The sequence below is a fragment of the Salarias fasciatus genome, chromosome 12 (genome assembly GCF_902148845.1).
Source record: "Salarias fasciatus chromosome 12, fSalaFa1.1, whole genome shotgun sequence".
Lineage (NCBI taxonomy): Eukaryota > Metazoa > Chordata > Actinopteri > Blenniiformes > Blenniidae > Salarias > Salarias fasciatus.
In genome coordinates this window covers 31,136,114-31,280,292 of record NC_043756.1, presented here as the reverse complement: position 1 = coordinate 31,280,292, position 144,179 = coordinate 31,136,114, and the positions used below count along the sequence as shown (strand labels likewise).

The 144,179-nt window shown below is 45.1% G+C and overlaps 1 protein-coding gene and 2 long non-coding RNA genes across 3 annotated transcripts in view; 2 read left to right on the top strand and 1 right to left on the bottom strand.

The window, feature by feature from the left end:
• The window catches only part of LOC115398136 (uncharacterized), an 11,784-nt gene extending 1,969 nt beyond the window's left edge, over positions 1-9,815 (top strand). The window contains exon 3 of the long non-coding RNA XR_003932556.1: positions 9,805-9,815. This is a non-coding gene — a long non-coding RNA (uncharacterized LOC115398136). The remainder of the gene's footprint in view (positions 1-9,804) is intronic.
• LOC115398135 (uncharacterized) lies at positions 9,784-11,324 on the bottom strand. The gene is made up of 3 exons (XR_003932555.1): positions 11,214-11,324; positions 9,840-9,842; positions 9,784-9,805 (listed from the first exon to the last, which is right to left on the bottom strand). It is a non-coding gene; the product is annotated as an uncharacterized LOC115398135 (long non-coding RNA).
• A 59,120-nt stretch (positions 11,325-70,444) lies between these two features.
• LOC115398262 (RTX-III toxin determinant A from serotype 8-like) lies at positions 70,445-131,180 on the top strand. Its single transcript, XM_030104944.1, has 4 exons — positions 70,445-70,448; positions 86,087-86,751; positions 130,862-131,104; positions 131,160-131,180. The coding sequence occupies exons 2-4, from the start codon at positions 86,188-86,190 to the stop codon at positions 131,178-131,180; spliced, it is 828 nt and encodes a 275-aa protein (XP_029960804.1). The 5' UTR covers positions 70,445-70,448; positions 86,087-86,187.
• Positions 131,181-144,179: the final 12,999 nt, after the last annotated feature.

The following is a 144,179-nucleotide window of genomic DNA, read 5'->3' as shown; positions in this document are numbered from 1 at the left end:
ATCCTTTAGGGGTGTAGTATAATTGCTCTACCGCGAGGGCGCAGCGTTTCCATCTGTCTCTGTTCTGAGCTGAAAAGGAATCTCCACAGCTCCAGGTATCTTTGACCAATCAGAAGAGCCCATGAGGCTCTAACCGTGATTGGTCGAGGGGCGTTCGTCGCACGTTCTTGTGGGAGGGGCTTAACTTGCCTAAGGGCGTGATGTCAGAGAAAACAGGACAGGATTGGCTGTGCTGGGTTCAAATCGCCATCTTAGATGGGTCAAATCGCCATCTTGCTTAGGTAACCCTAAGCAAGATGGCGGAGATGCCGAATCCTGCCTACAGCACCTTTAACCAGTATTTTTTGAATAGTAAAAGAATACTATCATAAAATGTTAGATGATCCTGAAAATGATATTAAATGTGAAACATAATAAACAGTGTGATAAACAATGGGTCTGGAAAGACTCCTTTCTGTGAAACAATGAAGAGGAATACTGTAAGGATGTTTCTGCAAATAACAAATAAGTTCTTTGTGAATGTCGAACCTGACCTTCACCTGCGTATAAAGCTGGCAGCAAACATTTCCTAACAAACTACAGACCTGTCTTTCTACTTCCACAATGCTCTGAGACTCTGGTGAAACTTTTTAATAGCAAATTATAAAAATGTTTCGATATCATCTGTTGATGACCAGTATGAATTTAGGAGAGGAAGATCAACATCTCTGGCAATATTAGATTGAATTAAACACGTCACAAATACCATCAACCAACAGAAATATGCAGCAGGATTATTCACTAATTTAAAAAAAAACATTCAACACCATAGACCACAGAATATTAATGAAAAGACTTGAATAAAAATAAAAACATGTCCAACCGGGAGACAGCTGCTCATCTTGTCTGGATTGTGGAGTCCCCCAAGGGTCAGTGTTGGGTCCCAAACTATTTATATAACAAATATTTATGTAATGTTTCAACTGTTTGAAAACCTGATTTGTTTGCAGATAATACAGATATATTTTCTTGAGGTTACAACCTGAATGATGTAATTCAGCTCCTCTCCTGGGGGGGTGGAGCTTCCAGGCCAGGCCTGGCAGGGGGAGAGGTTCAAGCCCGTTCAGGCTGCCTCTGCTTGGCTCTGACTCCCCCTGACTCTCTCTCTCTCTCTCTCTCTCTCTCTCTCTCTCTCTCTCTCTCTCTCTCTCTCTGAATACACATCCCGACCAGATATAATTCTAATCTTAAAATTAGTCTTAATCCTTATTTTAAGCCTAACATTATCCCCTATCCTAAACTGAATCTCAGGTTCCTGCCATGTGGAACCAGTTTCAGTTAGGGAGGTCGTCTTCTCTCCCTTCTCACTGCACATGTTTAACTGGTACATGTTACTAACCACCGTCTGTCCTCCAGTCCAGGAGCTGTCTCCCTCATGAACCGACAGCAGGACAACAAAAAACCCCAACAGCAGGACAACAAAAAACCCCAACAGCAGGACGACAAAAAACCAGCGGACAGCAGGACAACAAAAAAACCCCAACAGCAGGACAACAAAAACAACAAAAAACATCAAACAGCAGGAAAAAAAACACCCCAGCAGGACAACAAAAGAACATCCGACAGCAGGACTTGAAGCCAGCCCTGGATCTACTGCCTGCTGCTGTTAGTAAACACGTCTCCCACCCTGAAGCCGTCTTCATTGCTGCTGCAGACTTCATTCAAGCAAACTCCTGGTCTGTTCTTCCCAGATTCCAGCAGAACATTCACTGTCCAAATAGGGAATGATAGACTTTGGACCAAATGTCCACTGTGAGTAAAGCCCACCCTGTAGCAGGAGCCAAAGGAAATCCAGGTTCAGGTTCAGGTTGCTTTATTAATAGCTGAAGGTAGATTTGCTCTGCAGAGGGATGACATTTACACACATTTATACACAGTTCTAAGCGCCAACTAGAACACACACAAAAATACGCCAAGGCTCCACCAGTCAGGACATGAAAAGGGAGAGAAACATTAACATGATACATACATCAAAATACGAATAAATATACAAACCAAGGTAAAACAAGTTTAAAACCAAGATAAAAAAAGTAAATAAATAAACAAAAAAATACCTCTGCAGTCTGATTGTGCAGAGTCTCTACAGCTTGTTCAGTTCTATAATAGCAGCAGGATCAAAGCTGGTTCTGTAACGTTTGGTTCTCCCTTTAGGGACCGGAACCCTCCGTCCAGAGGGAAGAAGCTGGGACTCGCTGTGTAAAGGGCAGGAGTCGTCATTTAAAACAGAGAGAGCTCTCCGCTGGAACTGTTAGGTATGCAGGGATGCTGGAAACAGCTGTGACTCGCCAATCAGTGGAGAAGACCATTTAACTATTTGGTTTAAAAAGGCTGAGTACCGAGAGCTGGAGAAGCCCCTGGACCACTGTGCGCCACCATGACACCGTGTCGGGACGGGCTTTTGATATTTGGCAGGTGTTTAAAGGAATACTCCACCCAAAAAACGATTTGGCCTCATTTTCTACTCACCCTCATGCTGAGAAACACTCTGGAGCACTTTTTTGACGTTTCAAATGCAGTTGGAGATGTTTGGGGATTTTCGTTGTCAACAAACAGGGACCGACAGAAAAAAAGGTCCATAAAGTCCACAGAACGTTCCCATTTTCCTTCATACTGCTCGTCCGCTGTAATCCAAGTGTCCTGAGCGCGTAACGTCCATAATTAATTCTTAACGAGGTCATTTAGTACATTTTAAGAGCCCAAACAGGTCGCTCTCGTACAGCTCCAGTGCATGTCTGCACGCGCACCCTGACCTACGGAAGCCTTGGCAGACCAAGCCAGACGCTTGCGCGCTTTCAGCGACTACTTTTCTAAATTGCAAGCGTAGAAGAAGAAGTTCCGCTGTTTATATTCTGCTGTGAGTGACCGAGCTGTGGACAATCACAAAAGTGACTGGCTACTGTTTTAAAGCTTTGAATTCGGTGTCCTGCTGAAAGGGCACAAGCGTGTTGCTTGGTCTGCCGAGGCTTCCGTAGTTCAGGCTGCGTGCAGACATGCAATGGAGCTGTATGAGAGTGCCCTGTTTGGGCTCTTAAAATGTACTAAATGACCTCGTTAAGAATTAATTATGGACGTTAGGCGCTCAGGACACTTGGATTACAGCGGACGAGCAGTATGAAGGAAAATGGGAACGTTCTGTGGACTTTATGGACCATTTTTTCTGTCGGTCCCTGTTTGTTGACCACGAAAATCCCCAAACATCTCCAACTGCATTTGAAACGTCAAAAAAGTGCTCCAGAGTGTTTCTCAGCATGAGGGTGAGTAGAAAATGAGGCCAAATCGTTTTTTGGGTGGAGTATTCCTTTAAGAGCTACACCAGAGACCTTGAAACATCCTGTCATTTTGCCAAAAAGAAGCACATGTATTCACTGTTCTTCTGAGAAACAATCATCAGTTGGACCTGGGGCTGTCGCGGTAAACTGGTATTGACGATAATCGTGGTATTAAAATAATGAAATTTCAGTATCGTGTTCAAAATGCGCACATGATAATATCGTAAAGAGGATGCAGTGCCACTTGAAACGTGTTGAAGTGTATTTTCAAAATGCGCTGCTGTTCTTCCGCCCTGCTTCGTCTCCCTCCTGCAGCCCCCCCCCCCTCACATATAAACACAGCAGAGCAGAGGTAGCCTCACGGCTCCTAGTGTGGCTCCAGTTAGCGAGCGTCACGAGTGAACTAAACATGTCGGCGGTGGCCGACAGCGACAGCGAGACGCTCCATCCTCACCCGAAGAAAGTGTGTTTAGCAGCACTGACTGCACGCTGATGCAAGCCGGGTAGTAGTGGGGCCCGTTAGGTATGGAAAGCCAAAGGAGTCACAATTCGCTACTAATTCAACGCGTCAGATCCTTAAGATGCTGTAAAAAACGCCCGTTTTTAAATTACACGCCGTAAAAAACGCGCGTTTTAAACCAGCAAAACGCGCGTTTTTTACGGCGTTTTATAAGATGTTAATGAGCTCCGCCCTCTGAAAAACACAGCCAGTAAGTTTAATCTTTCTGAAGCCAATCAGCAGAGAGCACAGCGAGGCCACAGCAATGGATCCAAGAGACTTGTCAGCTGGAGGAAATGACTGAAATTCAGAGGATTGAAATATGGATCTGCACGAATTAAAACATCTATTTTGAGATGCTAATCATTACACTTTCTCCCATGTCCACCAGTAATCAGTATCACTGTCTCCAATGTAATCAGAGGATTAAAATATCGATCTGCACGGATTAAGTATACTCACCGTGGCCAAATACACTATGCTGAAAACATGTAGGTGGTTTATAAAATAAACAAACAAAACCTTGATCATCGCATTTCCAAAAGTATTAAATCCAACTATATTTGCTTTTTATTTATTTGCGTTTTGTTGTTGTTTTGTCAAAACTACGCGAACAATCTCTTGCTAAAACGCTTATTTTGAGATGTTAATCGTTACACTTTCTCCCATGTCCACCAATAGTCGGTATCACTGTCTATCACCGTCTCTAATGGAATAACTGCAGGTTTAGCGCAGACAGTCTGGTTTAGCGCCACATCTGATCTGCCAGCAGGTCGTGCTCATAAGGTGATGTTGTGCATTTTAACCACGGGGCGGCAGTAGTGGTTTAAACAACGCTTTAAAATTCTTTCACGTTTTAAAAAGATATTAATCCTTTGTGATATTTATATTTTATATTTGTTATATTGTTATATTTCTTGTGCCTGCACTGGAAAATAGAAACTCTCCAACTGTATAACAACAATAAGACCGTTCTGACTGTCATGGTCCAGTTCCAGAGTTCATGTCATCTGTGGAAATGAATTATGATGCTTCTCTGTTAGAAGTACCATTTGAAATGTGTATTGAAGCGAGCTGTTGTCCTTGTTTTATGATATTTACATGGTAAAAACATGAAAATAGTAACATGACAATAATCTGCTTAACTCCATTGTGTTCCTCCACTGATCCCAGATGAAGAGGCTGCAGTCCAGTGAGGCTGGATTCATTACAAATAACCACAGGAGATGTTTTTATTGTTCAGCATATCAACATATCTATTGATTATTTAAGACATTTAGTGTATAAATTCGGAGTGATGAGGAGATCGTTACAGGGCGACCTCTGCAGGTCATTTTTTGTAACTACTTTCATGGAGCCACGGTGATCCATGCAGATCGATATTTTTATTTAATCCTCTGATTACATTAGAGACAGTGATACTGATTACTGGTGGACATGGAAGAAAGTGTAATGATTAGCATCTCAAAATAGATGTTTTAATTCGTGCAGATCCATATTTTAATCCTCTGAATTTCAGTCATTTAGCAGAAGAGCTGAAGTCTCTTGGATCTGTTGCTGTGGCCTCGCTGTGCTCTCTGCTGATTGGCTTCAGAAAAATTAAACTTACTGGCTGTGTTTTTCAGAGGGCAGAGCTCATTAACATCTTATAAAACGCCGTAAAAAACGCGCGTTTTGCTGGTTTAAAACGCGCGTTTTTTTTACGGCGTTTTATTTTAAAACGGGCTTTTTTAACGGCGTTCTACAGCCTTCGGTAAGAGCGGCGTAAAATACGTTTAATTTGTCTAAACGCGCGTTTTTTACGGCGTTCTATTTAAAAACGGACGTTTTTTACGGCGTCTTAAGGATCTGACGCGTTGGATTAGTGGCGAATTGTGACTCTTTCGGCTTTCCATAGTCCGGGGGGGGTTTCAAGTTGTGTCGCCGTCTTCTCCGCCGGCCCCCTTCTAGCAACTAACCGGTGAGTACTCGGAAAAGGGCCCCATGCGGGGGATTTTCGACACGTTGTCGTTGCAGCGTCTAGCGTAGCGCCTTAAATTTGTCATTGAAAGTGACTGATGTCAGCCGTCCCTCGGGGCCCCCTTCAGCTCGGGGCCCTAGCCAGTAGCGGCGCCTCTGCTGGAGAGAAGCAGCTGCTGCTCATTCCGCCTCCGATTTAAACAAACAAACAAACAAACAAACAAACAAACATTCTCGGCAGTGTGGTGGTGGGACAGGATTTCACCCCATCAGGGCCCGAGGGTTTTCAGAACCCACCAACCCGACGTATATTATATAAGGATATTTATAAGGATATCTGCACGGTATATGCATATTATATTAGGTCATATTATGTCATTATATTATAGGATGTTCTTTGAAGTATGATTTTAAAACTTAAAAAGGGGTAGGATTCTTTAAAAAAAAAGTCTTTACTTCTTCCTACTCCTTTTTTCGAACTATGTTGTTGTTTTTCTCTTTGTTGTCTTGATTTGCATTAACTTTTGGGGTTTTTTCCATTTTTTTCTCTTGTATGTACAAATTAGATACATACGTTTATACAGGTTCGAAAAATAAATAAATTCATTCATTCATTCATTCATTCAAATGACGCCTCTGCTGTGGATCCTCTGTTAATCAGCTCATCAGATTTTAATTAGCTGAGTGTAACTCCACTTTTGGTATGCAGTTGTACAGTTACTGTCCTCATATTGTTTCAACACCTCATTTGACAGGTATTCTGACTGTAATTCATCTGGGAAAAGAGAGAAAACAAACAAAAATAAAATTAAAGATGAATCTGAATGTTTGTACCATTATTAGTTAATTTTTTGCTGATATCGTGATAATATCGTTATCGTGATATTTTTTGCTCATGATAATCGTGAAGAGAAAATTTGATATCGTGACAGTTTGTCCTGTCAAATCCATGTGGAAAGTTCTGGATCACCAACGTTAATGCTGCTGCTGGAGTGATCATGATGAAGTTATTATACCTGCAGGCGCCAAAGAGGAAAGGTGATGGAGCCGAAAATGACTGCTGAGTTCCTCCTGTCTTTAGAGGGTTCCTCCTGTCCTGAGAGGGTCTGGACTCATTCAGACTCCTGGTGAAATGCTTTGAGACACGTGGACAACCTTTACCGGTGCTGGGAGGGGGTTAACGGACACAGGCGCTGCTCTGGACATGGCCGTGTTGTGGGTGCAGTGCTGGTTGAAGCCCAGACAGATGGATTCCCCGCGGTCACCGTGTGAGCAGGTAGTGTTCGGCTGCATTGTGCACGCCTTGGTCACTGATATAGTTTACTGAATTACAAAAACTCCATCTGGAGTCAGTGCTTTCAAAACGGGCAGAGGACAGGTCGAGGTCCTCAGCATGTTGGCAGAGTGCGGTTTGTTTTACAGTCACTGATTAACTGCAGGCTCTGTCATGTACGTCTGTTACTGCTGTTAAAATCCCCCTCAGTCTTCAGCCTGGGTTCCCTCTTTGCAGCTTTGAAGCGACACTCCCGGCTGGAAGCTGCAGTGTCTCTGGCCCTGTTTGTGGTTCCTGAGGTTCCTCACCTTGTTGTTAAACCAGGGGTTCTGGATTGGGAACACATGGATTGTTTTCCTGGATTTTTCAGGATCTGTGCAGAAACTAATGTAGAACATGACTGAGACTGTGTGGTGGTCCAGATCTGAGCTATCTGGTCTCGGACCAGACCCTGATCTCCCTACTGGCTTCTCCTGCTAATGAGAGGCAACATGAACAGAGCAATGCTGAGACTGAGGTGACAGCAGGCTCCTGCTACAGGGTGGGCTTTACTCACAGTGGACATTTGGTCCAAAGTCTATCATTCCCTATTTGGACAGTGAATGTTCTGCTGGAATCTGGGAAGAACAGACCAGGAGTTTGCTTGAATGAAGTCTGCAGCAGCAATGAAGACGGCTTCAGGGTGGGAGACGTGTTTACGAACAGCAGCAGGCAGTAGATCCAGGGCTGGCTTCAGGACCAGATCCAAGGCTAGATCCAGGGCTGGCTTCAGGACCAGATCCAAGGCTAGATCCAGGGCTGGCTTCAGGACCAGATCCAAGGCCAGATCCAGGGCTGGCTTCAGGACCAGATCCAAGGCTAGATCCAGGGCTGGCTTCAGGACCAGATCCAAGGCTAGATCCAGGGCTGGCTTCAGGACCAGATCCAAGGCTAGATCCAGGGCTGGCTTCAGGACCAGATCCAAGGCTAGATCCAGGGCTGGCTTCAGGACCAGATCCAAGGCTAGATCCAGGGCTGGCTTCAGGACCAGATCCAAGGCTAGATCCAGGGCTGGCTTCAAGTCCTGCTTTCTGGATTTTTTTGTTGTTCTGCTGACGGCTGTTTTGTTTTTTGTTGTTCTGCTTTCGGATGTTTGTTGTTGTCCTGCTGTTGGTTAATTTTGTTATGTTTTCAGAGTAAAACAATCAGCTTAAATTATATTTTCCTTCTATTTGTTTAAACATGTCCTGAATGCTTCCTGGGAGTTGATTATTCTTTGCTTTGAACCTGATTTGTGCCGTTTGACTTTTTATTTGATCAGGAAACTTTAACAGTCTTGCCTGCAGAAACAATGGATGTGTGTGTGTGTGTGTGTGTGTGTGTGTGTGTGTGTGTGTGTGTGTTCTCTATCTGCCAGTCTGTTAACAACCCCAAATGCTCTTTTTTGAAGTATGAACAGTGATTGTAGAGAACTCTTGAAGCTGTTACCCCGAACCTCAGGACAATACATGTATAGATATATATATATATATATATATATATATATGTATATATATATATATATATATGTGTGTGTGTGTATATATATATATATATATATATATATATATATATATATATATATATATGTGTAAATATTTATGTATATATACAATTTCACTCTTCTGTTTATATCGCTCCCAGTCTTTCATCGTAACCTTTCTGACCTCGGGCAGACCGTTGAGTCGTATCGTTATTTTGCAGTTTCTGGTCGACGGTGCTTGTATCTTGTTTTGTTTTGTTAAACTACGTGCCTGTCTGGCAGCTTCTGCCTTCTTTCTTGTCAGAGGCTCATTTAAATCGGCGTCAGTCCGTTTGACCTTCGTTGCCTGTTTCAGAGGGATGTCTTCAATCCACTGATGACCAAGTCACCCATTCTTGTGTTTTGCTCAAGGTCCTCGATTCGCTGTTCCAAGTTGTCTGTTGTCTTGTCTTTTTCTTTGACTCTGTGTTTCAGTTGTTTCCCATTAAGTCACGCAGCAGGTCTTGTTGTTTTGCTACTTTTCTGTTCGGCTGACAGAAAGTTGAGAGACTTGTTGATCTCCTCCACCCCAGAGTTGGCTTTTTTTGGTGGTATTGCCTTTTCTTCTGCTCTTCCTCTTGGACTAGAAAAGATAACAATACTGGATCCGGTCCGAAATATTCTGGTCCCGAACAACGTGCTGCGTGAGTAACGATGCTGGGCCACGTCACACCGAAACAGGACGGAGGCTGGATGAACTGAAGCTGCAGGGAACTGAAGTCAGATCAGAGCAACACCCCTGGAACCCGAACCAGCCAGAACCAAAGGTCCAGAGCAAAGTCCAGGAAGGTGGACTTCCCTTCACTCCTGAGGAGACGAACATGTCGGTGCTGACGGCGCCTTGGACTGTGGAGGTGCCAGCTCCTGGGTGCGGCGTGACAGGAGCAGGGCTGTCAGGGCCTGTTTTGTCCTGAGGTTGGGTGTTTTTTGTGCGGGTGTTTCGTCCTGCTTTCAGGTGTTGTTTTGTATGTGTTTTGAAAGCGAGCGCATCCAGCATAAATACAGGCGTGAATTACGATGAGAGCTGTTCCTTCAGGCTGCTGCTGCGACAAGCAGTGTAGACCTGGGAAAAACTTACCCACCTTTTTAACATGAAACGCAATTCTGTAACATCAAAGAAAACTTTCCAAATGTCGATTATAGTACGACTTGTCTGATGTGATGTTTGTCTGCAGGATGGTTCTGAAGGTCTTCCTGCTCTTCGGCCTCCTCATCCTCACGGAAGGCTTCAGTAAGTAGAAGATCTGTATGGAAATCTACTTTCTGCAGAACCAGACTCAGGCCCCATCCACACGAAGACGAATCCAGGCCAAAACTCAAAAATATTTGATCCATTCACCCTGTCATCCACACGAATTCAGCACTCCGAGGATCTGAAACCAAACATCTTTGAAACCAGGTCCCAGGGTGAACAGATCCGAAAACTGTTGAATCCATGGCGCCGTAATTACTCCTGTTTTGGAGCGTGTCCTGATGCGCTGCGTCATCGCGCGAAGTCGTAACAAATGCGCAGAACTCTGTAAACAACAATAACAACGGCGCTGTGCGGTGTAGCAGACGTCCTGCTGAAGACTGAAGCCTTTTGCCGCTTTTGCAGCAAAACATTGCACTCTGTCAGCACCACCGGATACAACAAATCAACACGGAGAACGCCAAGCGTCATGTTTTTTTTTTAATTATTATTATTATTATTATTAATATTGTAAATATACACGTACATGGCAGACATGATGCCAGGGGGAACACAATAAGCAGTCAGTTTCTTTCAAACTGTTTAAATTTCTCACAGATCCTGATATTTTTTTACAGCCTTTTTGTTTTCAGAGTCTTTAAACATTTTTATATAAGAGAGTACAACATTTTTGAAGTGGGTGAATGACGGCTTCCGCCTGCTATATTTGCATTTATGAATAAAGAATTTTGGATTTTCGGATTAGTAAATTGATGACAAAAAATCCGTCCTTCTTTTCCTGTTTTCTGAAGAAACAAAAAGAAAAAAAAACACATTTTCCCACCTCAAAGTAAAGTCCATGTATACATTAATAATTACAAAGCGACAGAAATCCTTCCAAAAGATCTTGGAGTCGTCACATGTCCAAAAGAGGTGTTGATTTGTTTCAGGGTGATTTCTGCAGAAAGAACAGTTCACATCAACGTCTCTTTTATATTTTGTCATGAAGTGGTCAGCAGGATGCTTCATGTAATGTTGGATCGACCACGAGAAAGATCACGAAGGGCTGCTGGGCGGAGGCGCTATGATATTGCCATGTATGGAGCGCCACCTAGCGGCCTGGCATGTTATTGCAACGTTTCGGCCGTTTTGAAAACAGTCATGTGGACGGTCAGAAATACTGAATAAGCTCCATCTTCACAGGCAAACGTTTTTGGAACTATGAGCGTTTTGGCTTCATGTGGACGGGGCCTCAGAGGAGGAGAATCCGTCTAGAACCAGTCACAGCCTCACTTCTCTCAGCCTCCTGGTGTTTCTTTCAGTAGAATTCAGGTGAGGGTGGAGGTCTGAGTTCCAGCTCAGCTCCACCTTCAGTCCAGCACAGACTGAAAACCAGCAGAACCTTCAGAGAAGTGAGAAGTGTGTAAGAACCTGGATGAGAGTGAAGTTTCTTCTGCTTGGACAGATCTGGCAGAAGACGAGTGGGAGGAGCTCGGTCCTGACGTAGCTGCCCTGCACCGCCTCCGAGGACTGTCCCATCACATGTCCCACCACAGTCTGCAGGGGTTCTCCGCTCAGAGGTAACAGAACGTCACAACACACACTCAGCTCTCAGTTCATGGTCTGGACCAGGCGACTGAAACCTGATCAGAATCATGTTCTCCAGTTTAACTGCTGCTCCTCTTCAGAGCTCTTCCCTCGCTCGTCTCTGACGCCTCCATTATTCCACAACGCTTCAAGACAAAACTCTTCTTTTAGGAAAGGATTTTCACTTAGAACGTTTCAGCCACTTCCCTGACCACGGAACCAACACTGAGAACCATGAAGTTCTACTTCTGGTCCACTAGTTGGTGCTGTTGATTGTTTCTGTAATGAAACCATGGAGAACAACACACTCTAAACATTTCAATAGGAGAACATTCCCACGGACAGAACACCAGGCTGGACTGTTGTTACGGTGACGTTCTGTTGGCTGTTTGACAAAATACAGTACATGAGCACGACGACGACTTACCCCCGATGCACACTGGATGCGGTCCGGCTACGGAACGGCTCCGGTCCGGACACCGCAGCTAATCCGTAGTTATTAAAATCAATACTGTGATGCACACCGGCCGCGGTCCGGTTCCGGAGCCTCTGCGGAGCTCCGATCTCTTTCCGCAAAGATCCTATTTTTCCGCACGCCGCAGCCCTACCGCGTCAATTCAGACGGAAGCAAGTCGCGTGCCCGGAAGGAAACGCGATACGTGTTCCAAAATAAGTCACTTCAAAATAAAATCTGTGTCGTTTTTTTTGCCTTGATATTCTATTTTTTACGTCTTCTGGTAGAATACAGAACAAACTACGTCATGTAGTCATTATATGCATTAGAAGAATGAACGGTTTTGCATTTCGTCACTGCTGAGAAGCCAAATGACACCAAAATGGCTCAAAACAGCTCTGTGACCGGAGCAGCTCCGTGTTGCCGGATTTGGCGGGTTTGTTCCAAATCAAGCGTCTTTTCTGAACACGCCGGACGGGTTGATGAAATGATTCTGTGTTTATGACGTGTTTTTTATCATACAAATACGGTTTTAATGTGCATTTTCATCCGAGACGGCGGTTTGGGCTCCTTTCTATTGAGTAAAACGGGTTTCAAATTGTCTACGGGGGATAACGACGGATCTGGCAACCTCCTCCGGCTTGACTGTGGAGACACCGCAGGCGGCGTGAATCACAGTGCTGCGGTGTACCGGCCGGAGCCGGACCGGAGCCGTTCCGTAGCCGGACCGCATCCAGTGTACATGAGGGGTTACTACGGCCATGAAGGGCAGGACCAGGACCAGGACCACCACCAGGACCAGAACCTGGACCACCAGCAGGACCAGGAGCAGGAGTAGGATAAGGAGCAGAATTTCTTAAAAGTTGCATTTTCCACTTTCCATGGAGACAGAGCCTGATCACAAGTGTTTTCGAAAAGTTCCACCTTGGGCACCATTTTGAAAATGTGTTTTCAGCGGCTCCGACCAGCCTTGTCGTGTCAACGGTTCCTCACTGCTGCTGTTTCCTCTCAGAGTGTCAGGAAGACTCGGACCGGCATTGTGGAGACTGAATCTGGACCATGTTTGTTCCATTAATTATTGCTTTCTGAAATTACGATACTGATGGCGTTCTAGCGGCTGTGCGTTCTCTGTCTGAGTTCATTTGGAGGAGGTTAGTCTGCCGTAGGCTGTGTGGCTCTGGGAGGGGGGAAACCACTGAAATCAGCTGTGCGTTCTTGTGTAGGATGTTTACAGCTTCACGCGTTGTTGACTGAATGTTCCCTGCATGTTGGAAGTTCTTACAGTATGCTTCAGTCCTGTGAACGTCCAGCAGATGTCACTGTTAACTGGCTGTGCATCACTTATTCAGTATTCAATATGTTCTGGCTAATTCAGTTAGTATAAAGTTAATTTCATGTTCAGATTGCAGATTCTGAATGTATCTTGCTGCACATCTTGATTAATACGTATCTGCGGTCGATTAGTTTAATGATCGTTACCTTCTTGTTGTAGCGCCACGAAGACCCGCACCCGCAGATTCAGCTATGAAGACGTCATGAACCCATTGCGGCCTGCCTCCTGGAATCCTCCAGCTTTCCGAAATGAAGACGTGACACATGACTCCCGAGCCTCGTTTGTGTGTCGTGGACGCTGTGCCAAGGCGGGCGTCACCACTTCACCAGGGTCAGTCTCCAGCGGTCCTCAGCGACGCAGAGAAGGGTCTGCGAAAACCCCAAACCAACAAACCAAACCTTCAATCAGTGTGTGTGTGTTCCTTCTGTCTTATTGTGTTGTCCTGTTTCAGAGCTGACGATCCAATGAGTTGGCTGAAGACTCTTCAGAGATGTGATAACTTCATCGCTTGTGTCAGTCGAAGGGAACAGGTGAGTGGATTCTCTCAGGAAGACGAGGAAGCATCTGACGGTACCAGTGCAGCTGCTGCCTTCCTCCATGTTGACCTGATGTTGCAGAACTTGAACAGAGAGTTTTGATCAGGAATGATCAACAGGTCCAATCACAGCAGTCTGATGCAGAGACACAGCAGTGGCTGACGAAGCTGATGAAGAAGCCGGGGGGGGGGCTCTGACCCCCTTGGTCGGGGGGTCTGTGGATCTGCTTCCCCGAAGGGAGTGGAGGGGAGGCCGAGAGAGAGAGAGGGGCAAGCGTTTCAGATCGCCCGAGTCAGCGGGTCTGCCCACCCCTGCTTCTGCCGGAGAGGGTGAAGGGGGGGGGGGGGGGGGGGTCGAACTCTCTCGCCAGCTCTCCCCGTGAACCGGGGCGGGGGCGACGAGCAGACCCGACAGATGCTTCGCACGCTCCTTTGGAATGTTCCGCGGTGGAACATTAGTATAGAGAAGAAGGAAAGCAGCATGCACGTGGATGTGCACGAGAGAGACAAACAAAAAGGGAAAGAAGGAAGAGAAAGAACAATCACACGTGTATAATGAACAAACTTCAGTTTTTTGGGGGGGGCATAATCAAAGATGTTTTTATTCCAAGCTAAACAACTATCCAATCTTGAACGTTTAAACAATGATGTCAGAAATTTTGTGGTTTCAAAAAGCAGCTTGTCTTTGTCACAGACTGCTGCTAATAACCTCAGTGTGTACTGCTTCATGCAGTAGAGCTAAAAAAAAAAAAAAAAATAGAAACGATAAGTTGAATTGTGAAAAACCTGACAGCAGCAGCTTGGAGTTACTATGGCTGCTGTCTTCATTCACCAACTTGTTAAACAAACTTTCTTAAAACAAGAATGTGTGTGAAATGTGGAAAGTACATTATAATAAATAATCATTCTGTATTGCCAATAATTTCTGACCATTTCAATGTTGTGAATGATCGCTTTTCAGCAGGCTACTTTTACGATGTGTCCCTGAAAGCAACACGGTGCTGCACGGTGCAGGTTGTTCACTGACGCAGAGGGTTTCAAGGTGTTTCACAGGTAATGAAGGCGGTTCAGGAGGAGCTGGATACTGACAGGTTAACTGATGGTGTTACTGCCTCTGTCAAGCAGCTGCCTCAGATTCTCAAAATCATCTGGTGGGCCAAATATTATTGTTCGCGGGCCACTGTTGCCGACCGCTGCGGTAGATCATTAACCCAGTCTGTGCTTGCCTTGCTGCCTGTGGCTGCTAGGGCAGCCTGCTGTGGTCAACCGCGGCTGCGTTTGGGTTAAAACAGAAAAGAAGAAGAAGAAGAAAAAAAACTTGTGGCCACCGCCCCTTCAACAGACCGGCCGTTCGGGAAACCTCCCGAAGCTCCCGATGGCCAGCCTGCCCCGGTCATCGGCTGCGTCCAGCCAGACTGAGGGGCTCGTTTGGAGGTTCACATTAAGAAACGAAGGTCCGGTTGGTCGTTCCAGATGATCCATCGGCTGGAGAAGGAGAGGGGCTGCAGGTGCTGAGTTGTCTGTGCGGTCCTGCTGGGTCTTGCTTTGCCCGCTTCGCTGGGGGGGAGTTCACCGGTGAATGAGGAGTAAAAGCCGGTCCCGTTGAGTCTCGGCCAGCGAGGCAGTTTCGGCGCCTGTGTTAATCCGTGAGAAGACGCGGTCCGCATTTTCTGTCGACAGAACGTGGCAGAAAACTGATGATCCGGGCGAGATATCAGCCTTTGAATTCCCCGCTCGGCCAATCAGGCGGTGACTTGGCAAGCCACCTCCGTTTTGGGGAGCGGGTCTCACGAGCTCCCTCGTAATGGTGGTATTGCACCCCCGTGTCCGGTTTTCCCTACTGTGGGGGCTGAGATGTGACGCCATTATCTGTCTTTGGACGAGAAAATGGCGCTAGCTTCATGGTGGGGGAAGAGCGCCTCCTTTGTTCTCCTATGTGTGAAGATCAGGCCTGCCTTGTGCTGAGGGTCAGAGGCCTGTGGCCTAGTTCTCTGAGGAGTATTTCCATCAATGCGTCCCCAACACTGGAATGTGCCACTCTTGCCCATTGAATTGCCCCTCAGGGATGAATCCGATTGTGTTTCTACCCACCCTTATGGCTGTGAGCTCCGCGTCATGACCATAAGGACAAGGTCTTATACAAGCGGACTTTGTACAAGCGGCCAAAATGAGCTTCCTCCGTAGGGAGACTGGGCGCTCCCTTAGAGACAGTGGGAGGAGCCACATCACCAGGGGCGAGGTCGGAGTAGAGCTGCTACTCCTCCACATCCAGAGGAGCCAGTTGAGGAGGCTCGGGCATCTGTTTCGGTTGCTGAGTGGACGCCTCCCTGGTCAGGGGTTGCAGACATGTCCTGCTGCAAAGAGGACGCGGCCTGCCACAAAGAAGGGAGAAAAAGATCTGGAATTTAAAAAAAAAAAAACCTAAATACCCCCAATTATTGAGGTGAAAATTCAAATAAGATAAAAATTCTAAGAGGACAACGATGTCGGCAAATCATGGTCAGTGGAATTGTTGTTGGCTCCATCAATCTCGAAAGATCATGGGTGGGTTTGAACCGTGAGTGTTTGGTCAGGGAGCTGCAGGGGCTGGCAATGCCTGTAAATGGCTGATCTGCGGATGCCGATATGGCATCCGCAGATCCTGCTGCGGCCGCTGCAGATGAACTCTCCTCAGTGTGGTTGGGATGTCAACAGTCTCTGCTGTCTCCGAGTCTCTTGACCCCACAGTGGGTGTCTATTCTCTCCTCTGCTGTTCTGAGGACATCCTGGGTGGTGGTCCACCAATCAGAGCGGTTGTAGGCTGCTAACTCCAGGTCGGAGGGATCAAAGCCTCAGCCTTGAGGTCACGTTTGCAGACATCCTTGATCTTGAGAGCTGGACGTCCCTTTGACCTGTCTCCAGTAGCCAGCTACCCGGACAGTAAGTCTTTTGGGATGCGGCCATCGTCTATTCGGCTGATGTGGTCAAGCCGTCACGAGCGTCTCTGGGTCAGGATAGAAAACATACTGGGAACATCTGCTCTGTCAGAACGTCCACGTTGGAGACACAGTCCTGCCAAGTGATGCCCAGTAGTCTGCGAAGGCAGCATTGGTGAAAAGCATTCAGCCGACATTCCTGACAGGAGTAGAAGGTCCATGCTCCACTGTCGTATAGGAGAGTGCTCAGTACCAGGTCTGATAGACTCTTATCTTACTGTAGGTGGTCTGCATGGAGTTGTCCCAGATATGCTTCACCAGACGGACCATCACTGTCGATGTCTTGCTGAGACGGGCGTTCAGTTTGGTATCTAGGGAGAAAAAAACCGGTGTCAAACTGAGTGTCCACCACCTCAAGGGTGTGGTCACCGATGTTAATACTGAGAGCACTACTGACATACTTTCGCAGGACCTCGGTCTTTTTAAGGCTGATGGTGAGGCCAAACTCAGAGCAGGCACCAGCAAGGCAGCTGATGAGACGCTGGAGCGCTTCCTCAGTGTGGCCAACAAGACCAGCATCATCAGCAAAGAGCAGCTCCCTGATGAGAATGCTCTCAGGCCTCCATCACTCCTGGTGTGGAGGAAGACGCCATCTTCAGAGTCCCAGAAGATGTAGCACAGGAGTATGGAGAAAACGATACCAAAGAAGGGTTGGAGCAAGGACACAGCCCAGCTTCACTCCGTTCTTGATTGGAAAAAGGGTCTGAGGATGACCCCTGGAACTGGACGACGCCGATCATGTCCTGGTGGAACGACTTGTTCATGCTCGAAAGCTTGGGGGGCCATCCGGTTCACTGGAAGAAGGCAAACAGTCCATCCCTGCTGACCAAGTCAAAAGCCTTGGTCAGGTGGATGAAGGCCAGAGAGAGGGGTTGTCTGTGAGTCCGACACTTCTCTTGCAGCTGCCTCACAGAGAAGACATGGTTGACCTGACTGCACTGAATCCGCACTGGGCCTCTGGACACACACGTTTGTCAAGTAGTTGTCTGTTGAGGACGAAAAAGGCAAAGGCTTTGCCAGCTGTGCTTAGGCATGAGATGCCATGGTGGTTGTTTTACTTGTATTACTCCACAAGTTACAGACATGGTGCATTCAGATGGGACGAAGAACACAGACGTCCCCTGTAATTATTACAAATCACCAGAGGTCCCTTGGTAATTCCAGTCCTGCGTGAATAGGGCTTCATTCTAAAAATGATCACACTGGTTCCAGAGGCGACTGGCCAAGGCAGGGTGCTCAGGCTTCCTTCACAGGAAATGAGGAGCCGTGAATATCACAGAGTGTGTGACCATCTTGAAATGAATGTTCATGACAAATTGTATGAGGAAGTTTTACAATGTGTTGATATTTTTTACGTATTCTCAATGTTTTCTTGTTCTGTGTTTTGTAGGACTTTGACAACTTATTGACAAAGATTGAGGAGCAGAAGGTTGAAGACTGGCTGATCAGCGCTTCAGAGATCTCACACAGCTACAGCCAGAAGCTTCTGGTCTTGACTGATGAAGAGAAGTCCACCAAAGCCAGAGCCCAACAGGAGTACTACACCGATCCTCATTACTCAGCCATCATCAGCAAAGGGTGCCTGCTCAATGACTCCTGTCTACCAGAGGTGGACAGCTCCACTGTGGTCAAGGTATTTGGACGTGTTTCAGAAGATGGACTCACTGTGTCGGACCTTTCTGGCTCAGCTCTTGCCGATCTGCTCTTGACAACACCACTGAGAGCAGCTCCAGTTTTCTCTCTGGATGGAAACACCACCACGGACTTCCAACACAGCTTCATTCGTGTTTCCATGGCCCGGGCCCTCCAAGCAGTCCTGGAAATAAACCATGGCAATCATCACATTTACCAGGTGATGGATCAGCCCAACTCAGTCTCCTCCTACCAGATTCCACAAAGAGCAGTTGATCACAGCACACAGTACGACCACCAGCAGATCGTCATACTGGAAGATCACCCTGTGGTTCGAGAAGCTGCAACTTCTCTATATGGGAAGCATCCATCAGTCAGCTCAGTCTACCAGCTGGATCAGAGCCAGACACTCAAACTGATTCATGGTGAATCCACTCCTTTGTCTGCGGACAGCAGGCTGGTGCTGGTCGGCCACGGGGTCCGAGATGGCTCTGGAGAGATGAGACTGGCGGGGTTCACACCCGAAGACGTGAGTAGAATCGTTCAGAGGACCTCCAGGGTCAGCGACACCATCAAAACTACCAGTGTGGTGGGATGTGAGGTTGGATCAGATCCAAACTTTATCAAAACTCTGCTGAAGGAGCTCCAGACCGCCGGCATCAAAACCAAGCTGCATGCGAGGAATGCTGTGGTCCAAGTCCGACACACCGGAGAGAAAATCACCCAAGAACTCTCTCCAGATGGAGTGCAGTGGAAACATAAAGATGACAGCAAGAAAGTGGTCGCAACTCTGGATCGGAATGGAGAGGTCGTCATCAGAAATGAGGCTGGTAGTAAAGGAGAAGCAGTTTTCACTAATGAACGGAACTTTCTTGTTAAACCAAAGAAAGGCAGACAAAACAAAAACCAAGGAGCCCAAGCCAACGTCGACACAAACATCTGGCCAGAAGAACCAAGAAGATTTGTTAACCCGGACATTTTTGAGGGGGGCAACAAGCATGAAGTGTACCAAAGAAAGAATTACATGGAGGAACTGGAGGGACTGACCTGGGCTCTTTTTCATCCTGATCAACCACCTCCAAGGAAAATCAGACTCAACAACAACCAACCACTGAGAGAACAATTCACGATAGCAGAAAGAGACGGGAACAATATAAGATGGATGGACAACGAGGAACAAATAAGACGAGTCCTTCAAGAATGTTATGAGGTCAGATCAGGAGAAGATGTTCGAAATGTTGTTCGTCACTACGCAAAGAACAGAGAAAATAAAGTCACCTACGTGATGGTCGATGACTGGATCCTGAAGATTGATCCTAACAGTCTTTATGCATTTCCAGTTGGAAAGAAACTAGACAACAATCAAATGGGAAACAACAACAGAATTAACGAAGTGAGAGGGTATATAGAAAGACAGGTTGGCAGAGAAAGCTATGACCAAATAAGAGGTGGACTTGAACAGAGAGCAATGTACCCTGAATTTGTAAGATCTATCTTTCAGGGAGAGACACTTGGCCTCCCAGCAGCCACTGAGGCCTGGTACGCCACATATTTCACTGCATCCATCATTTCTGAATCTGCCAGAAACTTCCGGACACTCCCTCTAACTCTTATGGCTCTTGAATTGACCGAAAACTTTGATGAAACAGGGAGGAGCTTCTTTTTTGAGGACCATCCAATGGCAAGAGGATCAAGCTGGATTAATGAAGACAAACGAGGATTCAGTGGTGCAGCAGATACTGAAGATTCAAGTAAACTGAACAACCTGAAAGAAGTCGCAAACCTGGAAATGGACTTTTTCGCAAAATGGATGCAAACTGTTGATCAGAATAAAGTCCTCAGTTCAATGAGAGAACTTGCGCAAAAATACAAGGTCTTCACAGATGATGCTCCTGCTCAGTCCTTCACAGAGGATTATAAAAAATTCAGAGAAATGATTGAGGCACAACAGCCAAAAGCATCTGGATCACTGGGTGGTCATGGGGATGGCTATGTGACACTACGAGATTTAAACTCCGCTTCAGAATTAGAGAGTTCCTTCAAACATGAGTCCTATTTCTCCAGAGCCTCTGCATCGATAACCGAGGAGATTCGTGTTAAGCTGACAGAAAAATATGGTGAAAATCTGGCAAAGTGGCGTGTGAAAGAAGGAACAGCCAAACTAGAAAACGGAGAGTTTGTGTGTCAGCTTGTGCCTGAGGGAGCTGATGCTCAACCAATAGAATTCAGGACGGAGTTATCTGCAGAGAGCAGACAGTACAATGAGGAGATGCTGAAGAGCATCAACACAGCAGTTGGAGACATGGAGACTCACAGCTCCAAACCTTCCCACCAAGTCAACAAGAAGGTGGAGCACATTGGAGACGCTGTTGGAGTTCTGGGTCTCATGCTGGGGATGAAGGGAGCCATCACTGCCTTTGAACATGGAGACATCCAAGCCGGCGTGGTGGGAACTTTACAAACAGCACATGGAGTAGCGGCCATGACCACAGCTGTTGTTGCAAAACAAGCTTTGTCCACAGAGACGAGAATCGGCAAAGCTGCAGCCGCCATCATGAAGAGCCCTGCAATGAGGAGAGCAATGATAGCTGTACCCATCGTGGGCATTGGATTTGGGGTTTACAGTCTAGTCGAAGACTTTAGGAGAGGTGACACTCTGGGATACATTGACGCTGCATTAGATGCTACCATGATTGCTTTAGATATTGTAACCCTTGTCCAGCCTGAGCTCGCACCTATTTTAATCCCGATCAGTCTGGCTCTGTCCGTCGTCCGGATCGTCATTGACGATGTTTATGTGGCCATCAAGAGCGAACTGGACAGACTCCCGGCTAACGCCGGAATCCTGCAAAGAATTGGTGCCGCATTTGTTGGTTTGGGAAAAGGTTTGTTGCATTTTGCAATTCGTGTGGCAAGTCTGTTTTATGATTGGGGTTATGAAGAAATTGAGAATGGACGAAGACTTGTCGCACAGATTTCAGATCATCATGACTATTACCAAATCACAACGCAGGATGGAAGGACTGCCATTGACTTCACCAGTGGTTCTGCCTCCTGGAATGGAGGAGGTATTGACTTCTGCCTTGCTGACCAGGATCCATCCAAACTCTGCATGGACTATTTTGTTTCCAGTGAAAACAGTTTTGGGAAGAACTGCTGGGACATCTATACCAGTGGAAGTAAAGACATTGTTCTTGGTCTGGGACAATCACACAGCTTAGAGTACAAAACTGTAACAAAAAAAATCCTCATGTTCATACCAGTGGGCTCTGTGAGAGTGGTTTCAGGTTATGAAACTTTATCTAATACAAGGTATGGGACCTACAGGGGAAACAGGGATTCAAATCATTTCTTTGCAGTTCAGAAATCATCAGACCAACAAACCATGGAAGTCTTGCTGAGTTACTACTACAATCTTTATGGAGAACCAGGTGATGACATTTTCTTCCTTGGTCCACAGAAAAGTTATGTTGAAGGTTCTGCTGGGAAAGACACGTATATTATTCCTGCAAACGGAGGAAAAACCGTCATTAACAACTACGACCCCGCCAAAGAATCAGACACGCTTCATTTCAGTGTGGACTACAGCCATATCTCTGTGTCCAAATCTGGAAACCATGTAGTGCTGACATATGAGGGCAGCCATACAGTGATGATCCAGAACTGGTTTTCAGGGGAGCTGTATCGTCACATGACCATGCTGTCAGGAGACGGAGTCTTGTTTGATGTCTCCTCCGCCGTCGTTTCCAGAGTCCGGCTGGTGGCCAGAGGAATCAACAAGATGTTCTCCAAAAGCGGTCAGACCGTCAAAGCTTCACAGCCTCTTTTACAAACAGTCACAAACATCCTGGGATCTCCGTTTGATGACGTACTCATTGGAAATAAAGAGAACAACCTGATAGATGGAGGAGGAGGAAGAGACCTGTTGATTGGCGGTGAAGGAGAAGACATATACATGGTGACGGGCCGACAGCAGTCCACAGTGGTTGTTGAAAATTACTCCACAGACAATAAAACAGACCTGCTGATAATAGAAGCTGCTCTTCATGCTGTCACAGTGACTGTACGAGGGGCCGATGCTGTCCTGTCAGCTGTCCAGGACAGCGTGGTCTTCAGCGTGACCATCAAGAATTGGTTCAGGTCTTCAGCAGACAGACACTTGCTCATCGTCACCAAGGATCTGATCACTTCCTCAATCTCAGAAAACAAGGCCGACTGCCAGCAGAGGGACGTCTTCAGCAGATGCCTGAAGAGTCACAGCATGGACTACAGCCGCTCCACCTCCGCTCTGAAGGTGGACCTTCAGGAGGACGAGGCTTTAAACAGCGTGACGGAGGTCCGCGGGTCAAACTTAGACGACGTCATTAAAGGAAACAAGGAACACAACGTCATCTACCCAGGAAGTGGAAACGATTTCATGGAAGGTCGAGGAGGAGAGGACTGGTACATCATCACACCAAGTCCAGGTTCAGGAGGAAAAACCATCAACAACCTGTCACCAGATGTGGACGTGGACGTTCTCTTCTTGAAGGAGGAATACAAGAATATCAGATGTCGCTGTCAGGGACGCAGCATCGTCTTAGAGGTAAGAGGCTCAAAAGCTGTTACTTTGCTAAACTGGTTTGTTTCAAAGAATCATCAGCACCTGCAGATCAAAACCAGCGACGGCGTCACAGCTGGACTGAAGACCGACATGAGCAGCTGTGGAGAGGAGTTACTGTTACCTTCAACCGTTGATTACAGAAACCAGCAACCCGAGACGCTTCCATCACCCCACACTCGTTCCCCCTGCTACAGATACAGAAGCTCTCACTCACAGGACAAAATGCTCTGTGGCAAAGCTGGCAAAGTGATGAGGATGGAGGAGGTGGAGTCAGTCCGAGAAATGTACGGCTCCTCAGGTTTTGACATCATGGTGGGAAACACCAAGGAGAATGTGCTGGATCCGTACACAGGGGGAGCACTGATGTGTGGGGGGGAAGGAAAAGACACTTACATCATCAAACATGGGTATGGAAAGGACATCATGATCGATAACTTTGCTCAAGATGAAAGTATTGACACTGTGCTGGTGGACATGGATTACCTTGATGGTGGACAAGTCCTGTTGGACTCAACCGATGAGGATCTGAATGTAGCAATCGTGGCAAAAGAAGAAACCTTAACTTTCAGTCTGCTCAACTTTCACAGGAGCTCCAAACACCAGCACCTGCAGTTCCAGAGCTCTGACGGGGTGCATTTCAAACTCAAAGCACTCAACGCCACACTTCCTCTCTTTGAGACAGAGGCCTTCAAAGTCACCCTGAAACAGTCTCAGGTGGACTGCCACTTGGACCTCGGCTCTCAGAGAAACCTGTCCAAGGTCCACACCGTGCACGGCTGTCCCTCCCAGTCCAACCTGATAGTCGGGAACCGTGAGGACAACGCTCTGATTGGTGGATGGCAGGATGATATACTGGATGGAGGGGAAGGAGACGACTCTCTGATCGGGGGACGAGGAAGAGACTTGTTGATTGGTGGGCTGGGGGACGACACCCTTTATGGAGGCGATGGAGACGACACACTGATGGGGAACTCTGGCTGGGATGTCTTCATTCCTGGAGCAGGGGCAGATGTGATGGACGGAGGTCCTGGCAGAGACACGGTGGTGTACCACGGTGACCATCAGAAGAGGGAAGGGGTTTACGTCAACCTGCTGACCGGACAGGGCCGCCACGCCGACGCCGAGGGCGACGTGTTGAAGGACGTGGAGACCGTCATCGGCACCATCTACTCCGACCTTCTGGTGTCCGGTTACGAAAGTTCCCTTCTGAAAGGCTCCGACGGAAACGACGTGTTGGTGTCCACTGGGGAAGACTACCTGGCTGGAGGCGACGGAAACGACGTTTACATGCTGGCTTTCAAAGACGCTTCAGTCACGATTGACAACTGTGCTAAAGACGGCGCTGTGGATATCCTGTACCTGAGCTCACACTCAGAACTCACATTTGACTGCCGACTCCTGCCGGACGGAGTCCTCCTGGACTTCTCCGGACCGAACCAAAGAGCCAGAGTTACTGTGAAAGGCTGGAGCAGCGACCATCATGAATGTGGTCATTTGGTGGTGGTGTTCAGAGGAGTGGAGGCGTCGGTGAACACTCTACTGCAGCTGTGTTGGTTCAGGACAGAAGTCTGTAATGACCTTAGCCTCTCTGACCGGAGCTCAAAGACAGCTCTGACGAGGAGTCACGTCCTGAAGGAGAAGATCTTCAGAGGTCATCTTTTCAGTGCTTTTCCTTTTTCAAAAGTCTTACCACTTGGATGCATGACCCAGCAATGCCTGCACTCCTCCATGAGTGGAGTCAAAAGTCACGCCAATTAGAATCAATGCAGTTTTGAAATAAACCAGAAATTTCTTTAATATTGGTTTCAGATGACGATTTGTAATATATTATATCAGTTCGTAATTTCATTTGTTAACATTGCCATTTGTCACAAAGTAAAATTTTATCACAAGAAACAAAAAAAGTCAAACTGTATTGTGTGGGTTGGTCCATCCCAGCTCTTCACTTCCTACAAGAATGGTCAATCCAGTGAAGGTCATGATCTCCATGTGTGCTTCCACTGTTTTCCAGTCTTTTCCTCTGATTGTTGCTCGTCTTCATCCCGCCATGTTTATGCATGTCAGCACGTTTTCAATCATAGCAAACTCAACATATCAATATTGTCATTGATAAATAGCTTCCATGTGTTGTGGAAATTCTTATATTCTTGAAATAAAGAGGAAAATTTCAGTGAGAAATAAATAAGTGTCTAAATTTGTCTTATTTATGATTCTGTCTAGAGAAGGAGAACAGTAGAATAATGCCTCATAGGGTGAATTCTGTCTGCTCCCCGGTCACATTTCAGACCAGATTCTGTTCTCAACATTGTGAATGTGCTGAAAAGCATGGATGCAAAAAAGATTCGCATTTGTGACAATAAATCATCGTCACTTTACAAAGATTCTGTTTTGAGACACAAAGTATAAAAACTGCATCCAAGCCTCTGAAGTTGCAGCTCACCTGAATGTGGATCAGAAAATATGAAAAATAAAAAGATGTTCAGTGTTGATATGCAGTGAAATACACTTTCTCAAGATAATTTCTCGGTGGTTTGCTAATGAGTCACTGTTTAAACTTACTTTTGAGTTCAGATAAATCCTTCTGCTCAGAGCAATCGTCAAGCCGACGTTCACGTCTGATGTTTTTGTTGATAAATTGATGCCAATTTTCTGCAGTGATGAACTCTGTCAGTAGATGAGGGAGTGACTGAGTGAGGGAGTAACCCTGAGTGAGTGTGTGAGTGTGTGCGTGTGTGTGTGTGTGTGTGTGTGTGTGTGTGTGTGTGTGTGTGTGTGTGTGTGTGTGTGTGTGTGTGTTTCATACAGCATAATTAGTCACTGCATGAAGGTGATTCTTGAGCATGATGGACAGCTCTATGTTAAAGTTATACTTTAGGATCCTTAGAACCAATCAGAATTGTATGGTTCCAAATCGTAATTGGGCAGTCATAATGCCAATCAATGTGGGACCGCTTTTGCGTGATGACATATCATGTCGAGTCACCGCCTCGATGTGCGCTGTGGTTTCGAGCCACGCATGCGCAGAGCATTGTTTAGGGAGTGACATGCAGCGGCCGGGAGCGACCATCGCAGATGCAGCTTGTTCCCTCCGTGAACACCTATCAGCTAAAACGGGTCTCCAAACGAAGCTCCCGGGCTGAATTTGAACCTCACCCCGACCCTGCCTCCGAAGATGGCCAGCCACAAAAAAAGAACACTGTCTGAGATGGCAGAGGAAAGAAGAAAGGCCATAGAAAAGAAGGCAAAACGCATGTTTTACTGGGAGATTCCTTTACGAGGTGGCGGACATTCAAAGCACAAAAGGGATTTCGGACTGATCACGACGTGGGGAAGTTTCTGCTGAACAGGTAACATGCTTATTATCCCACTCAAATGTGTTCCTGTTGCATAAACAGACACTACTTTAGGGATTGTATTCTTATGTATGATTGGAAGAAGACTCCGACATGATTACAAATGCGCTTTAATCCTATGCGGAATGACGACGCTCCAGCTGCGAGGATGTAAACAAACTGATATGCAGCTGACATGCGCACTCCCACAGTCCTCATGCAGAGGGAGCTGCGCATGCGCAGTGCTCCAAAAATGGCAAATCGGCCATGTTGTACGAAATCGGCGGAGAATCCTCGAATATGCCTTTAAATCTCTGAGCATGTGTGGACGCTTCAGACAAGGTATAGAGGAACTGTATAAAGTTGATACTGCAGCACAATGGACTTCTGTTTAATCTGTGTGTGTGTGTGTGTGTGTGTGTGTGTGTGTGTGTGTGTGTGTGTGTGTGTGTGTGTGTGTGTGTGTTCTCGTATTTCTATCCTTGTCGGGGCCAAATGTCCCCACAAGGATAGCAAAACGTGGAACGACGTGCCTTGTGGGGACCTTTTTCCGGTCCTAAGTAGGAGAAACAGTGTTTTCTTGACCATGTTGTTGTTACTGAAAAAAGTAAAAGTGCAAAAACATTTCTTTAGGGTTAGGCTTTATTGTGGTGTGGGTTAGGGTTAGGGTAAGGGTCAGGGTTAGGGGCTAGACATGAATGGGAGTCAATGGACGGCCCCCACGAGGATAGAAATACGAGACCGTGTGTGTGTGTGTGTGTGTGTGTGTGTGTGTGTGTTTCACATAATGTAAGAACTGCATGAAGTTGATACTTCAGCACTACGGACAGCTCTGTGTTTAATCTCCAGCTGTGTGTGTGTGATTGGTGTTTCACAGGAAGTACTTCGTCACTGTATGAAGTTCATTTTTCAGCACCATGGACAGCTCTATGTCAAATCGGAGAGTGTGTGTTTCACACAATGCTCCTCGTTACTGTATGAAGTTGATACTTGGCAATACAAGTGTGTGTTATACATGTCTGTGTCTTTTGACACAATGCTCCTAATAACTTAATGAAGTCGATAGTTCAGCAACATGGACAGCTCTTTATATAGTTCAATCTCTGAGGCTGGATTCACACTGCAGGTAAATGTGGCTCAATTCATTGTACTCATGTCCGGGTTTTCCCCTCACTTAATCCTGCTCAGAAGTTGATAGTTTCCAACGTACCACCGTTTATCAATAATGAGGCTCTGCTGAAGGAGCTGCCCCAGTTTGGTCAGACTGTGTCCGTCATGAAGACGATCTCCTCAGGCTGTAAACCCTCCAAACTTTAGCATGTGGTGTCTTTCAGGAGACAAGTGTACATGATACGGAGAGATGGGAATGAGAAGCTGAACATTGTGCTGAAGGTTAATATTGAGGGTTTTTACGACACTGGGTTTCCTTCCTCAGGTGTCATGAAGTGTTTTGGTTCTGAGGACGAACGTCACTTAGTGTGCAGCTGCCCTGCTAAAGCTAGGAAACCAGAGGAAGAGAATATCCAGGCTGAAGGAGAGGAAAACAGAACCATGCAGAGGTGGAGCAGGAGCAGGAAGGGCCGAGGGCCCAGGACCTGGAGGGGCCAACTGCAGATGGTATCTTTATTGATGCACTGTAATAACTAGTAAAAGCTAGTACCATGATGCACCACAGACCACCCGGAGAACTACAAAACAGACACAATAAAACAATGAACATAGTCTATCAAATAACAAATCAAATAAAATATAGAATTAAACTCTACTGACCACTTGTATCTCAGAGTGGGAGGGTGTGGTGTGATCTAAAAACATCTTATTTAACTTAATAAAGTGAAAAACAAACGTATCCACAATCCATCATCTTCTGAACTTCTGGCAATAACGATCAGGTGGAAAGTGAAGGAAACACGAAGTCAATGAACTAATGCAGTAGAACATCAAAATAAGAGTGCGACCTCTGCTGGTAAAACCAGGAACAATAGTATTACACAAAGCTGCACTTACAGCATTTTACAGTCTCTGTTCATACTTGGCATTAACTTTCGGCGCCGGTGAGGTGTCAAGTACTGAATACAGGTGAGAGCAGGCACCAATACCTCTTCATGAGTCTTCCCTCAGACCAATTCCTGAGGTGGTCTGGCACGCAACTGCTCGCACAGGTTTAGTGGTGTGAACTTCACGTGTCTTGAATTGGTCGCAGACAGCGGCGCAGCTGGAAAACACATCCTCTCCAGTGGAGCTGGTGGAGTTTCTTAGGTGGGGGCTTCATCATTCTTCAAACTTAGCCAATATTCTCAGCGTTAACTAACAGTGTGTTCATAAACGAGACACTGTATTCAGATCTGAACCAGGTTGCCCCACACACATTAATGCAATGTTAAGACGGGTGTTGTGTCTTGACCACCAGCTGTGCTCATATTACCGAGACGCGAGTTAAAGCCAAGAGTGAATGGGGCCGTGGACACCTCTACATTTAATCTGTGTGTGTGTGTGTGTGTGTGTGTGTGTGTGTGTGTGTGTGTGTGTGTGTGTGTGTGTTTGTGTTTCACAGAACATAAGAACTGCATGAAGTTGACACTTCAGCACTATGGACAGCTCTGTGTTTGACCTCCAGCTGTGTGTGTTTGTGATTGGTGTTTCACAGGAAGTACTTCGTCACAGTATGAAGATCATTTTTCAGCACCATGGACAGCTCTATGTCAAATCTGTGTGTATGTTTCACACAATGCACTGAGTGACTGTATGATGTTGGTACTGCAGAAATAGGTATGTGTTGTACGTGTCTGTGTCTATTTCACACAATGCTGATAGTCACTGTCGGCAGTTGATAGTTCAGCACCATGGACAGCTCTATGTTAAGAAACAAGGAGGAAGGAGGAAGTCTGGCAAGACTGGGATTTTAGGTTATTCCTTGATGGCCTGAAGAGGAATCATATCATCCATGCTTAGGAATGCAGTCGCCAATTGTAAATGCGCCACTCAACAGCCACCTTTAGCACTTCTTTTCACTTGTGCAGCCGATACTGTTCAGCTTGTTGGTTCATGCATACCTCTCATTGGGGAGGGGGACGCTTGAATAGAGCTGGGACGTACTTAGGGCTTCCCTCCTGAGTATGGCAGAGAAGATTATTTTATAAATGCAATGATTTCGTTAGTCATTACAAATTGGGATGTAACTCCAAGGGATTGATGGGGGCCCAGTTGAGACTGAGGTTTGCCGCAAACTCCAATGTTTGGAGTTCCTTTGTTGCAAACTGCATTTCAGCGTACAATCCAAGCAGACACAGCAAAATAGAAGAACAGCATGTGACCTGAAGACTAAATGTTCGCTAAGTCTTGGACGAGGTTTGGGTTTCATTCTTGTTGAACCCTATACTGCTGAAGGAGAGTCAACACATGAAGCAAGACAAAGGATCAAAACTCGCCTTCAAAGCTTCCTGTTTCATCAGTATCCAGATGCTTCTTGCCATTCAAGCGTGCACAATTGAGCACGCAAAGGAACCAGAAGAGGATTGGTTGATGGGTATCCCCGAACTAAAGGCTTTCATTGCAATCATCATCTGGCGAGGGGTGAGAAAAGTTCCATCATTGTCTGAGAACTGGTCAGAGCTGTATGGAAACAAATGGATCATGGCAACAATGTCTAGAGACCACTTCAAAAACATCATGCGTCAGCTATGCATTGATAGCAAGAGCACCTGGGCTGAGCGACTGCAGACAGACAAGTTTCAAAAATTTCTGAATTGTGGAAATCATTTCGAAAGAACTTCGTCACATTCTTCAGACCTGGTCGTCACATCACAATCGATGAACAGCTCTACCCATCAAAGACACCTTGCCCTTTTCTGCAGTACATTGCAACAAAACCGGATAAGTTTGGCATCAAGTTTTGGGTGGCTTGCGACCTGAAATCAAATTACATCTGCAACGTCTTTCCGTATGTGGGCAAAGAACCCGGTCGTCCCAAAGAAGAGAGACTGTGGTGATGAAGTTGATGGAACCATTTCTGGACCAGGGCAGAACTGTCGCAACGGACTGTTTTTTTACATCACTCTCCCTTGCAAAAAGGTTGCGCAGCCAGAAAATTACCATTGTTGGGACACTCAATAAGATTTACAGAGAAATTCCCCCTTCTGCTCGAGTGATAAACAGCAATGACTTCTGCACCCAGGTGTTTTCCACAACTGACACCACTCTGATAGTGTATGCAGCCAGCCTGAAGAAGATGGTCTACTTGTTGAGCAGTATGCACAGTGTGATTCATACTGAGAACAGCCGCAAACAAAAGCCAAGCACCATCACCCAGTACAATGCCACCAAATGTGGTGTCGATGCCATGGATCAAATGGTGCGGGCATACAGCGCATTGGCAGTAATACGGAGATAGCCCGTCACTGTGTTCTATAACATGGCTGACATGGCAGCCCTGAACGAGCAACTGGTCAGTGTAAATGGTTTAGCTGCATGCAGGGGCTACGAATATGCAACACAATGGGCTTGTTTGTAAAACAATGAAGGCAGCTAGCGGGCTGAGATGAGTGGGAGGCTAACACATTATGATCACAACGAGCGACTGGTCAGACCACATTCCATGGCGTGGAGATCGGATGAGCCTCTTCAGCTCGGATCAAGTCATACCACGTCAGCCTTTCTGGTTTAATCTCTCAGCATGTCTTTGCTTTCCACAACGTACTGAGTAACTGTATAACCTTGATACCGCAGCACGATGGACATAATGTTAAATCTCTATGTGTGTGTGTGTGTGTGTGTGTGTGTGTGTGTGTGTGTGTGTGTGTGTGTGTGTCTATTTCACACAATGCTCCTAGTAACTGAATGAAGATGATGGTTCAGCACCATGGACATCTCTATGTTTAATCTGTGTGAGTGTGAGTGTGTGTGTGTGTGTGTGTGTGTGGGGGGGGGGTTCATACAGCGTAATTAGTCACTGCATGAAGGTGATACTTGAGCATGATGGACAGCTCTTTGTTAAATCTCTGAGCATGTGTGGACGCTTCAAACAAGGTATAGAGGAACTGTATGAAGTTGATACTGCAGCACAATGGACTTCTGTTTAGTGTGTGTGTGTGTGTGTGTGTGTGTGTGTGTGTGTGTGTGTGTGTGTGTGTGTGTGTGAGCATGCGTGCGTGCGTGCGTGTGTGTGTGTTTCACTCAACCTCAGAACTGCATGAAGTTGATACTTCAGCACTATGGACAGCTCTGTGTTCAGTTCAGTTCAGTTCAGTTTATTTGAGCGTATGATAAACAATCAAACAACAAATTAACAAAATAAAAGACATGACAGAGTCATACAAGGCTCAAAAGGAGTAAGCAGAAGTAGATACTTATTAGAGCTTACCCCTATTTCCACTTTCACATCCATAGCTGCATTGTCGGCTATTTACATGTCAACTTTTGTGACAAGGAGGAAAATAGATAAGCAAATACGTGAGAAGACAACCATAAAGATACAATAATGACAGAGTACATGCACATGCCCACACACACACAGTGTGTGTGGGCATGTGCATCAGTGCTTAGGTGTAATATACTATACGCATGCACCTGCACACCTACGTGGAAGTGCATGTGCATAGCTTGTGTAAGTGCAGTCTTGTGTAATTCCTTCACATGCTCACATTTGCACACATGAGCATATGCAGGTGTGTGTTATACAGTAGTGAATTTTAACTCAGGTAAAGCCAAAGAGTGCACAGTTTTTAAAGACAACCATAAACAATCCATAAACCGTAACAAATACTGTTGGATTAATTGCTATATATTTCATTTAAATCGTCCAAATGGTATAGTAGCAGTTAGGATGATGGTAGTTCTATAATAGAGCTTAATACATACATTATATTATACACACATATTTTACAGCAGACTTTCATCAACAGCATATCTCATGAATACATTTAATTTGTAAAGTCTCTTAAAGCTTGCTAATGAGGTAGTGAATTTTAAAGAGTCATCCAATTCATTCCATAAGTCAACTCCTCTTCGGGTGATAAACACACTTTTTAAAGTGGTACGAACGTCTTTCAAAATTCATTTGTCCTCTTAGATTATATTTAGGATCTCTATCAAGGAACATCCTCTGAATATTGATCAGAAGCAGTATATTCCGGGCCTTACACACGATTTGTAATGTTTTAAATATCACTAGATCTTCAAATTTCATAATCTTAGAATGTAGAAAAAGAGGGTTCGTATGATCCCTATAAGCAGCATTATGTATAATCCTGATAGCCTTTTTTTGCATGATGGAAATGTTATTAACATGGGTTTGATAGTAGAAGAAACTTGGACTTTAAACCTAGAGGTGTCAGGACAACTCTCAAAGACATGTGTGTCTCAGTGATTCGTGTCACAAAGTGGAATTCATTAGACAGGACATTAAAATGCTGTTCAACCATTAATCAATTTAAATGCAAATATAAAGAAAATGCATTTATCCGATATGAAAAGGAATAAAATGTGTAAGCAAGTCCATATGTTTTTGAATGTATGAAAGTATGTTTTTATTTATTTTAGTAGTCATTTATTTGTTTAGAATGCTTGAGGTCATCTAAGAGAAATTACCTGATTTTCTAAAAACAAAGGGGTAGGAATAAAAAAGACTGGGTCTTCACCCGGCCCCTGTTCTTGCCATGGTATGTATGTGCACTTTGCCAAATGTAACCACTTTTAATTTGTTGTTTTCATGTACTACCATGGAGAAAGAATAAATGAAATGAAATGAAATGAAATATGTATTTCCCCAAACCTCAACGCAGTAGCTAATATAGGGTAATATAAGCCTACAATAAATTGTGAAAAGCGCCTTTGAATCCAAAAGATGTTTTGATTTTCTCATAATTGCAGTAGATTTAGCCATTTTATTTTTCACAGTTGTTATTTGTGGCTTCCAGCATAGTTTCGGATCAATAATAACTCCAAGAAAATTATATTTGTTCACACATTCAATTATTTCATTATTTATTAGTAATTTAGGTTCCATGTCGGTTTTCTTGTTACCCATTACCATGAATTTATTTTTTTTGAGATTAAGTGATAATTTATTATAGTCAAACCATTCGTTCAGTTTGATCATTTCCGTAGAGGCCTCGGCCAATAGCTGGTTTAGAATTGTTCCAGAGCACAAAATTGTTGTATCGTCTGCGAAAAGTACTACTTTGAGTTTTTTGGAGATAACACACAAGTCCACGTTTAATTTGCAGTCTTGTGTGCGTTTGCAATTGGTGTTTCACAGGAAGTACCTCGTCACTGTATGAAGTTTATTTTTCAGCACCATGGACAGCTCTATGTCAAATCTGAGAGAGTGTGTGTTTCAAACAATGTACTGAGTAACTGTATCATGCTGATACTGCAGAAACAAGTGTGTGTTATACGTGACTGTGTCTATTTCACACAATGCTGATAGTCACTGTGTGCGGTTGATAGTTCAGCACCATGGACAGCTCTAAGTTTACTCTCTGAGGCTGGATTCTCCGTGCAGGAAAATGTGACTCAACTCAGATATTTTGGTCACAAGTGATCCATATCAGGGGCCTCACCTACAAAGCTTGCGGCGCACAAAACGAGCCCCAAACTTTGCGCAGCGGCTCCTCTGCGCCAAAGCAGGTACCTATACACATTTTGCAAAGGGAAATAATGCACGTGACTTTGCGGTCCACACCGCCAACAAAATAGCTGCCGTACAGGACCGCACAATTCAGGAAAACTCCGTGGAGACGTCAAAGCAGAAGGAAACGGAATTGAAAGTCCGTTATTTGTCCGGGGAAAATGCAGGGTTGCAGCGGCAAGAAACACAGAAAGAAAAGTAGAAAAATACAAAGCCTAACCATACAAGGAAAAGTTAAATATAATTTGTATGTAAAATTAGATGTAATTGCATAACAGGAATATACTGACCAACACAACTAATTATTCAAGTTAAATTAAATATAACGGAAATACAAACCGAAGACACATAATTAAATAAAAGATAGAATTCGACAGATATAAATCAAACATAATTTACACCAAGATCCAAGACAGATATAATGAAATAAATAACAGGTATAAGTTCGATATAATTTAAATATACATTTAAGACAGACACTGAGTGGGTGATGATTGCACATGAGGGGAGACACTTTGAGGAAGTCACGTTCAGTGCGCTTTGGAATGTTTTCATCCTGTACCCTCACCTTTCTACACCTTCTAAAATAAACACAAAATAAATAGTTCAAAGGGGAGCAAACAAACACATCACGTAATAAAAACAGGTACAATGAGCCCTCATTTATCAACTGGTCGTACGGCGGTATATGGGCGTACACCCGTCGTATGGCCATATGAAAGACAGGTTAGTTATTTATCAATTTGATCGTGATTGTTCGGAAAGATGAAATCTCACGACAGCTCTGACATCGTGTTTGCAAGTTTCAGTCAGTGCGGACTTGCGGTGCAGTGCAGAAAAACCTGGCGGAGCGTGAAAATAATTATAAAGCACATCTCAAACACGCTATGAGCACAAGCAGCACGCATTCAGATTAAAAAATAATTAAAAATAAAATGATGCCCTTACGGAATATCTAATAAAATTCTTCCTTGTGGGATTAATAAAGGATTTGTAACTTTCAATAACTCCGCTGGTCCATCCTGCACGGAGAGGAGCAGTTTAACAGTGCACAAAGACGCACACGCTGCTGCGGAGCAGCTTCAGACGCTCAGATCCAGCGGGGGAAACGCTGCTGTTCCTATTCATCCCCAAAAATGTGTGTGACTTTATTTAGGCAGTTTTCCACAATATTGCACTGGCCGATAGAGTTACTTTTGATGCACTGGCGCCACAAGAGGATGCGGGAACCAGCAGAGCTGCACTGGGTCTGGAGTCTGGACGGAGGAGACAGGACCTGAAGAACCGCGACTGAAATGTAAATAAACTCTAAAGTAAAGGAAATGATTTATTTAATCAGTGATGTGATGCCAGTAACCTAGAAAATAACATATGAACTAAAGGGAGATTAAATACAGATAGAGGACGTTTCGTCACACATTTTTTTTAGATTTCTATAAATTTTCTTTCATTTAAGCATATCCGGCAGCGGGTGGCACGCGCCGCCCTCGGTAGACTGGGTCCTGTTCGGTCCGAGGTAATTCTCGGCACCGGGTCCGACGCCGGGTGTGTGTCTCGGTGGGACCGTCCCCGCTGTGGGGGGGAGACCGGGCCGCGGTGCCGCTGTCCGACTTTGAGACATAATTAAACAAAACAAACAAAAACTCTGAGCTGTACAACATGAATCAGCCTCATTATTTGTAATATCAGGGTTAAATTAACGGTATCCGTTCATCCAGGTGACGCTGCTCACCGCTGCCGCGAGCTTCCTCCAGACAGCGTTTTTCCCTTTAATTTTTCAGTTTTTATTCTTCCAAGGAGCTCCTCCTGATTTCTCTCCACCTCAGACCTGAGAGGATCCATTTCCAGCTCCCAAAAGTTTCTTTTTTCGCCAAAATCGCTCCTTTTCCGTGTTTGACCTCAGTGGGCGGGGCTTCAGAACTATGAATATTTCAGGGCGTAACATTGTTAATGACGATCAAATTCAGCCGCCGCATTTATCAACACCCATCACTCAAACGCTGAGATCGGTGAGGTACGGAAGTTTCTGTAATGTCGCGCGAGCCCCGTCGTACGATGAGCTCACCGCTCAGATATACACCCGTTTGAAAGACGGATTGATTACCCACTCAGAATGTGTGTGTGTATGTGATGTGCACGTGCATGCACATGTGTTTGAAAGTACTGCAAGTCCTCAATAAAGTGGTTTATTAAGTCCAGCATTTGCTTTACACTGAGCAAACATTAAGCCCCACCCCCCGACCCGGGCTACGGCATCGACAGCAGGGCGAGACGCGGCGCCTCCACGTCGATAATTCTGGTTCCGAAGTCACATCCGGGGTCAGGCCGAGCCGCGGAACCCCACGCCGGCGGTGTGTGCTCCTGGTGTTGAGTATGGGAATTTTAATTCTGAAAAAAAACAACTTCATTATGCTTTAACGTGGCCATGTAAGCCCCTGAAATCTTTATTTGGACTCAACCTGCCGGTTTATTCTCATTCAAGAGCAGAAATACATGTAAATTAGACATGACTTTATTCCGCTCATTTTGCACACGCTCATTCCATCACAATGACGCAATACTCCAAGATGGCGGCCTGCTTATAGTGTTTAACGCTTCCAGAGAACTTATTTAAATTAATCCTCAGAAGAGAGACATGAAAAGAGCGGATGGATTGAAGCGTATCTATGCAGACTTTTTTACAGCTGTAGCATCAAAGTTATTCAGAAAGAGGAAGGAAGAGGAAGAGTGCTGGTGACATCTCTGCTGACCCTTCACGCCCTGCTCAAACCCTCTTCAAACTCCTGCCGTCTGGCAGGCGTCACAGATCTCTGCAGGCCAGAACCACCAGACTCAGGAACAGTTTCTTCCCCCAGGCCGTGACCCTGATGAACTCTAAATGACTCTGAGTCTCAGGAACAACTGCACGACACCTTCTCCATAACCTGCCACTTTGCACTGGACATCATGTTCCTTTTGCCATATAAATGTGATATATTCTCGAGGTTTTAGGTTTATCTGTTTTTATTATAAATACTTGTGATTATTATGTTAATGTTATGCCTCTCTTCATTGGGGATTTATTTTCTCAGTAATTAACCTTAAGTTAACTGAGTTTTTGATCTGTCTCTTATCCTTTTGTGTATTTATCCTTTGGTATTCATCTGTGTACCCAGCTGAGAGCGCGGCTAGCCGGAGTCAAATTTCTAGTTTGTTGTCAAACCTGGCCAAAAAATCTTTCTGATTCTGAAAGAAAGAGTAAAGCTCCGGCGCCAGATCTGTTTACTTCGAGTAGATGTAAGTACATCACATCCGCCCCCGTCCAATCAGAACGCTTCAGCCCCCAGCATGAAAGCAGATTCAATCCTTTGTTTTTCTCATGTAAACATGAAGCTAATAAATGTAATTTGGAATTGACAAATTCCAGATTTAAAATACGATGTCACCGTGGAGATTGACACATGTTGTGCTGTTGCTGCAGAGCAGTTCGTTGTTTTTCCCTCATTTTGTGGGCGCAGGATACTGTAGGACAACATACAGTGAACCTGCCTATACAGCTTATGTGACACTATTTTGAATAAATAATTTATTCCAATTAATAACTGATTTTGGATGAAACAATTTTGTGTTTCATTTCAGTTTAATACACCACAATTATTAGTGATTCAGTTAATGAACTGTAGTAGTTAATTAGTAAATGTGGGTCCAGCTCTATCCCGATTCTGGCTTGGGACCGAGTCTGGCTCAGTGGGACCGTCACCGCTCTGGGGAGGAGACCTGACTGCAGTGCCGCTGGCGCCAGGCTTTAAGACATCATTAATTGAGGAGTTTGCACGTTTTATGCGAAACAGCGCCCCCTGCAGGCCTTGGGCGTAACGCAGCTTAGTGAAAAACTCGTCCCTGTGGCCCGCGTGCACGGAAGAGGGGAACTCCGTCTTCGCTCGTTTAGTAGCGCTCAAGTAAGATTTAAGTTTCTTCTCCCTGGTGGAGTGTGTGTGGAGCTGCAGTGCTAGAAGCCAGTCTGTTCTGACTTTCTGGAAGATCCTGCTCAGTTGTTGCTCACTAAGCATCTGGCGGAGTAATGGCGAACAAAACGAAACTTAACTAAATCAGGCCAGCCGGAGCGCGCATTACGTCATTCCTCTCAAATTCTCCCCAAAAAAACTCTGGAGCCGGACCGGCACTGTGACTTTCAAGTGACAGTTTAGCGCTGTTAGAGGTACTGGTAATGAATATGTCAGGGCACATTGTACACAGCATTAAAAATGTGGAACATATTTATGGTGGAAAATAAGTATTTTTGAGGTTGTAAAACTCCTTAATGCACCTTTAAAACCCAAAAAGTCAGAAGGCTGGTGAGGCCCCGCTTTCACGGTCTGAACTCATATTGAAAATCAAGATCAAGCGAGGGTTTGCCCTTCTGCTCTACGGGAGGTTTCTGTCCTCCCTGAGCTCACCTTAGGACACCTGCGTTACCATTTGACAGGTGTACCGCCCCAGTCAAACTCCCCACCTGCCACTGTCCCCGGAGTGGGTCGCTATTCTAATGAATGTTCTAATATGTAAATTCTTTACCTCAGGTTTAAACTGTGCAATGTTCTATACTATTCTAATTAATGTACTACTATGTTTATTTTTATCTCAGGTTTAGACTGTGTGTGTGTCTGTCATTGTTTGTGTATTATTTTTCTGACAATGTTTAATTTGACCATTTAATTTCATTGTTGAATTAAATTGACCTCTTCCACTAATGTTCTGTTGCTTTAATTCATAGTACAGTGTTCTTGCACCATTTTGAAAGTAAAATTTAAGACTTTTCAAAACAAATGTAATTTAAGACCCAAATAAATGTTGCGTCTTTGATAGAAAAAAACTCAAGGTTATTCACTTACACTTACTGACGACAATGCACCGCTGCATCATGTGACCAGATGTAAACAGTCACATGACAAAACTTGTGCTTTATATTTAATTACCAAGGAAACAAACCAATCAAACAAATAGATATTGATTATGGCCTTTATTTTACAATCATCCTTTAAATTTAAGATCTACATCTTAAATTTAAGTCTTACAGCCAAATTTAAGACAATTTAAGACCTTAAATTCACATTTCTTTATTTAAGGCTTTTTAAGGACCCGCAAGAAGCCTGCAGGAGGCTGCGGTTCAGAACATACAATGACACTCAAAACAATTTGTGTCAAATATTGGATGAAGGAAATGTTTGAGAATAAACAAATGGCAGAGATACTGAAAAACAGCTCTTGAACAGGTGTTAAAAGATCAAATACAAAATACCATATTTTTACAAATTGTCCAAATATTCATAAACAACAATCACAACAATTTATACAATGCATATTGTATTTCTATTTCATTCAAAAGATGCCTGAGCTTTTGTGGACAGGGACACAGTCATGATTCACACCTCCTGTGGCAGTCGTATCAGTGGGCCCCTACGGTTAGCAAGGCCGGCACAGATGGTTAAAATCTTGTCCAACCTTGGTGTCGTGGTGATGGGAATGGTTTGAGATAAAATCCTGAATACCTTCAATCTTCTAATGACCCTCTCTACATGGATGCGGGCATTGGCTACCCGTCTGGTGCGTGTCACCTCCTCATTGGTCAACTGACCATGCCTGCAGGTAAATGCTGGGATGTTCGACCTGACCTTTCTCTCATCCAGCAGGTTTCGAATGGTGAATCCCCGTCTGCCATTACCTCATCTCCAGCCTTTAGGTAGTCCAGAAACCCGCTGTCCATGGTGATATACTTGTCGCTGCTTCTGCCAGCATATCCATCGGATATAAACATGATGACACCATTAGGAGCGACAGCAACAAGATATTTCACCATGTTAGTGCTTTTGTAGTGGCTGAAAGTGTCACTTCTGGAGTCAAGGTTTCTGGCCCTCTGAATTGAACTTTCAGCACAATCAATGACGCAGGCGGTTCGAGGGTAGTTCTTCTTAAACGACAAGGGCAGGGTTGCACGAATGGTCTCTCCAGGAAGCCAGGGGATCAAGACTTTGAACTGCTCACCCATAACATCAATCCAGTGACCAATCACAATGCTTGCCATGCTTGTGGACACATTGAAGCGATGAGCAATATCGCCTAATAATAGATTTAGTCTGAGTTTCATTAAGGTCATCAGGATTTGGTCGACAACGGGAAGCTGAACTGATGGCTTACTGAAGGGCAGCAATGAAGTCACCAAAGCGAAAAACTGTACCTTACGCACTCCTGTGAACAACAATGACTTATCATCATCAATGACTGTGGTGCTTGCCACAGTAGGATCATTTTCTGCCTCACACTGTGTTGCTTTGTCCTCTTTGTTGATGGGCTGTTTTTTGGAGATATAGTTGTGCTCAGCAATTGTTTGATCTTCCCACTGGGTCTGTGCATCTCGAGACATTGGTGTAGCAGGGTCATATGGAGGCAGGCAGGTTTCAGTGTCATCTGGTGTAGTCGGCTCACAAGTTTCAGTTACATCTGAACAAGGGAAGAGAGAAAACATGGAGTAAAATTAATGTTGCTGTGGAACATAGCTGTCACTGTATGCATCACAATTTCAAACACACAAAGACAAAAATATACACACACACCACAAACAGTGTGTATAACTAAGAAATTGCACTCTGGTTTGTTACATTGGGGGCACTGTTTGATCCAATATTACTGCAATCTGATCACTAATATTTCTGTTATTGCAGTGTGCAGCCTACCAACTTGTGTTTTATAAATTGGCAACCTGCAGCGCCACTAAAAACACAGACAGCAAACTGATAGAAACATTTTTGCAATGTTGATGTCAACAATATACAGAGCAACTCCACTGCGGTTAAGTTAGTTTGATATTGGACATTCACAACCGCCGTTTGGCATTCAACGCATATAAATCTATTATTCTCCCTGACCATGTGACTTGATGTCAAACCAACTGTGAAACCCAAAACTGATATTCCTCACATGCCGCAAGACTTCTTTTTGAAATGTGTCCTTGTGGCATATGACTATTAGTATCTATATTTTACAGTTAGTTTGACACCAAGTCTCATGGTCAGGGACAATGTTAGATTTATGTGTTTTTTCGGCTTTCAAAATGTCAAAAAATAAACAAAGTAATGTTGGCTAAAACAAGCTGAAGCTAAACTTACCTGGTTGCAGACGACTTCTTTTTCTCTGGGGAGAGGCAGGGGTTTGCCTTTCAAAAGAACGTCTCCTCCTCTGGGGAGAGCGATTGTATCCCATCCACAGCTCTGGAAAAGGATTTTCTTTTGTCGGTTTTTTTCTCCACAAAGTGGAAGGAACAGACAAAAATGTTTTTCGGTGGTTTCTTCAGGTTCAATGCCTTCAGCCACATCCGTGATTTATAATCGTCTTTTGGCTTCTTGAAAAATGAAAACAACGGAGCGCATGGACAACTCCGCTTTGTGGCTGGTTTGTGGTCATAACATTCGCGATTTAACCATTCGTTCAGACGCTTTTGTGTGTTTTTAAACCCAATAACGGCACACATCCTCCCCGAACTAATCTTCTTTGTCTGTATATCCATGCTGACCTTCTCCTGTCCTTCTTTTACTCTTGTTATCCTCTTTGTTGAAGCTGAATCTTGCGCTTGCGCTAGCGTCAAAGGCTAAGCTAACCAACCGGAAGTTAAGAAACATCACTCGGGAGAATACTGAAGTAAAACCGGAAGTGGAGTTCAGCGTTCGATAAAAAGTTCTATAAAGCTTACAGTTAGGGGTCGTGGATTTATTGTATAAATCTGTGAACCTGTGTCCACTTCAATGGAAATAAAATGATCTCTCGCCCTCTCTCTCTCTTTCCACTGTGGGAAACCAAACAGTCAGAACACCAGAACCCTGGACGAAGAGGCTGTCTCTTAGGTGGACTAGAGCTGTGCTTGAGGGATCGCAGACAGAACATCAATCGCGGTTGATCCATTGAGACGGCCTGGATTCAATGAGTGCATTCAATTCTAATTGGGCATCAATCCAAACAGCTGATCCATTGATTAACTGAGGTAACCTGGACCCAGTGGGTGTAAGCTTTTACTTAAGCCCGGGCTCCTGCCATGTGGAACCGGCTCCCAGTTCTGCTCCTTCTCTCATTTCAATGTAATTTCTTTGTATTACTACATGTCATTGACGATTGTTCCTCTTGTAACCTATGTACTCTGTGTTTATATAAGAAATGTACGTAGAAACAAGAACCTGTCTGTCCTATCTCCTCTTTCTGTCCACTCATCCCAACCGGAACAGCAGAAAGCCGCCACCTCTGAGCCTGGTTCTGCAAAGGTTTCTTCCTGTTAAAAGGGAGTTTTTCCTTTCCACAGTTGCTTATGCTGCTCATGCTGATCTGTTGGGTCTGCTCTGTAAAAGTGTCTAGAAACGACCATGTTGTAATTGGCACTTCATGAATAAAGCTGAATAAAGCTGAATAAAAGTGACTCTGAAGCCATCAGGCTGTAGCTCCGCCTACAAAGACACCCAAAGAGAGAGACACTGGTGGACGCAGAGAGCAGACTGTCTGGAGGGAGGAGAAGGTCTGCTGACAGAGGTGAAAGTATGAATCGCTCCAGTGCTGCCCCGCAATTCAGAAACAGAATAAGGCTAAATAAACTCTTATACTAAGTGAGCCTCCTGGACGCCTCCCTAGGGAGGTGTTCCGGGCATGCCCCACTGGGAGGAGACCCCGGGGAAGACCCAGGACACGCTGGAGACCATGTCTCTCAGCTGCCCTGAGAACGCCTTGGGATCCTCCCAGAGGAGCTGGAGGAGGTGTCTGGGGACAGGGAAGTTTTGGCATCCCTGCTGAGACTGCTGCCCCCGCGACCCGGCCCCTGATAAGCGGTAGAAAATGGATGGATGGATGGATGGATGGATGGATGGACTAAATGATAATATACTGACAATGTGTGTGCTTCATTTTCTATAAATGATCTTTAATAATAATAATAAAATTGATAAATAAACACCCTGGAGTGCCAGAGAAGCTCCCCGAGAATGCGTGGATCAGTGCACACACATGGAACGTGCACCACGTGAGCCCAAAATGTAGCATGAGAGAAAGCAGGTGTGCATCGGTGGTGCGCAGACGCAGACATGGGAAGCCTGAACCAGGCTTTATTCTGAGGCTCCAGAACGACTTTATCCACTGAATGCAGAGTCCAGGATGCAACCCCTCTCCTCCCCATCAGTGTGTTCAGGGCGACGCCCCGGACTGTCTGAGAGAAGTCCTCTGCCACCAGTCATGTGAAACAACCCTCCACACTGACACCCGTCAGCTCCCCCAGCTGTCCACAGCCAGGCCTCAGACCAGGGGAGGCCGAGCCTTCAGCACAGCTGCTGCTCACATACCACAGACCCGCTGCTGCATACTTCCTGTGATCTAAAGCATTGCTCATTTCTTCTGTTACTGCCACTGATGGTGATCTGTTTTCTCAGAATACACATTGGCTGCCTGCTCATAAATTATACTTTTCAGTGAAGTTATCTAACCTTTGGATAAACAGCTTTTCCAGTATTTCAGAGAAGTGTCAGAGTAGCGATACAGGCCTGGAGTTGGAGACATATTGTTTCTCCCGAGCTTTTCATAACAGGATAACTTGAACAGTGCTAGAGAATAAAGGATATACTTTCTGTCAAAATGGTATGACGTCATATAAATTTAATCATCAAAAAAAATACCTGAAAAATAAAAGTCCCGCCCCCAGCACCCCCCGCCTGCCCCCGCCCCCGCCCCCGCCCCCACCATTCTTCCGGAATGAGGTCATGTCTGAGTAAAAGGCGGGAAATTTAAAAAAGGGGTTCTGTCTTTCCATCGGCGTAAGAGTGAGTCAAGATTTGCATATGCTATATTGTAGATGTGTACTGGCTGCTCTGTCGTCTGCATGAATGTGTTGAACTTCCATCCAGAGAGCAGGGTTCTCTTTGAGTGGGAGTTCAGGGAGGTAAGAATCGCGGGCTTTTTTTTTTTTTTGGAGGGAAAGTTTCATATGTCAGGCTGAGGGATGATGATGAGAACCAGATGTAGTAATGTAAATATCACGTGTCAGTGCCAGCAGAAAAAGAGCGGGAAAGTTAGCCTGTCACAAGGTTGCCATTGTATGTTGCGGGCTGAAGGCTGATGAGAACCAGATGTGATAATAATAATGTGCATACCGATGTCTGTTTACATTAAGGCCCGCCTTCCTGAGTGAGCTCATACCCTACGGGTGTGATCATGAGGAAAAGAGCGGGAAATTTACTAAAACACAAGGTTGCCATTGTATGTTGCGGGCTGAAGGCTGATGAGAACCAGATGTAGTAATATGAGAAACAGATGTGAGACGGGGAAAGTGGGCGTGCATTGTACTGTACTGTATATAAAATGTTTCACATAAGTGTGATCATAGCAGTGGAATCGTTACTCGGCAGGGAAAAAACATGGAGAAAGATCTGTTGATGAAAAAGACGTGGCGTCTTGATGATGGCCGGGGGTTGTTAGTCAAATTTAAGAGTGGTGGAGTATCGCCACACGTCGATCTATACAGCTATGAAACCACGCCTGAGGTCTACCATCTGAAAATCTACCAGAGAGACAGATATGATATTATATGTCAAGCCGAAAGATTTATGGCCCCCCAATAAACCCCTCCCCTCGCCACTTGTGGACCATTTGTCCACCGTATGTCCACTGCGCATTTATCCCCCCCCCCCCAAACTTCCTTCCGTCTGAGGTCTTTTGAAGTTCAGACAGACGGTTAGAGGGGGGTGAATTTATATTGTACTTAGAGATGGCGGAGAAACGTGTTATGAAGAGGTTATATTACAAGCCGAGTCATCCTGGTAGTTTCGGCGGGGTAGAAAGAAAGAAAGTTAGGGTGGAAGATGTGAAAGACTTTTTATCATCTCAAGACTCCGATACTCTGCATAAACCGGCGAGGATACATTTTCCAAGGAACAGAGTTTTTGTTACAAGACCTCTCAAACAGTTTCAGGCAGACCTTTGCGATAGGAAGACGGGCTCACCTTTGAGCGTAGTTGAAAGATTTAACCGAACGCTAAAGACTAGAATTTCACTGCTAAGAACACTAGACGGTGCGTGGAAGTCCTACCAGACTTAGTAAAAAGCTATAATAACACTCACCACAGCAGTATAAAAATGTGCCCGGTTGATGTGACGAAGGGCCTTCAAGTGTTTCACAATCTGTACGGTACGCCTACACCACCAGACAAGCGAAAAAAAAAAAAATAAAGACAGGATTTAAGGTCGGCGATGTTGTCAGAATATCCAAGTTGCGAGGGGTCTTCGATAAAAAAATACGAACAGAGTTTCACGGATGAAGTATTTACGGTGTCAGAATGCATTGTGCGTACTCTGCGTATATAAACTCAAAGATTATGACGGCGAAGTGATCGAAGGTTCATTCTGTGAGCCGGAGCTGCAGAAAGGGAAAATAATAGACTCATTAACATTTAACTCATTAACATTTTTCAATCATACAATTTTCAAACAGTCTGTTAGATTATTACATTTTACTACAAACAGATATGTCCGGGTGTCTGTAGCACTTTAGATGGTTATATGACCTTTTTAAAGCTCTCCAGAGGTGAACCTAAAAATTATGATCTAAACAAGAAACTCAGGTTTTATCTTAACATATAAAGCAAATAATCAAAAGTACTACTATTTGTGACCTGAAGATAACCAAATCTGCTCCTAACTTGAAATTTTAAGTTACTGCTCTCAAAACTCTGAAACATGTCGTGTCCTTTGTGATAAGCATCGTGAAATTCTCTGATGTTTCCCAGTTAACGTGATCACTGGAAAACCTTCACATCCACCCAAGTTCTAATATATAGATCTGAAAATACAACTCAAAAGGAAGGAAGGTTTTTAAAAAAGTGTATAAAATACAAGAAAAGGTATAAATGAATAGTAAAATCATTCAAAGACAGAGTCTCATTCTAAAATATTCAAAATAAAGCCACACAAAATTAATCAGGAAGCGTAGACACGCACTTGAATAAAAAACAGAATAACTGGTTGATAATTTTCACAAACTCAAATTCAATTTTCTGTATAAGAGACAATAATGATGATGTTGTCGATGTACGCCAAACAAAACCGAGTCAGCAGGTCATGTCAGCTTTGAAAGCTGCTGTCTCACAGCTGCAGCGTAGACGGTTGGACTGTCCGAAAAAAAAAAAAAAAACAACGTTAATCTTGTAAAGCGATATTGTTGGTCACAGAAGGTGAAACTAAACAAATCCTATGTATTCCTGTGTACAGCAGAATACAAATACACAACTGTGTACCATTTCGCTCTGGCTGGTATTGATACTAAGATAGCATTAACATCTGGTACAACCGGAGTTAAAGGAATGACGCTGAAATTTATTTATTTTTTCTCGGGTCCTGTGCAAATCTGTACTTCTTTGTTCCTGGTTTCAAAAATGGGGTTTATGGGTGTGGTGTTTGGAGACAGACATGACACTCCTCGTTTCAGCAATGATTGAACCACTGGTCTGATCCCCAGTTCTTTTTCCTTTGATAAGAGATACTGTTTAACACAAACAGGATATTTCACATAGTTAATTGTTGCTTGATAAGGCTCCACAGCCAGCAATCCTACATGATTTGCAAATACAGATTTTCTTCTCCTTTCTAACAAATCCACAGAAACATTACTAAAGAACAAAATATGACAAGCCCATGTAAGGGCAGCATTATATAAGAAGAAAGAAAGAACAAAATAAAGTGCTTAGTTTAAGAAACAAATATAAACATCAGCTTTACGTTAGCTTTTCCTGTAGCAATTTCTTTTCTGAACAGTCTCAACCAGCTGCACAAGAAAACAGAATATCAGCTCAATATACATTTTCTCACTCTTTTTGCTACTCTGACAGACAGTAATCACTCCGTGCTGCAGTTTGCGCCGCTGTTTTAGGTGGTGTAAAGATTAGTTGTGCGTCAACTCTTGCCCGTATCTTGTTGATAGCACTCCCTACATATAACGTGACTCTGTAGCTCGTCTGATACTTTAAAACTGAACAATCTCTGAATTACTGAGCCAGTGTTTTTTTTTTCTTTTACTGAATGGTATTTTTATTGGGGTGTTGTTTGGGACACACATGGCACAATGACTCCTCGTTTCAGCATTGATTGAACCACTGGTCTGATCACCATTTCTTTTTCCTCTGATCAGGGATACTGTTTTAACAAACAGGATATTCTGCATAGTTAATTGTTGCTTGATAAGGTTCCATATCCAGCAGTCCTACATGATTTGCGTGCTGCGTCCACAATTTAGATGGAGCAGACGCTCAAACTGACGGAGGTTGTAACAACACATCCAGCTGAATGAACTTCTGCTTTCGTTGTATTTTGCAGGATTTTAATGAACAAAAATGCAAAGTGTCCTCATCATACGACCAAACAATAACATTTTAGTTGCTATCTTCATCATCTGGTTGTCTATGAAGAAACCGGTAACAAATGTCAAGCATTTTAGTCCCCGTACTGTCCCAGTGATCACTTGTAACTGCACTTTGAAGTTTTTACGATGGGTTAGGTGTTGAGGAGATGAGTAGGAGCAAGACAGACGGATAGAGGGGGGTGAATTTATATTGTGCTTAGAGATGGCAGAAAAGCGTGCCACCATGAAGAAAGTTAGGGTGGAAGATGTGAAAGATTTTTATCATCTCAAGACACCTGTACTCTGCATAAACCGGCCAGGGTACATTTTCCAAGGAACAGAGTTTTTGTTACAAGACCTCTCAAACAGTTTCAGGCAGACCTTTGCGATAGGAAGACGGGCTCACCTTTCCTCCTCTCCTCTCTTTCATCCTCTGGTTGTCTATGAAGAAACTGGTAACAAATGTCAAGCATTTTAGCTACTGCTGTCAAAACTGTTACCGGTCGAGAGAGATGGCTGGAAATTTCAACATGTGTTTGTGATTTAGAAATGTTTTCATTTTTAGGAAAAAGATATGCTATCAAAATTAAGATTATATAGAATTTGTGCTCCAGAGTGAGTAACAGTAAAACATCCCAAACATACATCAGATGGTAGGACAGTATTTCCCTGTTTGGCAGAAAGCAGCCTCTGTTTTTCTAAATGTTGATGTGGTGACTTGACTGTTCACAATAGAGGGAATCAGAACATTCAAGCAGACCAGTAGATAAACCATTCTCGGACAGTGTAGAAAGTCCACAAATACTGTTTGTCTCTCTCCAGAGGGACTGATGTTATTATTAAAAGATGTGCACGGAAACATTGAACCATTCATCTGTGGAGTTACAGATGATCATTGGGACAGTAGCTAAAATGCTTGACATTTGTTACCAGTTTCTTCATAGACAACCAGAGGATGAAAGAGAGGAGAGGAGGAAAGGTGAGCCCGTCTTCCTATCGCAAAGGTCTGCCTGAAACTGTTTGAGAGGTCTTGTAACAAAAACTCTGTTCCTTGGAAAATGTACCCTAGTTGGTTTATGCAGAGTACAGGTGTCTTGAGATGATAAAAATCTTTCACATCTTCCACCCTAACTTTCTTCATGGTGGCACGCTTTTCTGCCATCTCTAAGCACAATATAAATTCACCCCCCTCTATCCGTCTGTCTTGCTCCTACTCATCTCCTCAACACCTAACCCATCGTAAAAACTTCAAAGTGCAGTTACAAGTGATCACTGGGACAGTACGGGGACTAAAATGCTTGACATTTGTTACCGGTTTCTTCATAGACAACCAGATGATGAAGATAGCAACTAAAATGTTATTGTTTGGTCGTATGACGAGGACACTTTGCATTTTTGTTCATTAAAATCCTGCAAAATACAACGAAAGCAGAGCTTCATTCAGCTGGATGTGTTGTTACAACCTCCGTCAGTTTGAGCGTCTGCTCCATCTAAATTGTGGACGCAGCACGCAAATCATGTAGGACTGCTGGATATGGAACCTTATCAAGCAACAATTAACTATGCAGAATATCCTGTTTGTTAAAACAGTATCCCTGATCAGAGGAAAAAGAAATGGTGATCAGACCAGTGGTTCAATCAATGCTGAAACGAGGAGTCATTGTGCCATGTGTGTCCCAAACAACACCCCAATAAAAATCCCATTCAGTAAAAGAAAAAAAAAACAGTGGCTCAGTAATTCAGAGATTGTTCAGTTTTAAAGTATCAGATGAGCTACAGAGTCACGTTATATGTAGGGAGTGCTATCAACAAGATACGGGCAAGAGTTGACGCACAACTAATCTTTACACCACCTAAAACAGCGGCGCAAACTGCAGCACGGAGTGATTACTGTCTGTCAGAGTAGAAAAAGAGTGAGAAAATGTATATTGAGCTGATATTCTGTTTTCTTGTGCAGCTGGTTGAGACTGTTCAGAAAAGAAATTGCTACAGGAAAAGCTAACGTAAAGCTGATGTTTATATTTGTTTCTTAAACTAAGCACTTTATTTTGTTCTTTCTTTCTTCTTATATAATGCTGCCCTTACATGGGCTTGTCATATTTTGTTCTTTAGTAATGTTTCTGTGGATTTGTTAGAAAGGAGAAGAAAATCTGTATTTGCAAATCATGTAGGATTGCTGGCTGTGGAGCCTTATCAAGCAACAATTAACTATGTGAAATATCCTGTTTGTGTTAAACAGTAGCCCTTATCAAAGGAAAAAGAACTGGGGATCAGACCAGTGGTTCAATCATTGCTGAAACGAGGAGTGTCATGTCTGTCTCCAAACACCACACCCATAAACCCCATTTTTGAAACCAGGAACAAAGAAGTACAGATTTGCACAGGACCCGAGAAAAAATAAATAAATTGCAGCGTCATTCCTTTAACTCCGGTTGTACCAGATGTTAATGCTATCTTAGTATCAATACCAGCCAGAGCGAAATGGTGCACAGTTGTGTATTTGTATTCTGCTGTACACAGGAATACATAGGATTTGTTTAGTTTCACCTTCTGTGACCAACAATATCGCTTTACAAGATTAACGTTGTTTTTTTTTTTTTTTTCGGACAGTCCAACCGTCTACGCTGCAGCTGTGAGACAGCAGCTTTCAAAGCTGACATGACCTGCTGACTCGGTTTTGTTTGGCGTACATCGACAACATCATCATTATTGTCTCTTATACAGAAAATTGAATTTGAGTTTGTGAAAATTATCAACCAGTTATTCTGTTTTTTATTCAAGTGCGTGTCTACGCTTCCTGATTAAGTTTGTGTGGCTTTATTTTGAATATTTTAGAATGAGACTCTGTCTTTGAATGATTTTACTATTCATTTATACCTTTTCTTGTATTTTATACACTTTTTTAAAAACCTTCCTTCCTTTTGAGTTGTATTTTCAGATCTATATATTAGAACTTGGGTGGATGTGAAGGTTTTCCAGTGATCACGTTAACTGGGAAACATCAGAGAATTTCACGATGCTTATCACAAAGGACACGACATGTTTCAGAGTTTTGAGAGCAGTAACTTAAAATTTCAAGTTAGGAGCAGATTTGGTTATCTTCAGGTCACAAATAGTAGTACTTTTGATTATTTGCTTTATATGTTAAGATAAAACCTGAGTTTCTTGTTTAGATCATAATTTTTAGGTTCACCTCTGGAGAGCTTTAAAAAGGTCATATAACTATCTAAAGTGCTACAGACACCCGGACATATCTGTTTGTAGTAAAATGTAATATCTAACAGACTGTTTGAAAATTGTATGATTGAAAAATGTTAATGAGTTAAATGTTAATGAGTCTATTTTTTTCCCTTTCTGCAGCTCCGGCTCACAGAATGAACCTTCGATCACTTCGCCGTCATAATCTTTGAGTTTATATACGCAGAGTACGCACAATGCATTCTGACACCGTAAATACTTCATCCATGAAACTCTGTTCGTATTTTTTTATCGAAGACCCCTCGCAACTTGGATATTCTGACAACATCGCCGACCTTAAATCCTGTCTTTATTTTTTTTTTTTTCGCTTGTCTGGTGGTGTAGGCGTACCGTACAGATTGTGAAACACTTGAAGGCCCTTCGTCACATCAACCGGGCGCATTTTTATACTGCTGTGGTGAGTGTTATTATAGCTTTTTACTAAGTCTGGTAGGACTTCCACGCACCGTCTAGTGTTCTTAGCAGTGAAATTCTAGTCTTTAGCGTTCGGTTAAATCTTTCAACTACGCTCAAAGGTGAGCCCGTCTTCCTATCGCAAAGGTCTGCCTGAAACTGTTTGAGAGGTCTTGTAACAAAAACTCTGTTCCTTGGAAAATGTATCCTCGCCGGTTTATGCAGAGTATCGGAGTCTTGAGATGATAAAAAGTCTTTCACATCTTCCACCCTAACTTTCTTTCTTTCTACCCCGCCGAAACTACCAGGATGACTCGGCTTGTAATATAACCTCTTCATAACACGTTTCTCCGCCATCTCTAAGTACAATATAAATTCACCCCCCTCTAACCGTCTGTCTGAACTTCAAAAGACCTCAGACGGAAGGAAGTTTGGGGGGGGGGGGATAAATGCGCAGTGGACATACGGTGGACAAATGGTCCACAAGTGGCGAGGGGAGGGGTTTATTGGGGGGCCATAAATCTTTCGGCTTGACATATAATATCATATCTGTCTCTCTGGTAGATTTTCAGATGGTAGACCTCAGGCGTGGTTTCATAGCTGTATAGATCGACGTGTGGCGATACTCCACCACTCTTAAATTTGACTAACAACCCCCGGCCATCATCAAGACGCCACGTCTTTTTCATCAACAGATCTTTCTCCATGTTTTTTCCCTGCCGAGTAACGATTCCACTGCTATGATCACACTTATGTGAAACATTTTATATACAGTACAGTACAATGCACGCCCACTTTCCCCGTCTCACATCTGTTTCTCATATTACTACATCTGGTTCTCATCAGCCTTCAGCCCGCAACATACAATGGCAACCTTGTGTTTTAGTAAATTTCCCGCTCTTTTCCTCATGATCACACCCGTAGGGTATGAGCTCACTCAGGAAGGCGGGCCTTAATGTAAACAGACATCGGTATGCACATTATTATTATCACATCTGGTTCTCATCAGCCTTCAGCCCGCAACATACAATGGCAACCTTGTGACAGGCTAACTTTCCCGCTCTTTTTCTGCTGGCACTGACACGTGATATTTACATTACTACATCTGGTTCTCATCATCATCCCTCAGCCTGACATATGAAACTTTCCCTCCAAAAAAAAAAAAAAAGCCCGCGATTCTTACCTCCCTGAACTCCCACTCAAAGAGAACCCTGCTCTCTGGATGGAAGTTCAACACATTCATGCAGACGACAGAGCAGCCAGTACACATCTACAATATAGCATATGCAAATCTTGACTCACTCTTACGCCGATGGAAAGACAGAACCCCTTTTTTAAATTTCCCGCCTTTTACTCAGACATGACCTCATTCCGGAAGAATGGTGGGGGCGGGGGCGGGGGCGGGGGCAGGCGGGGGGTGCTGGGGGCGGGACTTTTATTTTTCAGGTATTTTTTTTGATGATTAAATTTATATGACGTCATACCATTTTGACAGAAAGTATATCCTTTATTCTCTAGTGCTCATTTTATGTGGGAATGGACCAGCTGAAAATGATTCTAATCATTTACAGAGATGTTGTCGGTGGCGTCTTCAGTGCTCCTGTGGTGATGCTGAACATTAACAACTGCTCACCGAGTGAAGAGGTCTCACCAGAAATCCAGCTGGCCACGTGGAATGACTCGGCTTTAAACTTCAGGCTTCATCACGCTTGTAGAAAAGACATTAAATGATCAAATTTTGGATTCTTTGAATCAATATCAGGCCATTCAAAGGAAAATCTTTTTTTTAAACCCAGCCCAAATCAAATCAGCTGGAGAAAGGAGAATTAATGGACTTAAATCCAGCTGCTGTCCTCTCATATACCAGCAGTTAAAAAGCTTCAGATCTCTCAGAGTTTAACTTTTTCCCTCTACATCGTCCAAAAAAAGACCAATTCAGATGGAGAAGGACTTTGAGTGAATCTCCCAACTTCAATTCAAACCCCAAGAGTGATATAGTGGATTAAGACCCTGGTGCTGTAGCAGAGCCAGAGTGGGGGCAAGGGGGCGGTCGCCCCAGGGCCCACAAGGTCATAGGGCCCGTTTCATGTGATGTGTTCACATTTTATCGGAAATAAATTATTATAATAAAATGTGCAGTGTGTGCCAGAAGGTATACGCATATGATTGTGGGCTCCAATTTGCCAATTCTTACATTACGACTGTCCATGAATGCATCAGAGCTGTAAGCCAGCGCTGATTGGTTGTGCGACATGAACAAGTTTTTCTTTTGCACTTGATCTGAACTCTTTGGAGGGAAGTTAAACAGTATGTTAAACACTATGCTAGCCGCTAGCGGTGCTACCCAAAACCTAACATCGGAGCCATTGGTGAGTCAGTGAAACCTTCAAAAGTATCATCTTTATCAGAATGCCGTCGTCTTAAACACCTGCCTATTTGAATGTGCCTTGTGTACAAGAGACCGCCGAGTCTATTTTTTTCCTAATATACGTGAATTCCAAAATCTATAGATAGCCGTGTCTGTATCTATCTGAATAGATTGTGTAATTTTAGACCAGCTGTGTTCATTTTATATTTAAGCTGTATCAAAGATGGTACAGATGTAGCCCCTGACTTTTATCTGAGCTTTCAGCACCATGGACAGCGGACGCTCGGAGATTGACACCTGTCAGGCTGCATTTGTGTGTATGTGTGTCTGCGTGTGTGTGTGTCTGTGTGTGTGTGTGTGTGTGTGTGTGTGTGTGTGTGTGTGTGTGTGTGTGTGTGTGCATGCATATGTGTATTTGTTCTTCAGAACAAGTTTGTGAACTGGTTTGTGACTTTATTCTGCTTTCTGAGGCATAGAGGTTTGTTTGGCTCAATAAAAGTGAGCATTAGTGTGTTGTTTGAAGGTAGGATGAGGTATTGGTTGAATGGTAAAATTACTATCATAAGGGCCCATTGAAAATGCTCCACCCCCTCTGTACTGAGACCCACGCTCCGCCTCTGCCCTGGTGTCAATGTTTCCTCTTCTCCATCCATGCATCCAGCAGCATCCAGCAGCATCCAGCAGCAACCAGCAGACTTCAGACGAAACTCTGTCTGCCTTCTTGTGAGTGTTCCAAAGTTTTTCTTTTTTCATATATTTTAAATATATTTTAACTGCTACTCTTCAACCATCTGAAGACTTTTATTTCACAATTTGAAGGTTGTTTGAAGGAGTCCATCAAGAGAACTTTAAAGATTTGAGGTTTTACTAGGAACATTTTGTGGTCTGAAGTTTCAGAAAGAATGCAGACTGTGGAGATAGAGATGATGAGTAAAACACTTCAAATTCAAACCTTCACTGACTAAACGAATCCTACTCTATTCATCCTCTTTGTTCATCCTTTTTCACCCTTTTCCCTGGGATGTGGTGAATATCCAGGGAGTTGATGGGGTCCAGAATCTTGTTCAGAGACACGAAGGCCTAAAAAATATCTTTGTCTGCAAAATAGTGAAGCAGTTTGACATTTGAGATTCTATGTTCAATTCAATTCAGATTTATTTATATAGTGCAAATTACAACATAGTCATTTGTAGGCACCTGTACAGAGAAAACCCAAGAAGAGACTGTGGAAAGGAAAAAAACCCTTTTAAAAGTTAGAACCCTGCAGAACCAGGCCCAGAGGAGAACTATGCAGAACCAGGCTCAGAGGTGGAGAACCCTGCAGAACCAGGCTCAGAGGTGGAGAACCCTGCAGAACCAGGCTCAGAGGTGGAGAACCCTGCAGAACCAGGCTCAGAGGTGGAGAACCCTGCAGAACCAGGCTCAGAGGAGAACCCTGCAGAACCAGACTCAGAGGTGGAGAACCCTGCAGAACCAGGCTCAGAGGTGGAGAACCCTGCAGAACCAGGCTCAGAGGAGAACTATGCAGAACCAGGCCCAGAGGAGAACCCTGCAGAACCAGGCTCAGAGGTGGAGAACCCTGCAGAACCAGGCTCAGAGGAGAACTATGCAGAACCAGGCCCAGAGGAGAACCCTGCAGAACCAGGCTCAGAGGTGGAGAACCCTGCAGAACCAGGCTGAGAGGTGGAGAACCCTGCAGAACCAGACTGAGAGGTGGAGAACCCTGCAGAACCAGGCTCAGAAGTGGCAGCTTTTTGCTATTCTGGTTGAGTTGAGGGGACAGAAAGAGAAATAAATGGGACAGGCAGATTGATTTTTTTGTGTCAACATACATTTGATGTACAAACAGATTTCATAGGCGACAAGAGAAACAAGGGTCAACGACACGTAGTTATGAAACATTGCATGAAAGAAAGGAGAGAACTGAAGTAAAACCAGGAACTGGTTCTACATGGTAGGAGCCCGGGGTTAAGGAACCTGCTGAATCCACTGGGTCAGGGCCGTCTCATTCAATCAATGGATCATGATGCCCAGTTAGAAACTGTTTGCACTGTTGGAAACTGTTTGATATAATTTACCGAATTACAAAAACTCCATCTGGAGTCAGTGCTTTCAAAACGGGCAGAGGACAGGTCGAGGTCCTCAGCATGTTGGCAGAGTGCGGTTTGTTTTATAGTCACTGATTAACTGCAGGCTCTGTCATGTACGTCTGTTACTGCTGTTAAAATTCCCCTCAGTCTTCAGCCTGGGTTCCCTCTTTGCAGCTTTGATGCCACACTCCAGGCTGGAAGCTGCAGTGTCTCTGGCCCTGTTTGTGGTTCCTGAGGTTCCTCACCTTGTTGTTAAACCAGGGGTTCTGGATTGGGAACACATGGATTGTTTTCCTGGATTTTTCAGGATCTGTGCAGAAACTAATGTAGAACATGACTGAGACTGTGTGGTGGTCCAGATCTGAGCTGTCTGGTCTCGGACCAGACCCTGATCTCCCTACTGGCTTCTCCTGCTAATGAGAGGCAACATGAACAGAGCAATGCTGAGACTGAGGTGACAGCAGGCTCCTGCTACAGGGTGGGCTTTACTCACAGTGGACATTTGGTCCAAAGTCTATCATTCCCTATTTGGACAGTGAATGTTCTGCTGGAAGTTGTGAAGAACAGACCAGGAGTTTGCTTGAATGAAGTCTGCAGCAGCAATGAAGACGGCTTCAGGGTGGGAGACGTGTTTACTAACAGCAGCAGGCAGTAGATCCAGGGCTGGCTTCAGGACCAGATCCAAGGCTAGATCCAGGGCTGGCTTCAGGACCAGATCCAAGGCTAGATCCAGGGCTGGCTTCAGGACCAGATCCAAGGCTAGATCCAGGGCTGGCTTCAGGACCAGACCCAAGGCTAGATCCAGGGCTGGCTTCAGGACCAGATCCAAGGGTAGATCCAGGGCTGGCTTCTAGTCCTGCTGTCGGGTGTTTTATTCTCCTGCTGTCGGGTAATTTTTTTGTAATGTTTTCTAAATGGAACAATCATCTTAAATTATATTTTCATTCTGTGTTTCTAAACATGCCCTGAATGTTTCCTGGTAGTTGATTAGTCTTTGCTTTGAACATGATTTGTGCCGTTTGAATAGAATACAATAGAATAGATCTTTATTGTCACTGTTACAAGAACAATGAAAATCCGTTTGGTACTCTCTAGCAACATTAAACGAAAATAGACTGTATAACACAACCAATAAATATATATAACATAAGAGCAAATCCTAATATCTAAATATATATATACATAAACTCATAAGAGCAGTGTACAGTAAAGGAGACGACCTGGTTAGAGGCCTGCTGTCCATGATTGTTTCATGTTAAACTGACATTGTCATCATTCGGGGGGGGGGGGGGGGGGGGCGGACATTTGACAGCTTGGGGTAAAAGCTGTTTTTGAGTCTGTTGGTTCTGGCTCTTAGTGTCCTGTAGCGTCTGCCCGAGGGGAGGGGGGAGAAAAGAGAGTGTCCTGGGTGTGAGGGGTCTCTGGTGATTCCCCTGGCCTTCCTCTGAAGTCTGCCAGTGTACACATCTCTGAGGGGGGGTAGTTTAGACCCAGTCATCTGTTCTACTGCTGCTACCACCTGGTGCCGGTCCTTCCTGTCCTCCGCAGTGCAGCAGCTGGACCACCGTGCAGCAGGAGGTCAGGAGGCTCTCCATGGTGGAGCGGTAGAAGTTGGTGAGCAGCTTCACGGGGAGATGTGCCTGACGCAGCTTCCTGAGGAAGTCCAGTCTCTGTTGGGCCTCCCCCCCCTGGTGTGAGATGTGGGTGGACCACGTGAAGTCTTCAGAGATGTGGACCCCAAGGAACTTGAAGCTCTCCACTCTCTCTACCTCCTCCCCATCAATGTAGAGAACAGAGTGCTCGGTTCGCTTTGCTCCTCTAAAGTCCACTATCGTCTCCTTGGTCTTTCCAGTGTTGAGGCTCAGGTTGTTGTGACGACACCATCGTCGTAGATGCTGGACTTCCTCCCTGTAGGCTGATTCATCGCTGTCTCTGATCAGTCCTATGATGGTGGTGTCGTCTGCAAACTTAACGATGGTGTTGCTGGAGTGAAGAGGAGAGCAGTGGTGTGAGAGCAGGGAGTAGAGCAGGGGGCTGAGGACACACCCCTGAGGAGCGCCGGTGTTCAGGATGAGAGTGGAGGAGATGTGGTGTCTGATCTGATCTGACATTCTGGGGTCTGTTACTGAGGAAATCCAGTACCCAGGAACACAGTGAGGAGCCGAGCCCCAGGTCGCTCAGCTTCATAACCAGTCTGTGAGGAAGAACTGTGTTGAAGGCGGAGCTGAAATCCACCAACAGCATTCTCACGTAGGTGTTACTCCCTTCCAGGTGTGTGAGGGCTGTGTGGAGAGAGGTGATGACGGCGTCTTCCGTTGACCTGTTGACCTGTATGCAAACTGATGTGGATCGAGGTCAGGAGGAATAGCAGCCTTAATGTGGGAGGATATGAGTCTTTCGAAGCATTTGGTTATGATGGGGGTCAGAGCAACAGGGCGATCGTCATCCAGGCAGCTCACTGTGCTCTTCTTAGGCACAGGGATGATGGCAGCTGTTTTAAGGCAGGTGGGGGCTGCAGACTGTAGCAGCGAGAGGTTAAAGATGGTGGTGAAAACTTCTGCCAGCTGTTTAGCACAGAACTTTAGCACTCTTCCTGGGATGCCATCTGGACCCGGTGATTTCCTCACATTGACTCTGCTCAGGGAGTCTCTGACCTGTGTGTGTGTGTGTGTGTGTGTGTGTGTGTGTGTGTGTGTGTGTGTGTGTGTGTGTGTGTGATCTCTATCCGCCAGTCTGTTAATGACCCCAACGGCTCTTTTTTGAAGGATGAACAGTGATTGTAGACTCTTGAAGCTGTTACCCCAAACCTCAAGACAATATCTTCAGTTGAGGGAAACTAGAGATCCGTACAGAACGTGAAGTGAGTTGATCAAGAACCTCTTTTGCTTTTAGTATTGCAGTTGTTTCCAATGTCCGTCCCATCAATGTGGACCTTTGTGTAATTTTTCTGTCGTTCCTAAATGATTTTGTTTTGCTTAGATTTAATAATTGATTTGTATTAAGCCATGATTTTAATGAATTTATTTCTGAGTTAACTAATTCAAGTCAATCCTGCTTTATTTATACCGTGTCAATTACACCACAGTCATTTCTCCCACAGGGCCCAGCCGGGCTCAGCTCGAAGGGGCCTGACCTCCGGTGGACCCACCATCCGCCAAGGGAACCATAGGGGCCGGGTGCAATGTGAATTGGCTGGCAGCCAACGGCCGGTTGCCCCAGCGACCCAATCTTCAGACACAGAGGCTAGCTCCAGGGACATGGACTGTCACCTCGTTGGGGGCGAAGGAGCCCGAGCTTGTGAGGGAGATCGAGAGGTATTGGCTCGATATAGTCGGGCTCACCTCTCCACACAGCTGGGGCTCTGGCGAGCCCCACAGCTCAGCGCCATGAGTTGGAGTTCACCCCAGTGAACGAGAGGGTCTGGTCGGGGATAGGTGCCTCACTGTTGTCTCGGCTTACGGGCCGAACAGCAGTGCAGAGTACCCGGCCTTCTTGGAGTCCCTGGGAGGGGCGCTGGACAGTGCTCGAACCCGGGCCTACAGCATGCACTGGGGCGGTTCGCAGCCGAGTGTGAAGCGGCAGGGATGAGGATCAGCACCTCCAAATCCGAGGCCATGGTCCTCGACCGGAAGAAGGTGGCTTGCCCTCTCCAGGTCGGTGGAGAGACTCTGGCCCAAGTGGAGGAGCTTAAGTATCTTGGGGTCTTGTTCACGAGTGGGGGACGGATGGAACGTGAGATTGACAGGTGGATTGGTGCAGCGGCTGCAGTGATGCGGTCGTTGTATCGATCCGTTGTGGTGAAGAAGAAGCTGAGCCGAAAGGCGAAGCTCTCGATTTACCGGTCAGTCTACGTTCCCACCCTCATCTATGGTCCTGAGCTTTGGGTCATGACCGAAAGGACAAGATCCCGGATACAAGCGGCTGAAATGAGCTTCCTCCGTAGGGTGGCTGGACTCCCTTAGAGACAGGGGGAGGAGCTCCGTCACCAGGGAGGAGCTCGGAGTAGAGCCGCTACTCCTCCACATCCAGAGGAGCAGCTGTGGAGGCTCAGCACCTCTTTAGGACGCCTCCTGGACGTCTCCCTGGGGAGGAGTTCTGGGCATGTCCCACCGGGAGGAGACCCCGGGGAAGACTCAGGACTCGCTGGAGAGATCGTGTCTCTCGGCTGGCCTGGGAACTCCTCGGGATCCCCCTGGAAGAGCTGGAGGAAGTGTCTGGGGACAAGGAAGTCTGGGCATCCCTGCTGAGACTGCTGACCCTGAGACCCGGCCCCGGATAAGCGGTGGAAAATGGATGGATGGATGGATGGATGGATAGTCTATGGCAGGGGTGTCTAACCTTTTTTGACCCAAGATCTACTTTTCAAGTTGCAAAGCCCTCGGGATCTACCTCGTTCAGCGCCACCCCCGCAGCCGCACCGCTGTTTCTCATGCATGGAGCGCTGCGTGCGCACACACACTCGCTTGATCACGCGCGCACATTGCTCTCTTCTTTTTTTTATTATATTGCAACTTGTTTTTTTTCCCCTGCACCTCGCAGTCTACCTGGTGACACCCCAGTCGATCGCGATCGACTGGTTGAGCACCCCTGGTCCTGGTGTTGAAGGCTTTTTTAAAATCAGTGAATAATCCTGCTGTATCTCTCTTTTGGTTGATGGTATTTGTGATGTGTTTAATTCAATCTAATATTGCCAGTGATGTTAACCTTCTTCTCCTAAATCCATACTGGCCATCATTAACAGATGATATCGACACGTTTCTATAATCTGCTATTAAAAAGTTTCTCAAGAGTCTCAAAATTGTGGAAGTAGTGAGACAGGTCTGTAGTTTGTTGATAAATGTTTGCTGCCAGCTTTATACGCAGGTGAAGGTCAGTCCTGAAAGATTTCAATACTTGAGCCTGATGCTCTGTTCATACTACTATTAATTTTTTCCTTTGCATATTGAGAGTGTAACACATTGTAAGACATTGTCGATCACTGCGGTCATGTGATCCATCACTCTGAATTTCAGGTGTTTGTTTCCACATGAGGCCGCTCCTCTACTGCCTTTGTTTTTTCTGTTCATATATCTAAGTCCATAACCCTCCATCTCAGAGTTCATTCCCTTATCTGTGTTCCATCAAGTTTCAGAAATGGTGTTCACACTAAATGGTTGTGAGAACAGTTGCAGATATTCCTTCTAGTGATTGAAATTCACCTTCAGTCTTCTGCTACTGAAATGCAGAGTTGTCGGTTTCTAACCTGTGTTAACGCTCCTGCTCAACTGTTCTGCAGTCGAGGAGTTGCAGCTGCCATGATGGATGAGAAGAAGTTATCGTCCGGCTGGGAGTTATTCTGATGAGTCCAGTTCCAATTGAGTATGTTCCATCATATTTTTCAAGGAGTCCACCGTCCTCAGTGTCTTCATACGTTTCCACCAGGAGGAGGAAACGTCTCATTCAGTCTCCATCCGTCCACTCTTCTGTTTATATCGCTCCCAGTCTTTCATCCTAACCTTTTTGACCTCGGGCAGACCATTCAGTCGTATCATTATTTTGCAGTTTCTGGTCGATGTTGCTTGAATCTTGTTTTGTTTTTTTTTAACCTCTGTGCCTCTCTGGCAGTTTCTGCCTTCTTTCTTGTCAGACGCTCATTTAAATCAGCATCATCCATCCATCCATCCATCTTAAAAGCGAAAGCATCCAGCATCAAAACAGAAATACAACGAGAGCTGTTCCTTCAGGCTGCTGCTGCATCACAAGCAGTGCAGAACTGGGAAAAACTTACCCACCTTTTTAAATTAAAAGAAATTATTGTCACATCAAAGAAAACTTTCCAAATGTCGATTATAATACGACTTGTCTGATGTGATGTTTGTCTGCAGGATGGTTCTGAAGGTCTTCCTGCTCTTCAGCCTCCTCATCCTCACGGAGGGCTTCAGTAAGTAGAAGATCTCTATGGAAATCTACTTTCTGCAGAACCAGACCCAGAGGAGGAGAATCCGTCTAGAACCAGTCACAGCCTCACTTCTCTCAGCCTCCTGGTGTTTCTTTCAGTAGAATTCAGGTGAGGGTGGAGGTCTGAGTTCCAGCTCAGCTCCACCTTCAGTCCAGCACAGACTGAAAACCAGCAGAACCTTCAGAGAAGTGAGAAGTGTGTAAGAACCTGGATGAGAGTGAAGTTTCTTCTGCTTGGACAGATCTGGCAGAAGACGAGTGGGAGGAGCTCGGTCCTGACGTAGCTGCCCTGCACCGCCTCCGAGGACTGTCCCATCACATGTCCCACCACAGTCTGCAGGGGTTCTCCGCTCAGAGGTAACAGAACGTCACAACACACACTCAGCTCTCAGTTCATGGTCTGGACCAGGTGACTGAAACCTGATCAGAATCATGTTCTCCAGTTTAACTGCTGCTCCTCTTCAGAGCTCTTCTCGCTCGTCTCTGAGGCCTCCATTATTCCACAACGCTTCAAGACAAAACTCTTCTTTTAGGAAAGGATTTTCACTTAGAACGTTTCAGCCACTTCCCTGACCACGGAACCAACACTGAGAACCATGAAGTTCTACTTCTGGTCCACTAGTTGGTGCTGTTGATTGTTTCTGTAATGAAACCATGGAGAACAACACACTCTAAACATTTCAATAGGAGAACATTCCCACGGACAGAACACCAGGCTGGACTGTTGTTACAGTGACGTTCTGTTGGCTGTTTGACAAAATACAGTACATGAGCACGACGACGACTTACTACGGCCATGAAGGGCAGGACCAGAACCAGGACCAGAATCAGGACCACCAGCAGGACCAGGAGTAGGATAAGGAGCATTTCTTAAAAGTTGCATTTTCTAATTTCCTTGGAGACAGAGCCTGATCACAAGTGTTTTCTAACAGTTCCACCTTGGGCACCATTTTGAAAATGTGTTCTCAGCGGCTCCGACCAGCGTTGTCGTGTCAACGGTTCCTCACTGCTGCTGTTTCCTCTCAGAGTGTCAGGAAGACTCGGACCGGCATTGTTGAGACTGAATCTGGACCATGTTTGTTCCATTAACCATTCCTTTCTGTGTTACGATACTGATGGCGTTCTAGCGGCTGTGCGTTCTCTGTCTGAGTTCATTTGGAGGAGGTTAGTCTGCCGTAGGCTGTGTGGCTCTGGGAGGGGAGAAACCACTGAAATCAGCTGTGCGTTCTTGTGTAGGATGTTTACAGCTTCACGTGTTGTTGACTGAATGTTCCCTGCATGTTGGAAGTTCTTACAGTATGCTTCAGTCCTGTGAACGTCCAGCAGATGTCACTGTTAACTGGCTGTGCATCACTTATTCAGTATTCAATATGTTCTGGCTAATTCAGTTAGTATGAAGTTAAATTCATGTTTAGATTGCAGATTCTGAATTGTTTTTTGCCACACATCTTGATTAATACGTATCTGCGGTCGATTAGTTTAATGATCGTTACCTTCTTGTTGTAGCGCCACGAAGACCCGCACCCGCAGATTCAGCTATGAAGACGTCATGAACCCATTGCGGCCTGCCTCCTGGAATCCTCCAGCTTTCCGAAATGAAGACGTGACACATGACTCCCGAGCCTCGTTTGTGTGTCGTGGACGCTGTGCCAAGGCGGGCGTCACCACTTCACCAGGGTCAGTCTCCAGCGGTCCTCAGCGACGCAGAGAAGGGTCTGCGAAAACCCCAAACCAACAAACCAAACCTTCAATCAGTGTGTGTGTGTTCCTTCTGTCTTATTGTGTTGTCCTGTTTCAGAGCTGACGATCCGATGAGTTGGCTGAAGACTCTTCAGAGATGTGATGACTTCATCACTTGTGTCAGTCGAAGGGAACAGGTGAGTGGATTCTCTCAGGAAGAGGAGGAAGCATCTGACAGTTCAGTGCAGCTGCTGCCTTCCTCCATGTTGACCTGATGATGCAGAACTTGAACAGAGAATTTTGATCAGGAATGATCAACAGGTCCAACCACAGCAGTCTGATGCAGAGACACAGCAGCTACAGACAGCTGATGAACTTCAACTGTGTCCAGATTCAAACTCAGAAGTGCTGAATCACTGTTGATCAGAGTCTGCAGGTGTTCCTCTGGTTGCCATGGAGACAAGGAGCAGATAAGTATATTTTATATGTAGGAGCAGATTTTTCAGAGGGATATATGGTGGAACATGGAACTCCTCAGGGGAGTGTCATTAGTCCTGTGCTGTTCTCTATGATGATAAATTATGTGTTCTCACTAGTTAACGGAGATCCTGGTAAATCTCTTTATGCTGACGATCTAGCTCTGTGGAGGAGAGGAATATTAAGCATGTGGTGAAGAAACGGCAGGAAGCAGTGCATTTGTTTGAAAAATGGTTCTGGTCATGGGGGTTTAGATTTCCGATCAAGAAAGCCAAAGTACTACGGTTCTTCAGGAATAAGTTGTTGAAGGGCAGCTGACCTTGAACAGGCCGGCAATCAAAAGAGTTCAGGTATTTAAGTTTGTAGGGGTGTGATTTGATGAAAGGCTGACATGGAGGGAGAACATAACCAGGACAGAGACCATGAGGTGTTTAAGGGGGTCACAATGGGGAGCGAGCAGGGCACCAATTAAGAGTATATGTGGCATTAACTTGTCCGACAGGGAGACCTGGACGGGGTGATTGGGATGCAAGCAGTGTGCCGTTATGATAAACACCTGGGTATCGTCCTTGACAATCAACTGACTCCTGAGGTGATCCTGAGAAGGTGTCACCAGCGGATGTACCTGCTCACTAAACTGAACTCATTTTCATTGTACTGAAAATGTATTGCACATTCATTGAAAGTGTTATCTCTGTCTATACCCTGCTCTCCATCTGAGCACTGTGGACGGGCAGCAGGACTGTGGCCCGTCTCACCGCATTCTCAGCGACTCAACACGAGTTCTGTTACCCGCATTTGAGAGACTGCCATCCGGTCCCTGTTCCCCTACCAGGCCTGGTAGACCCAGAGAAGGAGAGAAACCTTTGTCCCCAATGCTGTTCTCCTCCTGAACTCAGAGGAAATACAAGAGCCAACTTGTGCATTATTGGTCATTACAACAACCTTCATTCTGGTGCAAAATTGCTCAGGTGCAATCACCTGTCTTCGGGTGCAATATTTTTGTTTGTTTTGACTAAGATATGCTAGCTGAGTTTATATTTGTATATTAAAGTTTCTTAAAGTTTCTTCTTAAAGTTTATTAATGGAATGCCCCTTTAAATGTAGCATCTCGTTTTCGAGGGGTCCATAAACACATACATATGTAAACACAGTTTACCAGACCGTCCTCCCCTAGTGAACGACCATCGTGGTCATTAATTCATGACTCAAATAACGACCATGGGGTACGTTTTAAACTCAAGCGCCCCCTAGTGACTGTATAAATAATGTCACAGACACCACGGACTGACGGAGTTTTTTTTTGTGTGAGTTGAACTTAATTACGTTGGACTGCAAATACACTTCTCTGCATTGAATGACTTCAGTGTTATTTTCAAAACAGAGCAAAACCTTTGAAATAGTTTCTGAAACAAATCAGAAGCCACAATATGAACCACAATAAAAACAAAAAAATCTACAGAATGGAGAAATATTTGTATTGTAATTTACACAGTGCTTCTCTTGAGTCAAACATACTCTTTATCTTCAAGGTCTTCACTCCATTTATGGATGTGATCTGCAGTTTTTTCGTTCCTACATGCCTCCTGACAGCGTTCTCTGCAGAGCTATCACTCCGCTGTGTCCTTGACAACCAGTCGCGGACTGTGACCTCCGACCCGGAAGGAAGTTGATGTGCGTCACAGACTGCAGTTTTTTTTTCTTAAAGCTCGTGTCCGGAGTTTTGGACGAGAGAGGTTTTTTTTTTAATCCGAAGTCTGGAGGTTCCCCCCTCCCTCTGCTTTCATGAGCGACCAAGCCACGCCCCTTTAATTGTGCACGCGAGTTATCTGTAGGGTGAAAATGAGAGCCTCTGAGTCCTACAGCATTCTACATGTTTAGCCGTTTACGGTGGATGTTCAGCAGACAGTGGATATATCCGAGGTAAGCACAGCGGCTGCTGCGGAGCTAACTCTCCTCTGCCTGGGCGAGCGGCCGTGCTCTCTGGCTGCGACGCTGCGTGCACACTTTGATTGACAACACGAGAATGCGGAAGCTCGAACTCTATTGGCTGACGCTGACCGGCGCTTTTTCGGATAACATGGGGGTCTATGAGACGAAGGCGGGGCTCTATGGAGATAATTTTGTGTCTTTATTATTCAATCAATCAAAAAAGGTTTTGCAAACAAAAAAGAGAGTTGAGACCAAAAAACATAAAGTTGCAATCAAAAAATAAAAGTTCAATCAAATAGAATAAATCTGAGAACAAAATTATTTAAGTGGCAACCCCACCAAATTTTTTTTGACATCAAAACAGAAAAAAGCTTTGGTTTTGAATTGTGAAGTTTTGCTTGCAAGCTCAAAAGTTTTGGTTTTGAATTAAAAAGTTTTGGTTGCAAATTCAAAAGTTTTGGTTACGAATCCAAAAGTTTTGCTTGCGAATCTGACTGAACCCAATGGGCGGGGCCAACACTAGTGGAAGAGAGAAGAGCTCCTATTGGTCGCTTTGACCTCGCTCCTCCACCGCCTGTCTCCGCGCTGTTGCTGCTGCTTCCGCATTCGGTAAAGGCCAGTAGATATTACAGGATTATTGGCAGTTATCCATGCCCGAACCATGGGCCGAATTTTGTCCCGGTTTTCTCCTCCCGAATGATGCCAAAGGTCTGATTGTCAGGAGTATGTAAATAAGTTCGGGTCCGATCTTCCTGTAGTGTGCGGTGTGTTCCGAGAGGTTTTTTTTTTTTTTTTCCAATCGGAGCCGCTAGGGAGGCATTGGAAGCCGAGATCGTAGATAATGAACATGTTTAATATTTCCGATCGCAAATCCTGTGGTGTGCGGTGCCCTGCTAGACGATCAGCTCAGAGCCGACCTGTCCACACCCTCAGAATAAAGCTCCCTGATCGGCCGAACAGTTCCGTTTTACTGAGGTGTTGAAAAAAAAATCCCCTCTCAGCTGTCAGAGCTGGAGACATGAATATATGTCTTTGAAATATATTCACTATATGACAGTGAAACAGAAAAGCTCAGTAGTGCAGAAAACGAGAGGTTATTCCTCAATAACTGTATCGCTCCTGGATGAACTGTATTTCATTCAGACCCAAACCCAGATCTGGTTCACTCATCTGCATTTCGCCAGTCCTGCAATAATCCCAATATTTCAATTCATCTCCATTAATAACCATCACGAAAGAATTGCAAAAACAACTTTCTGAGGACTTGGACGTATAATGAAACTTTTTCCTAGTCAATGCATTTTAATTCTGGTCTAAACCATTCAATCTGGGGACAAAAAATGATGATTTTTTTAAAAAGTAGCTTGTCCGTCACAGATTGCGATAACTTATTTCTATACTGTTTCTCTCTGGAGTGAAACGTAAAAAAAAGAAATAAACACACATGAATGAGCTAAATTATTATCAAATACGGGGTAAATGATAAGAAAATGATGTCAAACTACGTATGTTCCCCTCGTCTATACTGGAACATTTAAACTTTCTGACAGTTAACACTCCGTGCTGCGCGCGCACGGGGGGGGGGGGGGGGGGGGGGGGGTGCTCTGAAAGAACGGAGCCGATATGAATGAATGACGTGAGGGAATAAGCTCTTCGCTTATTATTAATAGTGGAGATGAATGTAAACACAGGACTGAAGGGAAAACGCTCAAAATCAAGTTTGACTCCGCGAGATTTTGAAGAGCAAGGAGACGATTCTCTAATTAAGAATCTTCTAGTGTGTTCCACAGGACACCACACGCTAGAAGATCAGGAGAGGAAGATCTGGTGCGATCTGTCCTCTGTTGTCTTCCAGTGTGTGGTCTCTGAATCGGGGAAGATTGAAAAAAGCCTGTAATATCTACTGGCCTTTACCGAATGCGGAAGCAGCAGCAACAGCGCGGAGACAGGCGGTGGAGGAGCGAGGTCAAAGCGACCAATAGGAGCTCTTCTCTCTTCCACTAGTGTTGGCCCCGCCCATTGGGTTCAGTCAGATTCGCAAGCAAAACTTTTGGATTCGTAACCAAAACTTTTGAATTTGCAAGCAAAACTTCACAATTCAAAACCAAAGCTTTTTTCTGTTTTGATGTCAAAAAAAATTTGGTGGGGTTGCCACTTAAATAATTTTGTTCTCAGATTTATTCTATTTGATTGAACTTTTATTTTTTGATTGCAACTTTATGTTTTTTGGTCTCAACTCTCTTTTTTGTTTGCAAAACCTTTTTTGATTGATTGAATAATAAAGACACAAAATTATCTCCATAGGGCTCATAAATAAAATTTTATATTGCTTTATGCTCATATTACATTGTAGTATCGAACCAGACTGACACATTTAAGCTCTGTTAAAAAATGATACATACGTTGGAAACGAATGGAAACTCCGGACACGAGCTTTAAAGAACGAAGTTTTGCCTTTTAACTAATAATGATTGCCCACAACTATTCCTCGTTGCATTAAATAACAGACTGTGTGATCATGGTGACTGACAGGTTAGAGGTGTAGAATGTGCCTGAAGCTTCATGTTTACCGTTCTGTTTGAACCGACTAGCTTAGCTACAAGCAATGTGGTCATGTGACCAGGCAGCAAAGAATCATGGGAATCGTAGTGCAAAGGACACGGGTGGTCTCATATGCGCAATAACCCGCCGCGTCCGTCTCATATGCACATCTGTTCGGCGGGAGTATGCACCAGATCAAACAGGCTTCCACATCTGTCTGAAGTCCTGCGCCAAATCATCTTATAGACTGTCAGTGGACGAAAAACCATTGATTTGGAGAGCGGGATTGTTGGTATCGCGAGAACACAAGATCTCACGGGAATAGCAACATCGAGAAGTCACACGGTAGCTGCCAAATCACAGAAATAAATCCAGAGCGATGTACTTCTTCACACTCAATTCATAAGGCACTGATTACACTTTACCAGTCGTACATGTTCAGCTGTTCATACGGTTTATTGGCGTTCATAAACTCAGAAACGTAAAGCTAGGTTACACTTGAACAATTCTGTGGCACGCATTGGCACGAATAGAGTCATAAACTACTCGTAAAGTGGTGTGAAGTGTGCGTATACCCGTCGTGACTGTGTGCCATGTCGGGACGAGAATTTTGAAATGTTCAAAATTTTGGTCACGACAAAATATCGCGAACGGGCCGTGAACTATGCACCAACTGTCTGTGAACGCGTCGGGACAATGCGGGAGGATGCGTGCCAGTTGTGGTCACCGGCGAGGACTCGGAAAAGGGCCCCATGCGGGGTATTTTCGACACACTGTCGTTGCAGCATCAAGTGTAGTGCCTTTAATTTGTCATTGAAATTGACTGATGTCAGCCGTCCGTCGGGGCCCCCTTCAGCTCGGGGCCCCAAGCAAGGCTTTTTCTGCTGCTCTTCAACACAGAGCAGCTACAGGTACAGGATCTTCTCTTCTCTGCAATGATGGTCTCTGGCATTCAGCATGTTGTCTGTTCCACAGCAAATACAAAAATGACCGGGGGTTGGGGAAGCCCCCTTTTTATGACGTGCGTAATTGTGCACGCAACCACGACGTGCCACTGTGGGAAGCTCATAAACTATGTGCAAACTATGCGTGAATCCGACGTGAATGCATCGTGCCAGTTCGTGACACTGATGGGCGCATTCATGAACTATTCGTGATCTGTTCGTGAACTGTTCGTGAACTGGTCGTGAACTGTTCGTGAACTGGTCGTGAACTGTTCGTGAACTGGTCGTGAACTGTTCGTGAACTGGTCGTGAACTGTGCGGGAGCCTGCCGGCTCGTGACTCCAGATTGGCACACCTTGCCACGACAACATCGTGGCAAAAAGTAGTGCAAGTAGTGCATGCTCCTTTGGATTATTTTTTCAAATGAAACTGATATACATAGGTGAAATTTAGTTTTTACCAGATTTTTTTCCCCCTGCTGGTGATAATATCAAGTCAAACCTGACAGGATAGTGGAGTTCGAGAGCTTTGTATAACAGTTGGTCCCATGATTCTAGCATTTTTCATTGTCAAAATAGAAGCTTTAAAAGAAGCAGCAAAGTCAAAGTTCAAAGGTCAATATCTCTAAGCAGGAGCAAATTCAAACTTCCAGCCTGGCATCGTCTTACTCCCCTGATCAAGTCCTTCACAGTGATGTATCATGTTAAGTCCTGTGACACATTTTTAATTGCTCCTCCTCTGGAATCAGGCCTGTTTGACATGCATGTTTCAGGGAGAAATGTGAGGCTCAAATGTGATTGAACTGAATTTATCTCAAATATAGTGGCCAAATTCTTCATTGAGAAGTTTGTTTGACCTTACTGGAACCCTTTGTTGTCATTTTGGGTCTCTTCTTAAAATCTACACAGTTGAGTCTCACATTTCTCTCTGAAACGTACATGTCAAACAAGGCTGGTTCCAAAAGAGGGAAAATTAAAAATGTGTCTATAAGATGATGGAAGCCTGTTTGATCTGGTGCATACTCCCGCCGAACGGATGTGCATATGAGACGGACGCGACGGGTTATTGTGCATATGAGACCACCCGTGTCCTTTGCACTACGATTCCCATGATTCTTTGCTGCCTGGTCACATGACCACACCTCCAATTGCTTGTAGCTAAGCTAATCAGTTCAAACAGAACAACACACATGGAGCTTCAGGCACATTCTACACCTCTAACCTGTCAGTCACCATGATCACACAGTCTGTTATTTAATGCAACGAGGAATAGTTGTGGGCAATCATTATTAGTTAAAAGGCAAAACTTCGTTCTTTAAGAAAAAAAAACTGCAGTCTGTGACGCACATCAACTTCCCTCCGGGTCGGAGGTCACAGTCCGCGACTGGTTGTCAAGGACGCAGCGGAGCGATAGCTCTGCAGAGAACGCTGTCAGGAGGCACGTAGGAACGAAAAAACTGCAGATCACATCCATAAATGGAGTGAAGACCTTGAAGATAAAGAGTATATTGGACTCAAGAGAAGCATTGTGTAAATTACAATACAGACATTTCTCCATTCTATAGATTTGTTTTTTGTTTTTATTGTGGTTCATATTGTGGCTTCTGATCTGTTTCAGAAACTATTTCAAAGATTTTGTTCTCTTTTGAAAATAAAACTTTAGTCATTCAATGCAGAGAATTGTATTTGCAGTCCAATGCAATTATTAAGTACAACTCACTCCGCTCAGCTGTGTTCCGCTCAAAAAAAACAAAAAAAAAAAAAAACCCTCCCTCAGTCCGTGATATCAGTGACATCATTTGCATGGCCACTAGGGGGCGCGTGATTTTAAAAGTACCCCGTGGTCTTGTAATTTGAGGCATGAATTAAAGACCACTGTGGTCATTTGAGTTGGAGGACTTGTTGCAATTTACAATAACATACATAAATATATTATTCAGTTATTTTACTTGTATCTTATTTTCTTGTGCTTCCTGGTGTCGGGGTTTACTTTGGGTAATTCGTATTAAATTACCGAAGTATCGATTACCGGGAGTAATTGATTACTTTGAGTAATTTATTAGCTTATTGAGTAAATTGTCATTTGCCAATTAATAATTACAGCCCTCACTGACAGAGTCAGAGCAAAAGGCCATGTCTAATCTAATGTGTGTGTATTTATGAAGTCTTCCGCTCACAGGCGGGGTGATATCTTCATTCTTCGGGGTCACACATCCCTGGAGCTGGTTTGGGCTGGTTGGGCCTCTGCTTCTCTCGCACTGATGTGGATAGGGTGTTCCTCCTGTTGTCCCAGCACAGTCATTAACAGTGAATCACTAATAATTACAGTGTAATAAACCGTTTAAGGTGAAGGTGAATTTATCTCAAATTCAGTTATTAACACGAATAAACTGTTCATTAATAATGTCAAGTAATCAGCTATTTGGGCAAGAGTACATGAGTACATGAGGCCTGTGTTAATCCATGAGAAGACGCGGAACTGATGATCCGGGCGGGATATCAGCATTAAATGATGGGCGGGACTTGGCAGGCCACTTCCATTTTGGGGAGCGTGTCCCATGAGCCCCCTCATTCGGAGGGACACCCCCGTGTCTGGTTTCGCCCCACCGTGGGGGCTTGAGATGTGACGCCATTGTCTGTCTGAGGACGACAAAATGGCGCTGGCCTCATGGTGGGGGAAGAGCGCCTCCTTTGTTCTATGTGTGAAGATCAGGCCTGCCGTGTGCTGAGGGCTGGAGGCCTGTGGCCTAGTTCTCTGAGGAATATTTCCATCAATGCGTCCCCAACACTGGAATGTGCCACTCTTGCCCACTGAATTGCCCCTCAGGGATGAATCGAATTTTCTGAGTGTGTTTCTACCCACCCCTATGGTTGTGAGCTCCGCGTCATGATCAAAAGGACAAGGTCTTGGATACAAGTGGCCAAAATGAGCTTCCTCCATGGGGTGGCTGGGCGCTCCCTTAGAGACAGTGGGAGGAGCCACATCACCAGGGGGGAGGTCGGAGAAGAGCTGCTACTCCTCCACATCCAGAGGAGCAGCTGAGGAGACTTGGGCATCTATTTCGGTTGCCGAGTGGACGCCTCCCTGGTCAGGGGTTGTAGGCATGTCCTGCTGCAAAGAGGACGTGGCCTGTTTCTTGTCTCCTGCTCGGCCACAAAGAAGAGAGAAAGATATCTGAAATTTAAGGGAAAAAAATCCTATTTAAGAAAATAAAAATCCTAAATATCCCCAATTATTGAGGTGGAAATTTGGACTGTATAAATACTATCAGAGGACGATGGTGTCGGCAAATCATGGTCAGTGGAATTGTTGTTGGCTCCATCGAGCTTGAAAAATCATGGGCGGGTTTGAACCGTGGGTCTTTGGTCAGGGAGCTGCAGTGCCGGGCATGGCTGTAGAGGCCGATACAGCATCCGCAGATCCTGCTGCAGGGGGGACGTCAACGGTCTCCGCTGTCTGCGGAGTCTCTTCCCTCAGCGGGTGTCTATTCTCTCCTCTGCTGTTCTGAGGACATTCTGGGTGATGGTCCACCAATCAGAGCGGTCGGAGGCGGCTGACTCCAGGTCCGAGGGGTCGAAGCCTCAGCCTTGAGGTCACGCTTGCAGACGTCCTTGACCTGAGAGCTGGACGTCACTTTGACCTGTCTCCAGTAGCCAGCTCCCCGGACAGTCATTCTTTTGGGATGCGGCCATCATCCATTTGGATGACGTGGTCAAGCCGTCACGAGCCTCTCTGGGTCAGGATGGAAAACATACTGGGCACATCTGCTCTGGCAGGACGTCCACGTTGGAGACACGGTCCTGCCAAGTGATGCCCAGTAGTCTGCGAAGGCAGCGTTGGTGGAAAGCGTTAAGCCGACATTCCTGACAGGAGTAGAGGTTCCAAGTTCCACTGTCGTATAGGAGAGTGCTCAGTACCAGGCCTGGTGGACTCTTATCTTACTGTAGGTGGTCTGCATGGAGGTGTCCCAGACACACTTCACCAGACGGGCCATCACTGTCGACGCCTTGCCGATACGGGCATTCAGTTTGGCATCTAGGGAGAAATTGCAGGAAATGATCAAACCGAGGTAGGTGGACTTGTCCACCACCTCAAGGGTGTGGTCGCTGATGTTAATACTGGGAGCAGTACTGACATCCTGGCCCAGGACCTCGGTCTTTTTAAGGCTGATGGTGAGGCCAAACTCAGAGCAGGCACCAGCAAGGCAGCTGATGAGACGCTGGAGTAATTCCTCAGTGTGGCCAACAAGACCAGCATCATCAGCAAAGAGCAGCTCCCTGATGAGAATGTCTTTGCTATGAGGCGTGCCAGGTTAAGGAGGCCTCCGTCACTCCTGGTGTGGAGGAAGACACGGTTGTTGGGGTTTGCCATTGGTAATTGGAAATAAATTACTAAAGTAGTCCGATAAGGTTCATTAGGCCTTTTTTTGTATTCATGGTTTGGATTCATATACACAGGCCAGAGGTTATTTTGCCTACCTTGACATGTTTCGGCTGCCAAGCTGCAGCCTTCCTCAGAAGTGTCACGTGATGTTGTCTGGTCGGCTGATTTATACAGGTTTTGGCGCCAGCTTCCTACTGGGTGCAGTAGGATGACAGCGCCATCTGCAGTCCGACTTCTTCAGTACTGTGTCCCAGGTATGGGAAAGTTGATACGCCCCCTCTGCCCAGTTCACAGTCTGAGGGGCGCCTTTCCGGATCTCGATGGCCTCCCTGATCCAGCGGTGGCACTTGTTGCTTTCCGTGCCGATGATCTGGGCATGATACCAGTCCATGAGGTGGTTTTCCCTCTTGCAGTGATCGGAAATGGCAGACTTTAGCTGTTCCTGCTCTGACTGTCATTTAGAGGAGCGTGTGCATGCTTTAGATCAGGGGTGGGGAACCCTGGTCCTGGAGGGCCGCAAACCTGCATGTTTTCCATGTCTCCCTGCTTCAACACAGCTGATTGCAATGAGGCTCGTTATCTGGCTTTCTGCTGGACTTGGCCATGAATCTTGATTCAATTCAGGTGTGTTGAAGCAGGGAGACATGGAAAACATGCAGGTTTGTGGCCCTCCAGGACCAGGGTTCCCCACCCCTGCTTTAGATGTTTCTTTTTCGCATTCAGTGCGATGTTCTTTTGTCCTGATGTTGAAGGCTCTGCCAGTCTCCCCGAAATTACTAAAGTATTGATTACCGAGAGTAATTGATTACTTTAAGTAATTTAGTTACTTATTAAATTGAGTAAATTGTTATTTACCCATTAATAATTGCAGGTCTTTAACAGTGAATCACCAATAACAAACTGTTTAACGGAATACTATGAAGATTTTTGACCCACGCCCTATCCCTATCATTTACAAAGTCAGACAAGCTCATAAATACCTTTTTTGTGTCTCTGTATCCAGTGGCTGGCTCCCAGCTGTTAGCATCGCATTTAGCTTAGCTAAATTGCTGGAAGTCATAGGAGTCAGAGCCAGACTGACAAAAGTGGACAAAATGCTCCTTCCAGTGGTTCAGGGGATGGCGTATTAGCACGTGAAGTAAATCCAAATGGTTATAAAACATTTTAAAACACGTGTTTTCTTTTCAACCCTTTAAAATAACGTTTTGATACACATGCGCAGTGCTCCACGGAAGGATATACTGGCGCACATCAGTAGCAGCCGGAAGGAGCAGAGGTAAATAAAAGTAAATCAACCAATCAATCAATTTATTTTTGTATAGCCCAATATCACAACAACAGTTGCCTCAGAGGGCTTCAAGATGTTACATTGGTCGGTAAAGTAAAAACAGTGAATAAGCATATATCAATAAGCGTAATATGTCAATATTTACAGTAACGAGACAGAACGAAGCAACCACCGCCTTCGACCCTCACATCCGGCAACAAAAAACTCCAAAAACCCAGTGGGAAAAGAAGAAATCTTGGGGAGAACCACAGTATGGAGGGATCCCTCTCCCAGGGACGGACAGCTTTGGCAACAGCTAGCATGAGACAATAAGAAGTAAAGCCTAGGACAATGTTGAGTACAGTCCGTTGGACGGTCCAGCACAAGAACCACGGATCCCAGCAGTAGAACTGAAGCCAGTCCGCGGGCAGGACCGACAGGAGTGTCCTCCCGGTCCGGCCAGAGCTTGTTCGTAGGCCCTCGTAATAGTGGAGTCAGCAACTGAAACTGGAGAAGGGGGGGACAACAGGTGAAAAGCAATGAACGGACTAAAGGGAAGAACATTCAGACATTAGAGGACAGGGCTCAGTGCACCGTACTTCCCACAGCATTCTAGCTCCTAGGGCAGCTTTGTGGATACTTAACTGTTTAAACTAGTATTTAGTTAGTATAGTTTAGTTTAGTTTAATTCAGTTTGGTTTAGTTTAATTTTGTTTAGTGTAATTTGGTTTGGTTTGGTTTAGTTTAGTTTAGTTTAGTTTGGTTTACTGTAGTTTGGTTTGGTTTACTTTAGTTTGGTTTGTTTTAGTTTAGTTTAGAATCCCTAGCTGACCTGATCATAGGCTGCATCGAAGAGAAACGTCTTGAGCCTAACCTTAAATGTGGAGACTGTGTCTGCCTCTTTGACACCACTTGGAAGCTGGTTCCATAAAAATGGTGCCTGATAGCTAAAGGCTCTTCCACCTAGTGTCCATTTAGAGACTCTAGGAGTCACCAGTAACCCTGCATTTTGAGAGCGAAGTGCTCTGATTGGTTGATAAGGCGTTAAAGCATCTTGGAGATAGGTTGGAGCCATCCCATTTAGGATTTTGTAAATGAGGAGAAGGATTTTAAATCTAACTCTAAACTCGACAGGAAGCCAGTGAAGGGATTTTAGAACGGGAGTAATGTGTTCACGTCTTCTAGTTCCAGTTAATAATCTGGCGGCCGCATTTTGAACCAACTGAAAGTTTTTTAATACACTTTTTGGGCAGGCTGCGAGAAGGGAGTTTCAGTAGTCTAATCTAGTAGAAACAAACGCATGGATGAGTTTTTCTGCATCGCTTCTAGGTAGAATGTTTCTTATTTTAGCTATGTTGCGCAAGTGGAAATATGCTGTTTTACAAGCCAGGTTGATGTGTGCTTTAAATGAGATATCCTGATCAAATAAGACCCCGAGGTTCCTGACAGTAGAGGAGGAGGATACACTGACGTTATCTAAGGTGATAATCTGTTCAGATAGACACTCTCTCAGTTTATGGGGGCCTAGTATAATGACCTCTGTTTTGCCAGGATTCAGACGGAGATAGTTCGTAGTCATCCAGGATTTAATTTCTCTGATACAGTCACTGAGTCTGTCTATTTGATTAGTTTGATCAGGTTTCATAGATAAATACAGTTGTGTGTCATCTGCATAGCAATGAAAATTGATATCGTGACTTCTAATTATGTTCCCTAAAGGAAGCATATACAACAGAAATAAAATTGGCCCGAGCACGGACCCTTGAGGAACCCCATAACTGACCTGGGAGCACGGTGAGGACTGTTGGTTAACGTGAACAAATTGGTACCTATTAGATAAATAGGATTTGAACCAGCAGAGGGCTTTTCCTCTGATGCCAACCTCACATTCTAACCTCTGCAGGAGAATATTGTGGTCGATTGTATCAAAAGCTGCACTGAGGTCTAGGAGAACCAGGACTGAGACTAGACCTGCGTCAGCCGCCAACAGCAAGTCATTAGTGACTTTAACTAACGCAGTCTCAGTGCTGTGATAAGCTCTATATCCTGACTGAAATTTCTCAAATAAACTATTGTCCTGTAGGTGGCGGTAAAGCTGTTTAACCACAACTTTTTCCAGGACTTTTGAAATAAAAGGCAGATTTGATATCGGTCTGCAGTTGGCTAGAATATCAGGATCGAGATTAGGTTTTTTCAGCAGTGGTTTGATTACTGTGAATTTAAATGACTGTGGCACATAGCCATTTTCTAGAGAGGTATTTATTATAGTTATGATCATATTTAAGATAACTGGAAGAATATCTTTGAAAAGCTTAGTTGGAATTGGATCTAGGAGACAGGTCGAGGTTTTAGAAGACATTACAATTGAAGTAATCTCAGCCCCATCTACTGATGAGAAACTATCTAGTATTTCAGGTATTTCAGGTGGAGGCAGTGGCTGGATTCCCTGAGCTTGATCTGAGGAAAGCGCTTCACTGATTTTACCTCTAATGGTTATGATTTTATCATTAAAGAATTTAAGAAAGTCATGGCAGTTTAAAGATTCTGGGATTACTGGTTCCACTACAGTATGACTGTTTGTCAGTCTGGCTACAGTGTTGAATAGAAACCGAGGGTTATTTTTGTTTATTTCTATTAAACGAGAGTAATATAATGTCTTGGCTTTAAAAAGAATTTGTTTATAGCTTAGCAAGCTACATTTCCAGGCCTTCAGAGATTGTTCTGATTTAGATTTACGCCACAGTCTTTCTAATTGCCGAGTTTTTTGTTTGAGAACACGGGTTTCAGAATTAAACCATGGAGCAACGATAATGTCCGTATCAGCTGAATTTTATCTTTTTGAGCACAGTAGTCTTCAATCAAAACCTGAAAAGTAATTAAAAAATGGTCTGAGAGTATGGGGTTCTGAGGGAGAACATTTAGGTCCCTGACCTCTATCCCATATGTTAAGACCAGATCCAGGGTGTGCTTGTGACTATGAGTGGATTCATCAACATTTTGAGTGAAACCGATACTATCTAATACTGCAATAAACGCATTACTCAAACTGTCACCAGAATCATCCACATGGATGTTAAAGTCACCTATTATAAGGATCTTGTTATGAGTCAATACTATATTGCTTAAAAACTCTGAGAACTCAGTTAAAAAGTCAGAGTAAGGACCAGGAGGTCGATACACAATAATTAATAGCACAGCTTTTTGATTCTTCCAATTTGGACAAGTAAGCGTTAGTATTAAGCTTTCAAAAGAGTTGAATTTAACATTAGTTTTGGGTTTAAGAAGAAGACTAGAGTGGGAAATCACTGCCACACCTCCACCTCGACCTGTTGATCTAGCTGTTTGGAAATTAACATAGGTTGGAGGGGTACATTCATTGAGCCTCACATAGTCATCTTGCTGGAGCCAAGTTTCTGTTAGAGCAAGGAGATCAATGTTATTGTCACCGATAAGGTCATTAACTAACAGAGATTTAGTGGAGATTGCTCTCATGTTTAGTAGACCACATTTTATGTATTTCCTACTGGAAAAGTTATTCTGTCTTGTACAGGTGTTAAGCTTTTTACCCATTGACTTTTTTTTAATGCTTTGAGCACTTTGGACAGACTCAGTCTCTGTTAGCCTAGGTAAACCTCCATGCTGGACTTGTAAGAATCTGGGAGCAGGATTAGTGACGGGATCAACAAGATCAACACAGGAGCGTTCTACACGACTGCTCTGCGCCCGGGGCTCATAGCTGGTTTGTCAATTTAGCGTACTGAGCCGATCAGCCATATTGTGAGCTAAAAGGGCTGCACCATCCAAAGTTGGGTGGATGCCGTCCCTGCGGATGAGCCCAGGCTTTCCCCAGAAGGTGCACCAGTTGTTTAGAAAAATAACTCTGTTTTCCTCACTCCATCTGGACAACCAGCGATTGAATGATGAAAGTCGGCTATACATTTCATCATTGACCAAATTGGGCAGGGGACCAGAGAATATTACAGCATCAGACATCGACTTAGCCAATTCACACACCGAGGCTACTTGTAATTTGAGCACCTCTGATTGTCTCCGCCGGGCATCATTACCGCCTGCGTGAATCATGACTCGACGGAATCTCCTACCTTCCTGTTTTAAAAGCCTAAGGTTCCCCTCGATGTCCCCCACTCTGGCCCCCGGGTAACACCTAACCTTCACCGCTGGCAGCTTCACGTCTCTAACTATAGAGCTGCCAATCACCAGCGTGTCCAGTTCAGCCGGCGTGTCGTCGCTGAGGGGAGAGAACCTATTGCAGACGTGAAGCCATTCTTGGAGTGCTACGTGGCGGTGCTTAGCACTAGCCTTCCTCCGGACTGTCACCAACCGGTCCTGGTCTTGTCCCGGCTGCTCGGGATACGCTGCGGGGCTAGGCTTGCTAACACTCCTCTCACTGCGGGAACGGGCTGCGAGCCCTGCCGCTACCTGGCTGTAGCTAGCGCTGCCCTGCCCCTCACATCTGCGCAGCCGCTCCTCTAACTCGGTTACCCTGGCCTCCAGCGCTGTCAATACACTGCACTTTACGCAAATACCCCTATCGTCAAGGGAGGCAGGGTTCTGACTCAACATACGGCACACTGAGCAGGAAAGAAAAGAAGACAGAGGGGAGGACGCCATAGCGGTCCCGGCGGACCAAGCTACTTAGCACGCTAAGCTAGTTAGCACGCCGGTGGCGCTAACGGCGGAGAAGAAATGTAATTCACGAGAGATCGCTTGGTCAATCGGGGGCGAAAGTAACCCCGGGGGCGTAAATAACCCCGATTTTTGATTGCTTCGTGAATTAACAGTAATAGCAAGAGAGAGACAGAAAGCACTTCAGTCGCTCACAGGCTTCAGCAAGCTTCACCAACACGGAAAACACTCACCGGAGTGACGTCAGAGTGCGTCCGGTGAGTTTTGTAAACCAGTTCCGGCTGCTCCAGCTGCTGGAACCAAATTGGAAATGGATAAATTACAGCAAATGAGCTGAGAGAAGTTGTGAATTATGCATTGAATTAACCGGTGGTTTAATTAATAATTCCAGGGCATCACCTCAATTAGAGGAAATCAATTACCAATTTTCAGTCTCAAAGATGGAAAGTTAATTTAAGCTGGTTGTTAATCTTCGGATAAACAACTGTTAAATCATCAGAGAAGCGTGAGATCGAGCATAGACTGTCACAACCATCAACATTGTCACAATGATGAGTGACTTAACGAGCAGCTCTGAGCTGCTCTGTGTGTGTCCTGTTGGCTGATGAGCCGTGTCTGGTTGAGTTGGGACCATCGTCCCAACTGGGTCGTCCAGTTGGACTTAAGTGGCTCTTTTTGGGGTTTTCACGTGAAGAAAGCGGTCCAGTCCGTCCTGACCAGACGCTCTGGCTGCAGGGGGAGAGTGGAACTGTGGTGGCGGTGCGGCCCTGCTGGTGTCTAGATCCGCTCTAGGGCAGCTTCTGTCGTTCTGCTCGGCTGATGAGGAGAAGGACTCACCAGTGAAAGAGGAAGGGTCGGTTCCGTCGCGTCCCACCAGCGGGACGGTTCAGGCGTTGATTATTCCGTTAGTTGGACCATGTGTCCACTTTGGGAAAAAAACAGGAAGACTGCCGGTCTCGGCGGAGTCTCGATTCAATTCAATTCAGCTTTATTTATAAAGTGCAAATTACAACATGGTCGTTTCTAGACACTTTTACTGAGAAAACCCAACAGATCCACATGAGCAAGCATAAGCGACTGTGGAAAGCCTGTGCTCAGACTTCCTTCACAGGAAATGAGGAGCTGTAAATATCAGAGTGTGTGACCACCTTGAAATTGACTTTCATAACAAATTGTATGAGGAAGTTTTACAATGTGTTGATATTTTTTACGTATTCTCAATGTTATCTTGTTGTGTTTTTTAGGACTTGGACAACTTCCTGGCAAAGATTGAGGAGCAGAAGGTTGAAGACTGGCTGATCAGTGCTTCAGAGATCTCACACAGCTACAGCCAAAAGCTTCTGGTCTTGACTGATGAAGAGAAGTCCACCAAAGCCAGAGCCCAACAGGAGTACTACACCGATCCTCATTACTCAGCTATCATCAGCAAAGGGTGCCTGCTCAATGACTCCTGCCTACCAGAGGTGGACAGCTCCACTGTGGTCAAGGTATTTGGACGTGTTTCAGAAGATGGACTCACTGTGTCGGACCTTTCTGGCTCAGCTCTTGCCGATCTGCTCTTGACAACACCACTGAGAGCAGCTCCAGTTTTCTCTCTGGATGGAAACACCACCACGGACTTCCAACACAGCTTCATTCGTGTTTCCATGGCCCGGGCCCTCCAAGCAGTCCTGGAAATAAACCATGGCAATCATCACATTTACCAGGTGATGGATCAGCCCAACTCAGTCTCCTCCTACCAGATTCCACAAAGAGCAGTTGATCACAGCACACTGTACGACCACCAGCAGATCATCATACTGGAATATCACCCTGTGGTTCAAGAAGCTGCAACTTCTCTATATGAGAAGCATCCATCAGTCAGCTCAGTCTACCTGCTGGATCAGAACCACAGACTCAAACTGATTCATGGTGAATCCACTCCTTTGTCTGCGGACAGCAGGCTGGTGCTGGTCGGCCACGGGGTCCGAGATGGCTCTGGAGAGATGAGACTGGCGGGGTTCACACCCGAAGACGTGAGTAGAATCGTTCAGAGGACCTCCAGGGTCAGCAACACCATCAAAACTACCAGTGTGGTGGGATGTGAGGTCGGATCAGATCCAAACTTTATCAAAACTCTGCTGAAGGAGCTCCAGACCGTCGGCATCAAAACCCAGCTGCACGCAAGGAATGCTGTGCTCCAAGTCCGACACACCGGAGAGAAAATCACCCAAGAACTCTCTCCAGATGGAGTGCAGTGGAAACATAAAGATGACAGCAAGAAAGTGGTCGCAACTCTGGATCGGAATGGAGAGGTCGTCATCAGAAATGAGGCTGGTAGTAAAGGAGAAGCAGTTTTCACTAACGAACGGAACTTTCTTGTTGACCCAAAGAAAGGCAGACAAAACAAAAACCAAGGAGCCCAAGCCAACGTCGACACAAACATCTGGCCAGAAGAACCAAGAAGATTTGTTAACCCGGACATTTTTGAGGGTGGCAACAAGCATGAAGTCTACCAAAGAAAGAATTACATGGAAGAACTGGAGGGACTGACCTGGGCTCTTTTTCATCCTGATCAACCACCTCCAAGGAAAATCACACTCAACAACAACCAACCACTGAGAGAACAATTCACGATAGCAGAAAGAGACGGGAACAATATAAGATGGATGGACAACGAGGAACAAATAAGACGAGTCCTTCAAGAATGTTATGAGGTCAGATCAGGAGAAGATGTTCGAAATGTTGTTCGTCACTACGCAAAGAACAGAGGAGATGAAGTCACCTACGTGATGGTCGATGACTGGATCCTGAAGATTGATCCTAACAGTCTTTATGCATTTCCAGTTGGAAAGAAACTAGACAACAATCAAATGGGAAACAACAACAGAATTAACGAAGTGAGAGGGTATATAGAAAGCCAGGTTGGCAGAGAACGCTATGACCAAATAAGAGGTGAACTTGAACAGAAAGCTATGTACCCTGAATTTGTAAGATCTATCTTTCAGGGAGAGCCACTTGGCCTCCCAGCAGCCACTGAGGCCTGGTACGCCACATATTTCACTGCATCCATCATTTCTGAATCTGCCAGAAACTTCCGGACACTCCCTCTAACTCTTATGGCTCTTGAATTGACCGAAAACTTTGATGAAACAGGGAGGAGCTTCTTTTTTGACGACCATCCAATGGCAAGAGGATCAAGCTGGATTAATGAAGACAAACGAGGATTCAGTGGTGCAGCAGATCCTGGAGATTCAAGTAAACTGAACAACCTGAAAGAAGTCGCAAACCTGGAAATTGACTTTTTCACAAAGTGGATGCAAACTGTTGATCAGAATGAAGTCCTCGGTTCAATGAGAGAACTCGCACAAAAATACAAGGTCTTCACAGATGATGCTCCTGCTCAGTCCTTCACAGAGAATTATAACAAATTCAGAGAAATGATTGAGGCACAACAGCCAAAAGCATCTGGATCACTGGGCGGTCATGGGGATGGCTATGTGACACTACGAGATTTAAACTCCGCTTCAGAATTAGAGAGTTCCTTCAAACACGAGTCCTATTTCTCCAGAGCCTCTGCGTCGATAACCGAGGAGATTCGCATTAAGCTGACAGAAAAATATGGTGAAAATCTGGCCAAGTGGCGTGTGAAAGAAGGAACAGCCAAAATGGAAAACGGAGAGTTTGTGTGTCAGCTGGTGCCTGAAGGAGCTGATGCTCAGCCAATAGAATTCAGGACGGAGTTATCTGCAGAGAGCAGACAGTACAATGAGAAGATGCTGAAGAGCATCAACACAGCAGTTGGAGACATGGAGACTCACAGCTCCAAACCTTCCCACCAAGTCAACAAGAAGGTGGAGCACATTGGAGACGCTGTTGGAGTTCTGGGTCTCATGCTGGGGATGAAGGGAGCCGTCACTGCCTTTGAACATGGAGACATCCAAGCCGGCGTGGTGGGAACTTTACAAACAGCACATGGAGTAGCGGCCATGACCACGGCTGTTGTTGCAAAACAAGCTTTGTCCACAGAGACGAGAATCGGCAAAGCTGCAGCCGCCATCATGAAGAGCCCTGCGATGAGGAGAGCAATGATAGCTGTACCCATCGTGGGCATTGGATTTGGGGTTTACAGTCTAGTCGAAGACTTTAGGAGAGGTGACACTCTGGGATACATTGATGCTGCATTAGATGCTACCATGATTGCTTTAGATATCGTAACCCTTGTCCAGCCTGAGCTCGCACCTATTTTAATCCCGATCAATCTGGCTCTGTCCGTTGTCCGGATCGCCATTGACGATGTTTATGTGGCCATCAAGAGCGAACTGGACAGACTCCCGGCTAACGCCGGAATCCTGCAAAGAATTGGTGCCGCATTAGTTGGTTTGGGAAAAGGTTTGTTGCATTTTGCAATTCGTGTGGCAAGTCTGTTTTATGATTGGGGTTATGAAGAAATTGAGAATGGACGAAGACTTGTAGCACAGATTTCAGATCATCACGACTATTACCAAATCACAACGCAGGATGGAAGGACTGCCATTGACTTCACCAGTGGTTCTGCCTCCTGGAATGGAGGAGGTATTGACTTCTGCCTTGCTGACCAGGATCCATCCAAACTCTGCATGGACTATTTTGTTTCCAGTGAAAACAGTTTTGGGAAGAACTGCTGGGACATCTATACCAGTGGAAGTAAAGACATTGTTCTTGGTCTGGGACAATCACACAGCTTAGAGTACAAAACTGTAACAAAAAAAGTACTCATGTTCATACCAGTGGGCTCTGTGAGAGTGGTTTCAGGTTATGAAACTTTATCTAATACAAGGTATGGGACCTACAGGGGAAACAGGGATTCAAATCATTTCTTTGCAGTTCAGAAATCATCAGACCAACAAACCATGGAAGTCTTGCTGAGTTACTACTACAATCTTTATGGAGAACCAGGTGATGACATTTTCTTCCTTGGTCCACAGAAAAGTTATGTTGAAGGTTCTGCTGGGAAAGACACGTATATTATTCCTGCAAATGGAGGAAAAACCGTCATTAACAACTACGACCCCGCCAAAGAACCAGACACGCTTCATTTCAGTGTGGACTACAGCCATATCTCTGTGTCCAAATCTGGAAACCATGTAGTGCTGACATATGAGGGCAGCCACACAGTGATGATCCAGAACTGGTTTTCAGGGGAGCTGTATCGTCACATGACCATGCTGTCAGGAGACGGAGTCTTGTTTGAGGTCTCCTCCGCCGTCGTTTCCAGAGTCCGGCTGGTGGCCAGAGGAATCAACAAGATGTTCTCCAAAAGCGGTCAGACCGTCAAAGCTTCACAGCCTCTTTTACAAACAGTCACAAACATCCTGGGATCTCCGTTTGATGACGTACTCATTGGAAATAAAGAGAACAACCTGATAGATGGAGGAGGAGGGAGAGACCTGTTGATTGGCGGCGAAGGAGAAGACATATACATGGTGACGGGCCGACAGCAGTCCACAGTGGTTGTTGAAAATTACTCCACAGACAATAAAACAGACCTGCTGATAATAGAAGCTGCTCTTCATGCTGTCACAGTGACTGTACGAGGGGCCAATGCTGTTCTGTCAGCTGTCCATGACAACGTGGTCTTCAGCGTGACCATCAAGAACTGGTTCAGGTCTTCAGCAGACAGACACTTGCTCATCGTCACCAAGGATCTGATCACTTCCTCAATCTCAGAAAACAAGGCCGACTGCCAGCAGAGGGACGTCTTCAGCAGATGCCTGAAGAGTCACAGCATGGACTACAGCCGCTCCACCTCCGCTCTGAAGGTGGACCTTCAGGAGGACGAGGCTTTAAACAGCGTGACGGAGGTCCGCGGGTCAAACTTAGACGACATCATCAAAGGAAACAAGGAACACAACGTCATCTACCCAGGAAGTGGAAACGATTTCATGGAGGGTCGAGGAGGAGAGGACTGGTACATCGTCACACCAAGTCCAGGTTCAGGAAGAAAAACCATCAACAACCTGTCACCAGATCTGGACGTGGACGTTCTCTTCTTGAAGGAGGAATACAAGAATATCAGATGTCGCTGTCAGGGACGGAGCATCGTCTTAGAGGTAAGAGGCTCAAAAGCTGTTACTTTGCTAAACTGGTTTGTTTCAAAGAATCATCAGCACCTGCAGATCAAAACCAGCGACGGCGTCACAGCTGGACTGAAGACCGACATGAGCAGCCGTGGAGAGAAGTTACTGTTACCTTCAACCGTTGATTACAGAAACCAGCAACCCGAGACACTTCCATCACCCCACACTCGTCCCCCCTGCTACAGATACAGAAGCTCTCACTCACAGGACAAAATGCTCTGTGGCAAAGCTGGCAAAGTGATGAGGATGGAGGAGGTGCAGTCAGTCCGAGAAATGTACGGCTCCTCAGGTTTTGACATCATGGTGGGAAACACCAAGGAGAATGTGCTGGATCCGTACACAGGGGGAGCACTCATGTGTGGGGGGGAAGGAAAAGACACTTACATCATCAAACATGGGTATGGAAAGGACATCATGATCGATAACTTTGCTCAAGATGAAAGTATTGACACTGTGCTGGTGGACATGGATTACCTTGATGGTGGACAAGTCCTGTTGGACTCAACGGATCAGGATCTGAATGTAGCAATCGTAGCAAAAGAAGAAACCTTAACTTTCAGTCTGCTCAACTTTCACAGGAACTCCAAACACCAGCACCTGCAGTTCCAGAGCTCTGACGGGGTGCATTTCAAACTCAAAGCACTCAACGCCACACTTCCTCTCTTTGAGACAGAAGCCTTCAAAGTCACCCTGAAACAGTCTCAGGTGGACTGCCACTTGGACCTCGGCTCTCAGAGAAACCTGTCCAAGGTCCACACCGTGCACGGCTGTCCTTCCCAGTCCAACCTGATAGTCGGGAACCGTCAGGACAACGCTCTGATTGGTGGATGGCAGGATGATACACTGGATGGAGGGGAAGGAGACGACTCTCTGATCGGGGGACGAGGAAGTGACTTGTTGATTGGCGGGCTGGGGGACGACACCCTTTATGGAGGCGATGGAGACGACACACTGATGGGCAACTCTGGCTGGGATGTCTTCATTCCTGGAGCAGGGGCGGATGTGATGGACGGAGGTCCTGGCAGAGACACGGTGGTGTACCACGGTGACCATCAGAAGAGGGAAGGGGTTTACGTCAACCTGCTGACCGGACAGGGCCGCCACGCCGACGCCGAGGGCGACGTGTTGAAGGACGTGGAGACCGTCATCGGCACCATCTACTCCGACCTTCTGGTGTCCGGTTACGAAAGTTCCCTTCTGAAAGGCTCCGACGGAAACGACGTGTTGGTGTCCACTGGGGAAGACTACCTGGCTGGAGGCGACGGAAACGACGTTTACATGCTGGCTTTCAAAGACGCTTCAGTCACGATTGACAACTGTGCTAAAGACGGCGCTGTGGATATCCTGTACCTGAGCTCACACTCAGAACTCATGTTTGACTGCCGACTCCTGCCGGACGGAGTCCTCCTGGACTTCTCCGGACCGAACCAAAGAGCCAGAGTTACTGTGAAAGGCTGGAGCAGCGACCATCATGAATGTGGTCATTTGGTGGTGGTGTTCAGAGGAGTGGAGGCGTCGGTGAACACTCTACTGCAGCTGTGTTTGTTCAGGACAGAAGTCTGTAATGACCTTAGCCTCTCTGACCGGAGCTCAAAGACAGCTCTGACGAGGAGTCACGTCCTGAAGGAGAAGATCTTCAGAGGTCATCTTTTCAGTGCTTTTCCTTTTTCAAAAGTCTTACCACTTGGATGCATGACCCAGCAATGCCTGCACTCTTCCATGAGTGGGGTCAAAAGTCACCCCAATTAGAATCAATGCAGTTTTGAAATAAACCAGAAATTTCTTTAATATTGGTTTCAGATGGTGATTTGTAATATTTTATATCAGTTCGTAATTTCATTTGTTAACATTGCCATTTGTCACAAAGTAAAATTTTATCACAAGAAACAAAAAAAGTGTCAAAATGTATTGTGTGGGTTGGTCCATCCCAGCTCTTCACTTCCTACAAGAATGGTCAATCCAGTGAAGGTCATGATCTCCATGTGTGCTTCCACTGTTTTCCAGTCTTTTCCTCTGAATGTTGCTCGTCTTCATCCCGCCATGTTTATGCATGTCAGCACATTTTCAATCATAGCAAAATCAACATATCAATATTGTCATTGATAAATAGCTTCCATGTGTTGTGGAAATTCTTATATTCTTGAAATAAAGAGGACAATTTCAGTGAGACATAAACAAGTGTCTAAATTTGTCTTATTAATGATTCTGTCTGGAGAAGGAGAACAGTAGAATAATGCCTCATAGGTTCAATTCTGTCTGCTCCCCGGTCACATTTCAGACCAGATTCTGTTCTCAACATTGTGAATGTGCTGAAAAGCATGGATGCAAAAAAGATTCGCATTTGTGACAATAAATTGACGTCACTTTACAAAGATTCTGTTTTGAGACACAAAGTATAAAAACTGCATCCAAGCCTCTGAAGTTGCAGCTCACCTGAATGTGGATCAGAAAATATGAAAAAAAAAAAAAGATGTTCAGTGTTGATATGCAGTGAAATACACTTTCTCAAGATAATTTCTCGGTGGTTTGCTGATGAGTCACTGTTTAAATTTACTTTTGAGTTCAGATAAATCCTTCTGCTCAGAGCAATCGTTGTCAAGCGGACGTTCACGTCTGATGTTTTTGTTGATAAATTGATGCCAATTTTCTGCAGTGATGAACTCTGTCAGTAGATGAGGGAGTGACTGAGTGAGGGAGTAACCCTGAGTGAGTGTGTGAGTGTGTGAGTGTGTGCTCCAAAAATGGCAAATCGGCCATGTTGTACGAAATCGGCGGAGAATCCTCGAATATGCCTTTAAATCTCTGAGCATGTGTGGACGCTTCAGACAAGGTATAGAGGAACTGTATAAAGTTGATACTGCAGCACAATGGACTTCTGTTTAATCTGTGTGTGTGTGTGTGTGTGTGTGTGTGTGTGTGTGTGTGTGTGTGTGTGTGTGTGTGTGTGTGTGTGTGTGTGTTCTCGTATTTCTATCCTTGTTGGGGCCAAATGTCCCCACAAGGATAGCAAAACGTGGAACGACGTGCCTTGTGGGGACCTTTTTCCGGTCCTAAGTAGGAGAAACAGTGTTTTCTTGACCATGTTGTTGTTACAGAAAAAAGTAAAAGTGCAAAAACATTTCTTTAGGGTCAGGCTTTGTTGTGGTGTGGGTTAGGGTTAGGGTAAGGGTCAGGGTTAGGGGCTAGACATGAATGGGAGTCAATGGACGGCCCCCACGAGGATAGAAATACGAGACCGTGTGTGTGTGTGTGTGTGTGTGTGTGTGTGTGTGTGTTTCACATAATGTAAGAACTGCATGAAGTTGATACTTCAGCACTACGGACAGCTCTGTGTTTAATCTCCAGCTGTGTGTGTGTGATTGGTGTTTCACAGGAAGTACTTTGTCACTGTATGAAGTTCATTTTTCAGCACCATGGACAGCTCTATGTCAAATCTGAGAGTGTGTGTTTCACACAATGCTCCTCATCACTGTATGAAGTTGATACTTGCCAATACAAGTGTGTGTTATACATGTCTGTCTTTTGACACAATGCTCCTAATAACTTAATGAAGTCGATAGTTCAGCAACATGGACAGCTCTTTATATAGTTCAATCTCTGAGGCTGGATTCACACTGCAGGTAAATGTGGCTCAATTCATTGTACTCATGTCCGGGTTTTCCCCTCACTTAATCCTGCTCAGAAGTTGATAGTTTCCAACGTACCACCGTTTATCAACAATGAGGCTCTGCTGAAGGAGCTGCCCCAGTTTGGTCAGACTGTGTCCGTCATGAAGACGATCTCCTCAGGCTGTAAACCCCCCAAACTTTAGCATGTGGTGTCTTTCAGGAGACAAGTGTACATGATACTGAGAGATGGGAATGAGAAGCTGAACATTGTGCTGAAGGTTAATATTGAGGGTTTTTACGACACTGGGTTTCCTTCCTCAGGTGTCATGAAGTGTTTTGGTTCTGAGGACGAACGTCACTTAGTGTGCAGCTGCCCTGCTAAAGCGAGGAAACCAGAGGAAGAGAATATCCAGGCTGAAGGAGAGGAAAACAGAACCATGCAGAGGTGGAGCAGGAGCAGGAAGGGCCGAGGGCCCAGGACCTGGAGGGGCCAACTGCAGATGGTATCTTTATTGATGCACTGTAATAACTAGTAAAAGCTAGTACCATGATGCACCACAGACCACCCGGAGAACTACAAAACAGACACAATAAAACAATGAACATAGTCTATCAAATAACAAATCAAATAAAATATAGAATTAAACTCTACTGACCACTTGTATCTCAGAGTGGGAGGGTGTGGTGTGATCTAAAAACATCTTATTTAACTTAATAAAGTGAAAAACAAACGTATCCACAATCCATCATCTTCTGAACTTCTGGCAATAACGATCAGGTGGAAAGTGAAGGAAACACGAAGTCAATGAACTAATGCAGTAGAACATCAAAATAAGAGTGCGACCTCTGCTGGTAAAACCAGGAACAATAGTATTACACAAAGCTGCACTTACAGCATTTTACAGTCTCTGGTCATACTTGGCATTAACTTCCGGCGCCGGTGAGGTGTCAAGTACTGAATACAGGTGAGAGCAGGCACCAATACCTCTTCATGAGTCTTCCCTCAGACCAATTCCTGAGGTGGTCTGGCACGCGACTGCTCGCACAGGTTTAGTGGTGTGAACTTCACGTGTCTTGAATTGGTCGCAGACAGCGGCGCAGCTGGAAAATACATCCTCTCCAGTGGAGCTGGTGGAGTTTCTTAGGTGGGGGCTTCATCATTCTTCAAACTTAGCCAATATTCTCAGCGTTAACTAACAGTGTGTTCATAAACGAGACACTGTATTCAGATCTGAACCAGGTTGCCCCACACACACATTAATGCAATGTTAAGACGGGTGTTGTGTCTTGACCACCAGCTTTGCTCGTATTACCGAGACGCGAGTTAAAGCCAAGAGTGAATGGGGCCGTGGACACCTCTACGTTTAATCTGTGTGTGTGTGTGTGTGTGTGTGTGTGTGTGTGTGTGTGTGTGTGTGTGTTTGTGTTTCACAGAACATAAGAACTGCATGAAGTTGACACTTCAGCACTATGGACAGCTCTGTGTTTGACCTCCAGCTGTGTGTGTTTGTGATTGGTGTTTCACAGGAAGTACTTCGTCACAGTATGAAGATCATTTTTCAGCACCATGGACAGCTCTATGTCGAATCTGTGTGTATGTTTCACACAATGCACTGAGTGACTGTATGATGTTGGTACTGCAGAAATAGGTATGTGTTGTACGTGTCTGTGTCTATTTCACACAATGCTGATAGTCACTGTCGGCAGTTGGTAGTTCAGCACCATGGACAGCTCTATGTTAAGAAACAAGGAGGAAGGAGGAAGTCTGGCAAGACTGGGATTTTAGGTTATTCCTTGATGGCCTGAAAAGGAATCATATCATCCATGCTTAGGAATGCAGTCGCCAATTGTAAATGTGCCACTCAACAGCCACCTTTAGCACTTCTTTTCACTTGGAAATGCAGCCGATACTGTTCAGCTTGTTGGTTCATGCATACCTCTCATTGGGGAGGGGGACGCTTGAATAGAGCTGGGACGTACTTAGGGCTTCCCTCCTGAGTATGGCAGAGAAGATTATTTTATAAATGCAATGATTTTGTTAGTCATTGCAAATTGGGATGTAACTCCAAGGGATTGATGGGGGCCCAGTTGAGACTGAGGTTTGCCGCAAACTCCAATGTTTGGAGTTCCTTTGTTGCAAACTGCATTTCAGCGTACAATCCAAGCAGACACAGCAAAATAGAAGAACAGCATGTGACCTGAAGACTAAATGTTCGCTAAGTCTTGGACGAGGTTTGGGTTTCATTCTTGTTGAACCCTATACTGCTGAAGGAGAGTCAACACATGAAGCAAGACAAAGGATCAAAACTCGCCTTCAAAGCTTCCTGTTTCATCAGTATCCAGATGCTTCTTGCCATTCAAGCGTGCACAATTGAGCACGCAAAGGAACCAGAAGAGGATTGGTTGATGGGTATCCCCGAACTAAAGGCTTTCATTGCAATCGTCATCTGGCGAGGGGTGAGAAAAGTTCCATCATTGTCTGACAACTGGTCAGAGCTGTATGGAAACAAATGGATCATGGCAACAAAATAAATATTTAATCCTACCCCATTTATCCACACCCCCTACAGTGATATTATAACTTAACACACATACACACTCTCCCATACACATCCATACATACATATGCTTACATACATACATACATGGACACACACACATATGTATATACACAGTCATACACATTTGTTTGCTTGTTTGTTTATTCTTAATTGGCTTTCATTACCGCCCTGGGTCAAACTGCTGTTCTTCATCCCTATATTTATTTAAAAGTTGTGTTTTTAATATTCTTTTAAATATGCCTATGGTTTTACTTTTCTTTAATTCATCTGCTAAACTGTTCCATATCTTAACTCCTGATATTGACAAACACATACTTTTTAGTGTTGTTCTGGCATGATGTATTTTAAAGTTCAGCTCCCCTCTTAAACTATAACCTCCTTCTCTTTCCGTAAACAGATTTCTTATGTTGTCTGGAAGTAAATTATTTCTCGCTTTGAATATTATTTGTGCTGTTTTAAACTGGATCATATCTTGAAGTTTCAGAGTTTGTAATTCTAGAAAAAATCTGTTTGTGTGGTCTCTGAATCCTGCGTTATGGATGAATCTGATGGCCCTTTTCTGCATTTTAATCAGTGTTTGGAGATGACTTTTATATGTGTTTCCCCATACCTCTAGGCAGTATGACAAGTATGGCAAAGTTAATGCACAATATAAGATATAAAGTGCTCTCTGGCTGAAAATTTGCCTTGTTTTTCCCAGGACGGCAATGCTCCGTGCCAACTTCCCCTGAACGTATTTGATATGTGGCTTCCAGCAGATTTTGTGGTCGAGAATTACACCAAGGAATTTGATTTCATTAACTCTTTCTATGTTAACATTGTCAACATTTAATTTTACATTTACATTTATACTTCTATGTCCAAATAACATAAAATTTGTTTTGTTCAGATTTAAAGACAGCTTATTTGCTTTAAACCATCTATTAACATTATTCATTTCCGTTGTAATTACCTCCAAAAGCTGCTGTAATTCCACACCACAGTAAAAATATTTTAGACATTAGACAGGACATTAAAATGCTGTTCAACCATTAATCAATTTAAATGCAAATATAAAGAAAATGCATTTATCCCATATGAAAAGGAATAAAATATGTAAGCAAGTCCATATGTTTTTGAATGTATGAAAGTATGTTTTTATTTATTTTAGTAGTCATTTATTTGTTTAGAATGCTTGAGGTCATCTAAGAGAAATTACCTGATTTTCTAAAAAGAAAGGGGTAGGAATAAAAAAGACTGGGTCTTCACCCTACCCCTGTTCTTGCCATGGTATGTATGTGCACTTTGCCAAATGTAACCACTTTTAATTTGTTGTTTTCATGTACTACCATGGAGAAAGAATAAATGAAATGAAATATGTATTTCCCCAAACCTCAACGCAGTAGCTAATATAGGGTGATATAAGCCTACAATAAATTGTGAAAAGCGCCTTTGAATCCAAAAGATGTTTTGATTTTCTCATAATTGCAGTAGATTTAGCCATTTTATTTTTCACAGTTGTTATTTGTGGCTTCCAGCGTAGTTTCGGATCAATAATAACTCCAAGAAAATTATATTTGTTCACACATTCAATTATTTCATTATTTATTAGTAATTTAGGTTCCATGTCGGTTTTCTTGTTACCCATTACCATGAATTTAGTTTTTTTGAGATTAAGTGATAATTTATTATAGTCAAACCATTCGTTCAGTTTGATCATTTCCGTAGAGGCCTCGGCCAATAGCTGGTTTAGATTTGTTCCAGAGCACAAAATTGTTGTATCGTCTGCGAAAAGTACTAATTTGAGTTTTTTGGAGATAACACACAAGTCCACGTTTAATTTGCAGTCTTGTGTGCGTTTGCAATTGGCGTTTCACAGGAAGTACCTCGTCACTGTATGAAGTTTATTTTTCAGCACCATGGACAGCTCTATGTCAAATCTGAGAGAGTGTGTGTTTCAAACAATGTACTGAGTAACTGTATCATGCTGATACTGCAGAAACAAGTGTGTGTTATACGTGACTGTGTCTATTTCACACAATGCTGATAGTCAGTGTGTGCAGTTGATAGTTCAGCACCATGGACAGCTCTAAGTTTACTCTCTGAGGCTGGATTCTCACTGCAGGAAAATGTGACTCAACTCAGATATTTTGGTCACAAGTGATCCATATCAGGGGCCTCACCTACAAAGCTTGCGGCGCACAAAACGAGCCCCAAACTTTGCGCAGCGGCTCCTCTGCGCCAAAGCAGGTACCTATACACATTTTGCGAAGGGAAATAATGCGCGTGACTTCGCGGTCCACACCGCCAACAAAATAGCTGCCGTACAGGACCGCACAATTCAGGAAAACTCTGTGGAGACGTCAAAGCAGAAGGAAACGGAATTGAAAGTCCATTATTTGTCCGGGGAAAATGCAGGGTTGCAGCGGCAAGAAACACAGAAAGAAAAGTAGAAAAATACAAAGCCTAACCATACAAGGAAAAGTTAAATATAATTTGTATGTAAAATTAGATGTAATTGCATAACAGGAATATACTGACCGACACAACTAATTATTCAAGTTAAATTAAATATAACGGAAATACAAACCGAAGACACATATAATTAAATAATAGATAGAATCCGACAGATATAAATCAAACATAATTTACACCAAGATCCAAGACAGATATAATGAAATAAATAACAGGTATAAGTTCGATATAATTTAAATATACATTTAAGACAGACACTGAGTGGGTGATGATTGCACATGAGGGGAGACACTTTGAGGAAGTCACATTCAGTGCGCTTTGGAATGTTTTCATCCTGTACCCTCACCTTTCTACACCTTCTAAAATAAACACAAAATAAATAGTTCAAAGGGGAGCAAACAAACACATCACGTAATAAAAACAGGTACAATGGGCCCTCGTTTATCAACTGGTCGTACGGCGGTATATGGGCGTACACCCGTCGTACGTCCATATGAAAGACAGGTTAGTTATTTATCAATTGATCGTGATCGTTCGGAAAGATGAAATCTCACGACAGCTCTGACATCGTGTAGCAAGTTTCAGTCAGTGCGGACTTGCGGTGCAGCACAGAAAAACCTGGCGGAGCATGAAAATAATTATAAAGCACATCTCAAACACGCTATAAGCACAAGCAGCACGCATTCAGATTAAAAAATAATTAAAAATAAAATGATGCCCTTACGGAATATCTAATAAAATTCTTCCTTGTGGGATTAATAAAGGATTTTTAACTTTCAATAAGTCCGCTGGTCCATCCTGCCACGGAGAGGAGCAGTTTAACAGTGCACAAAGACGCACACGCTGCTGCGGAGCTGCTTCAGACACTCAGATCCAGCGGGGGAAAACGCTGCTGTTCCTGTTCATCCCCAAAAAGGTGTGTGACTTTATTTAGGCAGTTTTCCACAATATTGCACTGGCCGATAGAGTTATTTTTGATGTGCTTGTGCCACAAGAGGATGCGGGAACCAGCAGAGCCGCACTGGGTCTGGAGTCTGGACGGAGGAGACAGGACCTGAAGAACCGCGACTGAAATGTAAATAAACTCTAAAGTAAAGGAAATGATTTATTTAATCAGTGATGTGATGCCAGTAGCCTAGAAAATAACATATGAACTAAAGGGAGATTAAATACAGATAGAGGACGTTTCGTCACACATTTTTTTTAGATTTCTATAAATTTTCTTTCATTTAAGCATATCCGGCAGCGGGTGGCACGCGCCGCCCTCGGTGGACTGGGTCCTGTTCGGTCCGAGGTAATTCTCGGCACCGGGTCCGGTGCTGGGTGTGTCTCGGTGGGACCGTCCCCGCTGTGGGGGGGAGACCGGGCCGCGGTGCCGCTGTCCGACTTTGAGACATAATTAAACAAAACAAACAAAAACTCTGAGCTGTACAACATGAATCAGCCTCATCATTTGTAATATCAGGGTTAAATTAACAGACCTATAATCTGTTCAGACCTCAGCCGGTGTCCGTTCATCCAGGTGACGCTGCTCACCGCTGCCGCGAGCTTCCTCCAGACAGCGTTTTTCCCTTTAATTTTTCAGTTTTTATTCTTCCAAGGAGCTCCTCCTGATTTACCTCCACCTCAGACCTGAGAGGATCCATTTCCAGCTCCCAAAGTTTCTTTTTTCGCCAAAATCGCTCCTTTTCCGTGTCTGACCTCAGTGGGCGGGGCTTCAGAACTATGAATATTTCAGGGATTAACATTGTTAATGACGATCAAATTCAGCTGCCGCATTTATCAACACCCGATCACTCAAACGCTGAGATCGGTGAGGTACGGAAGTTTCTGTAATGCCGCGCGAGCCCCGTCGTACGATGAGCTCACCGCTCAGATATTCACCCGTTTGAAAGACGGATTGATGTGTGTGTGTATGTGATGTGAAAGTACTGCAAGTCCTCAATAAAGTGGTTTATTAAGTCCAGCATTTGCTTTACACTGAGCAAACATTAAGCCCCACCCCCCGACCCGGGCTACGGCATCGACAGCAGGACGAGACGCGGCGCCTCCACGTCGATAATTCTGGTTCCGAGGTCACATCCGGGGTCAGGCCGAGCCGCGGAACCCCACGCCGGCGGTGTGTGCTCCTGGTGTTGAGTATGGGAATTTTAATTCTGAAAAAAAACAACTTCATTATGCTTTAACGTGGCCATGTAAGCGCCTGAAATCTTTATTTGGACTCAACCTGCCGGTTTATTCTCATTCAAGAGCAGAAATACATGTAAATTAGACATGACTTTATTCCGCTCATTTTGCACACGCTCATTCCATCACAATGACGCAATACTCCAAGATGGCGGCCGCTTATAGTGTTTAACGCTTCCAGAGAACTTATTTAAATTAATCCTCAGAAGAGAGACATGAAAAGAGCGGATGGATTGAAGCGTATCTATGCAGACTTTTTTACAGCTGTAGCATCAAAGTTATTCAGAAAGAGGAAGGAAGAGGAAGAGTGCTGGTGACATCTCTGCCGACCCTTCACGCCCTGCTCAAACCCTCTTCAAACTCCTGCCGTCTGGCAGGCGTCACAGATCTCTGCAGGCCAGAACCACCAGACTCAGGAACAGTTTCTTCCCCCAGGCCGTGACCCTGATGAACTCTAAATGACTCTGAGTCTCAGGAACAACTGCACGACACCTTCTCCATAACCTGCCACTTTGCACTGGACATCATGTTCCTTTTGCCATATAAATGTGATATATTCTCGAGGTTTTAGTTTTATCTGTTTTTATTATAAATACTTGTGATTATTATGTTAATGTTATGCCTCTCTTCATTGGGGATTTATTTTCTCAGTAGTTAACCTTAAGTTAACTGAGTTTTTGATCTGTCTCTTATCCTTTTGTTTATTTATCCTTTGGTATTCATCTGTGTACCCAGCTGAGAGCGCGGCCAGCCGGAGTCAAATTTCTAGTTGGTTGTCAAACCTGGCCAAAAACTCTTTCTGATTCTGATTCTGAAAGAAAGAGTAAAGCTCCGGCGCCAGATCTGTTTACTTCGAGTAGATGTAAGTACATCACATCCGCCCCCGTCCAATCAGAACGCTTCAGCCCCCAGCATGAAAGCAGATTCAATCCTTTGTTTTTCTCATGTAAACATGAAGCTAATAAATGTAATTTGGAATTGACAAATTCCAGATTTAAAATACGACGTCACCGTGGAGATTGACACATGTTGTGCTGTTGCTGCAGTGCAGTTCGTTGTTTTTCCCTCATTTTGTGGGCACAGGATACTGTAGGACAACATACAGTGAACCTGCCTATACAGCTTATGTGACACTATTTTGAATAAATAATTTATTCCAATTAATAACTGATTTTGGATGAAACAATTTTGTGTTTCATTTCAGTTTAATACACCACAATTATTAGTGATTCAGTTAATGAACTGTAGTAGTTAATTAGTAAATGTGGGTCCAGCTCTATCCCGATTCTGGCTTGGGACCGAGTCTGGCTCAGTGGGACCGTCACCGCTCTGGGGAGGAGACCTGACTGCAGTGCCGCTGGCGCCAGGCTTTAAGACATCATTAAAGGTGCATTGAGGAGTTTGCACGTTTTATGCGAAACAGCGCCCCCTGCAGGCCTTGGGCGTAACGCAGCTTAGTGAAAAACTCGTCCCTGTGGCTCGCGTGCACGGAAGAGGGGAGCTCCGTCTTCGCTCGTTTAGTAGCGCTCAAGTAAGATTTAAGTTTCTTCTCCCTGCTGGAGTCTGTGTGGAGCTGCAGTGCTAGAAGCCAGTCTGTTCTGACTTCCTGGAAGATCCTGCTCAGTTGTTGCTCACTAAGCATCTGGCGGACTAATGGCGGACAAAACAAAACCTAACAAGCCAGAGCGCGTATTACGTCATTCCTTTCAAATTCTCCCCCAAAAAATTCTGGAGCCGGACCGGCACTGTGACTTTCAAGTGACAGTTTAGCGCTGTTAGAGGTTCTGGTAATGAATATGTCAGGGCACATTGTACACATCATTAAAAATGTGTAACATATTTATGGTGGAAAATAAGTATTTTTAAGGTTGTAAAACTCCTTAATGCACCTTTAAACGAAACAATAAAAATGTGAGCGGTGTAACATGTCAGCCTCGTCATTAGTGATGGACACTCAGGGTTAAATTGACTGGAAGATTTTACAACGCAAGCAGCTTCAAATGGGACCATTTTTCCTTGACCTCAAAGTAAAGAACACCATTTGGCTTTGAATGCATGAAATACTTTGGTTGATCGACCGATATTTATCCAAACCTCAGCCGTGTCCGTATGTCATGATGAAGCTGTTCACTGCCGCTGGGATTTTCTTCCTCATGGCGTTTTGGTGGACTTCTTTGATTTCAGTCATTAAACTCCTCTTTTTGACAAAGTTTCTCTCCATGTTTGACCTCAGTGGGTGGGGCTTCCCATCCACGAGTATTTCAGAGTGTGACATGTTAATCCCGATTGATTTCAGCTGCGTATTTGTTAAAACACCCGTGTGCATGCTTCAGAAAATGTACCGAGTAACTGTAGAAAGTTGATACTGCAGCATAATGAGATCTCAGTGTGCAATCCCTGTGTGTGTGTGTGTTTAACAGGATGTTTTTAGTAACCGCATGAAGTTCATACTTCATCGTGTGTGTTACACTTGTCTGTGCCCATTTCACACAAGGCACCCTGTGACTGTGTGAAGTTGATTTTTCAGCACCATGGACAGCTCTATGTTTAGCGTGTGTTTCACACAATGTACCCAATCTACAGAACGTGCTTCGCTGTATGACGTTGATAGTTCTGCATCATGGACATCTCTATGCCGTGTGTGTGTGTGTGTGTGTGTGTGTGTGTGTGTGTGTGTGTGTGTGTGTGTGTATTCCTAATGTTACCAGTAACTGCATGAGGTGGATTTTCCAGCACAATGGATAGCTCTGTATAATCTCAGTGTGTGTCGTGTGTTTCAGTTTCACACAATGTAACATGTCACTGAAGTTAATACTTCAGCACCACGGACAGCTCCATGTTTAATCTGTGTGTATGCGTTTTTCAGACAACGTACCCAGTCACTGAATGAAGGTAACACTTCAGCACCACGGACGGCTCTGTTACATCTCTAAGCATGTAAACAACACAACACACACCACAGGGAAATTTACAGTCAAAGGCTCACAGGACACACATTTATATTCATCATATAAATAGTGAATATTGTACAAATGAAAAGGTATCTGATTCCACAGCGCCCCCTGCAGTCCAGGCCCCTGAAAACAACACTGTTAATCTCACCAGGAACCTCCCTGATTCAAAGTGTTTCTGGAGATTTTCAGGTCCATAATTTAACTCTTTGAGATGAAACACTAAAAAGATCCCTCCTTCACCTCCAATGAGGTTTTTCTGGGGGTTTTTTTCCTATTTTTTTAGGAGAACTTCACTCCCAGTTTAAAGAGGTTTCCTTCAAATGTAAGTACAGTCCACATGAGTTGTGCTCATGCTGGATCTTAAAGCTCAGACCTTCAAAACGATTTTTTTTGTTTGTTTTGGGATATCAATCAGTTTATGAAAAGAAATCTGCTCTTCTGTGCTAACTGGACGGACACTTTAAACCAGAGTTTCTTAACGCTGGTCCTCGAGGCCCAGTGTCCTGCATGTTTTACCTCTCTCCCAGTTGAAATACACCTGATTGTAATAAGAGATAATTACTGGGCTGCTTGTAAAGAAGCTCTCACTGCATCAGCTCTCATTGCAATCAGGTGTGTTCCAACTGGGAGAGAGGTAAAACAAGCAGGACACTGGGCCTCGAGGACCAGGGTTAAGAAACCCTGGTTTAAACCTCCAGACTGCACGTTCCTGTAAAACTACCACTTTTTAAAATTTTGCAGAGTTTGGTGGAAAAACTTTAAAGTCAGAGTAAAGCAAAATCAGCCATTTTCTTCCAAACACCTTAAATAGGTCATAAATGTATGTCATAAACTGTTAGAAACTGTTTACTTTTAAGGGTGTGCATGACCTGCTTGAAGAGTTTTGATAGAAAATTTGCACCCTGATCAGTTTGAACTGTGTGTGGAAGCCCCAAAAACAGCAAAGAACTTTGTTAATGCTTTTGTCACTGATGCTGCTGTAATTTTACGGAGTGGTACAGCTTCAGGAAAACGAGTGGCAGCACACATGATGGTCAATAAGTACTGGTTACCACTCTTAGTTCTTGGCAAAGGGCCAACACAGTCCACGATCACACGGTCAAATGGGTCCTCGATCACTGGGATAGGCTGCAATGGTGCTGGAGGGACAACTTGATTTGGTTTTCCAGGTATTTGGCACACATGGCAGCTGCGGCAAAAGTTAGCAACGTCCTTTTTAAGTCCTGGCCAGAAGAAATGTTTCAACGCGCGTTGATACGTTTTTGTGATGCCCAAATGTCCCGACCACTCACTTTCATATGCTACAGATAACACCTGTTGTCGACAAACAGCAGGAACTACAACTTGGGATACCAGGCTCCAGCTCTAGTCGGCGGCTACAGAGGGGGACCACCTGCGCATCAACAAACCATCATCGATGTAGAAGGAAACTCTTTCAGTGTTTGCATTGCTGTCACTCACCGCCTTCGAAAAACATGCTTCCAATGTCGGGTCAGCCTTCTGTATGACACAAAGATAAGCGCGGTCCACTGGAATTGGGAAAGGTCACCCTTGTGCACGTCCGTCTCAGTATGCACAGATGTACGGTTGCCACTGGGAGTTGACCGTTCCCATCTCAGCATGCTCAGGAGAAACAGACATAAATGAAGGAGCCATGTCCACATCAGTAACCACATTTTCCTTCAATTTTCTGTTACGTGCCTGAGCCCGTGTTACCACACATGCAGGGTACTGACCTGTTTTATCTCGACCTGCTGATGCCTCACCATGCTGAGGTGAGGGCAACACCTCCAAGGAAGGAACCACTTTCCCTCCAGCGATATCATTCCCCAGAAGGAAGTCAACTCCCTCTATGGGTAGCTCAGGGCAGAGGGCAACCGGAAAGTCACCTGTTACAAGATCAGACTGGACGTGCACACGATGTACAGGGCGAAGGGCATAACCCATTTCCACACCACAGAGCAAGGAATCATAACCACATGAGGACTGGGCACAGAACGGCAGAACTGAGGACAGGATCACAGACCGAGAACAAGCCGTGTCACGAAGGATCCGCACTGGACGCAGATCTCCAGAATCTCCTACCAGTGACACAAAACCACTGAAAGTGAAGGGTTTGAAACACTTATCAAGTGAGTCACTGATTCTCAGAGTTTTCTGTGATTTCCTAATCAACCCTATAAGTTTTGAAGTGTCCTGTTGATTCTGTGACTTCCTTTTCAAAGTGAGACAGTTGGCGATGACATGACCAGGTCTGTGGCAACAGAAACATTCTCTGTCTTGCTTCTGAGCTTTGAACGACCTTTTAGGCTGAACAGACACAGAGGTTTCCACCTCAGATACACCAGGTTGAGCACAGAGTACAGTTTTGTGCGTAAGCACATATTCATCAGCCAACACAGCTGCAGCAGAGAGAGCGGTAACTTTTTGTTCATTCAAACATACCACAATACGATCGGGCAGACACCTTTTAAACTCCTCTACCTATAGCATCTCCCGCAGAAACTCATAATCATTAACTTTACAAGAGTCACACCATTTACTGAACAAGGTTCCCTTTTCAGTCGCGAACTCCACTTAAGACTGGCCTGGGGCTTTTTTATGATTCCTGAATTTTTGCCTGTATTCCTCCAGAACCAATTCATACGCACGCAGTATGGCTCGTTCCCGGACGAGCCCCCACTATGTTACGACCCGGCTTGCAGGGTAAAGGGACACAACATGGTTAAACAAACAAAACATTTATTTGTGTCCTCAAAATAAATGGCACAGCCAAGTGGGCAAAAAGGTGCTGTCAAAACAAAACAACTAAAGAACTAAGAAACCCAAATTACAAAATTAACTGAGCGTTCACGCTGCTGCTCCTCAAAATAAGACAAAGCATAACAACAGAAAAAGAAAACCCAAACAGCATAATACTCAAAGAAGTACACTAAAACAGTACCCCCCAAACTGGAAATTACCAACCAGACTCGACACAGAACCTCCACACACACAGCTCTAACACAGGTGATTGCTATCAGGTGTCTGCCCCCGTCCGCACGCAGTATGGCAGTTTTGACTTTTTCGTCATTTAAACTGTCCCCTACTTTGAGAGCAGCAACTGCATCTTGAGCCTTGCCATAAATTTTGCACTGTGGCAGCAATGACCAAACATCATCTGGCCAGCGCAGCGCAGTAGCGATGCATTCAAATGCTGAAAAATACGCATCGACTTCTGATTCTCGAAACGTTGGCACTAAAGCAATATGCTTACTCACATCAAAGGTGGGAGCAGAGGAAGTGGATCCTCCTGTGGCGTCACCGCCACCCGGCGCCATGGGCCCAGACCGTGTCAGCTCCAGCTGACGGATCTTCACTGCCGTGTCAGCCTCAATTTCCAGCCGCTTTATCTCGAGCTTCATCCGTGCCTCCCGCTCCCGAGCCTTCTCCTCCACCTCCATTTTGAGACGGGCGAGCTGGAGTTTCAACCGCGCTCCCCGCAGTGACTCCTCACTCCTGGGCGTAGAGGGAACATGCTCAGTCTTGGGCAGGTCACTCAGCTTTCCTTGCTCCTCCTCAGAAGGAGTACTTCCCACATCATGGCCGCCCTCGTCATTAAGGGTGCCGCAAGGAAGCTCCGGCTGCTCTGAGGATACTGACGGCACGATAACCAGCTGCTCCACCAGTTTGTCCACCACCAATGCCATTAAGTCTTTTTTTAGAATTTGCTTAGAATAAGGAAAACCAAAATGATCTGCAGAGACTAGAATATACTATTGGGATTAAAGGTTCAGCATTAAACTGGTTTCAATCATATTTAACAGACAGGTTCCACTTTGTTAATGTCAATGATGATTCTTCAGCCTGGATCAAAGTTAAATATGAGTTCCACAGGGTTCTGTCTTAGGACCTATACTCTTCACATTATACATGCTTCCTGTAGGAACATCATCAGGAAACACTCCGTTAAAGCGATACTTCAACATTTTGGCAAATTGGCCCATTTAGCGCAATTCCGTAGTCATTAGAACAGCATACTTACTGTTTCTGTGAGGGCGAGCTGTTGTTTATCCAGAGATGAGTCGGGGAAGGTCTTCAGGATGGACACAATGGAAGTGGATGGTATTTTTGGTTCTCCTTGTCAAACTCATCAAATACACAATCCAACAACGCCAAAACACTTTGGTGGACACGTTATAATCCACACATTCACTACGCTGTGAAACACCAACAAATAATATTGTAGCGTTACGACACTGAAGAAAATACTGGGAACTACTTTTTCTTTTGAAATCACTACGCCCAGACGCCATGTTTAGTAAGTAGTTCCGTCTCAGCAATCTTCGCATAAACAACTCAATCTCGTAGTTTTGCATTAATATTTCACAGCGTAGTGAATGTGTGGATTATAACGTGTCCACCAAAGTGTTTTGGGGTTGTTGGATTGTGTATTTGATGAGTTTGACGAGGGGGAACAAAAATACCATCCACTTCCATTGTATCCGTCCCGAAAACCTTCCCCGACTCACCTCTGAATAAACAACAGCTCGCCCTCACAAAAAAAGTAAGCATGCTGTTCGAAATGACTAAGGAATTATGCTAAATGGGCCAATTTGCCAAAATGTTGAAGTATCGCTTTAATCTCCACTGTTATGCAGATGATACACAGATCTACCTATCCTTGAAACCAGATGACACAGATGAACTTGTTAAATTAGAAGTTTGTCTTAATGACATAAAAACCTGGATGAGTCATAATTTTCTCCTGCTAAATTCAGATAAAACAGAAGTTATTTTATTTGGCCCAAAACACCTCAGGGAAAAATTATCTAATGAAATACTGACCCTAGACGGTGTTGCTTTGACTCCCAGTAACACTGTGAGGAACCTGGGGGTGATCTTTGACCAAGACTTATCCTTTAACTCCCACATTAAACAGGCCTGCAGGACCTCCTTCTTTCACCTGAGTAATATTTCTAAAATCAGGAACACGCTGACTCAAAGCCAGGCTGAGAAATGAATCCATCATTTGTTCCTCCAGAGTAGACTACTGTAATTCTTTGTTATCAGGAACCAATAACTGCCTAAAAAGTCTCCAACTGGTTCAAAATGCTGCAGCAAGAGTTCTCACAAGAACCAGTAGGAGAGATCATATCAGCCCAATATCAGCTTCCCTTCACTGCTTCCTGTTAAATCTAGAATAGAATTCAGAATCCTCCTCTGAACCTATAAAGCCCTGAACAACCAGGAACCATCAGATCTTAAACAGCTGTTAGTCCCAGACTGTCCCAGGAGAACGCTTCCCTCTCAGAGTGCTGGTCTGCTGGAGGTTCCTGGTTCTCTAACAGTAGAACAGGAGGTAGAGCCTTTAGCTATCAGGCTCCTGATATGTGGAACCAGCTCCCAGTGTCTGTAAGGGAGGCTGACTCAGTCTCTGCTTTAAGACTAGGATGAAGACCTTTCTGTTCTATCCATGATTTTACGCGCCGAAACCAAGGGGGGCGCCATTGTACACAGCCAGCGGAAGTTGATGTTTTTCATTTCCGGTCTATTGTAAACAGAATCTAGCAGTCACTGAAAATCACCAACATTTGCGATGTCTTTGTCCACAAAATGGGAACATGGATGTTCTACAATAACTGGGGGTGGAATGACGATCCCTCATCCGTCTGCAGTGAGCTCGTGGGAGGACAATATGTCTATTTGGCCGACTGTTACATACAGTAAGATCTGCTCGTACTTTGTGGACTCCATGGCAATTGATGGCAAGGCTATGGAGACCCTTAAAGCCTCCGAGGCTTATCAGTACCTTCACAGCGGCAAAGTCGGGTGTGTCCTGTCATACAAACACGGTGGCTACGTTTATCTAAAAGCAGACGTCGAGCCTAGCCAGTGTTTAAATAATTCACCGCACAGCGCCTGGGTGCTGCTCAATGAAGATGGTGACGTGCAGACCGCTGGCTGGACATGTATTGCTGGACCAGGACGATCGTGTAGTCATGCAGCTGCGATTATGTGGAAGGTAAGTACAAGTTAAACATCACTGTGTTGAAAAGTAAGAGCATTAGAGTACTGCAGATAGGTGTTCACATTATGCTGTAGTAAACAATAGTGTTTTATCCCTGACAGGGTTTCCGCCAGACCTTTTCAGTCCGGGCGACCCGCCCGCGCTAAATTCTGCATCGCCCGGACAACGGACAGGAAAAAAAAATAATAATAGCGCCGCGTTTGCGGCTAATTAGCAGTTGCGCTCAATCGATTGAGCTGGACGCTCCGCTACGAGTGAGCACCGCCCCGCGTGCCGCTTCCACGCTCCATGTGAGCAGCGCACTGCTCGGCTTTGCTCGCCACCACACGCTCCCCCCTGGCCAAACTTTTATCCTGCAGGAAACACTGCCTGATAAGTGCTTTAGAGCTAACAGTTTGAGATACCTGGCTTGAAATAGCATAAGATAATATGGTTTCTCTGATAATACAGACAGATCTAGTTTATAAAGTGTATTGCCTTCCTCTGTCTTTGAGAATAGATTTTAACGTTCTTTTATTGGTTCTTCGTAATCCTCTGATTTGCTTTTACCTATGAACCCAGTAGAGCCCTCAGGTGTTTTAATAGTTCCCTGAGAAAAAACTAAAACTTACAGTGAAGCCTCTTTTAGTTATTTTGGCTCCCGTCCGTGGAACAGTCTACCTGAGGACCTGAGAGCAGCACTTACTATTTATATTTTTACAACAAGCTCAAGAACTACCTTCTCAGTCTGGCTTTTAGCTGATTGGATTTATTGTAATTTGATTATAAGTGTTTATTTGTTTATTTACTTTAAAGGGGCTGTATCCTGCTTTTTTAGCTAGTCCAAACCCTAGAAATGGCATCAACATGGTCATAGTTTATTTTTGCCACTAAGGAAAAGTAATTTTGTGTGAAATAAAAGATTTTCTGGGGCTAATTCTGAAAGCTGGAAGAGAAAACGCTCCGTTTCACTGAAAATCCCGCCTCTCCCCCTGTGGACTTTGACTGACAGCTACTTCAACCAATCAGCGCCTCAAAACAAATACGCTAGCGAGCTTTAGCTCTTTAGCTCTAGCTTCTCTACACGCAAAAACGTCTTTTCCTGTTAGAAACTCACCAAGCGCAGACCCTCCAGACCCTCCAGACCCTTCAGACCCTCCAGACCCTCCAGACCCTTCAGACCCTCCAGACCCTCCAGACCCTCCAGACCCTTCAGACCCTCCAGACCCTCCAGACCCTTCAGACCCTCCAGACCCTCCAGACCCTTCAGACCCTCCAGACCCTCCAGACCCTTCAGACCCTCCAGACCCTTCAGACTCTTGCTCTTGCTTGATTGTTGCTTTCAGACGATGGTCAAAGTTTATCCTCGAAATCGGAGTTACAAAAAGCAGCAACGCTGATTGCCGAGGGCCTGCGGGGGGGGGAGGGGGGCTCAGGGGAGCCATCTTCACAGTGTAACGTGAACGTGGGAAACAGAGCGTTTTCACGGTGTGGGAGGGGCTGCCTCTCTGAGCAGCACAAACACTGGGAAAGCTTAAACACGCAGGCACGAAGGAAAAAAACGCTTTGGGGTGTTTTAGGTGAGAACATAACTATATAACAAGGTTAAAACATACAAAAGTGAATTTTGCATGATACAGCCCCTTTAACCATCTTAGTGTGTTTTATAGATCAGTTTCAGCAAAGACTTATTGTTTTGAATATTTATTTTTAGTAAAGATTTTAATTAATGTGTCCATTCATTTACTTTCCATTAGGATTTTTATTTATTTGAATTTGATTTCTTATCATTTTGTTATTGTTTTAGTCTTAGGTCCAGTGTTTCCTCATTTTCAATTCAAGATAGCTTCTCCTCAGTTCTCCAATTCTGTTTTCTGTTTGAATGTCTTCTTCGTGAGGGTGGGGTGGGGGTATTTTATCTTATTTTCATTGTGTTCAATATTATATGATTTGTGTGTGTGTGTGTGTGTGAAGCACTTTGAGCTACATGCACTTTGTATGAAAAGTGCTACACAAATAAAGTGTGATTGATTAATTGCATCTCTATAACTTAGTTAACTGTAAACTAACAGGCTGTTTGTGATGCAGGGTTACTTAATTATTGAAACCTGTGAACTCATTTTTATGTATGTTCCGTGTGTTCTTAATATGTCTATAGGTGGAAAATGCTGTGAGGCGGGGGAAGACGGGACTTGCTTGCACAGACACACAGAGTAAGTGGAATTCTGTGTCTCAAAGAAATGCTGGTCAAAGAAAGATTAAAGATGTCCAGTTCAAACGACACCACAGGCAGAAAATGTATCAGCCTTCCATTTCAATCCCGGCCTCTGCCACGACATCCTCTACCGCTCCAAATCAGAAACAGGAAGCCAGACTCTTTGGGACTCATGAAGAGTGGAGGAAGCATGTATTGGCATCACCAATGGCAGGACTTTTCACATGCCCAGGTAGTAGCCTCCTGCAGCAATGCTTTAAAGCTCGTGTCTGGAGTTTTGAAAGAGAGAGCTTTTTTTTTAATCCAACATCTCGAGGTTCCGCCCTCCCTCTGCTTTCATGAGCGACCAAGCCACGCCCCTTTAATTGTGCATGCTATTATCTGTCGGATGAAGATGAGAGCCTCTGAGTCCTGCAGCATCCTCCATGTTGAGCTGTTTCCGGTGGATGTTCAGCAGACGGTGGATATATCTGCTGATAGCTAACTCTCCTCTGCTGGGCGAGCGACGTGCTCTCTGGCTGCTCCACACTTTGACTGACAACACGAGAATGCGGAAGCTCGAAGTCTATTGGCTGAAGTTGACCGGCGCTTTTTCGGATAACATGGGGGTCTATGAGACGAAGGCGGGGCTCATAAATACATTTTTATATTGCTTTATGCCAATATTATATTATAGTATCGAACCAGACTGACACATTGAAGCTCTGTTGAAAAATGATACATACGTTGGAAACGAACGGAAACTCCGGACACCAGCTTTAATGCTGCCCCCTCGACCATGACACCACCGTCTCCCCAACTCCATAGGCTAACCCATGATGACCACCACATACCACTGGCTTGTCTGAAATGCAAGAACTTCTACGATGACTACATCAACATGTCCACAGCACAGCTGGAGAGGATTGAGGAGCTTACAAAAGCGCAAAGCAAAGTACAGGTCTGTGGGATCAATTGTGAGTGCAAATCTTTATCTTATTGATCAAATCCTAATCCTACTGATCCTAATTTGATCTCATACAGGTCTGGCATGATCTGTGTAGAGTGTGCATCACAGCTAGTACAGCTAGAAAGGTGCCAGTTCGTTCAGCCACCACACCTGAAAAGTTTCTGTCAGAGCATCTTCACCCAACCTTCCATGGCAACGCTGCAACGCGCCATGGAGCAGAGAGTGAGGAAGACGCAAGGCAGTTTTTGAAAACACAAGGCCATGCGATTGAAACCAAAGGCCTTGTGGTGTGCCCAGCTGAACCATGGCTCGCAGCAAGTCCCGACGGAGTGATAAATAAAGAGGTGCTGCTGGAGATAAAATCACCTGTGCTGGGGAAGAAGACACTCAGAGAGGCACTGGCTAGGGAAGTCACACCCTTAGCCGATGGAAAATACCTTCTTGCCTCCAGTGGTCCTAAAGGCTACGACATGCAGGTGCAACTTGGCATGCATTGCACAGGGCTTCAGCATGCATTGTTGGTGATCTGGAGCAATGCTGAGCACAGTGAGATCCAAGTACCCTATGACCAAGACTTCGTTCAGAGGCATCTTTCAAGGCTGCGCACATTTTACTTTGCTCACATGCTTCCCAAAATTGTTAATGATTTTACCCATGGCAGTTTACAGTTGTGTGCTACGTATCAAAGTATTAGGCCGCAGAGTAAAGTGGACACAAACAAACACCTCACATACCTCAATACTTTGAAAAGCTGGAATTGTATAATATGTTTATTGTTTACCTCAGGTTTAAAGTGTTCAGGATTACTGTGCAGGATTACTATTGAAACAACACATCATCAGCAGGGTAAAACTAATCTGTCTCACGACGGTCTAAACTGGTCGTGACATCCTCGCTCTTTCAGTAGCGCTCAAGTAAAATGTAAGTGTCTTCTACCTGGTGGAGTCTGTGTGGAGCTGTGGCAGTGCTGGAAGCCAGTCTGTTCTTACTTTCTGGAAGATCCTGCTCAGTTGTTGCTCACTAAGCATCTGGCGGAGTAATGGCGAACAAAACGAAACTTAACTAAATCAGGTCAGCCGGAGCGCGCATTACGTCATTCCTCTCAAATTCTCCCCAAAAAAACTCTGGAGCCGGACCGGCACTGTGACTTTCAAGTGACAGTTTAGCGCTGTTAGAGGTTCTGGTAATGAATATGTCAGGGCACATTGTACACAGCATTAAAAATGTGTAACATATTTATGGTGGAAAATAAGTATTTTTAAGGTTGTAAAACTCCTTAATGCACCTTTAAAACCCAAAAAGTCAGAAGGCTGGTGAGGCCCCGCTTTCACGGTCTGTACTCATACCGAAAATCAAGATCAAGCGAGGGTTTGCCCTTCTGCTCTACGGGAGGTTTCTGTCCTCCCTGAGCTCGCCTTAGGACACCTGCGTTACCGTTTGACAGGTGTACCGCCCCAGTCAAACTCCCCACCTGCCACTGTCCCCGGAGTGGGTCGCTATTCTAATGAATGTTCTAATATGTAAATTCTTTACCTCAGGTTTAAACTGTGCAATGTTCTATACTATTCTAATTAATGTACTACTATGTTTATTTTTATCTCAGGTTTAGACTGTGTGTGTGTCTGTCATTGTTTGTGTATTATTTTTCTGACAGTGTTTAATTTGACCATTTAATTTCATTGTTGAATTAAATTGACCTCTTCCACTAATGTTCTGTTGCTTTAATTCATAGTACAGTGTTCTTGCACCATTTTGAAAGTAAAATTTAAGACTTTTCAAGACAAATGTAATTTAAGACCCAAATAAATGTCGCGTCTTTGATAGAAAAAAACTCAAGGTTATTCACTTACACTTACTGACGACAATGCACCGCTGCATCATGTGACCAGATGTAAACAGTCACATGACACAACTTGTGCTTTATATTTAATTACCAAGGAAACAAACCAATCAAACAAATAGATATTGATTATGGCCTTTATTTTACAATCATCCTTTAAATTTAAGATCTACATCTTAAATGTAAGTCTTACAGCCAAATTTAAGACAATTTAAGACCTTAAATTCACATTTCTTTATTTAAGGCTTTTTAAGGACCCGCAAGAAGCCTGCAGGAGGCTGCGGTTCAGAACATACAATGACACTCAAAACAATTTGTGTCAAATATTGGATGAAGGAAATGTTTGAGAATAAACAAATGGCAGAGATACTGAAAAACAGCTCTTGAACAGGTGTTAAAAGATCAAATACAAAATACTATATTTTTACAAATTGTCCAAATATTCATAAACAACAATCACAACAATTTATACAATGCATATTGTATTTCTATTTCATTCAAAAGATGCCTGAGCTTTTGTAGACAGGGACACAGTCATGATTCACACCTCCTGTGGCAGTCGTATCAGTGGGCCCCTACGGTTAGCAAGGCCGGCACAGATGGTTAAAATCTTGTCCAACCTTGGTGTCGTGGTGATGGGAATGGTTTGAGATAAAATCCTGAATACCTTCAACCTTCTAATGACCCTCTCTACATGGATGCGGGCATTGGCTACCCGTCTGGTGCGTGTCACCTCCTCATTGGTCAACTGACCATGCCTGCAGGTAAATGCTGGAATGTTCAATCTGACCTTTCTCTCATCCAGCAGGTTTCGAATGGTGAATCCCCGTCTGCCATGACCTCATCTCCAGCCTTTAGGTAGTCCAGAAACCCGCTGTCCGTGGTGATATACTTGTCGCTGCTTCTGCCAGCATATCCATCGGATATAAACATGATGACACCATTAGGAGCATCAGCAACAAGATATTTCACAGTGTTAGTGCTTTTGTAGTGGCTGAAAGTGTCACTTCTGGAGTCAAGGTTTCTGGCCCTCTGAATTGAACTTTCAGCACAATCAATGACGCAGGCGGTTCGAGGGTAGTTCTTCTTAAACGACAAGGGCAGGGTTGCACGAATGGTCTCTCTAGGAAGCCAGGGGATCAAGACTTTGAACTGCTCACCCATAACATCAATCCAGTGACCAATCACAATGCTTGCCATGCTTGTGGACACATTGAAGCGATGAGCAATATCGCCTAATAATAGATTTAGTCTGAGTTTCATTAAGGTCATCAGGATTTGGTCGACAACGGGAAGCTGAACTGATGGCTTACTGAAGGGCAGCAATGAAGTCACCAAAGCGAAAAACTGTACCTTACGCACTCCTGTGAACAACAATGACTTATCATCATCAATGACTGTGGTGCTTGCCACAGTAGGATCATTTTCTGCCTCACACTGTGTTGCTTTGTCCTCTTTGTTGATGGGCTGTTTTTTGGAGATATAGTTGTGCTCAGCAATTGTTTGATCTTCCCACTGGGTCTGTGCATCTCGAGACATTGGTGTAGCAGGGTCATATGGAGGCAGGCAGGTTTCAGTGTCATCTGGTGTAGTCGGCTCACAAGTTTCAGTTACATCTGAACAAGGGAAGAGAGAAAACATGGAGTAAAATTAATGTTGCTGTGGAACATAGCTGTCACTGTATGCATCACAATTTCAAACACACAAAGACAAAAATATACACACACACCACAAACACTGTGTATAACTAAGAAATTGCACTCTGGTTTGTTATATTGGGGGCACTGTTTGATCCAATATTACTGCAATCTGATCACTAATATTTCTGTTATTTCAGTGTGCAGCCTACCAACTTGTGTTTTATAAATTGGCAACCTGCAGCGCCACTAAAAACACAGACAGCAAACTGATAGAAACATTTTTGCAATGTTGATGTCAACAATATACAGAGCAACTCCACTGCGGTTAAGTTAGTTTGATATTGGACATTCACAGCCGCCGTTTGGCATTCAACGCATATAAATCTATTATTCTCCCTGACCATGTGACTTGATGTCAAACCAACTGTGAAACCCAAAACTGATATTCCTCACATGCCGCAAGACTTCTTTTTGAAATGTGTCCTTGTGGCATGTGACTATTAGTATCTATATTTCACAGTTAGTTTGACACCAAGTCTCATGGTCAGGGACAATGTTAGATTTATGTGTTTTTTCGGCTTTCAAAATGTCAAAAAATAAACAAAGTATATATTTCAAAAATAATTCTTGTGGTATGTGAGGGATATTAGTATGTATGATACATAGATGGTTTGAGATTGATAAGTCACATGGTCAGGGAGAATAACAGATTTATGTGCGCTGAATTTGAGTATCCAATATCAAATTAACTTAACCGCAGTAGCAACTACAGGTTTATGCACAAAACTAACAACGTCATGTTAACAGTATTAATGTTGGCTAAAACAAGCTGAAGCTAAACTTACCTGGTTGCAGACGACTTCTTTTTCTCTGGGGAGAGGCAGGGGTTTGCCTTTCAAAAGAACGTCTCCTCCTCTGGGGAGAGCGATTGTATCCCATCCACAGCTCTGGAAAAGGATTTTCTTTTGTCGGTTTTTTTCTCCACAAAGTGGAAGGAACAGACAAAAATGTTTTTCGGTGGTTTCTTCAGGTTCAATGCCTTCAGCCACATCCGTGATCCGTCTTTTGGCTTCTTGAAAAATGAAAACAACGGAGCGCATGGACAACTCCGCTTTGTGGCTGGTTTGTGGTCATAACATTCGCGATTTAACCATTCGTTCAGACGCTTTTGTGTGTTTTTAAACCCAATAACGGCACACATCCTCCCCGAACTAATCTTCTTTGTCTGTATATCCATGCTGACCTTCTCCTATCCTTCTTTTACTCTTGTTATCCTCTTTGTTGAAGCTGAATCTTGCGCTAGCGTCAAAGGCTAAGCTAACCAACCGGAAGTAAGAAACATCACTCGGGAGAATACGGAAGTAAAACCGGAAGTGGAGTTCAGCGTTCGATAAAAAGGTCTATAAAGCTTACAGTTAGGGGTCGCGTCTGCTCGCTCTCTCTCTCTCTCTCTCTCTCTCTCTCTCTCTCTCTCTCTCTCTCTCCACTGTTATGTAACTGTTCTGTAAGGTGATGTTGAGAAAATGAGTCGTGGATTTATTGTATAAATCTGTGAACCTGTGTCCACTTCAATGGAAATAAAATGATCTCTCGCCCTCTCTCTCTCTTTCCACTGTGGGAGACCAAAAAGTCAGAACACCAGAACCCTGGACGAAGAGTCTGTCTCTTGGGTGGACTAGAGCCGTGCTTGAGGGATCGCAGACAGAACATCAATCGCGGTTGATCCATTGAGACGGCCTGGATTCAATGAGTGCATTCAATTCTAATTGGGCATCAATCCAAACAGCTGATCCATTGATTAACTGAGGTAACCTGGACCCAGTGGGTGTAAGCTTTTACTTAAGCCCGGGCTCCTGCCTTGTGGAACCGGCTCCCAGTTCTGCTCCTTCTCTCATTTCAATGTAATTTCTTGGTATTACTACATGTCATTGACGATTGTTCCTCTTGTAACCTATGTACTCTGTGTTTATATAAGAAATGTACGTAGAAACAAGAACCTGTCTGTCCTATCTCCTCTTTCTGTCCCCTCATCCCAACCGGAACAGCAGAAAGCCGCCACCTCTGAGCCTGGTTCTGCAAAGGTTTCTTCCTGTTAAAAGGGAGTTTTTCCTTTCCACAGTCGCTTATGCTGCTCATGCTGATCTGTTGGGTCTGCTCTGTAAAAGTGTCTAGAAACGACCATGTTGTAATTGGCACTTCATGAATAAAGCTGAATAAAGCTGAATAAAAGTGACTCTGAAGCCATCAGGCTGTAGCTCCGCCTACAAAGACACCCAAAGAGAGAGACACTGGTGGACGCAGAGAGCAGACTGTCTGGAGGGAGGAGAAGGTCTGCCGACAGAGGTGAAAGTATGAATCGCTCCAGTGCTGCCCCGCAATTCAGAAACAGAATAAGGCTAAATAAACTCTTATACTAAGTGAGCCTCCTGGACGCCTCCCTAGGGAGGTGTTCCGGGCATGCCCCACTGGGAGGAGACCCCGGGGAAGACCCAGGACACGCTGGAGACCATGTCTCTCAGCTGCCCTGAGAACGCCTTGGGATCCTCCCAGAGGAGCTGGAGGAGGTGTCTGGGGACAGGGAAGTTTTGGCATCCCTGCTGAGACTGCTGCCCCCGCGACCCGGCCCCTGATAAGCGGTAGAAAATGGATGGATGGATGGATGGATGAATGGATGGATGGACTAAATGATAATATACTGACAATGTGTGTGCTTCATTTTCTATAAATGATCTTTAATAATAATAATAAAATCGATAAATAAACACCCTGGAGTGCCAGAGAAGCTCCCCGAGAATGCGTGGATCAGTGCACACACATGGAACGTGCACCACGTGAGCCCAAAATGTAGCATGAGAGAAAGCAGGTGTGCATCGGTGGTGCGCAGACGCAGACATGGGAAGCCTGAAGCAGGCTTTATTCTGAGGCTCCAGAACGACTTTATCCACTGAATGAAGAGTCCAGGATGCAACCCCTCTCCTCCCCATCAGTGTGTTCAGGGCGACGCCCCGGACTGTCTGAGAGAAGTCCTCTGCCACCAGTCATGTGAAACAACCCTCCACACTGACACCCGTCAGCTCCCCCAGCTGTCCACAGCCAGGCCTCAGACCAGGGGAGGCCGAGCCTTCAGCACAGCTGCTGCTCACATACTACAGACCCGCTGCTGCATACTTCCTGTGATCTAAAGCATTGCTCATTTCTTCTGTTACTGCCACTGATGGTGATCTGTTTTCTCTGAATACACATTGGCTGCCTGCTCATAAATTATACTTTTCAGTGAAGTTATCTAACCTTTGGATAAACAGCTTTTCCAGTATTTCAGAGAAGTGTCAGAGTAGCGATACAGGCCTGGAGTTGGAGACATATTGTTTCTCCCGAGCTTTTCATAACAGGATAACTTGAACAGTGCTCATTTTATGTGGGAATGGACCAGCTGAAAATGATTCTAATCATTTACAGAGATGTTGTCGGTGGCGTCTTCAGTGCTCCTGTGGTGATGCTGAACATTAACAACTGCTCACCGAGTGAAGAGGTCTCACCAGAAATCCAGCTGGCCACGTGGAATGACTCGGCTTTAAACTTCAGGCTTCATCACGCTTGTAGAAAAGACATTAAATGATCAAATTTTGGATTCTTTGAATCAATATCAGGCCATTCAAAGGAAAATCTTTTTTTTTAAACCCAGCCCAAATCAAACCAGCTGGAGAAAGGAGAATTAATGGACTTAAATCCAGCTGCTGTCCTCTCATATACCAGCAGTTAAAAAGCTTCAGATCTCTCAGAGTTTAACTTTTTCCCTCTACATCATCCAAAAAAAGACCAATTCAGATGGAGAAGGACTTTGAGTGAATCTCCCAACTTCACTTCAAACCCCAAGAGTGATATAGTGGATTAAGACCCTGGTGCTGTAGCAGAGCCAGAGTGGGGGCAAGGGGGCGGTCGCCCCAGGGCCCACAAGGTCATAGGGCCCGTTTCATGTCATGTGTTCACATTTTATCGGAAATAAATTATTATAATAAAATGTGCAGTGTGTGCCAGAAGGTATACCTATATGATTGTGGGCTCCAATTTGCCAATTCTTACATTACGACTGTCCATGAATGCATCAGAGCTGTAAGCCAGCGCTGATTGGTTGTGCGGCATGAACCAGTTTTTCTTTTGCACTTGATCTGAACTCTTTGGAGGGAAGTTAAACAGTATGTTAAACACTATGCTAGCCGCTAGCGGTGCTACCCAAAACCTAACATCGGAGCCATTGGTGAGTCAGTGAAACCTTCAAAAGTATTATCTTTATCAGAACGCCGTCGTCTTAAACACCTGCCTATTTGAATGTGCCTTGTGTACAAGAGACCGCCGAGTCTATTTTTTTTCTAATATACGTGAATTCCAAAATCTATAGATAGCCGTGTCTGTATCTATCTGAATAGATTGTGTAATTTTAGACCAGCTGTGTTCATTTTATATTTAAGCTGTATCAAAGATGGTACAGATGTAGCCCCTGACTTTTTATCTGAGCTTTCAGCACCATGGACAGCGGACGCTCGGAGATTGACACCTGTCAGGCTGCATTTGTGTGTATGTGTGTCTGCATGTGTGTGTGTGTGTGTGTGTGTGTGTGTGCATGCATATGTGTATTTGTTCTTCAGAACAAGTTTGTGAACTGGTTTGTGACTTTATTCTGCTTTCTGAGGCATAGAGGTTTGCTTGGCTCAATAAAAGTGAGCGTTAGTGTGTTGTTTGAAGGTAGGATGAGGTATTGGTTGAATGGTAAAATTACTATCATCAGGGCCCATTGAGAATGCTCCACCCCCTCTGTACTGAGACCCACGCTCCGCCTCTGCCCTGGTGTCAATGTTTCCTCTTCTCCATCCATGCATCCAGCAGCATCCAGCAGCAACCAGCAGACTTCAGACGAAACTCTGTCTGCCTTCTTGTGAGTGTTCCAATGTTTTTCTTTTTTCATATATTTTAAATATATTTTAACTGCTACTCTTCAACCATCTGAAGACTTTTATTTCACAATTTGAAGGTTGTTTGAAGGAGTCCATCAAGAGAACTTTAAAGATTTGAGGTTTTACCAGGAACATTTTGTGGTCTGAAGTTTCAGATAGAATGCAGACTGTGGAGATAGAGATGATGAGTAAAACACTTCAAATTCAAACCTTCACTGACTAAACGAATCCTACTCTATTCATCCTCTTTGTTCATCCTTTTTCACCTTTTTCCCTGGGATGTGGTGAATATCCAGGGAGTTGATGGGGTCCAGAATCTTGTTCAGAGACATGAAGGCCTAAAAAATATCTTTGTCTGCAATATAGTGAAGCAGTTTGACATTTGAGATTCTATGTTCAATTCAATTCAGATTTATTTATATAGTGCAAATTACAACATAGTCATTTGTAGGCACCTGTACAGAGAAAACCCAAGAAGAGACTGTGGAAAGGAAAAAAACCCTTTTAAAAGGAAGAACCCTGCAGAACCAGGCCCAGAGGAGAACTATGCAGAACCAGGCTCAGAGGAGAACCCTGCAGAACCAGGCCCAGAGGAGAACTATGCAGAACCAGGCTCAGAGGTGGAGAACCCTGCAGAACCAGGCTCAGAGGTGGAGAACCCTGCAGAACCAGGCCCAGAGGAGAACTACGCAGAACCAGGCTCAGAGGAGAACCCTGCAGAACCAGGCCCAGAGGAGAACTATGCAGAACCAGACTCAGAGGTGGAGAGCCCTGCAGAACCAGGCTCAGAGGAGAACTATGCAGAACCAGGCTCAGAGGAGAACCCTGCAGAACCAGGCCCAGAGGAGAACTATGCAGAACCAGGCTCAGAGGTGGAGAACCCTGCAGAACCAGGCTCAGAGGAGAACTATGCAGAACCAGGCTGAGAGGTGGAGAACCCTGCAGAACCAGGCTGAGAGGTGGCAGCTTTTTGCTATTTTGGTTGAGTTGAGGGGACAGAGAGAGAAATAAATGGGACAGGCAGATTGATTTTTTTGTGTCAACATACATTTGATGTATAAACAGATTTCATAGGCGACAAGAGAAACAAGGGTTAACGACACGTAGTTATGAAACATTGCATGAAAGAAAGGAGAGAACTGAAGTAAAACCAGGAACTGGTTCTACATGGTAGGAGCCCGGGGTTAAGGAACCTGCTGAATCCACTGGGTCTGGGCCGTCTCATTCAATCAATGGATCATGATGCCCAGTTAGAAACTGTTTGCACTGTTGGAAACTGTTTGATATAATTTACCGAATTACAAAAACTCCATCTGGAGTCAGTGCTTTCAAAACGGGCAGAGGACAGGTCGAGGTCCTCAGCATGTTGGCAGAGTGCGGTTTGTTTTATAGTCACTGATTAACTGCAGGCTCTGTCATGTACGTCTGTTACTGCTGTTAAAATTCCCCTCAGTCTTCAGCCTGGGTTCCCTCTTTGCAGCTTTGAAGCGACACTCCAGGCTGGAAGCTGCAGTGTCTCTGGCCCTGTTTGCGGTTCCTGAGGTTCCTCACCTTGTTGTTAAACCAGGGGTTCTGGATTGGGAACACATGGATTGTTTTCCTGGATTTTTCAGGATCTGTGCAGAAACTAATGTAGAACATGACTGAGACTGTGTGGTGGTCCAGATCTGAGCTGTCTGGTCTCGGACCAGACCCTGATCTCCCTACTGGCTTCTCCTGCTAATGAGAGGCAACATGAACAGAGCAATGCTGAGACTGAGGTGACAGCAGGCTCCTGCTACAGGGTGGGCTTTACTCACAGTGGACATTTGGTCCAAAGTCTATCATTCCCTATTTGGACAGTGAATGTTCTGCTGGAAGTTGGGAAGAACAGACCAGGAGTTTGCTTGAATGAAGTCTGCAGCAGCAATGAAGACGGCTTCAGGGTGGGAGACGTGTTTACTAACAGCAGCAGGCAGTAGATCCAGGGCTGGCTTCAGGACCAGATCCAAGGCTAGATCCAGGGCTGGCTTCAGGACCAGATCCAAGGCTAGATCCAGGGCTGGCTTCAGGACCAGATCCAAGGCTAGATCCAGGGCTGGCTTCAGGACCAGATCCAAGGCTAGATCCAGGGCTGGCTTCAGGACCAGATCCAAGGCTAGATCCAGGGCTGGCTTCAAGTCCTGCTGTCGGGTGTTTTATTCTCCTGCTGTCGAGTAATTTTTTTGTAATGTTTTCTAAATGGAACAATCATCTTAAATTATATTTTCATTCTGTGTTTCTAAACATGCCCTGAATGTTTCCTGGTAGTTGATTAGTCTTTGCTTTGAACCTGATTTGTGCCGTTTGACGTTTTATTTGATCAGGAAACAGTCTTGTCTGCAGAAACAATGAACGTGTGTGTGTGTGTGTGTGTGTGTGTGTGTGTGTGTGTGTGTGTGTGTGTGTGTGTGTGATCTCTATCCGCCAGTCTGTTAATGACCCCAAATGCTCTTTTATGAAGGATGAGCAGTGATTGTAGACTCTTGAAGCTGTTACCCCAAACCTCAGGACAATATTTTCAGTTGAGGGAAACTAGAGATCCGTACAGAACGTGAAGTGAGTTGATCAAGAACCTCTTTGCTTTTAGTATTGCAGTTGTTTGGAGATTTTAGAATGTCGACGTCTTATGTGAGGTTTCCAATTTTCATAAAAATGTGGTTTCTGATATCTTTCCAATGTCCGTCCCATCGATGTGGACCTTTGTGTAATTTTTCTGTCGTTCCTAAATGATTTTGTTATGCTTAGATTTAATAATTGATTTGTATGAAGCCATGATTTTAATGAATTTATTTCTGAGTTAACTAATTCAAGTCAATCCTGCTTTATTTATACCGTGTCAATTACACCACAGTCATTTCTCCCACGGGGCCCAGCCGGGCTCAGCTCGAAGGGGCCTGACCTCCGGTGGAGCCACCATCCGCCAAGGGAACCGTAGGGGCCGGGTGCAATGTGAATTGGCTGGCAGCCAACGGCCGGTTGCCCCAGCGACCCAATCTTCAGACACAGAGGCTAGCTCTAGGGACATGGACTGTCACCTCGTTGGGGGCGAAGGAGCCCGAGCTTGTGAGGGAGATCGAGAGGTATTGGCTAGATATAGTCGGGCTCACCTCCACACACAGCTGGGGCTCTGGTGAGCCCCACAGCTCAGCGCAATGAGTTGGAGTTCACCCCAGTGAACGAGAGGGTCTGGTCGGGGATAGGTGCCTCACTGTTGTCTCGGCTTACGGGCCGAACAGCAGTGCAGAGTACCCGGCCTTCTTGGAGTCCCTGGGAGGGGCGCTCGGTTCGCAGCCGAGTGTGAAGCGACAGGGATGAGGATCAGCACCTCCAAATCCGAGGCCATGGTCCTCGACCGGAAGAAGGTGGCTTGCCCTCTCCAGGTCGGTGGAGAGACTCTGGCCCAAGTGGAGGAGCTTAAGTATCTCGGGGTCTTGTTCACGAGTGGGGGACGGATGGAACGTGAGATTGACAGGTGGATCGGTGCAGCGGCTGCAGCGATGCGGTCATTGTATCGATCCGTTTTGGTGAAGAAGAAGCTGAGCCGAAAGGCGAAGCTCTCGATTTACCGGTCAGTCTACGTTCCCACCCTCATCTATGGTCCTGAGCTTTGGGTCATGACCGAAAGGACAAGATCCCGGATACAAGCGGCTGAAATGAGCTTCCTCCGTAGGGGGGCTGGGCTCCCTTAGAGACAGGGGGAGGAGCTCCGTCACCAGGGAGGAGCTCGGAGTAGAGCCGCTACTCCTCCACATCCAGAGGAGCAGCTGAGGAGGCTCAGCACCTCTTTAGGACGCCTCCTGGACGCCTCCCTGGGGAGGAGTTCTGGGCATGTCCCACCGGGAGGAGACCCCGGGGAAGACTCAGGACTCGCTGGAGAGATCGTGTCTCTCGGCTGGCCTGGGAACTCCTCGGGATCCCCCTGGAAGAGCTGGAGGAAGTGTCTGGGGACAAGGAAGTCTGGGCATCCCTGCTGAGACTGCTGCCCCCGAGACCCGGCCCCGGATAAGCGGTGGAAAATGGATGGATGGATGGATGGATGGATAGTCTATGGCAGGGGTGTCTAACCTTTTTTGACCCAAGATCTACTTTTCAAGTTGCAAAGCCCTTGGGATCTACCTCGTTCAGCGCCACCCCCGCAGTCGCACCGCTGTTTCTCATGCATGGAGCGCTGCGTGCGCACACACACTCGCTTGATCACGCGCGCACATTGCTCTCTTCTTTCTTTTATTATATTGCAACTTTTTTTTTTTTCCCCTGCACCTCGCAGTCTACCTGGTGACACTCCAGTCGGAGCACCCCTGGTCCTGGTGTTGAAGGCTTTTTTAAAATCAGTGAATAATCCTGCTGTATCTCTCTTTTGGTTGATGGTATTTGTGATGTGTTTAATTCAATCTAATATTGCCAGTGATGTTGACCTTCTTCTCCTAAATCCATACTGGCCATCATTAACAGATGATATTGACACATTTCTATAATCTGCTATTAAAAAGTTTCTCAAGAGTCTCAAAATTGTGGAAGTAGTGAGACAGGTCTGTAGTTTGTTGATAAATGTTTGCTGCCAGCTTTATACGCAGGTGAAGGTCAGTCCTGAAAGATTTCAATACTTGAGCCTGATGCTCTGTTCATACTACTATTAATTTTTTCCTTTGCATATTGAGAGTGTAACACATTGTAAGACATTGTCGATCGCTGCGGTCATGTGATCCATCACTCTGAATTTCAGGTGTTTGTTTCCACATGAGGCCGCTCCTCTACTGCCTTTGTTTTTTCTGTTCATATATCTAAGTCCATAACCCTCCATCTCAGAGTTCATTCCCTTATCTGTGTTCCATCAAGTTTCAGAAATGGTGTTCACACTAAATGGTTGTGAGAACAGTTGCAGATATTCCTTCTAGTGATTGAAATTCACCTTCAGTCTTCTGCTACTGAAATGCAGAGTTGTCGGTTTCTAACCTGTGTTAACGCTCCTGCTCAACTGTTCTGCAGTAGAGGAGTTGCAGCTGCCATGATGGATGAGAAGAAGTTATCGTCCGGCTGGGAGTTATTCTGATGAGTCCAGTTCCAAATGAGTATGTTCCATCATATTTTTCAAGACCAGGAGTCCACCGTCCTCAGTGTCTTCATACGTTTCCACCAGGAGGAGGAAACGTCTCATTCAGTCTCCATCCGTCCACTCTTCTGTTTATATCGCTCCCAGTCTTTCATCCTAACCTTTTTGACCTCGGGCAGACCATTCAGTCGTATCATTATTTTGCAGTTTCTGGTCGATGTTGCTTGAATCTTGTTTTGTTTTTTTTTAACCTACGTGCCTCTCTGGCAGTTTCTGCCTTCTTTCTTGTCAGACGCTCATTTAAATCAGCATCATCCATCCATCCATCTTAAAAGCGAAAGCATCCAGCATAAAAACAGAAATACAACGAGAGCTGTTCCTTCAGGCTGCTGCTGCATCACAAGCAGTGCAGAACTGGGAAAAACTTACCCACCTTTATAAATTAAAAGAAATTATTGTCACATCAAAGAAAACTTTCCAAATGTCGATTATAATACGACTTGTCTGATGTGATGTTTGTCTGCAGGATGGTTCTGAAGGTCTTCCTGCTCTTCGGCCTCCTCATCCTCACGGAGGGCTTCAGTAAGTAGAAGATCTCTATGGAAATCTACTTTCTGCAGAACCAGACCCAGAGGAGGAGAATCCGTCTAGAACCAGTCACAGCCTCACTTCTCTCAGCCTCCTGGTGTTTCTTTCAGTAGAATTCAGGTGAGGGTGGAGGTCTGAGTTCCAGCTCAGCTCCACCTTCAGTCCAGCACAGACTGAAAACCAGCAGAACCTTCAGAGAAGTGAGAAGTGTGTAAGAACCTGGATGAGAGTGAAGTTTCTTCTGCTTGGACAGATCTGGCAGAAGACGAGTGGGAGGAGCTCGGTCCTGACGTAGCTGCCCTGCACCGCCTCCGAGGACTGTCCCATCACATGTCCCACCACAGTCTGCAGGGGTTCTCCGCTCAGAGGTAACAGAACGTCACAACACACACTCAGCTCTCAATCCATGGTCTGGACCAGGCGACTGAAACCTGATCAGAATCATGTTCTCCAGTTTAACTGCTGCTCCTCTTCAGAGCTCTTCCCTCGCTCGTCTCTGACGCCTCCATTATTCCACAACGCTTCAAGACAAAACTCTTCTTTTAGGAAAGGATTTTCATTTAGAACGTTTCAGCCACTTCCCTGACCACGGAACCAACACTGAGAACCATGAAGTTCTAATTCTGGTCCACTAGTTGGTGCTGTTGATTGTTTCTGTAATGAAACCATGGAGAACAACACACTCTAAACATTTCAATAGGAGAACATTCCCACGGACAGAACACCAGGCTGGACTGGTGTTACGGTGACGTTCTGTTGGCTGTTTGACAAAATACAGTACATGAGCACGACGACGACTTACTACGGCCATGAAGGGCAGGACCAGGACCAGAACCAGAATCTGGACCACCAGCAGAATCAGGACCACCAGCAGGAGTAGGATAAGGAGCAGAATTTCTTAAAAGTTGCATTTTCTCATTTCCTTGGAGACAGAGCCTGATCACAAGTGTTTTCTAAAAGTTCCACCTTGGGCACCATTTTGAAAATGTGTTTTCAGCGGCTCCGACCAGCCTTGTCGTGTCGACGGTTCCTCACTGCTGCTGTTTCCTCTCAGAGTGTCAGGAAGACTCGGACCGGCATTGTGGAGACTGAATCTGGACCATGTTTGTTCCATTAACCATTCCTTTCTGTGTTACGATACTGATGGCGTTCTAGCGGCTGTGCGTTCTCTGTCTGAGTTCATTTGGAGGAGGTTAGTCTGCCGTAGGCTGTGTGGCTCTGGGAGGGGGGAAACCACTGAAATCAGCTGTGCGTTCTTGTGTAGGATGTTTACAGCTTCACGTGTTGTTGACTGAATGTTCCCTGCATGTTGGAAGTTCTTACAGTATGCTTCAGTCCTGTGAACGTCCAGCAGATGTCACTGTTAACTGGCTGTGCATCACTTATTCAGTATTCAATATGTTCTGGCTAATTCAGTTAGTATGAAGTTAAATTCATGTTTAGATTGTAGATTCTGAAAGTATCTTGCCACGCATCTTGATTAATAAAATATGTGGTCGATTAGTTTAATGATCGTTACCTTCTTGTTGTAGCGCCACGAAGACCCGCACCCGCAGATTCAGCTATGAAGACGTCATGAACCCATTGCGGCCTGCCTCCTGGAATCCTCCAGCTTTCCGAAATGAAGACGTGACACATGACTCCCGAGCCTCGTTTGTGTGTCGTGGACGCTGTGCCAAGGCGGGCGTCACCACTTCACCAGGGTCAGTCTCCAGCGGTCCTCAGCGACGCAGAGAAGCAAAAACCCCAAACCAACAAAACAAACCTTCAATCAGTGTGTGTGTGTTCCTTCTGTCTTATTGTGTTGTCCTGTTTCAGAGCTGACGATCCGATGAGTTGGCTGAAGACTCTTCAGAGATGTGATAACTTCATCGCTTGTGTCAGTCGAAGGGAACAGGTGAGTGGATTCTCTCAGGAAGAGCAGGAAGCATTTGACAGTTCAGTGCAGCTGCTGCCTTCCTCCATGTTGACCTGATGTTGCAGAACTTGAACAGAGAGTTTTGATCAGGGATGATCAACAGGTCCAATCACAGCAGTCTGATGCAGAGACACAGCAGCTGCAGACAGCTGATGAACTTCAACTGTGTCCAGATTCAAACTCAGAAGTGCTGAATCACTGTTGATCAGAGTCTGCAGGGGTTCCTCTGGTTGCCATGGAGACAAGGAGCAGATAAGTATATTTTATATGTAGGAGCAGATTTTTCAGAGGGATATATGGTGGAACATGGAACTCCTCAGGGGAGTGTCATTAGTCCTGTGCTGTTCTCTATGATGATAACTTCTGTGTTCTCACTAGCTGATGGAGATCCTGGTAAATCTCTTTATGCTGACGATCTAGCTCTGTGGAGAAGGAGAGGAATATTAAGCATGTGGTGAAGAAACGGCAGGAAGCAGTGCATTTGTTTGAAAAATGGTTCTGGTCATGGGGGTTTAGATTTCCGATCAAGAAAACCGAAGTACTACGGTTCTTCAGGTAAAAGTTGTTGAAGGGCAGCTGACCTTGAACAGGCCGGCAATCGAAAGAGTTCAGGTATTTAAGTTTGTAGGGGTGTGATTTGATGAAAGGCTGACATGGAGGGAGAACATAACCAGGACAGAGACCATGAGGTGTTTAAGGGGGTCACAATGGGGAGCGAGCAGGGCACCAATTAAGAGTATATGTGGCATTAACTTCTCCGACAGGGAGACCTGGACGGGGTGATTGGGATGCAAGCAGTGTGCCGTTATGATAAACACCTGGGTATCGTCCTTGACAATCAACTGACTCCTGAGGTGATCCTGAGAAAGTGTCACCAGAGGATGTACCTGCTCACTAAACTGAACTCCTTTTCATTGTACTGAAGATGTATTGCACATTCATTGAAAGTGTTATCTCTTTCTATACCCTGCTCTCCATCTGAGCACTGTGGACGGGCAGCAGGACTGTGGCCCGTCTCACCGCATTCTCAGCGACTCAACACGGCGAGTTATTGTGCATATGAGACCACCCGTGTCCTTTGCACTACGATTCCCATGATTCTTTGCTGCCTGGTCACATGACCACACCTCCAATTGCTCGTAGCTAAGCTAATCGGTTCAAACAGAACAACACACATGGAGCTTCAGGCACATTCTACACCTCTAACCTGTCAGTCACCATGATCACACAGTCTGTTATTTAATGCAACGAGGAATAGTTGTGGGCAATCATTATTAGTTAAAAGGCAAAACTTCGTTCATTAAGAAAAAAAAACTGCAGTCTGTGACGCACATCAACTTCCTTCCGGGTCAGAGGTCACAGTCCGCGACTGGTTGTCAAGGACGCAGCGGAGAGATAGCTCTGCAGAGAACGCTGTCAGGAGGCACGTAGGAACGAAAAAACTGCAGATCACATCCATAAATGGAGTGAAGACCTTGAAGATAAAGAGTATATTCAACTCAAGAGAAGCATTGTGTAAATTACAATACAGACATTTCTCCATTCTATAGATTTGTTTTTTGTTTTTATTGTAGTTCATATTGTGGCTTCTGATCTGTTTCAGAAACTATTTCAAAGGTTTTGTTCTGTTTTGAAAATAAAACTTTAGTCATTCAATGCAGAGAATTGTATTTGCAGTCCAATGCAATTATTAAGTACAACTCACTCCGCTCAGCTGTGTTCCGCTCAAAAAAAACGAAAAAAAACCCTCCCTCAGTCCGTGATATCAGTGACATCATTTGCATGGCCACTAGGGGGCGCGTGATTTTAAAACGTACCCCGTGGTCTTGTAATTTGAGGCATGAATTAAAGACCACTGTGGTCATTTGAGTTGGAGGACTTGTTGCAATTTACAATAACATGCATAAATATATTATTCAGTTATTTTACTTGTATCTTATTTTCTTGTGCTTCCTGGTGTCGGGGTTTACTTTGGGTAATTCGTATTAAATTACCGAAGTATCGATTACCGGGAGTAATTGATTACTTTGAGTAATTTATTAGCTTATTGAGTAAATTGTCATTTGCCAATTAATAATTACAGCCCTCACTGACAGAGTCAGAGCAAAAGGCCATGTCGAATCTAATGTGTGTGTATTTATGAAGTCTTCCGCTCACAGGCGGGGTGATATCTTCATTCTTCGGGGTCACACATCCCTGGAGCTGGTTTGGGCTGGTTGGGCCTCTGCTTCTCTCGCACTGATGTGGATAGGGTGTTCCTCCTGTTGTCCCAGCACAGTCATTAACAGTGAATCAATAATAATTACAGTGTAATAAACCGTTTAAGGTGAAGGTGAATTTATCTCAAATTCAGTTATTAACACGAATAAACTGTTCATTAATAATGTCAAGTAATCAGCTATTTGGGCAAGAGTACATGAGGCCTGGGTTAATCCATGAGAAGACGCGGAACTGATGATCCGGGCGGGATATCAGCATTAAATAATGAGCGGGACTTGGCAGGCCACTTCCATTTTGGGGAGCGTGTCCCATGAGCCCCCTCATTCGGAGGGCCATCCCCGTGTCTGATTTCGCCCCACCGTGGGGGCTTGAGATGTGACGCCATTGTCTGTCTGAGGACGACAAAATGGCGCTGGCCTCATGGTGGGGGAAGAGCGCCTCCTTTGTTCTATGTGTGAAGATCAGGCCTGCCGTGTGCTGAGGGCTGGAGGCCTGTGGCCTAGTTCTCTGAGGAATATTTCCATCAATGCGTCCCCAACACTGGAATGTGCCACTCTTGCCCACTGAATTGCCCCTCAGGGATGAATCGAATTTTCTGAGTGTGTTTCTACCCACCCGTATGGTTGTGAGCTCCGCGTCATGATCAAAAGGACAAGGTCTTGGATACAAGCGGCCAAAATGAGCTTCCTCCATAGGGTGGCTGGGCTCTCCCTTAGAGACAGTGGGAGGAGCCACATCACCAGGGGGGAGGTCGGAGTAGAGCTGCTACTCCTCCACATCCAGAGGAGCAGCTGTGGAGGCTTGGGCATCTATTTCGGTTGCCGAGTGGACGCCTCCCTGGTCAGGGGTTGTAGGCATGTCCTGCTGCAAAGAGGACGTGGCCTGTTTCTTGTCTCCTGCTCTGCCACAAAGAAGAGAGAAAGAGATCTGAAATTTAAGGGGAAAAAAAATCCTAAATATCCCCAATTATTGAGGTGGAAATTTGAACTGTATAAATACTATCAGAGGACGATTGTGTCGGCAAATCATGGTCAGTGGAATTGTTGTGGGCTCCATCGAGCTCGAAAAATCATGGGCGGGTTTGAACCGTGGGTCTTTGGTCAGGGAGCTGCAGTGCCGGGCATGGCTGTAGAGGCCGATACGGCATCCGCAGATCCTGCTGCAGGGGGGACGTCAACGGTCTCCACTGTCTGCGGAGTCTCTTCCCTCAGCGGGTGTCTCTTCTCTCCTCTGCTGTTCAGAGGACATTCTGGGTGATGGTCCACCAATCAGAGCGGTCGGAGGCGGCTGACTCCAGGTCCGAGGGGTCGAAGCCTCAGCCTTGAGGTCACGCTTGCAGACGTCCTTGACCTGAGAGCTGGACGTCCCTTTGACCTGTCTCCAGTAGCCAGCTCCCCGGACAGTCATTCTTTTGGGATGCGGCCATCATCCATTTGGATGACGTGGTCAAGCCGTCACGAGCCTCTCTGGGTCAGGATGGAAAACATACTGGGCACATCTGCTCTGGCAGGACGTCCACGTTGGAGACACGGTCCTGCCAAGTGATGCCCAGTAGTCTGCGAAGGCAGCGTTGGTGGAAAGCGTTCAGCCGACATTCCTGACAGGAGTAGAGGTTCCAAGTTCCACTGTCGTATAGGAGAGTGCTCAGTACCAGGCCTGGTAGACACTTATCTTACTGTAGGTGGTCTGCATGGAGGTGTCCCAGACACGCTTCACCAGACGGGCCATCACTGTCGACGCCTTGCCGATACGGGCATTCAGTTTGGCATCTAGGGAGAAGTTGCAGGAAATGATCAAACCAAGGTAGGTGAACTTGTCCACCACCTCAAGGGTGTGGACTTCGATGTTAATACTGGGAGCACTACTGACATCCTGGCCCAGGACCTCGGTCTTTTTAAGGCTGATGGTGAGGCCAAACTCAGAGCAGGCACCAGCAAGGCAGCTGATGAGACGCTGGAGCAATTCCTCAGTGTGGCCAACAAGACCAGCATCATCAGCAAAGAGCAGCTCCCTGATGAGAATGTCTTTGCTATGAGGCGTGCCAGGTTAAGGAGGCCTCCGTCACTCCTGGTGTGGAGGAAGACACGGTTGTTGGGGTTTACCATTGGTAATTGGAAATAAATTACTAAAGTATTGATTACCGAGAGTAATTGATTACTTTAAGTAATTTAGTTACTTATTAAATTGAGTAAATTGTTATTTACCCATTAATAATTGCAGGTCATTAACAGTGAATCACCAATAACAATCAAACTGTTTAACGGAATACTATGAAGATTTTTGACCCACGCCCTATCCCTATCATTTACAAAGTGAGACAAGCTCATAATTACCTTTTTCGTGTCTCTGTATCCAGTGGCTGTCTCCCAGCTGTTAGCATTGCATTTAGCTTAAGTCATTCGCTGGAAGTCATAGGAGTCAGAGCCAGACTGACGAAAGTGGACAAAATGCTCCTTCCAGTGGTTCAGGGGACGGCGTATTAGCACGTGAAGTAATTCCAAATGGTTATAAAACATTTTAAAAGACGTGTTTTCTTTTCAACCCTTTAAAATAACGTTTTGATACACATGCGCAGTGCTCCACGGAAGGATATACTGGCGCACATCAGTAGCAGCCGGAAGGAGCAGAGGTAAATAAAAGTGCGCCCGGTGAGTTTTGTAAACCAGTTCCAGCTGCTACGGCTGCTGGAACCAAATTGGAAATGGATAAATTACAGAAAATGAGCTGAGAGAAGTTGTGAATTATGCATTGAATTAACCGGTGGTTTAATTAATAATTCCAGGGCATCACCTCAATTAGAGGAAATCAATTACCAATTTTCAGTCTCAAAGATGGAAAGTTAATTTAAGCTGGTTGTTAATCTTCGGATAAACAACTGTTAAATCATCAGAGAAGCGTGAGATCGAGCATAGACTGTCACAACCATCAACATTGTCACAAAACACAATCAAAAACCACTATGAATCGTCCAGTTCAATTAATGAGCGTTTATGAACAATGTCTATTACTAATCAACACATTTAATAACCAAACTGAACTGATTCAAAGCATGCAAACATCTGTGTGTGTGTGTGTGTGTGTGTGTGTGTGTGTGTGTGTGTGTGTGTGTGCGCGCGTCTGGAGACGCATGAGCGGGGTTTCACCTCATTGACAGCACGACCCGGCGGGGGTCGGCTGTGTGGTCCTGTGTGCGGTAGGAGTTTCTTCTCGAAGGAGGAGGATGAGTGTTAACCTCGTCCAAACCGTCACCCGAAAAGGAGGGGGAACTCGGGTTCCACCCAGGTGAGCGTATGTGAGCTGCAGGTGTGTGTTTGGAAGTGAGAGTGTGTGCGTGTGCGTGGAGTGTGTGCGTAATTATAGAGAGCAGGGGTGTCTCTCCTGATCCCGGCTTCCCCAGAAGGGGTAACGGGTGGGGGGGCAGAGAGAGAGAGAGAGAGAGAGAGATCTACGTTCTTGACCGAGAGAGGGAGGGGGGACGAGCGACATGTAGACCCGGCCCGTGCGTGGATTCACCAGGTGTCTTAAGCGCGCATCCTCGAATTTACTAAGCTCGGGTTAGTAAAGAAAGGAGGGAATGAAAGAGCCGCAACGCAGCGCTGGCCGTGTTGCTCCGTGGATCTGATATGAGAGGGGAGCTGCGTACTTGTGAGCGTGTGCACCAGAGGGAGAATAAAAGAGAGGAAGAAAACAGTCAGACGCATTAAATGAACAGACTTCAACCCAGTTCACAAATAAGACACAAGCATAACTGATCACTTCTATCTAAGCCCACCCAGGTCTCAAGCCTTGTGTGATGAGTGACTTAACGAGCAGCTCTGAGCTGCTCTGTGTGTGTCCTGTTGGCTGATGAGCCGTGTCCGGTTGAGTTGGGACCATCGTCCCAACTGGGTCGTCCAGTTGGACTTAAGTGGCTCTTTTTGGGGTTTTCACGTGAAGAAAGCGGTCCATTCCTTCCTGACCAGACGCTCTGGCTGCAGGGGGAGAGTGGAACTGTGGTGGCGGTGCGGCCCTGCTGGTGTCTAGGTCCGCTCTAGGGCAGCTTCTGTCGTTCTGCTCGGCTGATGAGGAGAAGGACTCACCAGTGAAAGAGGAAGGGTCGGTTCCGTCGCGTCCCACCAGCGGGACGGTTCAGGCGTTGATTATTCCGTTAGTTGGACCATGTGTCCACTTTGGGAAAAAACAGGAAGACTGCCGGTCTCGGTGGAGTCTCGATTCAATTCAATTCAGCTTTATTTATGAAGTGCAAATTACAACATGGTCGTTTCTAGACACTTTTACTGAGAAAACCCAACAGATCCACATGAGCAAGCATAAGCGACTGTGGAAAGCCTGTGCTCAGGCTTCCTTCACAGGAAATGAGGAGCTGTAAATATCAGAGTGTGTGACCACCTTGAAATTGACTTTCATAACAAATTGTATGAGGAAGTTTTACAATGTGTTGATATTTTTTACGTATTCTCAATGTTATCTTGTTGTGTTTTGTAGGACTTGGACAACTTCCTGGCAAAGATTGAGGAGCAGAAGGTTGAAGACTGGCTGATCAGCGCTTCAGAGATCTCACACAGCTACAGCCAAAAGCTTCTGGTCTTGACTGATGAAGATAAGTCCACCAAAGCCAGAGCCCAACAGGAGTACGACACCGATCCTCATTACTCAGCTGTCATCAGCAAAGGGTGCCTGCTCAATGACTCTTGTCTACCAGAGGTGGACAGCTCCACTGTGGTCAAGGTATTTGGACGTGTTTCAGAAGACGGACTCACTGTGTCGGACCTTTCTGGCTCAGCTCTTGCCGATCTGCTCTTGACAACACCACTGAGAGCAGCTCCAGTTTTCTCTCTGGATGGAAACACCACCACGGACTTCCAACACAGCTTCATTCGTGTTTCCATGGCCCGGGCCCTCCAAGCAGTTCTGGAAATAAACCATGGCAATCATCACATTTACCAGGTGATGGATCAGCCCAACTCAGTCTCCTCCTACCACATTCCACAAAGAGCAGTTGATCACAGTACACTGTACGACCACCAGCAGATCATCATACTGGAATATCACCCTGTGGTTCAAGAAGCTGCAACTTCTCTATATGAGAAGCATCCATCAGTCAGCTCAGTCTACCAGCTGGATAAGAGCCACAGACTCAAACTGATTCATGGTGAATCCACTCCTTTGTCTGCGGACAGCAGGCTGGTGCTGGTCGGCCACGGGGCCCGAGATGGCTCTGGAGAGATGAGACTGGCGGGGTTCACACCCGAAGACGTGAGTAGAATCATTCAGAGGACCTCCAGGGTCAGCGACACCATCAAAACTACCAGTGTGGTGGGATGTGAGGTCGGATCAGATCCAAACTTTATCAAATCTCTGCTGAAGGAGCTCCAGACCGCCGGCATCAAAACCCAGCTGCACGCGAGGAATGCTGTGCTCCAAGTCCGACACACCGGAGAGAAAATCACCCAAGAACTCTCTCCAGATGGAGTGCAGTGGAAACATAAAGATGACAGCAAGAAAGTGGTTGCAACTCTGGACCGGAATGGAGAGGTCGTCATCAGAAATGAGGCTGCTAGTAAAGGAGAAGCAGTTTTCACTAACGAACGGAACTTTCTTGTTAAACCAAAGAAAGGCAGACAAAACAAAAACCAAGGAGCCCAAGCCAACGTCGACACAAACATCTGGCCAGAAGAACCAAGAAGATTTGTTAACCCGGACATTTTTGAGGGGGGCAACAAGCATGAAGTGTACCAAAGAAAGAATTACATGGAAGAACTGGAGGGACTGACCTGGGCTCTTTTTCATCCTGATCAACCACCTCCAAGGAAAATCAGACTCAACAACAACCAACCACTGAGAGAACAATTCACGATAGCAGAAAGAGACGGGAACAATATAAGATGGATGGACAACGAGGAACAAATAAGACGAGTCCTTCAAGAATGTTATGAGGTCAGATCAGGAGAAGATGTTCGAAATGTTGTTCGTCACTATGCAAAGAATAGAGAAAATAAAGTCACCTATGTGATGGTCGATGACTGGATCCTGAAGATTGATCCTGAAAGTCTTTATGCATTTCCAGTTGGAAAGAAATTAGACAACAATCAAATGGGAAACAACAACAGAATTAAGGAGGTAAGAGGGTATATAGAGGGACAGGTCGGCAGAGAAAGCTATGACCAGATAAGAAGTGGACTTGAACAGAAGGCTATGTACCCTGAATTTGTAAGATCTATCTTTCAGGGAGAGCCACTTGGCCTCCCAGCAGCCACTGAGGCCTGGTATGCCACATATTTCACTGCATCCATCATTTCTGAATCTGCCAGAAACTTCCGGACATTCCCTCTAACTCTTATGGCTCTTGAATTGACCACAAACTTTGATGAAACAGGGAGGAGCTTCTTTTTTGAGGACCATCCAATGGCAAGAGGATCAAGCTGGATTAATGAAGACAAACGAGGATTCAGTGGTGCAGCAGATCCTGGAGATTCAAGTAAACTGAACAACCTGAAAGAAGTCGCAAACCTGGAAATTGACTTTTTCACAAAGTGGACGCAAACTGTTGATCAGAATAAAGTCCTCGGTTCAATGAGAGAACTCGCACAAAAATACAAGGTCTTCACAGATGATGCTCCTGCTCAGTCCTTCACAGAGAATTATAACAAATTCAGAGAAATGATTGAGGCACAACAGCCAAGAGCATCTGGATCACTGGGTGGTCATGGGGATGGCTATGTGACACTACGAGATTTAAACTCCGCTTCAGAATTAGAGAGTTCCTTCAAACACGAGTCCTATTTCTCCAGAGCCTCTGCGTCGATAACCGAGGAGATTCGCGTTAAGCTGACAGAAAAATATGGTGAAAATCTGGCAAAGTGGCGTGTGAAAGAAGGAACAGCCAAAATGGAAAATGGAGAGTTTGTGTGTCAGCTTGTGCCTGAGGGAGCTGATGCTCAACCAATAGAATTCAGGACGGAGTTATCTGCAGAGAGTAGACAGTACAATGAGAAGATGCTGAAGAGCATCAACACAGCAGTTGGAGACATGGAGACTCACAGCTCCAAACCTTCCCACCAAGTCAACAAGAAGGTGGAGCACATTGGAGACGCTGTTGGAGTTCTGGGTCTCATGCTGGGGATGAAGGGAGCCGTCACTGCCTTTGAACATGGAGACATCCAAGCCGGCGTGGTGGGAACTTTACAAACAGCACATGGAGTAGCGGCCATGACCACAGCTGTTGTTGCAAAACAAGCTTTGTCCACAGAGACGAGAATCGGCAAAGCTGCAGCCGCCATCATGAAGAGCCCTGCAATGAGGAGAGCAATGATAGCTGTACCCATTGTGGGCATTGGATTTGGGGTTTACAGTCTAGTCGAAGACTTTAGGAGAGGTGACACTCTGGGATACATTGATGCTGCATTAGATGCTACCATGATTGCTTTAGATATCGTAGCCCTTGTCCAGCCTGAGCTCGCACCTATTTTAATCCCGATCAATCTGGCTCTGTCCGTCGTCCGGATCGCCATTGACGATGTTTATGTGGCCATCAAGAGCGAACTGGACAGACTCCCGGCTAACGCCGGAATCCTGCAAAGAATTGGTGCCGCATTTGTTGGTTTGGGAAAAGGTTTGTTGCATTTTGCAATTCGTGTGGCAAGTCTGTTTTATGATTGGGGTTATGAAGAAATTGAGAATGGACGAAGACTTGTAGCACAGATTTCAGATCATCACGACTATTACCAAATCACAACGCAGGATGGAAGGACTGCCATTAACTTCACCAGTGGTTCTGCCTCCTGGAATGGAGGAGGTATTGACTTCTGCCTTGCTGACCAGGATCCATCCAAACTCTGCATGAACTATTTTGTTTCCAGTGAAAACAGTTTTGGGAAGAACTGCTGGGACATCTATACCAGTGGAAGTAAAGACATTGTTCTTGGTCTGGGACAATCACACTGCTTAGAGTACAAAACTGTAACAAAAAAAGTACTCATGGTCATACCAGTGGGCTCTGTGAGAGTGGTTTCAGGTTATGAAACTTTATCCAATACAAGGTATGGGACCTACAGGGGAAACAGGGATTCAAATCATTTCTTTGCAGTTCAGAAATCATCAGATCAACAAACCATGGAAGTCTTGCTGAGTTACTACTACAATCTTTATGGAGAACCAGGTGATGACATTTTCTTCCTTGGTCCACAGAAAAGTTATGTTGAAGGTTCTGCTGGGAAAGACACGTATATTATTCCTGCAAACGGAGGAAAAACCGTCATTAACAACTACGACCCCGCCAAAGAATCAGACACGCTTCATTTCAGTGTGGACTACAGCCATATCTCTGTGTCCAAATCTGGAAACCATGTAGTGCTGACATATGAGGGCAGCCACACAGTGATGATCCAGAACTGGTTTTCAGGGGAGCTGTATCGTCACATGACCATGCTGTCAGGAGACGGAGTCTTGTTTGAGGTCTCCTCCGCTGTCGTTTCCAGAGTCCGGCTGGTGGCCAGAGGAATCAACAAGATGTTCTCCAAAAGCGGTCAGACCGTCAAAGCTTCACAGCCTCTTTTACAAACAGTCACAAACATCCTGGGATCTCCGTTTGATGACGTACTCATTGGAAATAAAGAGAACAACCTGATAGATGGAGGAGGAGGGAGAGACCTGTTGATTGGCGGCGAAGGAGAAGACATATACATGGTGACAGGCCGACAGCAGTCCACAGTGGTTGTTGAAAATTACTCCACAGACAATAAAACAGACCTGCTGATAATAGAAGCTGCTCTTCATGCTGTCACAGTGACTGTACGAGGGGCCGATGCTGTTCTGTCAGCTGTCCAGGACAACGTGGTCTTCAGCGTGACCATAAAGAACTGGTTCAGGTCTTCAGCAGACAGACACTTGCTCATCGTCACCAAGGATCTGATCACTTCCTCAATCTCAGAAAACAAGGCCGACTGCCAGCAGAGGGACGTCTTCAGCAGATGCCTGAAGAGTCACAGCATGGACTACAGCCGCTCTACCTCCGCTCTGAAGGTGGACCTTCAGGAGGACGAGGCTTTAAACAGCGTGACGGAGGTCCGCGGATCAAACTTAGACGACATCATTAAAGGAAACAAGCAACACAACGTCATCTACCCAGGAAGTGGAAATGATTTCATGGAAGGTCGAGGAGGAGAGGACTGGTACATCGTCGCACCAAGTCCAGGTTCAGGAGGAAAAACCATCAACAACCTGTCACCAGATGTGGACGTGGACGTTCTCTTCTTGAAGGAGGAATACAAGAATACAGGAGAAAAAACCATCAACAACCTGTCACCAGATCTGGACGTGGACATTCTCTTCTTGAAGGAGGAATACAAGAATATCAGATGTCGCTGTCAGGGACGGAGCATCGTCTTAGAGATAAGAGGCTCAAAAGCTGTTACTTTGCAAAACTGGTTTGTTTCAAAGAATCATCAGCACCTGCAGATCAAAACCAGTGATGGCGTCACAGCTGGACTGAAGACCGACATGAGCAGCTGTGGAGAGGAGTTACTGTTGCCTTCAACCGTTGATTACAGAAACCAACAACCCGAGACACTTCCATCACCCCACACTCATCTGCTGCAACTGTATGGTGTTGTCAGACTTCATGCCCCCTGCTACAGATACAGAAGCTCTCACTCACAGGACAAAATGCTCTGTGGCAAAGCTGGCAAAGTGATGAGGATGGAGGAGGTGCAGTCAGTCCGAGAAATGTACGGCTCCTCAGGTTTTGACATCATGGTGGGAAACACCAAGGAGAATGTGCTGGATCCGTACACAGGGGGAGCACTGATGTGTGGGGGGGAAGGAAAAGACACTTACATCATCAAACATGGGTATGGAAAGGACATCATGATCGATAACTTTGCTCAAGATGAAAGTATTGACACTGTGCTGGTGGACATGGATTACCTTGACGGTGGACAAGTCCTGTTGGACTCAACCGATGAGGATCTGAATGTAGCAATCGTAGCAAAAGAAGAAACCTTAACTTTCAGTCTGCTCAACTTTCACAGGAACTCCAAACACCAGCACCTGCAGTTCCAGAGCTCTGACGGGGTGCATTTCAAACTCAAAGCACTCAACGCCACACTTCCTCTCTTTGAGACAGAGGCCTTCAAAGTCACCCTGAAACAGTCTCAGGTGGACTGCCACTTGGACCTCGGCTCTCAGAGAAACCTGTCCAAGGTCCACACCGTGCACGGCTGTCCTTCCCAGTCCAATCTGATAGTCGGGAACCGTGAGGACAACGCTCTGATTGGTGGATGGCAGGATGATATACTGGATGGAGGGGACGGAGACGACTCTCTGATCGGAGGACGAGGAAGAGACTTGTTGATTGGCGGGCTGGGGGACGACACCCTTTATGGAGGCGATGGAGACGACACACTGATGGGGAACTCTGGCTGGGATGTCTTCATTCCTGGAGCAGGGGCGGATGTGATGGACGGAGGTCCTGGCAGAGACACGGTGGTGTACCACGGTGACCATCAGAAGAGGGAAGGGGTTTACGTCAACCTGCTGACCGGACAGGGCCGCCACGCCGACGCCGAGGGCGACGTGTTGAAGGACGTGGAGACCGTCATCGGCACCATCTACTCCGACCTTCTGGTGTCCGGTTACGAAAGTTCCCTTCTGAAAGGCTCTGACGGAAACGACGTGTTGGTGTCCACTGGGGAAGACTACCTGGCTGGAGGCGACGGAAACGACGTTTACATGCTGGCTTCAAAGACGCTTCAGTCACAATTGACAACTGTGCTAAAGACGACGCTGTGGATATCCTGTACCTGAGCTCACACTCAGAACTCATGTTTGACTGCCGACTCCTGCCGGACGGAGTCCTCCTGGACTTCTCCGGACCGAACCAAAGAGCCAGAGTTACTGTGAAAGGCTGGAGCAGCGACCGTCATGAATGTGATCATTTGGTGGTGGTGTTCAGAGGAGTGGAGTCGTCGGTGAATACTCTGCTGCAGCTGTGTCAGTCCTGAACGAGAAGATCTTCAGAGGTCATCTTTTCAGTGTTTTTCTTTTTTCAAAATTCTTACCCCTTGGATGCATGACCGAGCAATGCCTGCACTCTTCCATGAGGGGGGTCAAAAATCACCCCAATTAGAATCAGTGCAGTTTTGAAATAAACCAGAAATTTCTTTAATCTTGGTTTCAGATGATGATTTGTATTGCATTTTATCAGTAATTCATTTTTTAACATTGCCATTTGTCACAAAGTAACATTTTATCACAAGAAACAAAAAAAGTGTCAACATTTATTGTGTGGGTTGGTCCATCCCAGCTCTTCTCACGTCCTACAAGAATGGTCAATCCAGTGAAGGTCATGATCTCCATGTGTGCTTCCACTGTTTTCCAGTCTTTTCCTCTGATTGTTGCTTGTCTTCATCCCTCTGTGTTTGTGCATGTCAGCATATTGTCAATCATGGCAATATCAACACATCAATATTGTCATTGATAAATAGCTTCCATGTGTTGTGGAAATTCTTACATTACTGAAATAAACAGGAAATTTTCAGCGAAAAATAAGTGTCTAAATTTGTCTTGTTTATGATTCTGTCTAGAGAAGGACAACAGTAGAATAATGCCCCATAGGGTGAATTTTGTCTGCTCCCCAGTCACAGTTCAGTCCAGATTCTGTACTCAACATTGCGAATGTGCTGAAAAGCATGGATGCAAAAAAGATTTGCATTTGTGAATGTACGTATTGTGAATGCATCCCACCTGAAGATGGTAGAGGAGCTGACAGTCTTCGCTAACTTAGCCACAGTTAGCTACGGACCTCCTCTCCCCAGCAGAGAGGCACTTTGACTCGGCCTCGGCTGTCACGACGCCTGGGTGACTGACTTCCAGGGGCCGAGTTGGGGCCGATTGGGTAAACGCCTCGGAGCTGCTCCACGGAGGCTCCAGAGGTCCCAAAGCCGGCGGAGGTGCACCGTGCACGGGCTGCGTTCCTCCTGGAGCCCTCTCCTTACCGAGAGATCCGGATCCAGATCAGCTGACCCACCTGAAGATGGTAGACTTTATGATAACAAACATAGCCGAAATGAGCAATTTTGCAGAGATTATGTCCCGCACTGAAGCTCCCCTACCGTGCCCCCGCTAAATCGGTTGGATCTAATAACTTCTGAAGGACTCCGAGCTGCACAATGTTTGTCTGAGTGAGTACATGAGCATGCACACACCTATAAATAAGGTCCAGGTGTCAAAAAACTGGAGTTGCCCTTTAAATTGACAAAAAGATTTTACAACGCAAGCGCTTCAAATGGGACCATTTTTCCTTGACCTCAAAGTAAAGAACGCCATTTGGCTATGGATACATGAAATACTGACCATTGATTGATCAACCTGCATTTATCCAAACCTCAGCCGTGTCCGTATGTCATGATGAAGCTGTTCATTGCTGCTTGGATTTTCTTCCTCATGGCGTTTTTGTGGGCTCCTTTGATTCCAGTTGTTAAACTCCAACTCCAAACTCCAACTCCAACTCCAAACTCCAAGTTTCTCTCCATGTTTGACCTCAGTGGGCAGGGCTTCCCATCCACGAGTATTTCAGGGTGTGACATGTTAATGCTGATCGATTTCAGCTGCGTATTTGTTAAAACACCCGTGTGCATGCTTCAGAAAATGTACCGAATAACTGTAGAAAGTTGATACTGCAGCGTAATGAGATCTCAGTGTGCAATCCCTGTGTGTGTGTGTGTACGCGTGTGTGCGTGCGTGTGTGTGTGTTTAACAAAATGTTTTTAGTAACCGCATGAAGTTCATACTTCATCGTGTGTGTTATACTTGTCTGTGCCCATTTCACACAAGGCACCCCGTGACTGTGTGAAATTGATTTTTCAGCACCATGGACAGCTCTATGTTTAGTGTGTGTTTCACACAATGTACCCAATCTACATAACGTGCTTCGCTGTATGACGTTGATAGTTCTGCATCATGGACATCTCTATGCCGTGTGTGTGTGTGTGTGTGTGTGTGTGCGTGTTCCTAATGTTACCAGTAACTGCATGACGTGGATTTTCCAGCACAATGGATAGCTCTGTATAATCTCAGTGTGTGTCTGTGTGTTTCAGTTTCACACAATGTAACGAGTCACTGAAGTTAATACTTCAGCACCACGGACAGCTCCATGTTTCATGTGGATGCTTGTGTGTCTTTCTCACAATGTAGCTCGATCCCGTATGAATTTGATACTTCAGCACCACGGACAGCTCTATGTTTAATCTACAGTATGTGCATGTGTGGTATTTTTCAGACAACGTACCCAGTCACTGAATGAAGGTAACACTTCAGCACCACGGACAGCTCTGTTACATCTCTAAGCATGTAAACAACACAACACACACCACGGAGAAATTTACAGTCACAAAGGCTCACAGGACACATTTATATTCATCATGTAAATAGTGAATATTGTACAAATGAAAAGGTATCTGATTCCACAGCGCCCCCTGCAGTCCAGGCCCCTGAAAACAACACTGTTAATCTCACCAGGAACCTCCCTGATTCAAAGTGTTTCTGGAGATTTTCAGGTCCATAATTTGACGCTTTGACATGAAACACCTCCATCTCCAATGAGGTTTTTGGGGGGGGTCTATTTTTCACCTTCAAAACGTTTTTTGTTTAGTTTTGGGATATCATATTCAGTTTATGAAAAGACATCTGCTCTTTTCTGCTTGTAGTGGCAGTTTAATAAGAAGCAGTTTGGTAAATCCATAATTTGATTTTCATGTTTATATGTTGATTTGAGAATTCATATTGTGTGTTAAAATAGTGACAGAAATGCGTAGTTTCTCTTTAATGTTTTTTATGCAGAGACTGGTTTTTTTGTTCACTGTGGTGCTTCTGGGTTTGTCTGTCTGAGCTAGAGAGCGAGAGGAGAAAACAGTTTTCTTACCTGCGCTTCAGCAAAGATACAATTCGTGTATTAGCCAGCCACTTTTCCTTTCTGTGGAACTATTTTTTGGAATCACAATGAATGGAAAGTTTATATTTTTTACCTCATCTTGTCCGCAGTGGATTTGTTGAATCGAGGCTGGATTAATTGAACACTGCCTATGGAAGTATCTTTTTGCTGAAGAGACCCAGCGTAAGTAATATCAATCTCTCACAAGACATAAACCTCTACATTAGTAAGAAAACTCGCTCGACATTGGAAGAAGAAAAAAAAGAGCATCGGAGAGGTTTTGTGAAAAGTGAAGCACAGAGTTAACGAGGCTCGTTAAGCCCGCTGTGTGACTTAATGAGCGCATATGGGACCCGTCTAATTTCTGGAAGGTGTGATCACGGCTATGATATCTGGAACGGGAAAGGAGGAGACTATAGGACTGAATGTGGAGGAGAGTAAAAGAGTTGTTAAACCAACACAGAAAGGATTAGAGCATAATCTGCAAATGAAAATATCTTCAAGAAGAGCTTTGTTGGACCAGCTCACTGAGAAGAGGAATGAGCTGCAGGCTTTAATGGATGATGATGCAAACGCAGAAAACATAAAGTGAGCTGTTAACTAAATATGAAGGACTGATAAACGAATTCAGTGAGATAAATGTGCATGTTAATGATTCGTTTTGCCAGGCAGGATGTGAAGAGAACATGAACACAGATCAAAGGGATTGGTTTGAGCCAAGAATTCATGAGCACACAAACTTTTTGAAAGATGTAAATACATGGTTACAGGCAGTTAACCTACGCCAAGAGGAATCCAAGAAGATCTGTGATGAGATAAAACCTGAAGATAGTGTGTCTGTCACGTCAAAGAAATCTAAAAAATCTAAGTCTGTCAGCTCTGCTTCAACAACATCATCAGCTCGTTCTGCAGCGCCTAAAGATTGAGATGGAAAAAAGCTGCACTGCTAGCCAAGACAGCTACATTGAAAAGAAAACAGGCTTTGGAGGAACATGAGTTACAACTAAAGGCTGAAAAGAAATAGTTGGCGTTACAAGCCGGGCTTGATGCAGCTGATGCTCAGTTGGCTGTGCTAAGAAAATATGAAGGTTCAGAAGTGTCAGGCAGAACCAAAGGAAGTAAGGTGGATGTTTTAACATCTATTCCATTGAAACAAGTGAGCCACAAGGGTCATGCAGTCAGCATAGCTACACAGTAAAAAAGATGCAGGTGATCCGGTGATACAAGCCCCAGCATACTCTGTGGACGAATCTCTTCCTACAGATAATTTGGTTATGGTCATGCAACGCCAAAATAACATCACCGAAAGCCTAATAAAGCAACAGAAGCTCTCTACCTTGCCACCTCAGAACATTCCTGTTTTCAAGGGAGATCCTACAGAGTATCGCCTCTTCATAAGAGCTTTTGAGCACGGTGTAGAGAGCAAGACTGAAGATTGCAAGGATCGTCTCTATTATTTAGAACAACACGAATGGACAACCTAATGACATTGTGCACAGTTGCTTTCATATGGATGCAGAACAGGGCTATTTGAAAGCAAAGAGGCTTCTGAAAGAACGTTTTTGTGATGAATTCAATATTTCCATGGCCTACCTTGACAAAGCTTTAAACTGGCCTGTCATAAAAACAGATGACGCCAAGGCTCTTGATTCATATGCCCTCTTTCTCACAAGCTGCTGTAACGCAATGTCAGAACTCGAGTACTTGGATGAGATGGAAAATGCTGCCAACATGCGCACGATCATTGCAAAACTCCCATATAGACAGAGAGAGGTTCAGGAGCATCGCCATAGATACCCAGAAAAGGGAGGATCGCCGTACAAAGTTCAAAGATGTAGTTACTTTCATCAACGCGCAGGCAGAAATGGCATCACATCCCGTCTTCGGTGAAATCCCAGGACAAACGAAACGCCATTCAGACACCAAGACTGACAAGTTAAGTGGAAAGAAAAATGTCACAATACTTGCCACTGAAGTAAGATCACAGAAATCTGAGAAAGGCGTCGGCATTGGAAGCGGGAAAACACAAGAGAAGGGAACACACATGAACAAGGCCTTCATCAAACCCTGTATTTTCTGTCGGGGAAACCATATTATGGAACAGTGCAAGAAGTTGCAAAGAATGTTGAACAAAGAAAAGTTGGAGTTCCTCAAGAGCAAAGGACTTTGCTTCAGTTGTCTTACAGTGGGACACATGAGTAAGGACTGTGGAGAAAAGAAGAGCTGTCAGATATGTTCTGCAACACATCCTACGCTCCTACACATAAAACAGAAACCCAAAAGCTCACCAAAAGAAGAGGCTTCAGAAGGGGGTTCTGAGAACGAGTCCCAGAGAGAAGAACAAACTGTGGTCAGTGGATTTGTGGATGCAGGAGACACAAGCTCCCAGACTGGGGCTGGGAGTGCAGATAGTATCCTTGCCATCGTCCCCGTGAGAGTAAAGGCAAAGAAAGGCAACAAGGTGCTGACTTGTTATGCATTCCTGGATCCAGGGAGTAATGCTTCTTTCTGCACTAACAAGCTGGCCAACGACCTTCACCTGCAAGGAAAAAATGTGAACATTCTACTCACCACTATGGGAGAACAAAAGCCAGTATCCTGCAAGGCTGTACCAGACCTCGAAGTAAGCAACCTCGAAGATGATATCTTTATTGAACTCACTGAGGTTTTGCTCAAAAGGCTATCCCTGTGAGTAAAGAGAACATTCCAAACTCAAGAGGATGTGGATAAGTGGCCACATCTGTGAGGTGTACGTATCCCTTCGATCAATGCAGACATCGGTCCTTCTGTTTGGAACCAATGTAGCAAAGGCTTTGAGAACCAGAGGAGGTGATCCGCAGCGTCAAAATGGGCCATATGCAGTGCGCACAGCACTGGGATGACCATAAACGGACCCCTGCGTGAGAACGTCAGATGCCAGACAAAACATGGATTCCCACTGATCAAGACGAATCGCATCTCTGTGGCTCGACTGGAAGAATTATGGACTCAGCAATTCAGGTGTGATTTCCCTGAGAATGCTCAAGGAGAATGCGTGGAGATGTCAAAGGAAGATCAGATGTTCATGGACAGAGTCTCTGAATCAGACAAGCTGGTTGATGGTCACTACTCGATTGGTCTATGTTGAAGAACAAAGACATGAAAATGCCCAACAACAAAGCCGTGGCAGAGCAACGAGCGCTCAACTTGAAGAAGCTTCAAAGAAACCGGACATTCAAGGACTATATTAACTTCATGAATGAAATGATCTACAAGGGCCACGCTGTTAAGGTACCAGATGAAGAATTAAACCGAAGCGACGGAAAAGTGTGGTTTATCCCGCATCATGGTGTCTACCACCCTGAGAAACAGAAAATAAGAGTGGTTTTCGACTGTGGAGTCTCGTACCAAGGAGCCACACTCAACGGACAACTCTTACAAGGGCCCGACTTAACGAGCAGTTTGATCGGTGTCTAACAAGGTTTCGTCTTGAGCAGGGTAGCAGTCATGGCAGACGTGGAATCAATGTTCCACCAGTCTGAGTCCCTCCAGAAGATGCTGATCTTCTCAGGTTCCTGTGGTGGCCTGATGGCGACGTCTCTCAAAGGCTGCAAGAGTACAGGATGCAGGTCCACTTGTTTTGGTGCCACCTCCTCCCCAAGCTGCGGCCAGTTACGCATTGAGGAGGATGTGCTGAAGACAACAAGAACAGGTTTGACACAGCCACAGTGGATACAGTCTTACATAACTTCTATGTTGACGACTGTTTAAAATCAGTTGCCCTCAAAACAAGAAGCAGCAAGCTACACATCAAGACTTGAAAGCCATCTGTCAATCAGGAGGATTCAAACTAACGAAGTGGATGACAAAGAGCCGAAAGTGTTGGCGAGTATTCCA

Excerpts from the sequence above, each read along its gene's own strand:
- LOC115398262 (XM_030104944.1), top strand. The coding sequence starts at position 86,188 with ATGGGCAACTCTGGCTGGGATGTCTTCATTCCTGGAGCAGGGGCGGAT. Across the intron at positions 86,752-130,861 it reads TCAGAGGAGTGGAGGCGTCG|GACTTGGACAACTTCCTGGC; the intron begins GTGAACACTCTA and ends TGTGTTTTGTAG. Across the intron at positions 131,105-131,159 it reads ACAGCTCCACTGTGGTCAAG|CTCTTGCCGATCTGCTCTTG; the intron begins GTATTTGGACGT and ends TTTCTGGCTCAG.